We start from the raw sequence: 144,179 nt of genomic DNA, 5'->3' as shown, positions 1-144,179 counted from the left end.
CGGATTTCATCAAGCCAGCAGGCCCCACCCAGAAGGTAAAAGATAAGATTAAAACCAACACGTACCTCTGGATGAAAAATATTTTACAAACACTACAAGATCATTATGAGGAGGCGGTGACCAAACTCAGCATGTTGGTTGAAAACAGCCAGCCGTTCCAACCATCGGCATGGCAAACTGCTCTTAACATGGCTAAAAAAAGATTTGGTCACCGTCTCAAACCAACTTCTATTAATGAAGCACACCAAAAAATTCTTGAGTGGGCCCTTTACGACATTGACCCAAACACCTCACCACCACCCCTCCACTCCAGGACAGTGGGTTCGCAAACCGAGGGTCTGGATGACACCAGCCCTGCTGAGGAGACCAAGACCTCCCCCTCCCCGGCCACCTCCATCCAACAGGAGGTGAACATGGAACGGGCGAAACGGCAGGAGGGACCCCCCCGGAGTCCCCCTACACCGACCCCCCAACCAACCCGAGGAACGGAGGGACCACACCCCAGCAGGCCCCAGAAGCAGATACCAGCCACGACCCACCAGGCCCGAACCCCCGGAACCACCGACAGGAGCGGACGGAGGGAGACCCACATAGTACCCCAGCCGGCCCCCCAGCAGTGGATCCACCAGAAGGCCGAGACCATCACCCAGCTGAAGGGACGGAGGGAGACCTACGTACCACCACAGCGGGCCCCTCACCAGCGTATCCACCGGCGGGCCGGGACCACCACCCAGCGGGCCGAGACCACCATTCAGCGGGACTCCCAAAGTGAGGAGATTCCACCCGGGTCAACAGAGAGCCGACAGGCCTTCAAATGGGGAAACCACCTACCTCTACACCACAACGTCCCACTAAAGACCAGATACTCTCCACGACCCCTACAGACCACCTGGAAAAGACAATGAACAATTCACTTAATTTTAATAAAGTCTGTAGACAACTTTTATACTCTAGCTCCGATTGTAATCTCTTAATTATCTTTTAAAATGTTCTAATATTCTTTTAACAGAATTACTCAAGATGACCCCCTACCCTCTACCTCTCCTAAACTTAACCTCTCTCATTTCCTTGCCTAAACCTAATTTCCTACATCCTTCTGATCCCCTACCCTCTACCTTTCCTAATCCTAAGGTCTCCCCTTCTCCTAAACCCCTCCCCCCTCTCCTAAACCTAAGTCCTCCATTCCTTGCCTAAACCAAACTCCCTTCCCTCCCTCCTACCCTCCCACCCTCTACCGCTCCTAAACTTAACCCCTTTTTTTCCCCTTGCCTAAACCTAAATTCTTGATCCCCTCTCAAATTACCTTCCCACTGTACCTTATCCACACTCAGCTTCCCCTGTCACCCACCTTCTTGCCTTCCCCTTTTGATTTTCTGAATTTTGGTTATGACACCATTATTACACAACCATAAGCCGATTTTACGGGTTTTTGCTTTTTTACAAAGAAGATCGTTCTGTTGCCCGTGCCTCCTCGACTATGTTCCAAACCTAACCTTGCCAGAGCCAGGCATCTATTCAGAAAAGCAATTTTTAACCCTTTTAAACATATCCCATTGGGAAAGATGATTTTTATGGACCTTTTAAACTTCCCAGTTTTATAATTTTTCTTCTCTTAGAAAATTTTAGAACTAGCTTTCAGGGCAGACCCGGTTTTAGTAAACACATCGTGTGATTGAAGTTTTTATGGAAAAAACACACCTTTTATTGTTTTATGGGACTCACAACCTCGGGACACCAGCTTTTCTCCTGCTGGCATCTTTTGGAACAGGATCCGGCAGGCTTGGCACGGAGAGCTTGGACTTGCCCACTGAACTGGAGCTATGACCTCTTTCATCACTCCAAAAAAACCACAAAATAGTCCCTCGACCTGGTCTCACCCTGACATTACCCTCTCTTTACTCTCTCCTCCTTCTTATAAATTTTCTTAGGAGTTTTTTAAACAGGAGCTACTTATTTATAAAGTCTTTTAGTCCATTAAGGTTCTTACAACATCTTTTATAAACATCTCTCATCATCTCTTTTATTCCTTTTACAAAGGTTTGAATTCCTCTTTTATTCTCTTATTTCCTATTTGTAAGGCTCTGTTTCCTTCCAGAGAGGCAGCCGTAATCTTAAAGTGACCACACGGGGGAGCCAAAATGAAATCATAGCAGATGGACGACAACCTGAAAAAACTACAAAGATGGTGTTCCACTTCCTGCTTTGGCTCCTCCCACATCCTGTAAACTCCCTCCACAGGAACTTGAAAAGCCACCTGCCACAAACATTTCTCTAACGCCCCTGAGGAAGACGCACAGTCGAAACGTTGGGCTTTTAACCTTTTTTCCTTTTTTCTCTTCGCAGAGACTGAGGATTTTAATGAACTGTTTGCTTTTAGGATTTTTTTAGCTGAGCTCAGTAAAATGTGTGTTTTTAACTGAATGAATACAAAAGGACAATTTATTCCACATCCTGAAACCGGCTACTTTAAAGAAGGGGATCCAGCGACGGCCTCCGGAGAAAACAGGTCCTCCTGTACGGCGAGTTCCAGATCCTGGACACATCCCACAGCGGTCCGGATTTCGAGGTTGGTGTGGTTCACTCGATTCTGGCTTAAGCCTCTCTGGAACAGAATCATCCTCTTTTGTAAAAGGTTTTAACAAACAATTTTCATTCTTTTACTTATCATCATACACTCTCAGTTATTTTAAATCTGAGCCTTTATCGATCCTCTTTTAATCTCTACTTCTTATCCTTATCTACTTTATTTACTTACTTGATTTTTGGTTGTTTTATTTCTTTACGGGAGTAGTATTTTACTAGTCTTTAACCACCCTCACCAGGACAGAGGACCTAGTTTTATTCACTCTTACAGAAAAGCCAACCTATTTAATAATCTTCTTTTATTTTAGTTTTTTCCTTTAATTTTTTTTACTTACCTTTTATATACTTACCTTATACTTACCTTTCTTTTATTGAGAGATGTTTCTGACGCTGGAGAAACTGGTGAGTAATCACTTTCCAGACCAGGGGGACTTGGAGACCATTCTACGGCACTCGACATGGCCCAGAGCAGACCTGCAAGGTTTGGACCCTGCAAAATCAAAGATTAGGTCCACTCTTTATTTTAAAACCATACAGGTCATCCACCATGAAAACATAATATTTGAAGCCATTGAAAACGACTCTATTCCACCAGGGATGGAAAAGAAAATCAATAAACTTTCGGATTTCATCAAGCCAGCAGGCCCCACCCAGAAGGTAAAAGATAAGATTAAAACCAACACGTACCTCTGGATGAAAAATATTTTACAAACACTACAAGATCATTATGAGGAGGCGGTGACCAAACTCAGCATGTTGGTTGAAAACAGCCAGCCGTTCCAACCATCGGCATGGCAAACTGCTCTTAACATGGCTAAAAAAAGATTTGGTCACCGTCTCAAACCAACTTCTATTAATGAAGCACACCAAAAAATTCTTGAGTGGGCCCTTTACGACATTGACCCAAACACCTCACCACCACCCCTCCACTCCAGGACAGTGGGTTCGCAAACCGAGGGTCTGGATGACACCAGCCCTGCTGAGGAGACCAAGACCTCCCCCTCCCCGGCCACCTCCATCCAACAGGAGGTGAACATGGAACGGGCGAAACGGCAGGAGGGACCCCCCCGGAGTCCCCCTACACCGACCCCCCAACCAACCCGAGGAACGGAGGGACCACACCCCAGCAGGCCCCAGAAGCAGATACCAGCCACGACCCACCAGGCCCGAACCCCCGGAACCACCGACAGGAGCGGACGGAGGGAGACCCACATAGTACCCCAGCCGGCCCCCCAGCAGTGGATCCACCAGAAGGCCGAGACCATCACCCAGCTGAAGGGACGGAGGGAGACCTACGTACCACCACAGCGGGCCCCTCACCAGCGTATCCACCGGCGGGCCGGGACCACCACCCAGCGGGCCGAGACCACCATTCAGCGGGACTCCCAAAGTGAGGAGATTCCACCCGGGTCAACAGAGAGCCGACAGGCCTTCAAATGGGGAAACCACCTACCTCTACACCACAACGTCCCACTAAAGACCAGATACTCTCCACGACCCCTACAGACCACCTGGAAAAGACAATGAACAATTCACTTAATTTTAATAAAGTCTGTAGACAACTTTTATACTCTAGCTCCGATTGTAATCTCTTAATTATCTTTTAAAATGTTCTAATATTCTTTTAACAGAATTACTCAAGATGACCCCCTACCCTCTACCTCTCCTAAACTTAACCTCTCTCATTTCCTTGCCTAAACCTAATTTCCTACATCCTTCTGATCCCCTACCCTCTACCTTTCCTAATCCTAAGGTCTCCCCTTCTCCTAAACCCCTCCCCCCTCTCCTAAACCTAAGTCCTCCATTCCTTGCCTAAACCAAACTCCCTTCCCTCCCTCCTACCCTCCCACCCTCTACCGCTCCTAAACTTAACCCCTTTTTTTCCCCTTGCCTAAACCTAAATTCTTGATCCCCTCTCAAATTACCTTCCCACTGTACCTTATCCACACTCAGCTTCCCCTGTCACCCACCTTCTTGCCTTCCCCTTTTGATTTTCTGAATTTTGGTTATGACACCATTATTACACAACCATAAGCCGATTTTACGGGTTTTTGCTTTTTTACAAAGAAGATCGTTCTGTTGCCCGTGCCTCCTCGACTATGTTCCAAACCTAACCTTGCCAGAGCCAGGCATCTATTCAGAAAAGCAATTTTTAACCCTTTTAAACATATCCCATTGGGAAAGATGATTTTTATGGACCTTTTAAACTTCCCAGTTTTATAATTTTTCTTCTCTTAGAAAATTTTAGAACTAGCTTTCAGGGCAGACCCGGTTTTAGTAAACACATCGTGTGATTGAAGTTTTTATGGAAAAAACACACCTTTTATTGTTTTATGGGACTCACAACCTCGGGACACCAGCTTTTCTCCTGCTGGCATCTTTTGGAACAGGATCCGGCAGGCTTGGCACGGAGAGCTTGGACTTGCCCACTGAACTGGAGCTATGACCTCTTTCATCACTCCAAAAAAACCACAAAATAGTCCCTCGACCTGGTCTCACCCTGACATTACCCTCTCTTTACTCTCTCCTCCTTCTTATAAATTTTCTTAGGAGTTTTTTAAACAGGAGCTACTTATTTATAAAGTCTTTTAGTCCATTAAGGTTCTTACAACATCTTTTATAAACATCTCTCATCATCTCTTTTATTCCTTTTACAAAGGTTTGAATTCCTCTTTTATTCTCTTATTTCCTGTTTGTAAGGCTCTGTTTCCTTCCAGAGAGGCAGCCGTAATCTTAAAGTGACCACACGGGGGAGCCAAAATGAAATCATAGCAGATGGACGACAACCTGAAAAAACTACAAAGATGGTGTTCCACTTCCTGCTTTGGCTCCTCCCACATCCTGTAAACTCCCTCCACAGGAACTTGAAAAGCCACCTGCCACAAACATTTCTCTAACGCCCCTGAGGAAGACGCACAGTCGAAACGTTGGGCTTTTAACCTTTTTTCCTTTTTTCTCTTCGCAGAGACTGAGGATTTTAATGAACTGTTTGCTTTTAGGATTTTTTTAGCTGAGCTCAGTAAAATGTGTGTTTTTAACTGAATGAATACAAAAGGACAATTTATTCCACATCCTGAAACCGGCTACTTTAAAGAAGGGGATCCAGCGACGGCCTCCGGAGAAAACAGGTCCTCCTGTACGGCGAGTTCCAGATCCTGGACACATCCCACAGCGGTCCGGATTTCGAGGTTGGTGTGGTTCACTCGATTCTGGCTTAAGCCTCTCTGGAACAGAATCATCCTCTTTTGTAAAAGGTTTTAACAAACAATTTTCATTCTTTTACTTATCATCATACACTCTCAGTTATTTTAAATCTGAGCCTTTATCGATCCTCTTTTAATCTCTACTTCTTATCCTTATCTACTTTATTTACTTACTTGATTTTTGGTTGTTTTATTTCTTTACGGGAGTAGTATTTTACTAGTCTTTAACCACCCTCACCAGGACAGAGGACCTAGTTTTATTCACTCTTACAGAAAAGCCAACCTATTTAATAATCTTCTTTTATTTTAGTTTTTTCCTTTAATTTTTTTTACTTACCTTTTATATACTTACCTTATACTTACCTTTCTTTTATTGAGAGATGTTTCTGACGCTGGAGAAACTGGTGAGTAATCACTTTCCAGACCAGGGGGACTTGGAGACCATTCTACGGCACTCGACATGGCCCAGAGCAGACCTGCAAGGTTTGGACCCTGCAAAATCAAAGATTAGGTCCACTCTTTATTTTAAAACCATACAGGTCATCCACCATGAAAACATAATATTTGAAGCCATTGAAAACGACTCTATTCCACCAGGGATGGAAAAGAAAATCAATAAACTTTCGGATTTCATCAAGCCAGCAGGCCCCACCCAGAAGGTAAAAGATAAGATTAAAACCAACACGTACCTCTGGATGAAAAATATTTTACAAACACTACAAGATCATTATGAGGAGGCGGTGACCAAACTCAGCATGTTGGTTGAAAACAGCCAGCCGTTCCAACCATCGGCATGGCAAACTGCTCTTAACATGGCTAAAAAAAGATTTGGTCACCGTCTCAAACCAACTTCTATTAATGAAGCACACCAAAAAATTCTTGAGTGGGCCCTTTACGACATTGACCCAAACACCTCACCACCACCCCTCCACTCCAGGACAGTGGGTTCGCAAACCGAGGGTCTGGATGACACCAGCCCTGCTGAGGAGACCAAGACCTCCCCCTCCCCGGCCACCTCCATCCAACAGGAGGTGAACATGGAACGGGCGAAACGGCAGGAGGGACCCCCCCGGAGTCCCCCTACACCGACCCCCCAACCAACCCGAGGAACGGAGGGACCACACCCCAGCAGGCCCCAGAAGCAGATACCAGCCACGACCCACCAGGCCCGAACCCCCGGAACCACCGACAGGAGCGGACGGAGGGAGACCCACATAGTACCCCAGCCGGCCCCCCAGCAGTGGATCCACCAGAAGGCCGAGACCATCACCCAGCTGAAGGGACGGAGGGAGACCTACGTACCACCACAGCGGGCCCCTCACCAGCGTATCCACCGGCGGGCCGGGACCACCACCCAGCGGGCCGAGACCACCATTCAGCGGGACTCCCAAAGTGAGGAGATTCCACCCGGGTCAACAGAGAGCCGACAGGCCTTCAAATGGGGAAACCACCTACCTCTACACCACAACGTCCCACTAAAGACCAGATACTCTCCACGACCCCTACAGACCACCTGGAAAAGACAATGAACAATTCACTTAATTTTAATAAAGTCTGTAGACAACTTTTATACTCTAGCTCCGATTGTAATCTCTTAATTATCTTTTAAAATGTTCTAATATTCTTTTAACAGAATTACTCAAGATGACCCCCTACCCTCTACCTCTCCTAAACTTAACCTCTCTCATTTCCTTGCCTAAACCTAATTTCCTACATCCTTCTGATCCCCTACCCTCTACCTTTCCTAATCCTAAGGTCTCCCCTTCTCCTAAACCCCTCCCCCCTCTCCTAAACCTAAGTCCTCCATTCCTTGCCTAAACCAAACTCCCTTCCCTCCCTCCTACCCTCCCACCCTCTACCGCTCCTAAACTTAACCCCTTTTTTTCCCCTTGCCTAAACCTAAATTCTTGATCCCCTCTCAAATTACCTTCCCACTGTACCTTATCCACACTCAGCTTCCCCTGTCACCCACCTTCTTGCCTTCCCCTTTTGATTTTCTGAATTTTGGTTATGACACCATTATTACACAACCATAAGCCGATTTTACGGGTTTTTGCTTTTTTACAAAGAAGATCGTTCTGTTGCCCGTGCCTCCTCGACTATGTTCCAAACCTAACCCTAACCCTAACCCTAACCCTAGGACTTAACCCTAACCCTAACCCTAGGACTTAACCCTAACCCTAACCCTAGGACTTAACCCTAACCCTAACCCTAGGACTTAACCCTAACCCTAACCCTAGGACTTAACCCTAACCCTAACCCTAGGACTTAACCCTAACCCTAACCCTAGGACTTAACCCTAACCCTAACCCTAGGACTTAACCCTAACCCTAACCCTAGGACTTAACCCTAACCCTAACCCTAGGACTTAACCCTAACCCTAACCCTAGGACTTAACCCTAACCCTAACCCTAGGACTTAACCCTAACCCTAACCCTAGGACTTAACCCTAACCCTAACCCTAGGACTTAACCCTAACCCTAACCCTAGGACTTAACCCTAACCCTAACCCTAGGACTTAACCCTAACCCTAACCCTAGGACTTAACCCTAACCCTAACCCTAGGACTTAACCCTAACCCTAACCCTAGGACTTAACCCTAACCCTAACCCTAGGACTTAACCCTAACCCTAACCCTAGGACTTAACCCTAACCCTAACCCTAGGACTTAACCCTAACCCTAACCCTAGGACTTAACCCTAACCCTAACCCTAGGACTTAACCCTAACCCTAACCCTAGGACTTAACCCTAACCCTAACCCTAGGACTTAACCCTAACCCTAACCCTAGGACTTAACCCTAACCCTAACCCTAGGACTTAACCCTAACCCTAACCCTAGGACTTAACCCTAACCCTAACCCTAGGACTTAACCCTAACCCTAACCCTAACCCTAGGACTTAACCCTAACCCTAACCCTAACCCTAACCCTAACCCTAACCCTAGGACTTAACCCTAACCCTAACCCTAGGACATTTGTAATTTCAGGAGTTTGTGTTGATGTACCGTCCAAGGAACAAGAATTTTTTATTTCAGGAGTTTGTGTTGATGCACCGTCCAAGTAGCAATAATTTTTTTATTTCAGGAGTTTGTGTTGATGTCCCAGCAAGTCTTTGTCATTGCAGGAGTTTGTGTTGATGGAGAAATACTTGCCGGTCCATCAACACAAACTCCTGAAATGATAAAGACTTGCCAAGCCATTAAAACAAACTCCCGAAATAACAAATTGTTACTATTTGGACGGTGCATCAACACAAACTCCTGAAATAAAAAATTGTTGCTACTTGGACGGTACATCAACACAAACTTCTGAAATTACAAATACTTGCCGGTCCAACACAAACTCCCGAAATAACAAATTGCTAATATTTGGACGGTGCATCAACACAAACTCCTGAAATAAAAAATTGTTGCTACTTGGACGGTCCATCAACAGAAACTCCTGAAATAACAAATTGTTGCCACTTGGATGGTCCATCAACACAAACTTCTGAAATTACAAATACTTGCCGGTCCATCAACACAAACTCCTGAAATCACAAAGACTTGCCAGGCCATCAACACAAACTCCTGAAATAAAAAATTATTGCTACTTGAATGGTGCATCAACACAAACTTCTGAAATTACAAACACTTGCCGGTCCATCAACACAAACTCCTGAAATCACAAAGACTTGCCGGGCCATCAACACAAACTCCTGAAATAACAAATTATTGCTACTTGGATGGTGCATCATCACAAACTCCTGAAATAAAAAATTGTTGTTACTTGGATGGTGCATCAACACAAACTCCTGAAATGATAAAGACTTGCTGGGCCATCAACACAAACTCCTGAAATAAAAAAATTGTTGCTACTTGGACGGTGCATCAACACAAACTCCTGAAATTACAAATACTTGCCGGTTCATCAACCCTAACTCCTGAAAGGAGCTGTGGGAAGAGGGAGACAGTTTCTTTTGACAAAATGGGGGAACATGGAGAGTGGACAATGGTGCATTATGGAAGGCGCAAAAACAGGGACCCCGGATGGAGGGTCAACAGGGGCCCTGGTCAACAATATGGGCAAAAAATGATGGGTGCCGGGGGAGGGATGGTACATATACCCGATGGATGGACTTACACCACCACCACCACCCCCCCCCCCCCCTCAGAGAAAACAAAAAAAAACACAGAAATAATAAAACCCATTTAAACAATAAAACTGTTCAACCACCATGCATTTGAGCCCTATGTCAACCAACAGGTCAAAATATTATGGGATGGCATGTGAGATTGTCTAAACCCAACAGCATGAAATGTACAGACAAAAAACAGTTTGCAATAACCTAAGTTATGTTTATTCTGCAAAAGTTTTTACCCTTTACTGACTCTACATTTCCCGCAACATGTTTGCACAGAGTTGTACCACAGATTTGACTAAACATGGGCGGCCGATCGTAGTTGAAAGCCCAGGAAGCATAAATTGCAGGCTTCAAGTGGGACACAAGACCTACTTGGCACACAACATACAGATGGAACATACATTAACACTCCAAGAAACAATTCAACCACCATGCATTGGACATTTGTTCCCCATGTCAACCAACGAGTCAACATTAGGGGATGGAGTCTGAGATTGTCCAAACCCAAGAGTATGCAAACAGATGCATGGAACAAAAGGTCTTACAACTTGGAATTTTCTAAAACACTTTATTCAGCTCAAGTACATTTGAAGTCATTAAACTGACAGTGAAAAGTGACTGTCATCCTCAATCGTACCACAGATGTAACCAACATTTAAACATGGGTGGCCCAGCTTAGTTTAAAGCCCACTCACCACGGCAAGGTGTAGGCCTCGAGTGGGGACACAAGACAAGACATTTGGCGCACAAGACAAACTCAGACAGGACAACATGCATCAAGACGACAAAGCAATCACAATTCAAACAACTTTTTTCCATTTGTCATTTTCATGGTTTGTAAAAACATACATGAGACCACAAAACCAGTGAAGCCACTATTTTTGTGGCTTTATTGTTTGTAGAACAATGGGACAATTAGGAGAATCTGCCACGTTCAGAATTGTCCAATAGATCCAGATATTTCCACTGAGCCAGATGTTTCCATTGAATCAAGACTTTTCCATGAGATCCAGGGCTTTGTTTTAATTAAATTGAGGGGTGCTGGATTTTACACATTTCCCCATTTATTTGCCAACATTGGAAACACCTCCATTATGTGCATCACCTTCATTGTTTGAAACCCATGGTTGCACCTCAGAAATGCACTTCTTGTTGATCATTGTTGCATTGAAACAAGTTTCTGGTTTCTTTTTTATCATGTGAGATGAAACCCAACCAACTTTCATGTATGCATTTGGCATCATTGCACACCTAGCTGTCCATGTATTTCCACAGCGGAGTTGCTGCTTTTGAGGTTCGAACAGATACGGTTTTACTTTTCCCCAAATAAGAGCTCATTGATTGGGAAGAATGTCTTCCACACCCCCACAAAAAAGAAACCACAGAAATATACATTTACATAATAGGAAACAATCATTTGGAGGAAATCTTTAAGGTTCAACCACCATGCATTTGACATTTGTTCCCCATGTCAACCAACGAGTCAACATTAGGGGATGGAGTCTGAGATTGTCCAAACCCAACAGCATGCAATGTACAGACAAAAAACACTTTGCAATACCCTCATGTTTATTGTTGTGCCAAAAGTTTTTACCCTTTACTGACTACATTTCCCCCAACATGTTTGCACAGAGTTGTACCACAGATTTGACTAAACATGGGCGGCCGATCGTAGTTGAAAGCCCAGGCAGCATAAATTGCAGGCTTCAAGTGGGACACAAGACCTACTTGGCACACAACATACAGATGGAACATACATTAACACCAAGAAACAATTCAACCACCATGCATTGGACATTTGTTCCCCATGTCAACCAACGAGTCAACATTAGGGGATGGAGTCTGAGATTGTCCAAACCCAAGAGTATGCAAACAGATGCATGGAACAAAAGGTCTTACAACTTGGAATTTTCTAAAACACTTTATTCAGCTCAAGTACATTTGAAGTCATTAAACTGACAGTGAAAAGTGACTGTCATCCTCAATCGTACCACAGATGTAACCAACATTTAAACATGGGTGGCCCAGCTTAGTTTAAAGCCCACTCACCACGGCAAGGTGTAGGCCTCGAGTGGGGACACAAGACAAGACATTTGGCGCACAAGACAGACTCAGACAGGACAACATACATCAAGACGACAAAGCAATCACAATTCAAACAACTTTTTTCCATTTGTCATTTTCATGGTTTGTAAAAACATACATGAGACCACAAAACCAGTGAAGCCACTATGTTTGTGGCTTTATTGTTTGTAGAACAATGGGACAATTAGGAGAATCTGCCACGTTCAGAATTGTCCAATAGATCCAGATGTTTCCATTGAATCAAGACTTTTCCATGAGATCCAGGGCTTTGTTTTAATTAAATTGAGGGGTGCTGGATTTTACACATTTCCCCATTTATTTGCCAACATTGGAAACACCTCCATTATGTGCATCACCTTCATTGTTTGAAACCCATGGTTGCACCTCAGAAATGCACTTCTTGTTGATCATTGTTGCATTGAAACAAGTTTCAGGTTTCTTTTTTATCATGTGAGATGAAACCCAACCAACTTTCATGTATGCATTTGGCATCATTGCACACCTCGCTGTCCATGTGTTTCCACAGCGGAGTTGCTGCTTTTGAGGTTCGAACAGATACGGTTTTACTTTTCCCAAATAAGAGCTCATTGATTGGGAAGAATGTCTTCCACACCCCCACAAAAAAGAAACCACAGAAATATACATTTACATAATAGGAAACTGAATCATTTGGAGGAAATCTTTAAGGTTCAACCACCATGCATTTGACATTTGTTCCCCATGTCAACCAACGAGTCAACATTAGGGGATGGAGTCTGAGATTGTCTCAACCCAACAGCATGCAATGTACAGACAAAAAACACTTTGCAATACCCTCAAGTTATGTTTATCGTTCTGCAAAGGGTTTTACCCATTACTGTCTGTATATTTCCCACAACATATTTGCACAGAGTTGTACCACAGATTTAACTAAACATAGGTGACCGATCGTAGTTGAAAGCCCAGGCAGCATAAATTGCAGGCTTCAAGTGGGACACAAGACCTACTTGGCACACAACACAGATGGAACATACATTCACACTACAAGAAACAATTCAACCCACTTTGTTCAACCACCATGCATTTAACATTTGTTCCCCATGTCAACCAACGAGTCAACAGATTAGGGGATGGAGTTTGAGATTGTCTAAACCCAACAGCCTGTAAACAGATGCATGGAACAAAAGATCTTAAAACTTCTTGGAATTTTCTAAAACAGTGTTTATTCAGCTCAAGTACACTTAGTCATTAAATTGACAGTGAAAAGTGACAGTGCATCATCCTCAATTGTACCAAAGATGGCCCATCTTAGTTTAAAGCCCACTCACCACCACAAGGTGTAGGCCTCAAGTGGGGACACGAGACAAGACATTTGGCGCACAAGACAAACTCAGAGGACAACCCATCAAGACTACAACGCAATCCCAAATCAAACAACTTTATATTTGTCATTTTCACAGTTTTTCAAAAAAAGTGGATCAATCATTAACTTTTTAACCAACAACATACATGGAGACCACAAAACCAGTCAGACAACCGTTTTTGTGGCTTTATGTTATGTATAACAATGGGACAATTAACTTAACATATGAAATGCCTTAATTAGGAGAATCCGCCATGTTCAGAATTTTCCAATATATCCAGATATTTCCGCTAAGAGCCAGATGTTTCCATTGAGTCAAGGCTTTTCCATGAGATCCAGAGCTTTGTTTTAATTAAGTTGAGGTGCTGGATTTGACACATTTCCCCATTTATTTGCCAGCATTGGAAAAACCATTATGTGCATCACCTTCAATGTTTGAAACCCATGGTTGCACCTCCGAAATGAATTTCTTGTTGACCATCATTGTTGCATTGAAACAAGTTTCAGGTTTCTTTTTTATCAGGTGACATGAAACCCAACCAACTCTCATGCATGCATTTGGCATCATTGCACACCTCGATGTCCATGTATTTCCACAGTGGAGTTGCTTTTGAGGTTCGAACAGATAGTTTTACTTTTCCCCAAATAAGAGCTCATTGATTTTGAAGAGGATTGGGAAGAATGTCCAGCATCTGTGGCATTTCACGGATTTTGCAGTTTCAGGACATTTTGCTTCCAAGTCAAGAGGCCCTTCCTCAATTACTCTTCCAGATCCTCCAAAGCATGCTTTTCCTTTAAAACTCCAAGACAAGCAATGCATCCAGCCTTTTCTGCTTCGGCTCTTAATCCAACAAAAGATTGTGGATTTTACACTTTTACCCATTGATCATTTTCCAAAAACATTTCAAACACCATAATTGTCATGTGCGTCACCATTGTTTGAAACTCAGTTGCACTTCAAACACATTTTTTGTTGAACACCTTTTATTAAACAACTTTCAGGTTTATTCTTTATCAGGCAGCATGAAACCCAGCAAACTTTCATGTAGGCATTCATCATTGCACAGCCAAACTAGCTCACACCATTTTTTTACAATTAATTTGTTGTTTGACATGAAACCTTGGATACTGGCTCTGAGGTTAAGCTTAGTTTGACAGTTCTCACCCTTTCACATTGAGCTACAAACCCCTCAGCAGTCAGTTGAATTGTTTTTTCAGTGTTTATTCCCAACCCATCGCAGTCAGCAGCGGATGCACCAGAGTCAATGGTGATGCCAGACATAGTGCAGTGTGTCTCCATGGTAACCAGTAAAGTTCAGTGTCAAAGTCAGCACAGTCAGTCAAAATGGTTCATTTGTGACTCACTACAGCAACCAAATGCATTGGATTAGCAACTATACTTCAAAATGCATGTGCACATGATTTTTATTTGGTCATCTATTGTGTGACGCGACACGCAATCCTACCTCCTTGCATTGGATGTGGTGCGTGCAGTGATTCTCAGGTCCAACCGCGCTCCAAGAAGGGTCCAATACTGCTTCAACATGGCTCCACAAACCAGTCCGGTGTCATGTGGGAAGTAAGAGTTAAAATGACACTGCCACCATTGAAATGCACATTCAATAGAAACACTTACCTGGTTCCAAACCATTGGCCAAAAGGCTGATGTCATCTGTAGAACTGCAAACAATTCTAACAATCACCAAGTCGAAAGACTCACCTGACTAAACAGTTTGGCCTCCACAGAGTAGAATCAGTCATCTGGCTCAAAACTGTTGGGCTGATGACATCTAGAGAACAGAGGAGGAAAAGTAAACATTTTACCATTGAAATATAGATCCAGTAGAAACACTGACCTGGCTGCAAACTGTTGGCCAAAAGTCGGATGACACCTGGAGAAAAGAGGAACATTTTTAAAACGCGTTTTCACCATTGAAATATATATCCAGGAGATACTCACCACAACTGATGACTTCCCAAGGTTCAAATTGCTTAGGTGTCTCTGTATCACTCAGATCAACCACTCCCTTGATGTGTGGGATTTGGATGTTTGATATATTGTAAGAAGCTTTAATTATTCACTAGACATTGATATAAACTTTTTCAAGGGTGTCCTGGTAGAACTGCATACAATAAATTTACAGTGTCAGTAATACTAAAATGTTCAAAATAGCAAGACAATTACATGAAATATGAAAGTACATGAAAGATAAGGGTAAAAAAAACAAACTTTAAAATAAGTTGGGTAAAACGGTGACTTGTTTCCAACTGGTGTAAAGGGCCCCAAACTCTCCCTGTGAGACCAGCCCCGAGTTTTAAATCATTCTGTAAAGTATTCCATGAATATGAAGAAGGCATGAAGGCTTTTATGCCCAGTTCCAGATGAATTGTTGGAATTGTGAGTACAAATAAGTCTTTAGACCACAGACTACTTGCGTACTTAAGTTTTTGCATCATAACTGCAACGGTACAGAGGCAGCAAACCAAGAAGTGCTTTAGACAAAACCAAGCCAGTGAATGTGTCTGCATAGAGATCGAGCTGTTGTAGCAACCCATACTTTATGCACATGACAAACTCAGACAGAACATACTACAAAAAATTATTCAAACAACTTTTGTATTTGTTTCTTGGGGATTTTTCCAGTTTGTAAAAAAACAAAGTACAATCAACTTTATAACAAACATGACATTCCTTAATCAGGAGAATCAGACAGGCCGGCTTTTCCTGAGACCCAGTTTTTTTAAAACCACAACAGAAGAGACATCGGATTTGATACTTATTTGCTCACAACATTGAAAACGCCACCATAATGTTCATCATGTGCTTCAACATCATTCGTTGATCCCAACTGACCCATCATTGGTTTCACAAATGCATTTCAACTGAACACAATTTCTGCTTTGAACCAAGCTTCAGGTTTCTCTTTATCGGCTGACATGAAACCCAACAAACCTTCATGTACACATTTGGTGTCATTGCACAACCAAATCAGCCCATTTTGTACCCTTCATTGGTCGTTTGCCAGTAAACCTTGGATGTGATCCCTTACACCTGCTGCTAGGTCAGGCTTAGCCTTTGAGTTTGTAGCCCACTCATCATGACAAGGTGCCGGCCTCAAGTAGGGACAAGACACTTTGCACACAAGACAAACCCAGACAGGACAGCATACAGGAACAAGACTAACAAATGGTATTGCAGCTGTGAAATCTTGACAATTAAAATTTCAACCAATATGAAATAACTTAGGAGAATCTACTAAATCCAGGCTTTTCCATTGAATCATGGTTGTTTTTTTTCTTTACTACAATAAAAAGGTGCTGGATTTAACCGGTTTTCCCATTGATTTGCCAACAACATTGTAAACGCCACCATAATTTTCATAATGTGCATCACCATTGTTTGAAAGTCAAAGTTGCATCTCAGAAATGCATTTCTTTAACACCATTTTTACCTTGAAACAAGTTCCAGCCCTTTGTTTAATCAGCTGACATGAAACCCAACAAACTTTCATGTATGCATATGGCATCATTGCACACCTGAACCAGGTCTGTCAAACCATTTTGTACCACTGATTTGTTGTTCGGCATGAAACTTTGGATGTGATCTTATGGTGGCTGTAGGTCCAGCTTTGCATTTATGATCCTGGGATGAAAAACAGTTTGCCTGCTTTCCTTTTCCTCCTTGTGGTCTTGACTGGTTGGTTGAGAAAGATTCACTCCATTGGATATTTTCCTTCAGTCTCACATCCTCCTGTTCATTATGCGATGTTTGAGTCCTCCATGTCCAGGCATTTTGTCCATGTCCAAGGTTGAGTTGCTGGATTTAAGGTTCCGACAGATGTCATTTTACTTTTCACAATAAGAGCTCATTGGTTTTTAAGAGGCTTGGGAACATCCAGTTTCTCTGGCATTTGACTGGTTGTTTTGCAGATGTTGCAGCAAGGTTTCCTTCCAGTCAAGCAGCTCTTCCTCCGTTATTCTTTCTGCTCCTCCAAAGCATATCTTTCCTTTACAAATGCAGCCTTTTCAGCATCATCTCTTACTGCAGTAGGAGAGGGGCTGGATTTTATACTTTTATCTATTGATTTGTCAACATTTGATCCACCACCATAATTATGTGCATCACCATTGTTTGCAACCCAGTTGCACCTCAGAAATACATTTCATGTTGAACACCATTTCTTTCAACAACTTCCAGGTTCCCTTTTTAAATCAGGGGAACCTTAAACCAAAGAAACTTTCATGTATGCACGTGACATTGCACAACCGAGCCCGCTCCGTCACCATTTTCTTTTTAACAATTTGTTGTTTGACATGAAACCTTGGATGCCATCCCCTATGCTGGCTGCTAGGTTAGGGTTAGCCTTTGACAGTTTTCAGCCCTTCACATTTAGCCACAAACCCCTCAGCAGTCAGTTGAATCATTTGTTTTGTTATTGTTTATTCCCACACCATCACTGCCATCAGCAGCAGACACCAGAGTCAATGGGGACATCAATCGTAGCGCTGCATGCCTCCATGGTAACCGGGAAGTAAAAGTTCAGTGTCAAAAAGTCCTGCAACTTGTTACAGCAACCAATGCATTGGATTAACAACTATTCTTCAAAATACCAGTGCATATGATTTTTATTTAGACATGTATTGTGTGATGCTACATGGAAATCTACCTCCTTGCGTTGGGCGCCATGCATGCAGTGATTTCCAAGTCCAACGCGGCTCCAAGAACACTCCAACAGCTCCACACCAACTACAAAGCCCAGCATAGGATGAGAAGTAAAATATGCAAGCCAACATGCTGTCACCATTGAAATGCTGATCTAGTAGAAACACTCACCTGGCTCCAAACTGTTTGGCCTTGATGTCCATGAGAAACATCCATGTGGCTCTAAATCATTGGTCATGGGGCTGATGTCACCTAGAGAACAGAATAAATGTTTAGTCAATCATCATTGAAACAAACATCCAGTAGAAACACTCACCTGGCTCTGAAGCATTTAGCCTCCACCTCCAGTTGAAACACTCACCTGGCTCCAAACGGTTGGCCATTGGTCTGTTGACACAAGAACAGAAAATAATGCAAGTTAAAATATCACCATTGAAATACATATCCAGAAGAAACTCACCTGGCTCCAAAGTATTTGGCCTTGACTTGCAGTATAAAAACACACCTGGCTGAATAGCGTTGGCCTTTCAGCTGATGTCACCTGGAGAAAAGAAATTAAGTCAAATATCATTGAAACACCTCTAGTAGAAACGCTCACCTGGCTCCAAACGGTTGGCCTCCACCTCCAGTAGAAACTCATCTGGCTCCAAACTGTTGGCCATTAGGCTGATGTCACCTGGAGAACAGAACAAATGTTTTCATAGTCATTGAAATAAACATCCAGTAGAAACACTCACCTGACTCCAAAGCATTTAAGCTCGACAACTCAAAATTGTAGGCCATTCGGGTGATGACACCTGGAGAACAGAACGAATCAAATCAAAATATCACCATTGAAATAAACATCCAGTAGAAACACTCACCTGGCTCCAGACCGCTTGACCTTGATTTCTAAGAGAAACACCCACATGGCCATTAGGTTGATGATCTAAAGACTTAGGAGAAACATTTTTAAAACATTGTCACTGTAGTGACTTAACAAAAAAACGTCTCACTGAAGTTCAAGTTATGACAATATGGATATGAATATATGATACAATACGTTCAAAAATATGCAACCCCAATTCACCTCTACCACATAGGATAAAATAAAACCTTCCAGTCAAGCCACAAGTGGCATTAGCAAAAAGGCATTGCAGGATAGAGTTCCTACAGTCATCAAAATACACATCCAGGAGATTCACTCGCACCTGATGACCTACGGTTCCAATGCCTTAGGCATCTCTGCACCACTCAGGACAACACCTGCCTTGATACATGGGATTTGAATCTTGGTTATATTTGGCCATTTTGCCAGCCCATCTGGCGTCACCATGCTTTCAATGATAACCTGCATATTCTCCTGGTTTCAGAACCTCTTGAACAGGACAGAAGTTCTTGCTGCCCAAACCAGCCATCTCCAAACCAGTTGAGCAGCCTGGAATGACTGCCTCCCACCCCATGGTGAAAAGGAAGATTTCACTCCAGTGATGTTCACCTTCTGCATTAGATGACCAGAGCAAAATGTGGACAAGCTTCCAGGGTCAGAGAAGGCAAAAGTTCCCATCATTGACACTTCCAAGTCGTTTTCACTCATGGAAGAATGGATGAGATACACCAGTCCTCCAACTCCTTTATGTCCACATGCCTGGAGTGAAAATTGTTGGCCTGCTTTCCTTTTCTGCCATGTGGTCATGAGATTCACTCCATTGGACATTCTCCTTTATTCTCACATCCTCCCTTTTGTGTGATAGTTTGAGTCCTCAATGTCCAGGAATTTCCAAGGTTGAGTTGCTGAATTTAAGGCTCTGACAGATGTCATTTTACGGCTCATTACTTTTTAAGCAGCTTGGGAACATCCAGTATCTGGCATTTGATGAATCCTTTTTGCAGTTGTTGCAGTAATGTTTCCTTCCAAGTCAAGCAGCTCTTCCATCTTAGTTATTCTTCCTGCTCCTCCAAAGCAGACCTTTATTTAAAAATGCAGCATGAGAAATGCATGCAGTAGTGCTGCATTTGACACTTTTGCCCATTGGTTGTCAACATTTGAAACATCATAATGTGCATCACCTTCATTGTTTGAAACCCAGTTGCACCTCAAACGCATTCCTCGTTGAACACTTTTGCTTTCAAACAATTTTCAGGTTTTTTTTTGTTTTAATCGGGGGAAATGAAACCCAACAAACTTTCACATACGCATGCAGCATCATTGCACAAACAAATCAGCTCCGTCACCATTTTCTTTTTAACAATTTGTTTGACGTGAAACCTTGGCTGCCATCCCCTATGCTGGCTGCTAGGTTCAGCTGAGCCTTTCACATTTAACCACAGACCTCTCAGCAGTCAGTTGACTGTTTTTTCAGTGTTTATTCCCACACCATCAGCGATGGACACACCAGAGTCAATAGGGACATTAGACATGGCACTGCATGCCTCCATGGTAACCATGAAGTAAAACTTCAGTGTCAGTCAGTCAAAAAGTCCTGTAACTTGCTACAGCAACCAATGCATTGGATTAACAACTACCCTTCAAAATACAAGTGCATATGATTTTTATTTGTATAATGTGATGCTACACGCAATTATACCTCCTTGCTTTGGACGCCATGCATGCATTGATTTTCCAGTCCAACACTACTCCAACATGACTCCACCCTCCAACTCCAAAGCCCAGCATAGGAGGAGAAGTGAAAGATGTAAATCAAAATGCTGTGACCATTGAAATACACATCTAGTAGATCAACTCACCTGGATCCAAAGCATTTGGCCTCCACCGCCAGTAGAACCATTCACCTGACTCCAAATCATTGGCCATTAGACTGATGTCACCTGAAGAACAGAAAGAATTAAGTCAAATTATTAACCATTTAAATGTATATCCAGTAGAAACACTCACCTGGCTCCAAACGGTTGGCCATTGTCTGGTGACACCTGAACAGAAAATAATGCACGTTAAAATATCACCATTGAAATACACATCCAGGAGAAACTCACCTGGCTCCCAAGTATTTGGCCGTGACATGCAGTATAAAAACACACCTGGAGCCTTTCAGCTGATGTCACCTGGAGAAAAGAAATTAAGTCAAATATCATTGAAACACCTCCAGAAGAAACACTCACCTGGCTCCAAACTGTTAGCCATTAGGCTGATGTCACCTGGAGAAAAACATTTTTACAAAGATACTCTCACCATTGAAATGTACATCTAATTGAAATACTCACCTGGCTCCAAACCATTTGGCCTTGATGTCCAAGAGAATCACTTATGTGGCGCCAAATAATTGGCCATTAGGCTGATGTCACCTAGAGAACAGAATAAATGTTAGTCAATCATTGAAATACACATCCAGTAGAAACACTCACCTGACTCCAAAGCATTTAAGCTCCATGTCTTAAACACCAACTCGAAATTGATTCCCATTAGCATGACGACACCTGGAGAACAGAAAAGGAATAAAGTCACAATATCACCATTGAAATGCATATCCAGTAGAAACCCTCACCTGGCTCAAAATCATTGGCTGACGACACCTGAAGAACAGACTTGAGAGTTTTTACAACATCATCACCGTCACGACTTCTAACCAAAAAAAAAAAGTCAGAGGCTGAAGTTGGAATTATGCACCGCTGACTCGTTCCACAGAACACCCCACTTGTGTTCTTTACAGTGTACAGGTTTATTTGGATTGTCAGGCAGAGAAGGAACATCTTTCTCACTGAAGTTTAAGTTATGGACAATATGGATATTTGAATATACAATGATACATTCAACAAAAATACCCAATCCCAAGTCACCCTCCTTCTCTACCTCTGCCACACAGGACAATATAAACCTTCCAATCAACCCACATCGGCAACCCCCATGTGACAGCAGTAAAAAAAATATTGCATGATACAGTTCCTACAGTCACCATCAAAATACACATCAAGATACGGAACTGATGACCTCCCAAGGTTCCAATTCCTTAGGTTTTGCTGCACCACTCAGGAGGTCAACACCTGCCTTGATGCATGGAATTTGAATCTTTGATACATTTGGCCATTTTGCTGGCTCCTCTGATGTCGCCATGCTTTCAGTATTGACCTGCATATTTCTCCTGTTTCAGAACCTCTTGAACAGGACAGAAGTTTTTGCTGCCCAAACCAGCCATCTCCAAACCAGTTAAAGAGCAGCGTGGAATCACTGCCTCCCACCCCATGGTTAAAATGAAGATTTCACTCCAGTGATGTTCACCTTCTGCATTAGATGACCAGAGCAAAAGGTGGACTAAATTCCTGGGTCTGAGAAGGCAAAAGTTCCCATGATGTCACTTCCAAGTTGCCTTCACTCTCACAAAAGAATGGATGGGATACACCAGTCCTCCAACTCCTTTGTGTCCACATGCCTGGGGTGAAAATTGTTTGCTTGCTTTCCTTTTCCTCCACGTGGTTATGAGATTCACTCGATTGGATATTTTCCTTCATTCTCACATCCTCCCGTTTGTGTGATAGTTTGAGTCCTCCATGCCCATTAATTTCCAAGGTTGAGTTGCTGGATTTAAGGTTCCGACAGTCAGTTTGCTTTTCAAAATAAGAGCTCATTGCTTTTTAAGAGGCTTGGGAACATCCAGTTTCTGTAGCATTTGACTGATCGTTTTGCAGTTGTTGCAGCAAGGTTTGCTTCCAAGTCAAGCAGCTCTTCCTCAGTTATTCCTCCTGCTCCTCCAAAGCATGCCTTTCATTTAAAAATGCAGCACAAGCAATGCATGCAGCCTTTTCAGCATCTGCTCTTACTGCAGTAGAAGGGGCTGGATTTTACACTTTTATCCATTGATTGGTCAACAACATTTGAACCACCACCATTATTATGTGCATCACCTTCATTGTTTACAACCCAGTTACCTCAGAAATACATTTCTTGTTGAACACTGCTGCTTTCAAACAACTTTCAGGTCCTCTTTCAAATCAGAGGAAATTAAACCAAAGAAACTTTCATGTATGCATGTGGCATTATTGCACAACCGAACCAGCGCCGTCACCATTTCCTTTTTTACAATTTGTTGTTTGACATGAACCCTTGGATGCCATCCCCTATGCTGGCTGCTAGGTTCAGTTGAACCTTTGACAGTTTTCAGCCCTTCACATTTAACCACGAACCTTCAGCAGTCAGTTGAATAATTCGTTTTTTCATTGTTTATTCCCACACCATCACTGCAATCAGCGGCAGACACCAGAGTCAATGGGGACATTAATCATAGCGCTGCATGTCTCCATGGTAACCAGTAAGTAAAAGTTCAGTGTCAAAAAGTCCTGCAACTTGTTACAGCAACCAATGCATTGGGTTAACAACTATTCTTCAAAATACAAGTGCATATGATTTTTATTTTAGACATCTATTGTGTGATGCTACATGGAAATCTACCTCCTTGCGTTGGGTGCCATGCCTGCAGTGATTTTCAAGTCCAACATGGCTCCAAGAACACTCCAACAGCTCCACACCAACTACAAAGCCCAGCATAGGATGAGAAGTAAAATATGTAAACCAACATGCTGTCACCATTGAAATACTGATCTAGTAGAAACACTCACCTGGCTCCAAACTGTTTGGCCTTGATGTCCATGAGAAACATCCATGTGGCTCTAAATCATTAGTCATGGGGCTGATGTCACCTGGAGAATAGAATAATGTTTAGTCGACATATCATTGAAGCAAACATCCAGTTGAAACACTCACCTGGCTCCAAACGGTTGGCCATTGGTCTGTTGACACAAGAACAGAAAATAATGCAAGTTAAAATATCACCATTGAAATGCACATCCAGAAGAAACTCACCTGGCACCAAAGTATTTGGCCTTGACTTGCAGTATAAAAACACACCTGGCTGAATAGCGTTGGCCTTTCAGCTGATGTCACCTGGAGAAAAGAAATTAAGTCAAATATCATTGAAACACCTCTATTAGAAACGCTCACCTGGCTCCAAACGGTTGGTCTCCACCTCCAGTAGAAACTCATCTGGCTCCAAACTGTTGGCCATAAGGCTGATGTCACCTGGAGAAAAGAACAAATGTTTTCATAGTCATTGAAATAAACATCCAGTAGAAACACTCACCTGACTCCAAAGCATTTAAGCTCGACAACAACTCAAAATTGTAGGCCATTCGGGTGACGACACCTGGTGAACAGAACGAATCAAATCAAAATATCACCATTCAGATCCATATCCAGTACAAACACTCACCTGGCTCCAGACCGCTTGACCTTGATTTCTAAGAGAAACACCCACATGGCCATTAGGTTGATGACCTAAAGACTTAGGAGAAACCTTTTTCAAACATATTGTCACTGTAGTGACTCAAAAGTCTTGCTGAAGTTCAAGTTATGACAATATGGATATGAATATATGATATAATACGGATATAAATTCTGTTCAACAAAAATATGCAACCCCAATTCACCTCTGCCACATAGGATAAAATAAAACCTTCCAGTCAAGCCACAAGTGACACTAGCAAAAAGGCATTGCAGGATAGAGTTCCTACAGTCATCCAAATACACATCCAGGAGATGCACTCGCACCTGATGACCTAAGGTTCCAATGCCTTAGGCATCTCTGCACCACTCAGCAGGACAACACCTGCCTTGATACATGGGATTTGAATCTTTGATATATTTGGCCATCTGGCGTCACCATGCATTCAATGATAACCTGCATATTCTCCCGTTTCAGAACCTCTTGAACAGGACAGAAGTTCTTGCTGCCCAAACCAACCATCTGCAAACCAGTTAAAGAGCAGCCTGGAATGACTGCCTCCTACCCCATGGTTAAGAGAAGGAAGCCTGCCACTCCAGTGATGTTCACCTTCTGCATTAGATGACCTGAGAAAAAGGTGGACAAGCTTCCCAGGTCAGAGAAGACAAACGTTCCCATCATGTCACTTCCTAGTTGCCTTCATGCTCATGGAAGAATGGATGGGATACACCAGTCCTCTCCAACTCCTTTATGTCCACATGCCTGGGGTGAAAACTGTTGGTCTGCTTTCCTTTTCCTCCATGTGGTCATGGCTGGATGTTGAGGAGATTCACTCCATTGGATATTTTCCTTCATTCTCACATCCTCCGGTTCGTGTGATAGTTTGAGTCCTCCATGTCCATGAATTTCCAAGGTTGAGTTGCTGAATTTAAGGTTCCGACAGATGTCAGTTTACTTTTCAAAATAAAAGCTCATTGCATTTTAAGAGGCTTGGGAACATCCAGTTCCTGTGGCATTTGACGGACCATTTTGCAGTTGTTGCAGTAAGGTTTGCTTCCAAGTCAAGCAGCTCTTCCTCACTTATTCTTCCTGCTCCTCCAAAGCATGCCTTTCCTTTAAAAATGCAGCACAAGCAATGCATGCGGCCTTTTCTGCATCTGCTCTTACTGCAGTAGTAGAGGGGCTGGATTTTATGCTTGTATCCATTGATTGGTCAACATTTAAAACATAACCATAATTATGTGCCTCACCTTCATTGTTTGCAACCCAGTTGCACCTCAGAAATACATTTGTTGAACACCGTTGTTGCTTTCAAACATCTTTCAGGTTCTCTTTTTTAAATAAGGTCAAATTAAACCCAACAAACTTTCATGTATGCATGTGGCATCATCGCACAACCAAAGCAGCTCTGTCACCATTTTTGTTTTAACAAATCGTTCAACACAAAACCTTGGATGCCATCCCCGATGCTGGCTGCTAGGTTCAGTTTAGCATTTGCTGAGGGGTTTGTGGCTAAATGTGAAAGGCGGACAAGTGTCAGTGGAATAATTAGTTTTTTCAGTGTTTATTCCCACACCACAACTGCCATCAGTGGCAGACACACCAGAGTCAATGGGGACATCAATTATAGCGCTGCATGTCTCCATGGTACCCGGAAGTAAAAGTACAGTGTCAAGTCAGTCGAAAAGGTCCATTTGTAACTTGCTACAGCAACCAATGCATTGGATTAACTATTCTTCAAAATAGTGCATATGATTTTTATTGAGACATGTATTGTGTGGCGCTACAAGGAAATCTACCTCCTGGCATCGGGTGCCTTGCATGCAGTGATTTTCAAGTCCAACCCGGCTCCAAGAATACTCCAACTCCAAAGACCAGCATAAGAGGAGAAGTAAAGGATTTAAATCAACATGCCATTACCATTGAAACACAGATCTTGTAGAAACACTCACCCGACTCCAAAGCTTTTTGGCCATGAGGCTGATGTCACCTGGAGAACAGAGGAAGAGAACTTTTTACCAAGATACTCTCACCATTGAAATGCACATCCAACTGAAACACTCACCTGGCTCCAAACAGTTTGGTCTTGATGTCCATGAGAAACACCCATGTGGCTGTAAATCATTGGCCATGAGGCTGATGTCACCTGGAGAACAGAGGAAGAGAACTTTTTACCAAGATACTCTCACCATTGAAATGCACATCCAACTGAAACACTCACCTGGCTCCAAACAGTTTGGTCTTGATGTCCATGAGAAACACCCATGTGGCTGTAAATCATTGGCCATTAGGCTGATGTCACCTGGAGAACAGAACAAATGTTTGGTCAACAGTCATTGAAATAAACATCCAGTAGAAACACTCACCTGACTCCAAAGCCTTTAAGCTCCATGTCTTAAACACCAACTCGAAATTGTTTCCCATTAGCATGATGACACCTGGAGAACAGAAAAGAAATGGAGTCATAATATCACCATTGAACTGCACATCCAGTAGAAACCCTCACCTGGCTCAAAATCATTGGCTGACGACACCTGAAGAAAAGACTTGAGAGTTTTAACAACGTTGTCACTGTCGCGACTTCTAACCAAAAAAAAAAAGTCAGAGGCTGAAGTTGGAATTATACACCGCCGACTCGTTCCACAGAACACCCCACTTGTGTTATTTACAGTGTACAGGTTTATTTGGACTGTCAGGCAGAGAAGGAACATCTTTCTCACTGAAGTTTAAATGACAATATGGATATTTGAATATACAATGATACTATTTGGATATATGATACATTCAACAAAAATATGCAATACCAAGTCACCTTCCTCTACCACACAGGACAATAGAAACCTTCCAATCAACCCACATCGGCAACACCCACGTGACATCAGCAATAAAAAAAAACATTGCATAATACGGCTCCTACAGTCACCATCAAAATACACATCAAGGAGATACTGAACTGATGACTGAGAAGGTGAATGAACTTCCTGGGTCTGAGAATGCAAAAGTTCCCATCATGACACTTCCAAGTTGTTTTCGCTCATGGAAGAATGGATGGAATACACCAGTCCTCCAACTCCTTTATGTCCACATGCCTGGGGTGAACATTGTTGGCCTGCTTCCCTTTTCCTCCATGTGGTCATGACTGGATGTTGAGATTTACACCATTGGACATTCATTCATTCTCACATCCTCCCGTTTGTTGTGCGATAGTTTGAGTCCTCCATGTCCAGGAATTTCCAAGGTGGAGTTGCTGGAATTAAGGTTCCGAGAAACGTCATTTTACTTTTCAAAATAAGCTCATTGTTTTTTTAAGAGGCTTGGGAACATCCAGTTTCTCTGGCATTTGACTGATCATTTTGCAGTTGTTGCAGTAATTTTTGCTTCCAAGTCAAGAGGCTCTTCCTCTGTTATTCTTCCTGCTCCTCCAAAGAATGCCTTTCCTTTAAAAATGCAGCACGAGCAATGCATGCAGCCTTTTCTGCTTCTGCTCTTACTGCAGTAGAAGAGGGGCTGGATTTTATACTTTTATCCATTGATTGGTCAACAGCATTTAAAACACCATAATTATGTGCAACACCTTCATTGTTGGCAACCCATTTGCACCTCAGAAATACATTTCTTGTTGAACACCATTGATACTTTCAAACCTCTTTCAGGTTCTTTTTAAATCGGGTGAAATTAAACCCAACAAACTTTTATGTACACATGGCCTCATTGCGCAACCCAAGCAGCTCTGTCACCATTTTTGTTTTAACAAATCGTTAAACGCAAAACCTTCGAGTTTAGCCTTTGCGGCTAAATGTGAAAGGCTGAAAACTGTCAGTCAGAGGAATAATTTGTTTTTTCAGTGTTTATTCCCACACCATCATCGCCATCAGCGGCAGACACACCAGAGTCAATGGGAACATCAATCATACGCTGCATGCCTCCATGGTACCCGGGAAGCAAAAGTACAGTGTCAAAAAGGTCTGCAACTTGCTACAGCAACCAATGCATTGGATTAACAACTATCCTTCAAAATACAAGTGCATATGAGTTTTATTTGGGCATTTATTGTGTGACGCTACATGGAATTTTACCTCCTTTCATTGGGCGCCGTGCATGCAGTGATTTTCAAGTCCAACGCGGCTCCAAGAATGCTCCAACACGACCCCACACTCCAACTACAAAGCCCAGCATAGGAAGAGAAGTGGAAAATGTGAAACATGGTGTGATCATTGAAATACCTATCTGGTAGATACTCACCCGGTTTCAAAGCATTTGGCCTCCACCGCCAGTAGAACCATTCACCTGACTACAAATCATTGGCCATTAGACTGATGTCACCTGGAAAACAGAAAGGGAATTGGGTCAAATTGTTAACCATTGAAATACATATCCAGTAGAAACACTCACCTGGCTCCACACCGCTTGACCTTGATTTCTAAGAGAAACACCCACATGGCCACTAGGTTTATTACCTAAAGACTTAGGAGAAACATTTTAAAACATATTGTCACTGTAGTTACTTAACAAAAAATGTCCCACTGAAGTTCAAGTTATGACAATATGGATATGAATATATGATTCATTACATTCATAAATATGCAACCCCAATTCACCTTTCTCCTCTACCACATAGGATAAAACCTTCCAGTCAAGCCACAAGTGACATTAGCAAAAAGGCATTGCAGGATAGAGTTCCTACAGTCATCAAAATACACATCCAGGAGATGCACTCTTGGATATATTTGGCCATTTTGCCAGCCCATCTGGCGTCACCATGCTTTCAATGATAACCTGCATATTCTCCCATTTCAGAACCTCTTGAACAGGACAGAAGTTTTTGCTGCCCAAACCAGCCATTTGCAAACCAGTTGAGCAGCCTGGAATGACTGTCTCCCACCCCATGGTTAAGAGAACCAAGATTCCACTCCAGTGATGTTCACCTTCTGCATTAGATGACCAGAGCAAAATGTGGACAAGCTTCCCAGGTCAGAGAAGGCAAAAGTTCCCATCATGTCACTTCCAAGTTGTTTTCACTCATGGAAGAATGGATGGGATACACCAGTCCTCCAACTCCTTTATGTCCACATGCCTGGGGTGAAAATCGTTGGTCTGCTTTCCTTTTCCTCCATGTGGTCATGAGATTGACTCCATTGGACATTTTCCTTCATTCTCACATCCTCCGTTTGTGATAGTAGAGTCCTCCATGTCCAGGAATTTCCAAGGTTGAGTTGCTGGATTTAAGGCTCTGAAATGTCATTTTATTTCTTCAAATTATAGCTCGTTACTTTTTAAGAGACTTGGGAACATCCAGTATCTCTGGCATTTGATGGATCATTTTGCAGTTGTTGCAGTAATTTTTGCTTCCAAGTCAAGTGGCTCTACCGGTTATTCTTTCTGCTCCTCCAAAGCATGCATTTCCTTTAAAAATGCAGCATGAGCAATGCCTTCAGCCTTTTCTGCATCTGCTCTTAATGCAACTAAAGAGGTGCTTCATTTAACAATTTCACCCATTGCTTTGTCAACACAACTTGAAACACCATAATTATATGCATCACCTCCATTGAAACCCAGTTGCACCTCAAATATTTGTTGTTGAACACAGTTGTTGCTTTTAAACAACTTTCAGGTTCTCCCTTTTTAATCAGGGGAAACAAAACCCAACAAACTTTCACATGCGCATGTGGCATCATTGCACAACCCAACCAGCTCAGTCACCATTTTTTAAACAATTTGTTGTTTGACATGAAACCTTGGATGCCATCCCCTATGCTGGCTGCTCGGTTAGGGTTTGACAGTTGTCAGCCCTTCACATTTAGTCACAAACCCCTCAGCAGTCAGTTGAATCATTAGTTTTTTCAGTGTTTATTCCCACAATATCACCACAGTCAGCGGCAGACCCACCAGAGTCAATAGGGACATCAATCATAGCGCTGCATGTCTCCATGGTACCCAGAAGTAAAAGTTCTGTGTCGAAAAGATCTGCAACTTGCTACAGCAACCAATGCATTGGATTAACAATTATCCTTCAAAGTACAAGTGCATATGATTTTTATTTGGACATGTATTGTGTGATGCTACATGGAAATCTACCTCCTTGCGTTGGGCGCCGTACATGCAGTGATTTTCCAGTCCAACATGGCTTCACACTCCAACTCCAACGCCTAACAGAAGTGAAAGATGTAAAACATGCCGTGACCATTGAAATACACTTGTAGAAACACTCACCCGACTCCAAATCACTGGCCACTCGGCTGACGTCACCTGGAGAACAGAAAAGGATTAAGGTCAAATTATTAACCAATGAAATACATATCCAGTAGAAACACTCACCTGGCAAAAATCTGCCTTGCCAGACTAGAACCGTCTCTCCCTCACTTGGAGACATGCAGGTGTTTGGAATCTGAAAAGTCAACAAATTATAAATTTTAAATATTTATCTAATCAAAAACTAAGCTGAAGCACTTCAGATCATACATTATAAAATCAGACTTTGAACCATTTTATGTTTTGCAATTGAACTCACCAATTAAGACACCAAACAAATGCTGCCTCAGCTGCTCTCACTCAGGTGTGTCTCAGTGCAGGAAGAAGCTCAGGTGAGCCAACCACTCCTTTTTATAGACTCCGCCCTCTTCTTGCAGACTTCCTTTCACAACTTACTTCCTGTTGCCACCCCGTCAGACACATGCAGCAGAAACAATCACGTCACTCATCTCATGTTTACTTCTGCCTCCACCACAGTGACTCAATTCTGATTATCCAATAGCTCAGGAACAATCATTCCTGGACAAGCCACTTCACTAGAGTGTCCTGCAGTGGAAAACTGAAAAAAGGAGACACAAGCAAATAACTGAGTTAGAACAGCTGACAAAGAAAAAGGTTTATTAAATAATTGAAGACTGGCACAGTTGGAGACTTTGGGTTTGTGCCAAACAAAGCTGTTGTTGTTGTTTACCTGCAGAGCACTTTGGAGTGTGTGTTCATGACATTGATGAGTGTTGTTGTTGTTTACCTGCAGAGCACTTTGGAGTGTGTGTTCATGACATTCATGAGTGTTGTTGTTTACCTGCAGAGCACTTTGGAGTGTGTGTTCATGACATTGATGAGTGTTGTTGTTGTTTACCTGCAGAGCACTTTGGAGTGTGTGTTCATGACGTTCATGAGTGTTGTTGTTTACCTGCAGAGCACTTTGGAGTGTGTGTTCATGACGTTCATGAGTGTTGTTGTTTACCTGCAGAGCACTTTGGAGTGTGTGTTCATGACATTCATGAGTGTTGTTGTTTACCTGCAGAGCACTTTGGAGTGTGTGTTCATGACGTTCATGAGTGTTGTTGTTTACCTGCAGAGCACTTTGGAGTGTGTGTTCATGACGTTCATGAGTGTTGTTGTTTACCTGCAGAGCACTTTGGAGTGTGTGTTCATGACGTTCATGAGTGTTGTTGTTTACCTGCAGAGCACTTTGGAGTGTGTGTTCATGACGTTCATGAGTGTTGTTGTTTACCTGCAGAGCACTTTGGAGTGTGTGTTCATGACATTGATGAGTGTTGTTGTTTACCTGCAGAGCACTTTGGAGTGTGTGTTCATGACATTGATGAGTGTTGTTGTTGTTTACCTGCAGAGCACTTTGGAGTGTGTGTTCATGACATTGATGAGTGTTGTTGTTGTTTACCTGCAGAGCACTTTGGAGTGTGTGTTCATGACATTGATGAGTGTTGTTGTTGTTTACCTGCAGAGCACTTTGGAGTGTGTGTTCATGACATTGATGAGTGTTGTTGTTGTTTACCTGCAGAGCACTTTGGAGTGTGTGTTCATGACATTGATGAGTGTTGTTGTTTACCTGCAGAGCACTTTGGAGTGTGTGTTCATGACATTGATGAGTGTTGTTGTTTACCTGCAGAGCACTTTGGAGTGTGTGTTCATGACGTTCATGAGTGTTGTTGTTTACCTGCAGAGCACTTTGGAGTGTGTGTTCATGACGTTCATGAGTGTTGTTGTTTACCTGCAGAGCACTTTGGAGTGTGTGTTCATGACATACATGAGTGTTGTTGTTTACCTGCAGAGCACTTTGGAGTGTGTGTTCATGACATTCATGAGTGTTGTTGTTTACCTGCAGAGCACTTTGGAGTGTGTGTTCATGACATTGATGAGTGTTGTTGTTTACCTGCAGAGCACTTTGGAGTGTGTGTTCATGACGTTCAGAGCCTCCTTGAAGCTTCCATTCTGCACCAGACACACGACTTTACAATGAAGGGCCGTCACATCGTCCCTGTTTTCTTGTAAAACTGTGGCAAAAAAGAATCACGGCAACTTACACGACAGTTAAACACAAAACACCTCAAATTTATACTGATTATATATTTGACGGCAGAAGGATGAGGTGTAAAAACAGCCGCTACACGGTGCTCGGAGAGCTAACAGGCTAAAATGGACACGTCAGTATACAGAACCACGTTAGGATCAATTTACAACTCAACACGGTAAAGCAGACTTGGCGGCTGTGGTGTTTGAATATAAAACACTGACCACAAAGCATGGACAAGGGAACGGGTCGGTATCGGGTCGATGCTTTACACGGATTTCTTTTGCCAGGCAGCCGTTAGCTTAGCCACATGCTATCAACTCTACTGTATCTCTGACAGCTAAGTAAGCCGAGCACCATCGTGACAGCAGTTAAACAACAGTCCCAAACTCGTCTTCAAAAGCTAACACCTACTTTTACCACAGAGTACCACACTGGCTAGGAGTGAGTACCACAATGGTTAGGAGTGAGTGCCACAATGGTTAGGAGTGAGTACCACACTGGCTAGGAGTGAGTACCACACTGGTTAGGAGTGAGTACCACACTGGCTAGGAGTGAGTACCACACTGGCTAGGAGTGAGTACCACACTGGTTAGGAGTGAGTACCACACTGGCTAGGAGTGAGTACCACACTGGCTAGGAGTGAGTACCACACTGGTTAGGAGTGAGTACCACACTGGCTAGGAGTGAGTACCACACTGGCTAGGAGTGAGTACCACAATGGTTAGGAGTGAGTACCACACTGGCTAGGAGTGAGTAACACACTGGTTAGGAGTGAGTACCACACTGGCTAGGAGTGAGTAACACACTGGTTAGGAGTGAGTACCACACTGGCTAGGAGTGAGTACCACACTGGTTAGGAGAGAGTACCACACTGGCTAGGAGTGAGTACCACACCGGTTAGGAGTGAGTACCACACTGGTTAGGAGTGAGTACCACACCGGTTAGGAGTGAGTACCACACTGGTTAGGAGTGAGTACCACACCGGTTAGGAGTGAGTACCACACCGGTTAGGAGTGAGTACCACACTGGTTAGGAGTGAGTACCACACCGGTTAGGAGTGAGTACCACACACTGGTTAGGAGTGAGTACCACACTAGTTAGGAGTGAGTACCACACACTGGTTAGGAGTGAGTACCACACACTGGTTAGGAGTGAGTACCACACTGGTTAGGAGTGAGTACCACACTGGCTAGGAGTGAGTACCACACTGGTTAGGTGAGAGTACCACACTGGCTAGGAGTGAGTACCACACCGGTTAGGAGTGAGTACCACACTGGTTAGGAGTGAGTACCACACTGGTTAGGAGTGAGTACCACACCGGTTAGGAGTGAGTACCACACTGGTTAGGAGTGAGTACCACACCGGTTAGGAGTGAGTACCACACCGGTTAGGAGTGAGTACCACACTGGTTAGGAGTGAGTACCACACCGGTTAGGAGTGAGTACCACACACTGGTTAGGAGTGAGTACCACACTAGTTAGGAGTGAGTACCACACACTGGTTAGGAGTGAGTACCACACACTGGTTAGGAGTGAGTACCACACTGGTTAGGAGTGAGTACCACACTGGTTAGGGGTGAGTACCACACTGGGGGTGAGACACACGCTGGTCACTCCGGCATCTCAGGTGCATTCCATCACTTGCTGAAGCTTTAAATTCCACCTGGCAGTCATGGACAGATGAATTGTGTTCAGAGGTTGCAGAGGTCAGAGGTCAAGCTGAGGGGAAGATCTTAGCTTTCAATGTAATTCAAGCCAACGTGATTATAAAAACTTGAGCTTTCATTCATCCTTTCACAGCGGATGAAGGAATGATTTGATCAGACCTGGGAGAAGTTATCTGGTATTTCTAAGAAGGGAAACAACAGCACTGGACTAAATTTACTCTTCAAAAACTCAACATCTCTCACAGAAGATTAAATATAAATATAAATATTTCCCATCAGAACTATTTGTAGAGCAGTGCAAGCGGCAAATCATTCTTCTGAAAACGAGCCAAGAAGAAAGAGTCCTTATTGTTTGAGAGTCTTTGCCCAACAAGGAATGCCAGTGCATGGATTGCTAACACTGGTTACTGAGGCTGAACCATCAACCATCTCCAGGTCCGAGGTTCTTATTGTGATATACAGTTCGTTCACCCAACAAGCTTGGATACTTAGTGTATTTGACATGAGACCTCGATGAATGGAGGAGATGTGTATCATCAGAAAGGTTTGTTTGGGGGTTTGACTGGCAGTAATTGGTGTGCAGAGACGTGAGCTGTTTCATGTCGTTCACACATTGTTTTAAATCGTTGGACTCTATGTTTAGGCCCCGTCCACACAGGCAAAAACATATTTTTTCTCCCCGAGGTTCTCAAATAAATTCCATCCACATGTCACTGTGAACACGGCTCAACACGAGGTATCAGGGCATGTAGTACACATGCCAGGCCTTTAGGGGCGCTGTGACTCACCAAACGTACCAAAAATGCAAAAAAAGACACGGAGTACATAGAAATTTAGAAGTAGACTCCTACTCATAAGCTTTAATATAACTCTTAGTTCTACAGGTCTATGGCCCTGCTCCTGCTGCTGCTAGCATCAGTAGCTTCTAGTTCTATAGGTCTATGGCCCCGCTCCTCCTGCTGCTAGCGTCAGTAGCATCTAGTTCTATAGGTCTATGGTCCTGCTCCTGCTGCTGCTAGCGTCAGTAGCATCTAGTTCTATAGGTCTATGGCCCTGCTCCTGCTGCTGCTAGCGTCAGTCAACAGCTCGACTAGAGCTTGTAGTCCCTGGTTGCCATGGTTATTAGTTGACATCACGGACTGCGGTGGGGGGAGGGGGACTGGATTATCTGATCTTGGGAGCTCCTCGGCGCACCTCCTCCCAGTTCCACACTGCTTCCTGTTGCAGTCCTCTCACCCGAGCACTCTGCACCCCGGAATCTCCGGCTCTCATCTCCCAGGTTTTGCAATATAACTGTTGCTAATTGCACCTGCTCTGCTTCCTGCTCTGCTCTGGAGTTTCAGAACACGACACAGCGGCTTCCAGCCGTAACAGAGTTCAGCAGTCTGGAGGGCAAGAGCCTCCAGCGGGAATTCTATGAAAGCATTGATCGGCACAGTCCTCATCTCCGTGAGTTATTTTGATCCAAGAGAAGAAATGTTGGACAGTTGACTCCGATTTCCCGACATACCAATGTTAGTTCATACACATTATGTACTTTTTTTCACAGGTTTTGTAATCTTGTATCACAATGCTACTCTTATTAGTTGTGTAATTCAATCCAAGCATTGCTTGGCTTGTTTAAGCTTTCTTGTAGATTGTTTTTCATTTTATCTATCCAACTTGCGGTACTGTTTTAATTCCCGACAGACTAGAGCCAACTGCAATCCAGACACAGGTGCTCAGAGGCCTTCCCATCCTCCTTGAGGACAAACCCACAAACTTCTTCAAAGCAGGCTTTGTAAGTGAGCACTTGTGCGCATCATTTATATTTCACCATGACACCCTTGTATTGATTAAAGTTGTTTCTAATGTAATATATCTCTTCTGTTCTTCAAGGAATCTGATGCCTATTCTTTCTGTGACCTTGACATTGGGATTCTTTTGATTGTGGGCGACGGTGCTGGGCTCACATCTTCACAGTATCCCAGTCCAACCTCATTGAAAATAGTCACCAAAGGAGAAATCGTGATGGACAACATTCAAGACCTGTCAAAAGCCATGTGTATCCTATTTCAACTCAACGCATGCACTTCATCTGAACTACCAAGAGTATGACACTTTGAGTTCATCCAGCAGGTATTGCTGTTAGGCCACACTGAACTAAAGCCAAAGATCCAGACTTTCAAAAATCGGCTCTCAATTTCAAGAGACGTCAGGTACTGGAAGAAGCACGTGGCTAATTCTTTTTATTTTTTTCCCACACAAGTAAAAGGTTTTGTCCAGTGGGATACACCTTTTTATTTTCTGTGAAACAAGCAGACAGACAAACTGCACAGATCACCAACACCCACGTCGACACATTTAATACCCAAAGAAGCACAAACATCACAAACACAGGAGGCAGATCCTTTTGCAATTTCCTGTACAGTTGAGTTGGAGGTTCTTGTGAATGTTAAGTTTATGGATCCACTGTGTTAATCCATGCTTTTTGTACATTTGTGAATATTCAACACACACACACACACACACACACACACACACACACACACACACACACACACACACACACACACACACACACACACACACACACACACACACACACACACACACACACACACACACACACACACACGATGGGCACATTCAACACCCACACACACGTGGGGGGTGGGGGGACTGAGGCCTGAACGTTCACACAGGAAGCGGCACCACCATGAGGCCGGAGCAGGGGCTGGTGTGGACGCTGGTTGGATGCTACATTGGTAGGTCACTCACTCGCTGCCGTCGCTTCTGATACACGGACATGGTCGAAAGCGTTCGGCCTCATGTCTGCAGCCATTCTGCCCGACGTTCCTCACCACGTTCAGGCTGCTGACCGACTGGAGGTTGCTCACGCTGACCATGTACAGCGGCTTCCAGCAGAGCCTCTGTGATGGTTTTCCTGCTTGTTGAGGAAACAGAGGTTCTGTGAGGTGTCGTTTCCCCGGTCTAGTCCTGGAGAAACTGGTTGATGGGAGATCAGATGCTGTGTGCTGGACTCTGGATCAGGGGAAAGTCTGACCCTCGTGGTCAGTCAGATGAGGTGTTAGCTGTATGCTAACGCTGGGTGAACTGCTTCCAGCAACCTCCTCCTCCATTGAAGAGTAGGAGCAAACGCTTTTTGGAAGAATCTCTCCTAAGGCTTTTGATGAAGGTTGGGGGATTAAAAGGTGTGAAATCCTGAGAGCCTCAACCAATCGGTGACTGGCTGAGAGCATTGGGAGAAAGTCAGACTGCAGTGACAACAGGACCCCCTGCTGACTGTGAGGCTGAGGCAGACTCCTGAGTCCAACTACACATGTCATGACTGTGTATCATGACAAATGAAAATGTCTTTCCTTGGAAAAGAACCAACTTTCTGTGGTATTGTGAGATCCCAACAGCTACATACGTAGTTCACCACTGAGTATTCACCTTATTCCGGAAGTTTGCGTGGGCGGCGCCATGCGCGTAATCACACTTCCGGTTTAGCTCCGCGCTACTTTACTTGCAATACCAGTCTGTTTAATTGTTTGCAATTTAAAGCACAGTCACAAGTCAGCAAGATTATATCGCTGTGGTAAGACATCATGGAGGAGAAGTAGGCCAATGTAGGCTTTGTTTATTTGTACATTAAAATTCCTCCCGAGCTCCGCAGTGCATGTGTGGTCTCTTCCCATGTGGTCCTCTCCATGTTTCTGTGACAGACGGTGAAAGACAAGTTATTAGCAGAGTCAGAAAAACAAAGTTTTACAAATGGAAATATAATATAACAGACTATTGGTGCAACAGAAAGTATGATAAGTGATAAAGTAGCTGTACTTTAGTTTTTACATTCATGCTTTACTGTTCACAGTTTTAGAATAGACTAGACTACATTATCATCATCAAATGTCTGGGCCTGAGGTGATGGTAGTGAGCATTAATTAAAATCTAACCCTAACCCTGCTACTCGATTGGCCTTTTTGTATTAATCTGCTATTTCATATTGATTTTGTTGTTTGCTAATAGCAAATAGCTTTATGTTATTTCTGTTCCCGCAGCAGCTAAATATTTCCCGACATGGACATGCTGCATATCTTTACAAAGCATGTTTTGGGTAGTTTTTAGTCGCTGGGTTTGTTTAATAGATGCCTTAATTTCCTAAGCAAGACGCGGCTTAAGAATCGCGAAACCGGCTGGAAGCTAACTAGTAAACAATGTTAGCCTGTCGTCTTGTAAACACTACCAACTCCGCGCTGCGGCACGATAATGACAGCATGTAGCACTGGACACTCTGATTTAGACTGTAGTCTGTAATAAAGTCACCTCTATATGGAATATTGTGTGTCCACACTGATTGTTGCTCTTTGCTCTCCTCAGTGAAGAGGAGCTCCGTACTGAGCACACAGAAGGCAAACGGGCTCTAGAAACACCTCAAAGTCGTTTTCAAACTATCAACAGAAGAAATGAATCGTTTACTCGTTGGTGTACATGATCATAGCACATTTGGCGCAAAATAACCTACCTTATATGATCTTTTAGATGCAAGTCTTCCCAGTAGTTCTCCGTTGAAATTAATGCGATTTCGCTGTAACCGGAAGTGCGTTTCAAACGGAAGTGTGGGACAGAAGTAAAAGTGGGCGGGGCGGAATAAGGTCAATAGAGTGAATGAATAATGCAATGTAAAGTGTCTCTGAGTGTCCAGAAAAGTGCTATATAAAACCGATGCATTATTATTACTATTACTCGAGTCAATGCACTCACATTGGTGTTCCTGGATACTTGCCAAAATAACATATCAGCTGCAAGCTCTGGAACAGAGTTAGCAGTGTGCTAGCAAGCGGCTATTGGCTGCAGCCCTCATGAACAGCTCAGAGCTGATCTCCAGTGTGTCCACAATGGTGGAAATATATGCATATTGCAAACACATTAATTGAATTCTCAGTTTGTGTATATGGAAAAATTGAGAATTCTGGAAAAATCTGCTTTGAAGTTTTCAGGGGCTTCCAGACATCATTTCATAATGTGTGCATCATTAGCTGCCCACATTGTGAGTCAATATTCACTGACTCACCGAGCATACGGACACAGTTTAGTAATGTATCAATGAGGACAAGAAGCACAGAAAGATGTTTTCAAAAGATCAGCTGATATTTACTGTGCACAGTGTTTTTACAAAGAAATCAAAAGTGTGGTGTCATATGTCACTTGGCCATGCTGGACAACCAACTGAGTTTGAAAAGAGACGGAGCAGCCATGTCCTCATCCTGATCAGCCAACTGTCTGAAGAGGCTGCCTGGCCGGAAGTGATCCTCACTGCTCACTGAAGAGGAGGAGGGAGCCTGGAGGAGGAGGTGAGGAAGAGGAGAAAGAGGGAAAAAGGAGGTGGGTGAGAAAAAAGAGAAGTGGAGGAGGGTTGAAAAGTGAGAATAGTCAACACTGAACAAGAACAGAACAAACTTATTTGTAACATTTCAGTGGCCTCGGATGATGGTAAACATTAGCAACTATATTTCTGAAAACAAATAAGCGGTAAATTTAAAACGCAGCTTCAAAGATGACAGCTTGGAGTGGTGCGTTCAGGTGCTCCTTAAACTGTGGGACACCCGAATTCCCGGGTTTGCAGGGCTCAGAGCGACATTGCAGGCTTTTTCAGAATTATTGATTTGAAGAATTTGATTTGAACATATCTCTATAAAGGTGTAAAGACATGATTTAAATATGACTGATAGTCATTAGCCAGGTGGAACGTGTATGCCCAGTTTCAGGGTGGGGGGTCCTGTGCTCAAAGAAGACCCTTCTTCCTGAGAAACAAAGCCATATGATACTATACCTAATATATATAGTTCATAAATCTAGTATATAGCTAAATCCTGTACAATGTAGTTTTATGTATTTGTAATTGAAATGTTATATATAGTTCATAAATCTAGTATATAGCCAGATATAACATTTCAATTACAAATACATAAATCTACATTGTACAGGATTTATTTTCTCCAAAGAAATCTGAACTCTCATCCGAGGATGAGTTGTCCGTTCACCCTTCGTTGGTTCACATTTATAATCATTATTAACGTGTTTCCCCATATTTCCACACCATAACTCAGATATGGAAGAATGAGGGAGTTATTTAATAAGTTGAGTTTAGTTTGATTCAATTCTGGAATCAGATTTTACACATACCAATATTTTACTATACTATATGTACTATACTAACCCTAACCCCATTTTACGCTGAAATGTTACAAATAATTCACTGATTATAATAAGTCTTCTATCTGGGAATCCTCTATCCGGAAAAACTCATGTTGATCACACTTGCACGCACTTACAACATGCGAGTGAGTAAGAACACCGTACATGAGCAGTACGTATAATTACGGCCTCCATAGGACAACGTGGCAATCACACTGAGCTCCTATGTTGGAAGCACCATCAACTCACTAACCACTTGTGCAACGTACGCTGCAGCAGCCGCTCATGACCAGGCGTGGCGTGCAGGCCACATATTTACACCTTGCATTGACGTACGTCCTCCCTGCTCGTGCCACTCCCTCCCCACAGTTTCAGAATAACATGGCGGTCGTCGCCTCCCCAAAAAACATAAGGACTAAAGACACGCAGCGTGGGTTGTGACGTGGCGTAAAGCACAGACAGACACACACACGTACACACACAAACTTGCCTGTGGGTCTCCTGGTCAGAGATGCTAGGAGAGCAGAGGATGTGTCAGACATTGACCGTGGTCGGAGGAACTCAGTGAAAGGGTTAGGGTTACAGAAGGTGGAAAAACAGAAACTAGTCTCCTCAGGAGACCTCAGGGCCGGTCCACACAACAACGCACTTTTATGTAACCAGATCGTTTTTGGCTGATCCACATGGCGTAGCATTTCATTTTTTTATTTCTTTTAAAGAGGTTACAGAGTTGAGAAATTTTATGCGACGCCTTGTGTTTGACGTGCGGATGAAGAAGATGCACATTTGCAGAAATCGTTCGATTCAATTCAACTTTATTTATACAGCACTAAATGACAGTCCTCTCCAGGTGCATGAGCACATGAGCAGCAGGTTTATTTGCGACTGTGGAAAGAAAAACTCCCTCTAACAGGAAGAACCTTTGTAGAACCCAGACTGAGAGGTGGAGAGATTCTGCTGACTGGTTGGGTTGGAGGATGGAGGAGAGGATAGGAGAGGGAAGACAGAGAGATGGATTGAAGGGATAGAGGAGAGGAGAGGATAGGATAGACAGAGAGATGAATTGGGGGATAGAGGAGAGGAATTGTATAGGATAGAGAGGAAAGGATAGATAGAGATTGATAGATTGTGAGGGATAGAGGAGAGGAAATGATAGGATAGATGGGGATAGACATTAATGGGGGATAGAGAAGAGGAAAGGATAGGATAGATATAGAGGAGAGGAAAGGATAGGATAGATATAGAGGAGAGGAAAGGATAGGATAGATATAGAGGAGAGGAAAGGATAGGATAGATACAGAGGAGAGGAAAGGATAGGATAGATACAGAGGAGAGGAAAGGATAGGATAGATATAGAGGAGAGGAAAGGATAGGATAGATATAGAGGAGAGGAAAGGATAGGGTAGATATAGAGGAGAGGAAAGGATAGGGTAGATATAGAGGAGAGGAAAGGATAGGATAGATATAGAGGAGAGGAAAGGATAGGATAGATATAGAGGAGAGGAAAGGATAGGATAGATAGCGATAGATTGGGTGTAGTTACAAACATTGATTTTGGTAATCAGCGAGAAACAGACCCAGGTTCAGGTAGAGAGAGAGGTGTAGAGGTAGAGAGAGGTAGAGAGAGGTAGAGAGAGAGAGGTAGAGAGAGGTAGAGGTAGAGAGAGGTAGAGGTAGAGGTAGAGAGAGGTAGAGGTAGAGGTAGAGAGAGGTAGAGGTAGAGGTAGAGGTAGAGAGAGGTAGAGGTAGAGGTAGAGGTAGAGGTAGAGGTAGAGGTAGAGGTAGAGGTAGAGGTAGAGGTAGAGGTAGAGGTAGAGGTAGAGGTAGAGGGAGAGGTAGAGGGAGAGGGAGAGGGAGAGGGAGAGGGAGAGGGAGAGGGATAGAGATAGAGATAGAGATAGAGATAGAGATAGAGATAGAGATAGAGATAGAGATAGAGAGAGAGAGAGAGAGAGAGAGAGAGAGAGAGAGAGAGAGAGAGAGAGAGAGAGAGAGAGAGATAACCCCCCCCCACACACACACACACGGTCACTTAACAACATGCTGCTGCAGAAGCTACTGATGGTAGTCTGTTGAGTCAGACAATATGTTGGATTTCTCAAGTACTTTCCGTGTTCTCTTCTGTGGTTATGGTGTATTTCTGTGGCAGTTACAGCGCCACCTACAACATTGTTTTGTGCTGTGTTCACTTCAGAAACATTTTTTGGCTCATGTGGACAGGGCCCAGAAACACTATCACTGTCACTCACCAGCTGGAGGGGGCTCTCCGAGCTCTTCGAGGCTGACTTGGACTTCCGCACACTGGACATGCTGAGAGGCAGCAAACCGAACCTGGAGGGAGAGAGGAGAGGGTCAAACATGGGACCAAGTCACAAATGTAAAAGTCTCACTAAGTCTTAAAATTTTATTTTAAGCAAGTCCCAAGTAATTTTTTCTTGGGAAAAAATGATTAAACTTATTTGGGTCAGATGGTGTCAAGCGTGTGTGGCGGAGACCAGGTGAGGAGTACAAAGACAAGTGTGTCTTGCCTACATTTAAACATGGTGGAGGGAGCATCATGGTCTGGGCTGCATGAGCTGCTGGCACGAGGAGGTACAGTTCATTGAGGGAACCATGAATGCAACATGTACTGTGACATCTTGAAGCAGAGTGTGATCCCCTCAATACGGAAACTGGGCCACAGGGGAGTATTCCAACATGATGATGACCCCAAACACACTTCCAAGACAACCACTGCCTTGCTAAAGAGGTTGAGGGTAAAGGTGTTTGACTCCAGACCTAAACCCTATTGAGCCTCTGTGGGGGAAGCTTCAAACGGAGGGGGAGGAGCACAAGGTCTCTAACATCCACGAGCTCTGTGACGTCGTCATGGAGGAGTGGAAGAGGATTCCATTGGCAACCTGTAAAGCTCTGTTGAACTCCAGGCTCAAGAGACTAGAGGCAGTGCTGGCAAATAATGCTGGCCACACAAAATATTGACACTTTGGGCCCCATTTGGACATTTTCACTTAGGGGCGCATTCACTTTTGTTGCCAACAGTTTAGACATCAATGGCTGTGTATTGAATTATTTTAAGGGGGCAATAAATTTACACTGTTATACAAGCTGTACACAGAATTTCCGTGTACAGGATGGAATGGCCTGCCTTGACTCCAGACCTCGACCCAATGGAAAACTTGTGGGATCAGTTTGGGCAAAGGGTTTTATCTCCATGACTCAGATGTCTGTCTGAACATGCGTCGTCTGTGTTTCAGTGTCATCTGTGTAGAAGGAGGATAAATGAAGCAACATTTTCGGCCCTGACCTGATCTGGCTGCTGGCCAGTGGCAGGATGTTGTACGGCTCCTGAGAGTTCACACTGCTGCTTCGCGGGACAAAGTTCTTCTCTGATCCAGTGAGCAGGCCCAGCAGCACCTAAAACAATCAGCACCAAATTATCATGAGCAGCAAGCACCCATAGATTCCCAGAGACTCCCCAGAGGCATGCTTAGAGCTGGTGGACGCACCGAGGTCCTTTGGGACATGCGATTCAGGTTCACATTCAGAGGAGGAGTAAAGACGTCCAGGTCGAAGGGGTCAATGAAGCTCTCCAGCCAATCACAAACCTCGTGGAATCTAGAAAACATTTATTTCAAAAACTATTAGTGTTAACTATATGAAAGCCTGAGGCTCATGCATGAAATCAGAATTTAGAAACACTTTTTCTCAAATATAGTTAACACAATACATGAATTTGTTTTGATGACATTGGTGCAACTGTGGAGAATTTCCTCATAAAAACCTCAGGGAGACGGAATACCCTGTGTTTTCTGTCTAATCAGACTTGAGAGCGATTTGAAAAAGTTGAAGACAATTTTATTGCATTGTTCTTGCAAAGAGAGACAAAGTCGCAGTACAGCCTTTGCATGAGTGTCGAGGAGCTTGCCTAACTCTGAAGTCAGACAACGCCTTCTTCAAGGCTGGATTGTTTTGAGACTGTATTGAAGGACACCAAAAGCAGCACAGAGAGTCCAACAGTGCTGACCCCAGCTATCCTGGAAGACAGACTGCAAAATTGCACATCATTCTTTGAGATAATTTAAATGGACAATACAAAGTGCCTCGTCAATATTTTTACATCTCAATCAGCCCGTTGATCGACGGCATTTGATGCTAAATCCTGACAGAAAAGACGAACAAAAGGAATTTTACGGAGAGAGAAGCAGTGATGGAGGAAGTGGAGGTCAGGAGATGGAATCATTTCACAGTAGTGGAATCACCAATAAAATTAAAAAAATAAGCAATCAGCATCACATCGTCAACACTGGATATAGTGTGACAGTCACAGAAAGATCAGTGACTGTAGAGGTGGAGGAGAAGAGTCTGATGTGAAGGTGGAGGTCAGAGGAGAGTGAAATCATGGAGGAGAGTGACACCATGGAGGAGAGTGACATCATGGAGGAGAGTGACATCATGGAGGAGAGTGACATCACGGAGGACAGTGACATCACGGAGGACAGTGACATCACGGAGGACAGTGACATCATGGTTGTGACTCCAGCATGTGTCAGAGTGCAGGAGAGGAAGGAGACATCATGGTGGAGACCCAGCAGAGTGATAAAGTTCACTTTTATCTGTTTATTAAATGTATTAATTAAATATTTATACAGGGACGGCTCAGTGGACTTTGTGTTTTATCCTCGTTCTGTCTACAGCAGCAGGATGTCCAGAGCGCATGACTGCACTGGTGTTCATACAGCTTAGTATATTTGTACGTTATAGCTGTAAATCTTAATAAAAGCAGCTGGAACAGAACAGACGCCCCCAGAGACTGGAGACAGACAGTCAGTGGAGCTCCTAACACTGCAGCTTTACGCACGGCTGTTACTGCACTATGTATGTGCTTACTGTGACATTAGACTGATTGTTACACACTTTGGAACAATTTAGAATCAATCAGTTCTATTCTCTGGATCATTGATAATACCACAGAATGTGCTGGAGGCACACAAGATCCCGTCACTAGCATCAGCTAGATCTTGATATCACCAGGAGGCTTTTGCTCAACCATGTGCTCGTCACCCGCAGCTTCCCCCAGTGCCGACTGACACTGACCACTCTTTGGTTAGTAGCAAGGTGCATGTCAAAGTCAAAGTCAGTCAAAGTCAGCTTTATTTGTCAAATGTGCTGATATGCATGGCATACAGCCCAGATGAAATTCCGGTCCTCTCAGACCCACAGTGCACAGCTTAATAATATATTAGGAGAACAATATAAAGACGGGGGGGAGAGACACCAATGATCCTCTCGGCTGCTCTCACGATGCGCTGCAGAGTCTTGCGGCAGGATACGGTGCAGGCGCCGTACCACACGGTGATGCAGCTGGAGAGGAGGCTCTCCATGGTGCCTCTGTAGAAGGTGTGCATGATGGGGGTCGGGGCTCTTGCTCTCCTTAGTTTGCGGAGGCAGTCCAGGCGCTGGTGTGCTTTCTTGGCCAGTGATGCTGTGTTGTTGCTCCAGGACAGGTCTTCAGAGATGTGCACTCCCAGGAACTTGGTGCTGCTTACCTGCTCCACTGCAGCACCGTCCATGGTCAGTGGAGCATGCTGGGAGTGTCGTCGTCTGAAGTCCACAACAATCTCCTTCGTCTTCTCCACATTCAGGCGGAGATTGTTGTCCTTGCACCACATGGCCAGGTGCCTCACCTTGTCCCTGTAGGCGGTCTCCTCATCGTTGTTGATGAGACCCACCACAGTTGTGTCGTCCGCAAACTTGATGAAGAGGTTGGAGCTGAATGATGGTGAGCAGTCGTGGGTCAGCAGAGTGAAGAGGAGGGGGCTCAGCACACACCCCTGGGGGGCCCCTGTGTTGAACATGATGGTGCTGGAGGTGTTGCTGCCAACTGGAACTGCCTGTGGTCTCCCCGTCAGGAAGTCCAGCAGCCAGTTCCACAGGGAGGGGTGGAGCCCCCGCTGACTGAGCTGCTGAGGGATGATGGTGTTGAATGCTGAGCTGAAGTCAATGAACAGCATTCTGACATAGGAGTCTCTGGTCTCCAGGTGGGTGGGGGCTGAGTGGAGGGCCGGGGAGATGGCATCATCGGTCGAGCGGTTGGGCCGATATGCAAACTGGAAAGGGTCCAGGGTGGGGGGGAGGGCAGACTTGATATGTTGCGTGACTAGCCGCTCGAAGCACTTCATGATGATGGGGGTGAGTGCGACCGGGCGGTAGTCATTGTGGCAGGTGGGGGACGACTTCTTCGGGACCGGGATGATGGTGGTGGCTTTGAGGCACGTGGGGACAACAGCCTGGCTCAGTGAGGTGTTGAAGATGTCCGTGAAGACATCTGTGAGCTCCTCGGCACAGTCTCTCAGGACACCACCAGGGATGTTGTCGGGACCCGGGGCTTTGCGTGCGTTGGTCCCTCTGAGGGATCGCCTCACGCTGTCCGGGGATAACGTCAGCACCTGGTCGCCAGGAGGTGGGGGGGTCTTCTGTGCCGGGGTGTTGTTGTCTGCCTCAAAGCGAGCGAAGAAGTGGTTCAGCTGGTCAGGCAGAGAGGAGGAGTTGTCACAGGTCTGTGGAGAGGGCTTGTAGTCTGTGATGGTCTGTATCCCCCGCCACAGGTTCCTGGTGTCTCTGCTGTCACTGAAGTGGTTGGCGATCCTCCTGGAGTCCTGTCTCTTGGCTAACCTGATGCCACGTGCCAGGTTGGCCCGGGCTAGCCTCTGGCAGCGTTCCGAGCCCTCAGGAGCCTGTGGACCTCTCCTGTAAATCTGGCCCGGATGGAGATGGTTTTTTTGAGCGTGACGTCTTCCATGCACTTCCTCATGTAGGAAGTGACGGTGTCTGTGTACTCCTGGAGGTCTGTGGTGTTGTTGTAGGTGGCTGCCTGTCTGAACATGCTCCAGTCCAGAGTGCCTCTGACGACCCCTCAGGCCACACCTGAACCTGCTTTTTGACTAGTTTGATGACTTTAACCTGTGAGCTGGCATTAGCATGACAGTGGAGTGGTCTGAGGCTCCGAGGTGGGGGAGGGGGAGGGCTTTGTAGGCCCCTCTGTGTGTGGTGTAGACATTGTCCAGGATATTGTTTCCCCTTGTTGGAAAGTTGATGTGTCCATGGAGTTGTGGAAACACGCTTTTGGGGTTGGCGTGGTTAAAATCCCCAGCCAGGATGAGGAAAGCATCTGGGTGGGCTGTCTGCTGCTCACTGATGTGCTGGTGGAGTTCATTCAGTGCCTCACTCCTGTTGTTGTTGGAGCCAGGCGGGATGTAAATTGCCACCAGCAGTATGGCACTAAATTCCCTCGGCAGGTAGAATGGCCGGCATTTAATAACCATAAGCTCCACCAGTGATGAGCAATGTTTACAGACCACAGCAGCGTCACGGCACCAGGCATCACTGATGTAAACACAGAGTCCCCCGCCGCGAGTCTTCCCCCCCTCGACGAGCGCTCTGTCTGCCCGGTAGCATGTTAGCCGGGCTAGCTGGATAGCGCAGTCCGGTACGCCGTCATTCAGCCATGTTTCCACAAACACAAGAACGCAACAGTCACTCACACTCTTGGAAGTTGTGCGGAGAAGTCTACACAAAAATGCCGATTCGACGGGAGAGAGAGGAGCCGCTGCGTGTTCACGCGCCGCCATCTTAACCACTTGTCTTGTCCAACCAAGACAAGTCCACTCCTCCAGGCAGAAGGCCCAACGTCCTATGAACACTACCAGGACCTCAGTATGTGAACTGCATGCTTCACCAGAGCCATTGACAAGGCCTTCAATAACTGTCCAACTGACAATGCCAAGGTACGGTGGAACCACAGCCGTCTGCCTGGGACACATGTTCCGTGTCTATGAATACGTTTGCCCTTTCTGAAAATTGTAACAGTGTGCAGCACCCAAGTCTACTGAGTTGCACGTTTCCCTCTCTGTCGGTGCTTCACTGCAGCCAAGACAAGTGTGCCTTTGGTCAGAAGTCCAGTAAATCCACGGAAGAGGCGAGGAATATGAGAAGTAATTTCTCAGAGATGTGGCCCTCTTGTTCCTGAGCTCTTCTCTGGTGTAAAAGCTCCCAGAAAACGAACAAAACAGTGAAAAACAAGACCAAACAGTGCACACCAACACACTGCAGCGGCTATCCATGGCACCATCTTGGATGCAATCCTGAGTGTATAGTTTCAAACTTTTTGAACCGAGAGTTTCTTTGTGGAATCCGGGTAATATGAACTTATACAAGAGAAGAATGAAGGATTTATCCTTATGTTGCGAACCCTCCTCATGAGTGGGCTCATACCGGGGGTCCTGCTGAGATCTGGAACTTTTGGTGTCCTCCAGCTTGATGCTCAGTGTGGTGTTGAGGTAGCGAAGGTCAAAGAGCAGCTGCAGGGCTCGGCTCTGAGTCATGGGGAAAACTCCGTCCTGCAGCAAGAAACCCACAGGAAACAAACATTAAACTGAGGTGAAGATTACTGCTTCAAATACTGAGGTTGCATGACCTTGAATCATTGACATTGAGTTTTCCAGGTAAGTCATCATGAAGAAAATAGGGAAATAAATTCATGATCAACAGTAGTGATTAACATTTCTCAGTTTCTCGTATTTTTACTTTGCCAATACTTCATCCCCCTCCCCCACAACTTCATCCAAACAGTCCACGTGCCCCAGACCACTTAATAGACATAACACATCCAGGAGGTTTAGTCTGGTCCAAGGATTCTTCAGAAAGGAAGCAGTTGCCAGAACTCCAGACTGCTCTGTGAAGGATGAGTGATGCTCACAGCAACACTTCTCAAGCCAACTGACAATTTTCAATCATTATTAATATTTCATGATCCTGACAGAGGAAACCAGTGAGTGTGTTGGGGGTTTACCCTATTGTGATTCTGCTGGGTCAGGCTGTGGTAGTGCTGCAGGGCCTGATCCAGGCAGGTGTGGAGGAGCTCCTGCAGGGTAGACCGGGGCAGGGCATGGCCCCCCACTGTGTGCACCTCCACACATAGCTGAAACAGCAGCGACTGCACAAACCAGGACGGCTACAGGACACACACGCACACACACACACACACACACACACACACACACACACACACACACACACACACACACACACACACACACACACACACACACAATGAAGGACAGGAAGAGAGCGAGAGCCACTGTGGGGTGAGGATCTGAGCGAACTACCTGCACCGGGATTCGGATCTTGGACATGACAGCAGTCCCGGACTCGGACTCCTCCTGGATTTCTAAATCCTCCCAGTTGGTTGCAGCAGCAAGGACCGCCCCCACAGAGTCTGCATGAAGCGTTGACCTGAACTCTTTCAGCAGCTCCTGTCATTGCACGCACACACACACACACACACACACACACACACACACACACACACACACACACACACACACACACACACACACACACACACACACACACACACACACACACACACACACACACACACACACACACACACACACACACACACACACACACACACACACACACGTCATGGCAGTTGTTCATTCAGTTGTTTAATTTTGCAGAAAAAAGCAGAACACAGACATGCCCCAAATTCCAAAAGTCATTTAAAATGTCAACTTCCTGGCTTTAAGAAGCACTAATAGAAATCAAGAAAAAAAATTAGAGTAGTCAATAACGATTGTTTTTGTAGGTTATACTGCAATCAATCATAGTGATGTTTGTCAGTTTGCATTCATCAATAAAGTTCAATGTTTATGTCCATTCATACCACACATAAAAAACTGAAATTGCATTTCTCTTCCTACGTTTAAAAAATAATTTCTCCCACTAAAAATATTCAATATACAGAAGAAATAATTGCGTCATATATGTACAGGCTAAGCATATAATAAGTTAATGATTCTTTTCTTTCATATTGAAAATTATGTCATGTTAAATTTGCACAACAAATGCACATTGCTTGGAAATATAATTTATAGCGGTTCAGTCAGTTTCTTGTGATATTTATGTTGCGTGTGGATACATTAGCAATGACATGCAGCTCAAATAAAACCTTGTCTGAAACAATGCACACACACACACACACACACACACACACACACACACACACACACACACACACACACACACACACACACACACACACACACACACACACACACACACACACACACACACACACACACACACACACACACACACACACACACACACACACACACACACACACACACACACACACACACTACCTTGGAGCGGGCGGAGCTCCAGATGCGGTAGGCTTCCATGCTGCAGGTGAGCAGCTCCTCCTTAAGCTCCGCCCACATGGCCTGGGCGGGGCTTACCTCTGCTGCCACCCCATGGGCCCTGCCTGGCTTCTTGGCTGGTCTGGGGGTGACTTTGGCCACGGCCTCACCCCCATTCTGTTGACCCAGGATGCAGAGCTTCAGGTTGGGGCAGAGCTCGCTGATGGACTGACACAACCTGGCCATGAACAGGACGGAGCCAAGCGAGGCGGAGCCAGGGTCCGGAGCCACTGCAGCCAGCTCCACGCGCACACGGCTCAGGATGTGGTGAACGCAGTCCACACAGCCGGCTCGTAAAGCCTCCTCCACCGCAGGGGAGTCCATGAAGCGGTTAAAGGAGGTGGAGGAGGAGGGGGCTGTGGAAGATCCTGCAGAGGACACAATAACACTCAACATTCCTCGATGTTCACTGGAGCCAAAATATTCACAGCTGCTATGCTGCTTGCACGTGCAAGCCGCATAGCCACAGGTCAAAGGTCAGAGTGAATGATTACTTCAATGGCTCCAACATGGAGAAGTCAATGAGTCAAGGTCAATTTTGTATTAGGACCCTTTAGAACAACTGTGTACAGTTAACCAAATGTAAAACTACTGCAAAACAGTCGATTTCAGCCCCTGAGCAACTTGGAAAGAAAAAAATTCAAGTTTTATTAAAAACTCACAATCTCTTTATTTTATCGCTTAGTCATTAAAGCAGTAAGGCACAGCCTTCCAGTCTTTGGTTTTTAACAACTCTTTGCTATTTTATTGTCCCATGAAACACTTTGAGATGATGTCCTAAATCTTCCATCAACCAATACGGTGGCAATGCTGGATTACTCTTCAGCACGTAATGAGGCGTCTACGTATACTATGTGTGTGGTCGGATCTCCTCTGGGACCTACGGGTGCCCTACTGGAGACCTACCTGTATCCTGTGAGGGGAGGTAGTGCTGCAGATCATCTAGACTGGCCTTCAGCTTTGCATCCATGGAAGAACAGAAGTTCTGCACACAGGGTGTCAGAGCCTGGGTCTTCATGGCCAGGCCACTCCTCTGCTGCTGCTGCTGCCTCTGGCCCACGCTGACCCAGGCTGCATCACTGAGCAGGTCCCCTGGAGACTCGGACCACACGAACGAGGCCACATTCACCTCGTACTGCAGCAGGGAGCCAGAGGTGGTACCTGCAGAGGGGACGCTCGTCTGTCCCTCCAGATCTCTTAATGCTGAGGACAGCAGCTGAACAGAGCTCGCAGAGATGGCTTCCGTCTCTTCTTTGGTGATGGCCTGGACACATTAGAGGAAGAATGTTTCAAATACATGCGGGAAAACCACCTGGAAACTGCTCTCCAGGTCTCAAGGAGCACTAACCTGCAGACGCTGGAGGAAGAGCTGCTGCAGGAAGTCATCCCAGACAGCCAGGGGGCGCTCTAACAGACGCTGACACACAGTGCTCCAGTGCTGACAGATGGAGTCAGTGGACAGAAGGTCCCACACAGCGTCTCTGATGGCTGCCAGGCCCTTCAGGCTTTTCACATAGACCAGGAGGCCGCCGACGCCCTGACAGATATCCTCCTTACAACTGAGCCAGCAAACAGAACATCTAGCTATCAGTGAGGAAGTGTGGTCACATCACATTATTATGTATTTTACTCTATATTTATTGGGTAATCCCACTCCGATCAAAGGTTAAAATGAGCAGTTATGGAAATAATCACAATGTAATAAACACTTTAACCACAGAGATAAAACCGTACTGGCTAAAAATTCATCTGATGAACAACGTGAACAAAGCCGAGCTCAAACATGTCAGCAAACTCAAAAAATTCATTTACCACTTCAATCAACAAATACTGGAAGTTGCAATAAAATACATCACATAATATACATAAAATACATAAAACAACATTATGTTAACATAACTGTTGCCAGTTAGCTTAAAAAAGTAATCTGATTACAGATTACTAGTTACTCCTTTAAAAGTAACTTAGTCACTTTACTGATTAACTGTTTTAATTAAGTAACTAAATTAGATTACAAGTTACTTTTTAGTTGCTTTCAGCAGCTTCCAAAAACACGCCCCCGTGATCTCAACATAGAAATGACAACCAGCTTTACTGAAAACTCAGTTCTGCTCCCTGCCTGGCCTCCTGCTGGGACACATTTAACCCTTGACCTCCTGCTGGGACACATTTAACCCTTGACCTCCTGCTGGGACACATATAACCCTTGACCTCCTGCTGGGACACATTTAACCCTTGACCTCCTGCTGGGACACATTTAACCCTTGACCTCCTGCTGGGACACATTTAACCCTTGACCTCCTGCTGGGGCACATATAACCTTTGACCTCCTGCTGGGACACATATAACCTTTGACCTCCTGCTGGTACACATTTAACCTTTGACCTCCTGCTGGTACACATTTAACCTTTGACCTCCAACTGGGACACATTTAACCTTTGACCTCCTGCTGGTACACATTTAACCTTTGACCTCCTGCTGGTACATCCTTAACCTTTGACCTTCTGTTGGTACATCCTTAACCTTTGACCTTCTGTTGGTACATCCTTAACCTTTGACCTCCTGCTGGTACATCTTTAACCTTTGACCTCCTGCTGGGACACATTTAACCTTTGACCTCCTGCTGGGACACATTTAACCTTTGACCTCCTGCTGGTGCATATTTAACCTTTGACCTCCTGCTGGGACACATTTAACCTTTGACCTCCTGCTGGTGCATATTTAACCTTTGACCTCCTGCTGGTACACATTTAACCTTTGACCTCCTGCTGGTGCATATTTAACCTTTGACCTCCTGCTGGTACACATTTAACCTTTGACCTCCTGCTGGTACATCCTTAACCTTTGACCTTCTGTTGGTACATCCTTAACCTTTGACCTCCTGCTGGTACATCTTTAACCTTTGACCTCCTGCTGGGACACATTTAACCTTTGACCTCCTGCTGGGACACATTTAACCTTTGACCTCCTGCTGGTGCATATTTAACCTTTGACCTCCTGCTGGGACACATTTAACCTTTGACCTCCTGCTGGTGCATATTTAACCTTTGACCTCCTGCTGGTACACATTTAACCTTTGACCTCCTGCTGGTGCATATTTAACCTTTGACCTCCTGCTGGTACACATTTAACCTTTGACCTCCTGCTGGTACATCCTTAACCTTTGACCTTCTGTTGGTACAACAATTATATCTTTCGATGGGACACTGAAGAAAAGTGTCATCTCTTCAGGGTCCCATCAAAAGATATATTTAAATATTTACAGACGTATGAGGGGATTACTCACTTTTGTGAGATACTGTACATATCACCCACCTTTATCCAATAAAAACAAACATGCTTGTATTTATGGAGAATGGGTGGGATTTGATACGTGATACTTTTTTCTTTCCTTGGTTTGGCGAGATATCTTTTGATTATGATGAACTGTTTTTTTTGATTCTGTGAATGTTCAAAATAAACAACATTTAGAAAAGAGAAAACTAAAAAAAAAAAGAATTGACCTATGATTTTTCACATCGTAATCATAAACTGTTCAACACATGAGCTCTGCTGCATTTTTCTTAAATCAGAAATACTGCATGGAAGATACTATTAGTAATTGTATATTATACATTCAGAAATAGTTTAATATACAATCATTTATTGGCATAAATACTCAGGCTCCACGTGCTATAGAGATAAAAAGGCAAAAATTAAAAATACTGTACTACATTCAAGAAAGTAGTTTTTAATGTTGCGTTGTTGACTAATTAACGCATTCTGAATTTTCCACAAGCATTTTGGCATTTCATTCCGCTATTTTGAATGACCACTTCCTGTCTGACAGTGGAGGGAGCCTGAGAGTGGAGGTCTTGCAGCCAGACACTCTTGTCTTTCTTTGACCAAGTTTTAACCAGACGAAACTGCACCGTGTTTGTTTTTATTTTTCAATGACATGTTACAGAATTGGAGCAGTTCCTTGAATTAGTTTTAGTAATTTTTCTTCTGACCTGTTGTCATGAGGTTTGATATAATGTGGAAATAATGCTGCGCATGAAAGCACAGTGCATGGAAATGATATGTCTTGCAGGCCTAATTCTGTTGCATCCTGACATCCTGAGTACTTTATCTTATATGAAGCATTGCTTCCTGACAGAGGAATCAATGCATGAGTGAGTGTCCTCACGTGGCGATCCATTGCTGTAGAGTGTCTCTCAGCTGATTTCTCTGGATCGGCTGAGCCAGTGTTCGAAGAGCAGGATGGAACTCTGTGATGGATGGAGGAAGATACTCAAACCAGCTGCCTGTACTCGACACCTCCTGCAACACCTTCCTGCCTTTGGCTGAGGACACAGAGGGGGTTGATGAGGAGATATGACAGCCAAGCCTGAAATGCAGCCGTCCAGTGTGCAATGTATTCTGGGTAGTAAACAGACAGTTAACCCTGCGAATCAGAAGAAGAAGAAAGAAAAAGTTGAAAAATATCTCACGGGCAGACGTGGAGTAGTGAGGAAGAAGTAAAGAAGAAGTAGTGAAAAAGATGTCTCGTCTGAAGATTAGAGATCACAGTCGTTTGTGGCTCCCCATTAGCCACTTGCTAGCTAACCTCGCCACCGTGGGCTAAAGTGGCGGGACTTTTGGTTTCAGTCCAGATCAATCAGTGAGCTGCGTCTCTTCTTTACTTCCTCTGTCGGTGTCTGAGTCAGGCCAGAGCGCCCCCAAACTAGCAGCTGCTGGAATCGTGGGACATTTTGCAGATGGTTTGGTCCGGTCTCAAAACTGAATGTAAATACCACCTGAACCAAATGAAGGTGTGGGACGCTGAACCAAGTCACCACCGCCTCACAGAACCAGACAGCGGCACCCAGTGCTTAACAACATGGCACACAATGAACAGTAAGAGCTTTTGTCCGGGCAGCATTGTCAGAGTAGCCTGAATCTAGCATGCAGTTGGTTAATGTGTCATTAACGCTGCAGCTCCTCACGAAGCTGCAAGCGGTTTGTGTATGCACGTAGCAACCAAATTGCTATCTGGTGCCACTAAACCACATCCATATGGTCACCAGAGTCCGTCGGCTCGGTGCAAGGCGGGCTGGATCCAACATAAGCTAAAATTATCGATAAAAACAAAGTCCTGTGATCTCCACGCTGCTTGGAGCCAGTAGTGGAGGCAAAAAAGCGTTTCAATGAGGGTGGAAGATTTTCTAGTAGTTCAGGGAGTTGATCTAAAATAGTTAAAATTGTGGCTCCTGGAAAACAGCGAGTGATTGAGTTAAAAAAACAGATATTCCTAATTATGGAATCCCCAACGATCGATGTGATTGGTGAGAAGAGAGGATGCGAGGGTCGGCTCTGCTGATCAACCGGACAGCGCCGCCGCTCCACCGGAGAGCGCCGTCGCTCCACCCGAGAGCGCCGCCGCTCCACCCGAGAGCGCCGCCGCTCCACCCGAGAGCGCCGTCGCTCCACCCGAGAGCGCCGCCGCTCCACCGGAGAGCGCCGCCGCTCCACCCGAGAGCGCCGCCGCTCCACCGGAGAGCGCCGTTGCTCCACCGGAGAGCGCCGCCGCTCCACCGGAGAGCGCCGTCGCTCCACCCGAGAGCGCCGTCGCTCCACCCGAGAGCGCCGTCGCTCCACCGGAGAGCGCCGCCGCTCCACCGGAGAGCGCCGTCGCTCCACCCGAGAGCGCCGTCGCTCCACCCGAGAGCGCCGTCGCTCCACCGGAGAGCGCCGCCGCTCCACCCGAGAGCGCCTTTGCTCCACCCGAGAGCGCCGTTGCTCCACCGGAGAGCGCCGCCGCTCCACCGGAGAGCGCCGCCGCTCCACCCGAGAGCGCCTTTGCTCCACCCGAGAGCGCCGCCGCTCCACCGGAGAGTGCCGTCGCTCCACCCGAGAGCGCCTTTGCTCCACCCGAGAGCGCCTTTGCTCCACCCGAGAGCGCCGCCGCTCCACCGGAGAGCGCCGTTGCTCCACCGGAGAGCGCCTTTGCTCCACCCGAGAGCGCCGTTGCTCCACCGGAGAGCGCCGCCGCTCCACCGGAGAGCGCCTTTGCTCCACCCGAGAGCGCCGTTGCTCCACCGGAGAGCGCCGCCGCTCCACCGGAGAGCGCCATTGCTCCACCGGAGAGCGCCGCCGCTCCACCGGAGAGCGCCATTGCTCCACCGGAGAGCGCCGCCGCTCCACCAGAGAGCGCCGCCGCTCCACCGGAGAGCGCCGTTGAAACGTCGGCGGTCTTCCAACGAGTGCAGGCGCTCCCCTCAGTAAACCCAGGTTTACACTCTGGTCAAGGCAGTCCTTTCAGCCATTAAAATGCAGCAGTTAGTGCAGTACAACATAAAGAAAAAAGTATAATAGTAGTAGTAATAATAATTCTTCATTGCATTCCAATAAGGTTTGCTCATAACTTAATAACATAACAGTATTGCAAAGTGTGTGTAGTACAGAAACAGCTTTAGAAGGTGTTTGGAGGGCAAGACGCAATACTGGCAAATTTCAAATGTCTTCTATTCAACACAGTTTTGAATCTATAGGATCCTGATGGTTGGCAACATTGCAGCTTTTTTGTTTTTCACTTTGAATCACTTGAGTTTTCCTTTGTATTAGTCAGCTTTTCCCGCTGTGTGTGTGGGTCATGAGGAACACTGTAAGGTATACCTGGACTGACGGTAGTCACTTCAGCAGAATGCAGTAATTTACCTGCAGGCGTGGCGGAGGTGACGTTCTCCAGGATGGAGAAGAGCATGCCGCAGCTGAGAGGCCCTTCCCCGGTCCTGCAGCCACCCTCTGGGGGCAGGTAGAAAACGGCATAGGCCTGAAACAGCGTGGTGACCAGCAGCTCCACGAGGCTGCAGACCTGGGCCTTGATCCCTGCTCCTGCAAACATGAAATACCTTTAACTGGTTCAAAAAAAGAATGCCATTAAACACTTTTGTTTACTTCCTGTTTTTAGGATTAGGGTTAGCAGAATACTGCAAAATGATGGAGGAGGGAATAATAGATGGAAAGTTTCACTTTAAAAAGTTGCCCGATGACCCTTGGAGAACGTGAAAGACATTTGCACACTTTGCAAAGCCGAAATAAATGACCACATAAGTAATTCTGCACAGCTCAACACTGTGTGTGTGTATTACAATATATTCTTGCAAGTTTGCTTGTGAAATACCACTTTGTTTCTAGAAATATTCAAAGTATTCTAAAAATGCAATTAATTACATAAAAATGCAATTAATTACCTGATTCTTTTAATCGATTGACAGAACTAGAATACGGATTGGTTTGTGGACATAATGACACAAAGACTTCTCTCTCTTCAATGTGCCATCTGCTATTCACAGCAGTTATACATACTTTAACAGTGCTTTGAGTTGTGTTGTTAAATGGTACATTTTAAGAAGTGTTTCTAAAGAAGCACTCGTTTTATAATACGAGTTGGGACAAACTCACTTATACAGCGAGGAGAAAATAAAAATCCTCAGCCTATAAATGTTTAACTTTTTTCTCAGCCTGAATTGGTCTGAAAATTAGATTTCATCTGCATCTCGGTCACAATTATACACAAACATACCTGATACAGCAGAAATATTGCAATATGATGTGCCTTTGTTCAACAAACCAATGTTCAAAGTTCAGCGACATTTGACCTGAAGTCTAACTGGACTCAAGCTACTTTTAGTTAAAAATGCAACTTAAGACAGTTGTTCGCAAAATGCTCTGCAACATCTTCTCCCCAGAGTACAGTGGAGGAATCATCATGGTGTGGGGCTGCTGCCTCAGTGTGTCCTACAAGATAATGTCAGTGTGTGACAAGGAGTCTAAATAGGATGTTAATAATACACTGAAGAGCTTTAAACAAAGAAAATCCACTTATTTTAGACCTGAATACCACAGAAATGCTGTGGAACGAGCTCAGAGAGACGATCATGCAGACGCCCTGAGAAAATGAGCTTATCAATTTACTGACTGGCTAATTTAAAGTTCAATCAATGAAACCAGATAAGAGTAATGAAAAACGTTTAGCTTTTTTTGTACACAGGAGTGATTCTGCTCTCACAAAAGCTCTGTACACATCGAAAGATGAGATCAGATTCGATTCAGATTGGAAGATCTTACAAAATACGAAGAACTCTCCACAAAAGGAGACAAATTAATGCAGTGGTTTATCTACATAGCAGAGGAGCAGATCACATTTTATGATTTAATGGGGGTATTATTGTAGCAAAACTATTTGTCAACACGTATGGAGAGTTGTCGTTCTGTATTTCAATCTGTCTGTCCAAAGTCAGAGTGTCAATGTGTAAAACAATTTATCAATGTGAACCTGAATCTGCAAAAGCCTTCTTCTAATTTGTCTGTCTGTAATTAGGTAATTAAATGTGTAAACAAATCCTCTCATCTGTATTAGAATGTGTACATGGAATAGAATTTGTCAGTACGTACAACGTTATTGTAATTGAAAAGTCTGTTTCCAGCTTCAAATCCTGAAAACAGACAACTCACCAGTTACGAGTCAAGCAGTTTCACAATCGGATGGGTTGCTTTTTGGGGTTTTTCCACACGACTTTTGCCTTATGAAGGATTCAAAGCTGTAAAGCCTGGGTTTTGTTGCCCTGAGCTCAGACTCACAGGCACCTTCATTGTGGCTGCACACCACTGTCCTGTGCCACCTGCCTGTACCTCAGTAGGTGGAGGCAGGTGGCGCTATGCCTCAGAGTTATTGAGCATATGCCACATTATGGGGCAGGAAGTTTAGCCTCCATCTTAAAAGAAACCAGTTTGATACCAGTGATGATGTATGTCCATGTGTGTCATGAGTGATGAAGAACATCCTCTTCAAAATGACCCCACATTCACTCTATTGGAGCCTTGATGCAGTGGGAACAGATCTAAGCTTGTCTGGGTGTCAAGACCAGACCGGATGAGGTTTTGACCACGGGATGCTGTCGTCTCAGAGTCGCCATGAATGTGTGCTACTGGGACTTTCCCTGGGTTCATCCTGAAGAACAAGGTTCTCATTCTGGTTCCTGGACCAGACCACTGTTACAGTCCGTCTCCTGGTTCCTGGTTCCTGGACCAGGCCACTGTTACAGTCCGTCTCCTGGTTCCTGGACCAGGCCACTGTTACAGTCCATCTCCTGGTTCCTGGACCAGGCCACTGTTACAGTCCATCTCCTGGTTCCTGGTTCCTGGACCAGACCACTGTTACAGTCCATCTCCTGGTTCCTGGACCAGGCCACTGTTACAGTCCATCTCCTGGTTCCTGGTTCCTGGACCAGACCACTGTTACAGTCCGTCTCCTGGTTCCTGGTTCCTGGACCAGACCACTGTTACAGTCCGTCTCCTGGTTCCTGGACCAGACCACTGTTACAGTCCATCTCCTGGTTCCTGGTTCCTGGACCAGACCACTGTTACAGTCCATCTCCTGGTTCCTGGACCAGGCCACTGTTACAGTCCATCTCCTGGTTCCTGGTTCCTGGACCAGACCACTGTTACAGTCCATCTCCTGGTTCCTGGACCAGACCACTGTTACAGTCCGTCTCCTGGTTCCTGGACCAGGCCACTGTTACAGTCCATCTCCTGGTTCCTGGACCAGGCCACCGTTACAGTCCATCTCCTGGTTCCTGGTTCCTGGACCAGACCACTGTTACAGTCCGTCTCCTGGTTCCTGGACCAGGCCACTGTTACAGTCCGTCTCCTGGTTCCTGGTTCCTGGACCAGACCACTGTTACAGTCCATCTCCTGGTTCCTGGTTCCTGGACCAGACCACTGTTACAGTCCGTCTCCTGGTTCCTGGACCAGACCACTGTTACAGTCCATCTCCTGGTTCCTGGACCAGACCACTGTTACAGTCCATCTCCTGGTTCCTGGACCAGACCAGTTACAGTCCGTCTCCTGGTTCCTGGTTCCTGGACCAGGCCACTGTTACAGTCCGTCTCCTGGTTCCTGGACCAGACCACTGTTACAGTCCATCTCCTGGTTCCTGGACCAGACCACTGTTACAGTCCATCTCCTGGTTCCTGGACCAGACCACTGTTACAGTCCATCTCCTGGTTCCTGGACCAGACCAGTTACAGTCTGTCTCCTGGTTCCTGGACCAGACCAGTTACAGTCTATCTCCTGGTTCCTGGACCAGACCACTGTTACAGTCCATCTCCTGGTTCCTGGACCAGACCAGTTACAGTCTGTCTCCTGGTTCCTGGACCAGACCAGTTACAGTCTATCTCCTGGTTCCTGGACCAGACCACTGTTACAGTCCGTCTCCTGGTTCCTGGACCAGACCAGTTACAGTCTATCTCCTGGTTCCTGGACCAGACCAGTTGCAGTCTATCCCCTGGTTCCTGGACCAGACCAGTTGCAGTCTATCTCCTGGTTCCTGGACCAGACCAATTACAGTCCGTCTCTTGGTTCCTGGACCAGACCAGTTACAGTCTGTCTCCTGGTTCCTGGACCAGAACACTGCTACAGTCCGTCTCCTGGTTCCTGGACCAGACCAATTACAGTCCGTCTCCTGGTTCCTGGACCAGACCAGTTACAGTCCATCTCCTGGTTCCTTGACCAGACCAGTTACAGTCTATCTCCTGGTTCCTGGACCAGACCAGTTACAGTCTATCTCCTGGTTCCTGGACCAGACCAGTTACAGTCTATCTCCTGGTTCCTGGACCAGACCAGTTACAGACTATCCCCTGGTTCCTGGACCAGACCAATTACAGTCTATCTCCTGGTTCCTGGACCAGACCACTCTTACAGTCCGTCTCCTGGTTCCTGGATCCTGGACCAGACCACTGTTACAGTCTATCTCCTGGTTCCTGGACCAGACCAGTTACAGACTGACTCCTGGTTCCTGGACCAGACCAGTTACAGACTGACTCCTGGTTCCTGGACCAGACCACTGTTACAGTCCGTCTCCTGGTTCCTGGACCAGACCACTGTTACAGTCTGTCTCCTGGTTCCTGGTTCCTGGATCCTGGACCAGACCACTGTTACAGTCTATTTCCTGGTTCCTGGACCAGACCAGTTACAGACTGACTCCTGGTTCCTGGACATGACCAGTTACAGACAGTCTCCTGGTTCCTGGACCAGACCCGTAACAGACTGGTGGGGAAAACAAAGGGTTCTTTGGCGCTGCTCATTAAGAACTGGTCCTGGCACCGACTGTGAACGAGCTCCTGGTTTTTTTGGGGGGAAAAGCCCCATCAGTGATGGAGGACTGCCAGACTGAAGGAGCCTGTGAGCCTGCACTCAGGGCAGCAAAACCCAGGCTTTACAGCTTAGAATCCCATCAGGCAAAAAAACAGCCAACTATGAAACTGCTTGACTTGTAACTGGTGAGTTGTCTGTATTTTTAGGATTTGAAGTTGAAAACAGACTTTTCAATTACAAATATCTTTGAATGCATTGATAAATCTTATTATATGTATAAATTCTAATAAAGAGGAGCAGATATTTTTTTACACATGTATATTCTTAAAGACAAATTACAGGACGACTTCTGCAGATTCGGGGTCACATTGACAAATTCTTTTACACAATGACACCCTGGACAGATGGAGCGAAATACAGACAGACAACTCTCCATACGCATTGACAAATAGTTTTGTGACAATAATGCCTCCATACATTTCCTATTAAAAATGAGAACATTTCAAAAGATCAAATGGATTTTGTTTAGGACATCCATTATGCTCGATGTGTTGTCATACCGTGCTGCGGCTGGTTCAGCAGCTGATGAATGGAGGATTTGCGAGCTAACAAAAAGTCAGCCAGGGCCTGTCGTGGCGAGCTGTCCTCCAGCAGCATGGTGGACACCAGAGCCTCGGCGATGGCCTGGTCTGACACAGCTCGGCCTCGCAGCAGAAACCTGCTGTCCTGCAGGATGGTCGACCTGCACACAGAAAACAGCCTCATCACTTATCTCCCACTCACCACTGGCTCAAAGCAGGAACCAGGACTGAAAGCTGCTGTACCTGAAGTGTCCAGTGGTGGCGACCTGCCGCACCAGGATAGGGAAGCGGGTGAGGACGGGGCCAAAGTGCCCCCCTGGAGCTGCCTCCAGCTGCAGCAGGCAATGCAAGTGGCAGCAGAGCAGGTAGAGCTGTGTGGCCTGGAGATACTGAGATGCCTCCATGGCGCTCCAGATACATTCTGGGATGTCCAGAAGAAGCTTAATCTGAGAGGCCATGATGTAGAACTTCTCTTGCCACTGCCTGGAGCTCTGCAACAACACACACAGGCCATGACACAGAGAGTAGCAGCATTCTGGGGTCACATGCAGTGGGTGACATTATCGAATATGTTTGAAGGGAGCAGTGTTCAAAAGCCTGGTGAATATGGAACAGATCGATGCTGTCAACCCTGTCCGGGTGACACCATGTCCGAGACTGCAGCAAGGAAAACAGCTCTGAGAAAACCAATTATATCTTTTCAAAACAAAAACAAATGATGTGGTATTATTCCGCTGTACGTGGGCACATTCCTATGGTAGCCCTCCCACCGATGGTGGTGCTGTGGTGATTCCAGAACAAAGTGGCAGCGGCTGTGTACATATTCCACTTTTGGTGCTGCTTTACAATAAAATGGCAACAATCATGGACGTGTGGATGCCATGAAAACAGATTAATAACTTGATAAACAATGCTTATATTCAGCATTGATGGTGTGGATGCCATGAAAACACATTAATAACGTGATAAACAACACTTATATTCAGCATTGATGGTGTGGATGTCATGAAAACACATTAATAACGTGATAAACAATGCTTATATTCAGCATTGATGGTGTGGATGCCATGAAAACAGATTAATAACTTGATAAACAACGCAGGCCGTGCAGATTCTGGCAGTGTTTGGCATGACAACGGAACTGATCAGAACTCGCATTTGAAGCATTCATTGTGCGGTCATTGGTCTCAGCTGACGACTAGTATTTTGATTTGATTTGGAGATAAATGGCTGGGTTTTATGTGGACTTTGGTGCTGCCAGCAGAAACGGTGTGAAGCTCCACGCCTCACCTCCGACCTGCCGCCGCTGCCCCCGGCCCGGCCCTCCTGCTTCAGCCGCTGGCAGTACTGCTGCATGTCCTGGATGCAGCGGACCACACTCTCCGAGCTCTGTCTCATCTCTCCGATGGTGTCTGCGGCGTCGATCAGGTCCCGGTATCGCTCTCCCACCATCTGCCGCAACTCCTCTTTCTTCTGTTCGATCTCCCCGCGGACCCTGCGCTCGACGCTGCGGATCTCCTCGGTGTTGTAGCGCTCGAAGAGAGCCAGCGGGTCCTGGATCTCCGCCACACGGAGGGACAACGCCGGGTCGTCTCCCATCATCCCTGGGAACAACACCGCCTCGGACGACAAACCAGGAAGACTCTTCCGACTTCCACGTCAGCAATCACGTGACGTGACGAGCGCTGCTTCTTCTTCTTCTTGGTTTTACGACCGTTTGCATCCATGGGTGTTGCGTTACCGCCATCTGCTGGTTCTATTACTCTATGTCATTCCCTTAGACATAAACAAATCGGAGAAGCCGTCGGTGACAAATCCAAAATGGCCGACAATATGTCTGCTTCCTGCCGACCGCCGCCATCTTGTGTTGCCATTTTGATCCGAATCACCACCATATCACCACTGTTGGTGGGAGGCAGTGCTACATGCATTAGAAACATGCTCGATCAGAACGTAACTAACTGTGGGTCGGCCTCCGTGAACGTAACTCCCCACGTTTTCAGTCCAATACGTCCCTTCCTGTATGTCGCTTATGTGAACGTCACTTCCTATGTGTAATTTTGCGTCACTTCCGGTCACGCTTCCGCCTTGTTCGATGTCAAGATGGCGGCGCCCGCAACATCGCCATCTTGGATTTCCCACTGACATCTCTTGAAAAATCGACGCTTCATTGGCTGCCGCGGAGCAGGAAATACGGCCGCCATCTTTGTCCGGTCGTGAAGTCCGTAAACACAAACTGCAGCAGATTCAGATTCAGATTTACTTTATTAATCCCTTGGGATGACTCCCTCGGGGAAATTCAAGTTCCAGCAGCTTTAACAGGACAGGAACAGCACACAGAGAGCAAAGAATAAAGAATAAATAAAATAGGATAAGGCTAAAAAAAAAACCCTAACCCTTAATAAATATTTATGAACAATATTATATAGACTCTTCACTAACCTTAACCAAATCGAAATAGCAAAAAAGAATAAAAACTCCAAATAAAGTATAAAGTGACAGGTGATGTTAAAAATGCGCTGTGATTACAGACAGGTTTATGAGTTGGGTAGCTGCAGCAGTGAATCGAAGACACCAGAGCACCTTGTGGAGTATTTCTATACAAATCGGCGGACTGTAGAAAGCAGGGCTCGGTGGGTTACTTTTCAAAGTTAAGATGAAACATTATTATTGTTTGAATTTTGCAGCTATACACTTATTGTAGGTATGTGACATAGGGTGACCACCTCCAAAAAGACAAAAAGTGGAACAGCAGGACGCATGTGACCATCTGTAAACCCTGACCATACATTTCACAATTTAGACCAAAAGGCCAGTAAACCCCAAACCCAAACCCAGTCAACAAGTAGTACGCAAGCAGATTCTCTCTCTCTCTCACACACACACACACACACACACACACACACACACACACACACACACACACACACACACACACACACACACACACACACACACACACACACACACACACACACACACACACACACACACAGACACACACACACACCAAATTCCAGTCACTGCAGATCATGCAAAGTCACAGTGACATTAATCCTGCAGGTTTGGAGCCACGGGGCTCATGAGCCCCTGATTCTGTGTTCAAACAGCCACTATATGAGAGAAAGGCTGAGCTTCCTCAAAGTTACTTTAAAATGTGGAAAATATAGTTTACAGCAATGATTTTTCTCAGGAGGATATATGATGAGCATTTATTTGTGTGTGTGTATAACCCACATTAAGATAATAAAAGCTCGTTGAAAATCTCTCAATAAAAAGCCTTCAGACATTAAATATAATTGATCGTTTGAGTAAAACTCTGACTTCAGTGATTTTCATTGCTTCTTCAGCCTCTTGGAGACAATTCTCCATCGTCCTGACAGGAAAACTAACGGAGCTCATGAATTTGTCGTTAAACTCTTTAAATCTTCGGGCCAAAAGGAGGCGACGTCTCCTGGAGACGCCCAGTTCTGTCTGATCTTCTGTCCCGTAGTGTCTCGAGTCGGGACGGACGTCAGTGAGGCCTTGGAGCGTCTTCAAGGTAAGAAATGTAGAAATAATCCCGATTAGTCAGATCAGTGACCTGGTTCTGGCCCAGAACCGAGGGAACCTCCACGTCTGGTACCAGGTGGAGTCCTCCACCCGGACCACGGTGTGACGTGGTTCTGGCCCAGAACCGAGGGAACCTCCACGTCTGGTACCAGGTGGAGTCCACCACCCGGACCACGGTGTGACGTGGTTCTGGCCCAGAACCGAGGGAACCTCCACGTCTGGTACCAGGTGGAGTCCACCACCCGGACCACGGTGTGACCTGGTTTTGGCCCAGAACCGAGGGAACCTCCACGTCTGGTACCAGGTGGAGTCCTCCACCCGGACCTCTTTGGTGTCATAAAGAAACGCACCAGGTTTTTCCAGGAGAGCTCCCTCCAGATCCACGATGTTCTTAATGTTTTTATGTTCTTAATGTTTTTAATGTTTCTATGTTAATGTTTTTAATGTTTATATGTTCTTAATGTTTTTAATGTTTCCAGGTTCTTAATGTTTATATATGTTTTTAATGTTTGTATGTTCTTAATGTTTATATGTTTTTAATGTTATTAATGTTTATATGTTTTTAATGTTTCTAGGTTCTTAATGTTTGTATGTTTTTAATGTTTTTAATGTTTCTATGTTCTTAATGTTTTTAATGTTTCCAGGTTCTTAATGTTTATATGTTGTTAATGTTTCTAGGTTCTTAATGTTTCTAGGTTCTTAATGTTTACAAGTTTTTAATGTTTCTAGGTTCTTAATGTTTCTAGGTTCTTAATGTTTTTAATGTTTCCAGGTTCTTAATGTTTATATGTTATGTTTGTCTAAGTCTGGGTCCTTCGAATCCGCACAGACAGGGAGTGACAATCTTTCTCCCCGAGAAGAGAGAAAAAGATACACAGTGAGTTATAAACCTACAAACCTTGAGAATGGATTAACACAGGAGTTTATTACAAAAGACAGAAAAGATACCGGCCTTTACAAGAATATTCTTGGGCCTTGAAGCCGTCCACCTTGAAAAGGATTCTGCTTCAGAACCACCTCAGCAGAGTGCGAGCAGTCAGAAGGAGTGAGAGAGAGAGCAAGAAAATGCTGCGTGTTTCATAGTCTCCCGACTGAGCCTCCTCCTACTTGGTTTCACTTTGGGGGGGGCTCTTTGTTTAAGGTGGGGGATGTTTGAGGTGGGGGCTATTGTCTTACCAGTTCTTCACACAATCAAAGAGCTGTACCCAACCCCCGTCGCATGTCACCGGCCTTTCACAAACAAAGAACTGTACTCAACCCCCGTCTCATGTCACCGGGCTTCCACAATCCCCCGAGGCCTATCTTTAGATATTAATGACCAGTCAGGCCAGGCTGGGCTTGATCAATTTCAACAGTTTTTGTAAGTCAATGCAGCAAATGTCACAGTTCGGAGATCATGTAAACATCATAACTCTAACATGTTTTTAATGTTTCTAGGTTCTTAATGTTTATATGTTTTTAATGTTCTTAATGTTTGTATGTTTTTAATGTTTCTATGTTCTTAATGTTTATATGTTTTTAATGTTTATATGTTTTTAATGTTTCTAGGTTCTTAATGTTTATATGTTCTTAATGTTTTTAATGTTTCTAGGTTCTTAATGTTTATATGTTTTTAATGTTTTTAATGTTTTTAATGTTTCTATGTTCTTAATGTTTCTATGTTTTTAATGTTTATATGTTTTTAATGTTTCTAGGTTCTTAATGTTTATATGTTCTTAATGTTTTTAATGTTTCTAGGTTCTTAATGTTTATATGTTTTTAATGTTTTTAATGTTTTTAGGTTCTTAATGTTTATATGTTTTTAATGTTTTTAATGTTTCTATGTTAATGTTTTTAATGTTTCTAGGTTCTTAATGTTTATATGTTTTTAATGTTTATATGTTTTTAATGTTTTTAATGTTTCTATGTTAATGTTTTTAATGTTTCTAGGTTCTTAATGTTTATATGTTTTTAATGTTTCTATGTTTTTAATGTTTTTAATGTTTCTATGTAAATGTTTTTAATGTTTCTAGGTTCTTAATGTTTATATGTGTTTAATGTTTTTAATGTTTCTAATGTTTTTAAGGAGACGACAGCCAAATAGTTAATGAGTTAGAACAGGTCAAAGAAGGGTTTATTAAATAACAATTGAACAAGACTAGAAGAGTTTGAGATTTCGGGTTTGTGCCAAACAAAACTATCAATACAACAATACCAGTGTCGCTGTTTAACTTAAGCACTAAACTATGTCACTTTGATCTGGAGATCAAGAATCCTCAATATATTTTTCATTTCATTTAAAGCTTTAATGCATTTCTTTTATCAGTGTATTTTTGCATTTCTTTGTAAAGCACAGGGAATAGCCCTGTTTTTGAATGGTGCCTTCAATAAATTTGCTTAGCTTACCGATGTGGAAAATCCTTCGATGTATGAATGTAGCTAAAGGGAGTTATAGGCTCAAGGTGAGAGTCTATAGACAGGAAGATCCTGCCATGTGCTCGTAAAGAAAGTTCAACAAGTCATTTGTAGGTGTCCTGCGTCTACAACGTTTTCTGTGGGTCATAATTCAATATAAGAACTAAACTATATTACAATTAAAACCATCCTCACCACTTCATTCACATGAAGGAAAAATTAAAGGGAACCCCAACTTACCTCAACCCAACACCGTACAAAACCACCGTCTGGGTTTAAACTAATGAAACTGCCTGAGACCCACACACACTACAAACCACTGTCTGTGGTTATCTGGTGTGCTATCCAGGCTGCACCAAGTGCGTCCAAGTTTGTTAGGGTTAGGGTTAGGGTTAGGGTTAGGCTAAACCCTAACCCTTTTTGAGGTTCCTGTCAAAGAATTCTAAAAAGCTTTGAAAGATGGATTGATGTGTTGTTTGAAAATATACCTGATATAACTTTTGTTTTTCCTAAACTCCGACTGTCATTTCAAGTAAACCAGTCCCCAAATATCCATTTTCTTAAAGGGACTAATGAACCTTCTGCTTGTATTTGTTTAAAAGTATGTCAATACGAGTCTTAAGTGCTTTCTGTTCACTCGCTGTTTAAAAGAATAATTTCCACCACTAGGGGGCTCTCTCCATCGAAAAGAGGCAAGATTATTGTAATGTGGTTTATAAATGCACTATATTTAAATGAACATTAGCTGAAATTGAATAATAATGAAGAACCCTGCCAAGGACTTCATCAACAGCAGCCAGTTGTGGAATGCCTGCTCAAAATGTTTTCTCTTGCACCCATGTAGTTCTGTATTTTGAAGTTCTACTTACCATTTTTAAGATCCAACTATGCAAAATGTAAATTCTTGCACTTAACTAGCTTGTCTTCAGATTTTCTTCAGGAGTGTATCATCATTTTTGTAAATACCCGGTTAGATGTAAATGTGGCTTTAGAATATGAAGGGGATGATGGAGCTGATGTACCATGAGCCTTGCAAAATGGCCTATTAACTGCAAGCAAGTCAAAGTCATAGTGTTTGATGGTTTTCACACAGTTGTGTTGTCAGTGATTCCAAGCACCACAATTTTTGCATTTTCACTTGAAACGGTTTATTGTGTAAACGGAGCATTAAGCTGAGTTCTTAAAACGTACTCCTAAAGTGTGTGAGTATACCAACACAAACTAAATCCATTCAAGTTCATAAGCATGTTTACTGTTGGAACAGATCAAACATCAACCAAACACCTTTTTTATGGTTTTTATGCTCATATCCTGGTTATCCACAAACAAGACAGGCATACTGCAGTTCTCCTTCAATGCCTTGGTTCTTCAGCTCAACAGCAAAAGCTTCAAAGACGCCATTCTTCAGCTGACTGCTGCTCTTTACTATCAGGCAGTCCTGATCTTTTGGAAAATAGGCCGAACTGGCTCCCGAGACTGGAAAGGCTGATTCTACAAAAAAAGAGACAAGGTGAAGTTTAGCGTCGCCACATATACAGTATCACCATAGAAACACAGCCATTGCGCCAGCCTCACCATTACACACAGCCAGCGTGTTTCCTCCTACGTACTGGCTATTCCATTTATATCTCGTCTGCTCACTGCATTCATCAAACGGCCGGCTTCTCCTCATGAAATCAAAATCATAACCCTGCAAGGAAAGACTCCAATTATCAATGTTCCATCCTTTTAATCAGCAAAAATCTTACATAGAAATGGTAAATATGGTAAGGCTGCTCACATATGTTATCTATGTTACATGTTGTGATTTTATGTTGTTGTGCTATATAAATAAATGTTACTTACTTACATGATTGCACAGAGGTTTGCAGTAGCGCTTGTTGGCCACTGTGACACATGCTAGCCCCCCGTTATCGGGCACTTCTGCCTTGGGGCATTTCCCCAGCTCGGTTCCTTGGCAATCTGTAAATGAAAGACTGTTTTGATGTATTAGAGTCACAGAAACTGTTCACAGTTGCTTAGAATAGAATACGCTTTTCTAATACAGATAGAATGCAATAAAAATACAACTCTTATGGTGCACAGTACAACTAGATAAAGACAAAAGATCAAATCTAGAAAAACAAACATAACTAAATATATGAGTGAATACAAACATTAAATATGGTTTGTGCCATAAAACAATAAGCATGACAGACAACAAACATTTATAATTATATAGCACTGATTACGTTTCACTGAAACATTGAGAATACACATACAATGAACATATATCTTTAAACAAGATGCTTAAAGTTGTTGAATGTTCAGCATTTGTCTTGCACCCGGGTAGAAAGTGTTTGTGAATCTAGTAGTATGGGTCTAGACCAGGGGTGGGCAATCCTGGTCCTGGGGGGCTGCAGCCCTGCAGGTTTTAGACCAGGGGTGGGCAATCCTGGTCCTGGGGGGCCGCAGCCCTGCAGGTTTTAGACCAGGGGTGGGCAATCCTGGTCCTGGGGGGCTGCAGCCCTGCAGGTTTTAGACCATGGGTGGGCCATCCTGGTCCTGGAGGGCCGCAGCCCTGCAGGTTTTAGACCAGGGGTGGGCAATCCTGGTCCTGGGGGGGCCGCAGCCCTGCAGGTTTTAGACCAGGGGTGGGCAATCCTGGTCCTGGGGGGCTGCAGCCCTGCAGGTTTTAGACCAGGGGTGGGCAATCCTGGTCCTGGGGGGCCGCAGCCCTGCAGGTTTTAGACCAGGGGTGGGCAATCCTGGTCCTGGGGGGGCCGCAGCCCTGCAGGTTTTAGACCAGGGGTGGGCAATCCTGGTCCTGGCGGGCCACAGCCCTGCAGGTTTTAGACCAGGGGTGGGCAATCCTGGTCCTGGTGGGGGCCGCAGCCCTGCAGGTTTTAGACCAGGGGTGGGCAATCCTGGTCCTGGAGGACCGCAGTCCTGCAGGTTTTAGACCCACCCCTGGTCTAAAACTTGCAGGGCTGCGGCCCTCCAGGACCAGGATGGCCCCCCCCTGGTCTAACCCTAACCTGTGCCTCTTCCCTGATGGCAACAGTGAGAGTAAGGTAAAGGTTTCTCCCTGTTGGGGAGTTTTCCTTTCCACAGTCACAAACACACCTGCTTGCTCATGTGGATATGTTGGGCTTTTAATCTACACCACCAGATAATCTACACTAGTGGTGTAGATTGTCTGGTAGTGTAGATTATCTGGTAGTGTAGATTATCTGGTGGTGTAGATTGTCTGGTGGTGTAGATTGTCTGGTGGTGTAGATTGTCTGGTGGTGTAGATTGTCTGGTGGTGTAGATTATCTGGTAGTGTAGATTGTCTGGTAGTGTAGATTGTCTGGTGGTGTAGATTATCTGGTGGTGTAGATTATCTGGTGGTGTAGATTATCTGGTAGTGTAGATTATCTGGTGGTGTAGATTATCTGGTGGTGTAGATTATCTGGTAGTGTAGATTATCTGGTGGTGTAGATTATCTGGTAGTGTAGGTTATCTAGTCCAGTCAGACTGCCATAACAACTTTTCCATTAAACTTTGGTTTTGGTACGGAGTATACGTGATGAAAATGTAGAAATGTTGATATTTTTGCAGAAATAAGCAATAACTATGGGCATGAACTTCACAGGTCAATGGGCTTTATGTTGAGCCAGACTGATAAGGTTGTTTTCATGTCCTAATCAACTTCTGCCTGCTCTGGAGCTGATGTGTGACTAACAGCACACATCTATCATGTCAACATTGCATGTCACACATATTTTCCCATCCACATCTTCAAAGTGTTTCAACAAAGTGTTAATAAAGTGTGAAGGTTATGACAGAAGCAATGGAAGCTGCAGAGCCCCCCAGTCACACAAGCTCTTCCTCCCACCTCTCAGCTGCTGTCTGTGCAGAGTGTCAGTCAGATTCTTCATGTAGAGCAGGAGTGCAGCCGTCTGCTGTCCACTCCAATCAGATGGACACTCTACTGCCACCTGTTGGATCATATCTGACATTTCACACACACACCTTCATCTTCTCAGCCACTCACAAACTGATTCTTTAATGTTCGTCCGGTGGGCCAATCTTTTCTCAGAGACAGTGTGCAGTAAGTGCTGAAGAGGTGGAAAGTCATGCTGCACCATCGCTATGAAGGTTTTCAGCTCGAAGCTCTCCTGGCTGATGCTGACATGATGTTGGCTTGTGGACTTGGTACAGTTTGGGACTCGTGGCAGAGAGGCGATGAAGCCAGAAGAGAGGAGCTGCCAGACACCGGGGTGAAAGACGGAGTGCAAAGACAGAAGGAGAGGCTGTTTTCCGTTAGTTTTCATTTTCTCTAGTAAAGGAATGGCATTTTTTGAATCTGTCTCCGTCTCTGTGGGTGAATCTGAGGCTGACAACTGCCCATTGTTTGAAATGTCACTGATCACTGATCAAGTCTTCTCCCCCCAGGTGAGACTCTCCTAATACTCCTTCTGCTTCAGTGGTGGCTTCACAATGTAAATAGAACATTTGTGCTCCATTTGTTGGACTCTCACCTTGCTCTTTCAAACTTCTCCTTCTTCTTGACCATCTTGAACACGTTGCTTATTGCACCTTTTTCTACCACACATTGTCTTTGTGATATTATTATTGGATCGGTCAAACTTGACACATGACGTATTCCAATATTATGAAATTAACTGATATTTTCTTATATGTTAACCAAAATTATCCACATTTGAAACGAATAATGGCTTATTTACAGGAAATAAGACAAAGAAATATTGAGTTTTTCTTTCATTATTGAATGCTTTTAAATGGATGAGCAACAGGTTGAGGTCAGATTTTTAGGAAGATGGTATCTTACCTTCAGACGCTCCAACAGCTCAGGGTATGAGCTGCACTTTAGAGCTGAAGTTTCATCTTGGGCTGCACATGAATATAGAACTGCAAGCACAAACAAAAGTCTTTCAGACAATATTGAAGTTTTTTTCTTTGTCTTTCCCAGTTTTACCCTTCAACTGAAAGTCTCAAACTCCTCCATCTCACTAGAATCTCCAGACCAGTATATATATAACAGAGATTACCGATTGAACAAAGCCAAGCGAGCGTTGCCCTCAAAGCCATGGTTGAACTGAATTTGGATTTTGTGTCTTAGAACTGAAGGCAGAACGCTGTGACAGGTGAATTTATTGACTCAGTCTGCAAGGGCAAAGTTTCCAGGATTGCCAAACACTGGTCTCCGGCCAAGTTGGAGTCACTGTTATGTAAACCTTTCACAAACTTCTAATGGTGGAAAACAATCAATTCTGAGGACAGATTTTCAATGAAAATGGCCGTTGTAACAGAAGCTCTTCCCAATGTCCAGTATGCATGCAGTCTCCACTCTTTGCAGATGGGAGAGCTTCTGATACACAGAAGTGGCTGTAATCAAACACCGTACTGCTCTTCTTCAAACTCCATGTTGCCACTACTTCGAAGTAATGAGACTATTATAGAGCCAAACCTCAGTATCACTCACACACACACACACACACACACACACACACACACACACACACACACACACACACACACACACACACACACACACACACACACACACACACACACACACACACACACACACACACACACACACACACACACACACGGTGTGACTCAGTGTGTCTATGAGTTGCGCTGTGGAGGATGACTGCATAAATAATTAAATGTGGATGTTATTCATTATTTCAATATGAATGTCTGATGATCTTTAAGCAAATGAATTATTGAGGCTTTCAGGAAGTGTTTGAGCTCATTAACATGGAGAATTGCTTCTTATGTTTGATTTGAAGAACAAAGATTAGTCCTGAAATGGACCAAGTGCTGTTATCAATTTCTTACCAACTTGTCCTTTACATGCTTTGAGTATGGGTTTTTTCATCCCTTTTATCTGAAAAAATGGATTCCTGCTTATATATATATATATAATTATTAGGGACTTCGTGAAAGTCCTTAGGCCAGGCCTCCTGTAGTCTCTTTTGTATTTCGTACGCCACCGAGAATGACAGGCCAGGCCAGGACCCTCATGTTGGGCACGGAGCACAAGAATCTGGGCTCCAGCCAAGGCCAGGTGGCAAATTTCCTATTGTTTCTCCTCCGTTTCTTCTTCTTCTTGTTTCTTGGGACTTGGGACACCTTTTCAAGCTCCACTCTGACCCACTAACCATGCAAAAATGATGAATTCGTTTTTTGGCACGCTCATCAAGACTCGGAAAAAAGTTAAGGAAATATAAAAATGAACTTCCAGAGTGCCAAAATTGGCTCTCTAGCGCCACCTAGAAACCCTAAAATGGCCACCACAGCCCATAGGAATGTCGCAGGAAGATTAAAAACAAAAATAGTCAAGGGGCCTCATTTATAAAGCTTGCTTACGCACAAAACGGGTCCTGAAAGATACGTACAGCAGTTCCCTCTAAAAAAATAAACATTGCAGGAGAATGTTGGTACAACGACTTAGAACCTTGAGCAGCACAATGTGGAGACGAGGAAGCAGGTGGTGCTGATGGTGAGGTGGAGAATTGATCTGAGGATAGAACTGATTGATGATCAATGATCAGGAGGACAGAACTGATGGGACACTGACCGTCTGTCTCCAGTCTCTGGGGACGGAGCAACACTGACCGTCTGTCTCCAGTCTCTGGGGACGGAGCAACACTGACGGTCTGTCTCCAGTCTCTGGGGACGGAGCAACACTGACGGTCTGTCTCCAGTCTCTGAGGACGGAGGACACTGACCGTCTGTCTCCAGTCTCTGGGGACGGAGCAACACTGACGGTCTGTCTCAAGTCTCTGAGGACGGAGGACACTGACCGTCTGTCTCCAGTCTCTGGGGATGGAGCAACACTGACGGTCTGTCTCCAGTCTCTGGGGACGGAGCAACACTGACGGTCTGTCTCCAGTCTCTGGGGACGGAGGACACTGACCGTCTGTCTCCAGTCTCTGGGGACGGAGCAACACTGACCGTCTGTCTCCAGTCTCTGGGGACGGAGGACACTGACCGTCTGTCTCCAGTCTCTGGGGACGGAGCAACACTGACCGTCTGTCTCCAGTCTCTGAGGACGGAGCAACACTGACCGTCTGTCTCCAGTCTCTGGGGATGGAGCAACACTGACGGTCTGTCTCCAGTCTCTGGGGACGGAGCAACACTGACGGTCTGTCTCCAGTCTCTGGGGACGGAGGACACTGACCGTCTGTCTCCAGTCTCTGGGGACGGAGCAACACTGACCGTCTGTCTCCAGTCTCTGAGGACGGAGCAACACTGACCGTCTGTCTCCAGTCTCTGGGGATGGAGCAACACTGACGGTCTGTCTCCAGTCTCTGGGGACGGAGGACACTGACCGTCTGTCTCCAGTCTCTGGGGACGAAGCAACACTGACCGTCTGTCTCCAGTCTCTGGGGACGGAGGACACTGACCGTCTGTCTCCAGTCTCTGGGGACGGAGCAACACTGACCGTCTGTCTCCAGTCTCTGGGGACGGAGCAACACTGACCGTCTGTCTCCAGTCTCTGGGGACAGAGCAACACTGACCGTCTGTCTCCAGTCTCTCACTGACCGTCTGTCTCCAGTCTCTGGGGACGGAGCAACACTGACCGTCTGTCTCCAGTCTCTGGGGACGGAGCAACACTGACCGTCTGTCTCCAGTCTCTGGGGACGGAGGACACTGACCGTCTGTCTCCAGTCTCTGGGGACGGAGCAACACTGACAGTCTGTCTCCAGTCTTTGGGGACGGAGCAACACTGACCGTCTGTCTCCAGTCTTTGGGGATGGAGGACACTGACTGTCTGTCTCCAGTCTCTGGGGACGGAGGACACTGACCGTCTGTCTCCAGTCTCTGGGGACGGAGGACACTGACTGTCTGTCTCCAGTCTTTGGGGACGGAGGACACTGACCGTCTGTCTCCAGTCTCTGGGGACGGAGGACACTGACTGTCTGTCTCCAGTCTCTGGGGACGTCTGTTCTGTTCCAGCTGCTTTTATTAGGATTTCCAGCTATAAGGTACAAATACACGAAACTGTATGAACACGGTAACAAAGTGAGTCTCTGGGAAAGTTTCATGAAAAACAAACTGCAATAGATATGATTTGCAATGGGTTACATGTAAAACAAAGAAATGATATATTTTATATTGCTTATTTTATTATTAATCATATGTGATAGTTTAGTATATTTCTGCTCTGGCCATAAATCCTGATAAAAGCCATTGACTATTGGTGTCAGTCTGGGTACGAACTTGAGATCAGGGACACCATCATCTCCCATTAGAGGTCTACCAGGCAGGTCCTACTGGGAGGAGGACTGAGGTCTACCAGGCAAGTCCTACTGGGGGGAGGACTGAGGTCTACCAGGCAAGTCCTACTGGGGGGAGGACTGAGGTCTACCAGGCAGGTCCTACTGGGAGGAGGACTGAGGTCTACCAGGCAGGTCCTACTGGGAGGAGGACTGAGGTCTACCAGGCAAGTCCTACTGGGGGGAGGACTGAGGTCTACCAGGCAGGTCCTACTGGGAGGAGGACTGAGGTCAACCAGGCAGGTCCTACTGGGAGGAGGGCTGAGGTCTACCAGGCAGGTCCTACTGGGAGGAGGACTGAGGTCTACCAGGCAGGTCCTACTGGGAGGAGGACTGAGGTCTACCAGGCAGGTCCTACTGGGAGGAGGACTGAGGTCTACCAGGCAGGTCCTACTGGGAGGAGGACTGAGGTCTACCAGGCAGGTCCTACTGGGAGGAGGACTGAGGTCTACCAGGCAGGTCCTACTGGGAGGAGGACTGAGGTCAACCAGGCAGGTCCTACTGGGAGGAGGACTGAGGTCTACCAGGCAGGTCCTACTGGGAGGAGGACTGAGGTCGGTCCAGGAGTCTGGAGAGACCACCTCGGAGCCCCCCCAGAACAGCTGGAGGAAGTTGTGGGCACAGGGATGCTCTGTTTCTGCTCCTGACACCCCAAACAGACCGAGCGAAAGGAAACGGATGTATGGACGTACAAGGCAGCAGGTGAGTGCCTTTACCCTCTCAAACACTTTGTGCTTCACAAATGAAGCTTTGATTGATAAATTGTCTGGCGTCTTCAGGGCGTCACTATAATGTAGTTTGTGTCATTATTACAGTAATGACTCTGCTAAATTGGGTAAATATACAAGAGTACACACCTGATGTTCGCCCCCACAATGTCCCCGTGCAGCAGACTTAAGACTGGTTAAGCTCTCAGGGAATGAGGCCCCACAGGATCAGGATCTGCACGTTTAATTTCCCCTGTCAGTCAGTACAGAGGGCACAATTAGCATCAGCACACAGCACGGCAGGCTCTCTCTCCAACTCAGGAGCTGCTCGGTTCTGCAGACAAAATAAAAATCTCATTCAACAAACAATACAAAAACATTTTGAATAAAGATATAAAAGTCAATTATGAATATGAAATGCAAGTACAAAAATAAAAGTAAGCTGTGTCAAACAAAATGGTTTGTATTTTTTCTCCACAATACAGTCATATAAAGGAATAAAATTAAACACAGACCAACAAAAGTGAATTGAATTTAGAATAGTACAGTCCTGCTTTTAAAGTGCTTACAAATAAAACCGAACATAAGAACATTATAACACACCTGTCAGTCAGTACAGAGGGTCAATTAGCGTCAGGTCAAGCTCTCTCCTGATTAGGGAGGGGGAAACTCCCGAAAATAAAGTTCATTAAAACCCCCTTTTTGACCCTTAAAATCAATCATCTGGTCACAAAACATGGTTGCTACAATTTCATGGGGTTTTTAAAAAATGTTGTGGCTTTTTCATTCATTAATTCAGTGGTTCTCAATTATTTTCTGTCATGCCCCCCCTAGAGGACAAAAAAATTTTCAGGCCCCCCCCGAATTGTACTACCATTGAGAACCTGATCATATTTATCTATTTATCTGTATAAACCACTGTATGATTTGCTGGCACCAGCATTCTGCATACAATCGCCTGATTATCAAAATAACTTAATAAAATGAGCTGGAGGCCCTTTTTTTTATCGTTCAAGCATGAATAAAGACATTAATACTGAAAGTCGCGCCTGCCTCACGCCCCCCCTGACACCCCACCACGCCCCCCCAGGGGGGCTCGCCCCACCATTTGAGAAGCACTGCATTAATTGGAGATAAAGGAGAGAGAGGTTCAGCAGTCTTACCAATTCAGGAGCTGCTCGGTTCTGCAGGACAAATGCAGCTTCAACACGTGTGCGTCACCAATTCATGCCCCCCCCACTACAACAGGTAAGAGGAACAATTGAATTAACTTTATACACAAACAATAAACCAAAATACTACTGAGGCAGTCTCTATAGCCCCGTTTCCACCGCACAAAAAGTACCGGCCTAGACCGGTCTAAACCGCTCCGGTTCGCGTGTCACCACAGGAATGCGGTCTGAACCGCTCCAGACCGCTCCAAAGGCCACCGCTTTTCCGCCCCCCTTCCGTTAGGGTACCAGGACCATGGAACGGGTCTGAGTTTGAGGAGCTGTCTGCTGATTGGTCAGTGATTTACGACACGCCCTCAATATGTTAATGTGCTGGATGAATCCCCTGCTGTCAGTGTGGTCACTTTGCTCTGGTTGTTTTTATTTTCATTTTCTTTTCTTTGCTGCTCAACTTCAGTGTTTGCTGTGAAACAGCGACTTGAGGCAGGGGGAGACTGGAGCTCAGGACTTTGCATCGCGTTGGAGCTTCCTGTTAGCATAGCGCTCGCCGTGGCGTGGATGCGCGTCCGGGACACGGGAGTCTGGAGCTTTGGGCTCCGGCGCTGACCGCGCTCCGGCAGCTCCGCTTCCCAGAGGCGGTCAGCGTTCTGTTCAGCCGCGGTCAGTGGCGCTTTATCGCGGGGACGGACCGCGGAAGCCATGAAAAGGAGCTCGGAGCTCGGCGCCTTCGTGTTCCGGCGCTGAGCTGCCGGACCGCGATCAGCGCCGGAGTGGAGAACCTCCTGCGTTTGAGCAGAAAGCTCAGACTCCCGTGTCTGTGCCTCAGCCAACCGGGGGGAACGCTCCGGCCACTTGCCCCGCCCCCCAGCGCTCCAGTGCGGGGCACGTCGCCCCAAGTCGCCGGCAAGTGGCCGAGCGTTTGCTCTCTCACAAACACGGAAGTTGCGCTGCAGCTCTCCGCTGCAAAAAATGACTGTTTTTTTTCCGCTGCAAAAAATAAGAGTGCAAAGTGGAGAATTTAAACAACAACAGAGGATTCATAAGATCTACATCTGACGACATTCTTTTCTGTTATGTCACATTTCTGCGGAGCTCATAAGCCCCGCCCACTTTTCACGCTCCTCTCTGCAGTGGGGACGCCACCCAAAATTTCGGTCGGGGTCTCTATTCCGTACCGCTCCGCTCCGGCACTTGTGTGCGGTGGAAACTGGGCTTTATATTAATTCATAAGGCAGAAAATATGACAGTCATTTTGAGAACGTTCACAATTTAAAAAATAATATTTTAATATAAAATCTTCACTCAGCTACACATGGTGCACGTGTTCCATTAGTCTGACTAACAGGTGAGTGATTTTAGGACTGATGAGAAGATGCAGTCACAGCCAGGTTGTCTTCATCCTCCAACACAGCAGAGTTCAGCTCAGCATTTCAACATAAACATACAATCAATTTAGTGGAAACTTTTATTGGTGGGAACATTGGCTAGATCAAAGTCAAACCATACAGTAACAGGCTTTGGTATTAGAAATTACCATGGGTCACATGCTTTTTGGAACTTTTATGAATGAAATAATGGTCAATATTATAATTCTGTGTGGTTACACAGATTAAACCATCCAAAAATGACAAGTCCAAACAAAGTTACTCCTAAACATGAAAGAAACATGTTTTTTCCACGTCATTGTGAAGATAAAGCAAATTCCCTCAAAAGACAGAGACAGTGCAAATCAGAGGATGACAGTTGTCATGAAACATTCATTTTTTGATGCCTTCGCTCCACAGTAACACTCCGATAGTAAGACTTGTGCTCCAGTCTTGACATTTCACCACGTGCAGCCAAGTCAAAAATACATTTCAAATAAGACACACACACAGTTTTGTACAGTTTTGATATGAACAGAACAGGAAGCTTGTTGATGTCTTCAATGCAGCCGCAGCCAGGCTTGTTAAGGGTTTTAACAGACGACAACATATCCCTCCTCTCCTGGCTTCCTGTCTGCTTTACAATTGATTTGGCTGACTACTTTTGAAGCTTGTTGCAGTCTTGCACCAAGTGATATGACGGATCCCCGGATGGAGCCCTTCTGGCCATCGTAAGTCAAAGCTTCAATCTCTGCTGACGGTGCTTCTCCACCCTTGACTTAGGACGGACCTGCCGGGGAGATCCGGCTGGCAGCATCAGTGAAATCTCTTCCAAAAACCCACGTCTATAGACTTGCTTTAAATTAAAGCTTACTTTTTATTTAACTTGTTTTATTAATTTGATTTCTTTTTACCAAACTTATGCCTCATGTTTTCTCTTTTTTAGCCACCTCGGCTGTGATGCTTTCTCTACGATAATTTACATCCGTAATATCCATCGCTAATTCTCAATTGATAATTGCATGTCTCCTTCTCGCCTGAATTTTGTTTGGGTGTTTTTACTGTAAAGCACGTTCTTAAAGGTTCTTTATGAATAAAGCTATTAATATTATTATTAATATTCCATTGAGTAAGGCAGAAAGACGTCACTGTTGGTTGTATGATTCACCTGTGTTTCTTTGGTTTACACCTTTCAACTTAAGGAGAAACAAGCCAAGAATAATGAGATCGGTCCTATTTGAACTAAAAACAAAGGCTAAAATGTACCAGCACATACATCAAACAGCTCCAGTGCACCTGCTGACGTGAAAATGTCACAGAAGTGGTAAACCTGGATCCAAAACAGGGTTTTCATCTGTCCCCTCAAACCATGTGGATGATGAGCTCCCAGGCGTCCTGAACGCCAGAGCTCAGCTCTGCATCGCCCTTCCTAACATGCGTAGCGACCAGGAACAACGGACGCTCGCCAATGGCGGACAGACCCAGAGCGTCATGGAGGTCGGTGATGCTGCAGGATCCTGGAAGGTCCTGAGGAGGAGATCAGTCCACTTCAGAACAGTGAAACCAGAGAACGTCAGCGGAGCCAGCTTGTTGTTCAGAGGGTGTTGGGTTGAATCCCAGTGAGCACTGTGGCTGCCTGAGCAAGGTCTCCACCCCTCCACCATAATGGTTCACTAGCTTATTTAGGTTCACTTTGATTAGGGTGGCCTCAGAAAGAAAGTTTGCGTTTTCAAAAGCATAAAGAAAAGCATGATATACTTACGTTGTGCAGAAAGAAACCAACCAAGCACTAACAATCCAGCTTCTTATGATCCAAACTGGTTTAAAAAACTAAATGGAGGTACATAAATCTTTGAAGCCCTTCAGTGGGAGAGTATTTTTCTTCACAGTTTGCATCATCTGCAGTCAACTGATGAAGGAGTATTACTCAAACAGTCCAAAGTATCTGAGATCAACTGATGGTTCTGTTACTTCAGGCTCGCCAAGACCAAATGGATCAGAACAAAGAAATGATCCAATTTCTTCAAATGATGTATAATAAGCTTTTAGAAATGGAAAACATAACAGTTTTTATGAACTTCACTTCTATAGTGCCTTCTATAGCCCAAAAATACTTGACATATTTAAATCTGAATATTTTTGACAAATGAATTAACGAAAGCTTTTCTGCCAGCCATGTTTTGCAGACGAAAGGCCAGCAGCCACTTCAAGTGGCTTCCTGTCATTCTCACCTGCTTGTTGGCCAGGAGCATGAGAGGCAGGTCGGGCCGAGAGGACAGCAGCTCATGTAAATGTTTCTTGGCTACAGGGAAGAGCTGTGGATCCGATGAGTCCACTACAAACACCAGCAGCAGAGCCTTGGTCAAATACCTCTGCCAGTACGGCCGGAGATCTTCTTTACCTCCAACTACCAGGCAGAAGGACAGATGGGTCAAACACATCGTCATGGTTCCCTCCAGGGTTTTGTAGAAACAGTTTGAATAGTGCTTATTTCACACTTTACAAACATGAACTTTAGTGAGATGAAACAGCAGGCAGGGAAGTGAAAGTGAAATACATCTGGAGCAATAAAACCCTGCAGACTGGAGCTTACCTTCTTGGAACTGGATGTGCAGGTCCTCTCTGTTGATGGACACAGCGTTGAAGCCCTGTGTCGGCTGCACGTCCTGATTCAGGCCGCCTGTGGCAAAACAGTGGAGCAGGCTGGTCTTCCCAGCTCCATCCAGACCCAGAACCAGGACCTGCCTGCCCTGGAACTCTCCAGGCTGAGACTGAAAATTAAACCACATGGGATGAAGACCAGAGTCAGCAGAAGTACATACATGCATGTCAAAGTAAGAGCATGCTACTATCAACCTTCACGTGCCTCCTGGGACCGTTGGGGGAAATTCTGCTGAAGTACCATGTTTTGTGTACATCTTCTTTATTTGCTTTTGGGTACTTTGGGTTTTCTAAATACATTTGAGCTCTCAACATTTTCAATAAGATTATTTTTTGGCTGTATGCAGCGGAGAGCTTAATATACTGGACTATTTAAACAGTTCAGTAGTTTAAGGTGCCTACATTTCCCAGAATGCCACAGTTCTACAGTCAGAAACGTTTGTTTCCCTAAACGAATATAGATAGAAACTTGAAATATTAACTGTAAAAACTTACAAATAGAGCAAAAACTACTAAACAAGGAGTGAAACATCATCGAGTCGTTTATATAAAATATAGCTCCTGTTTTCCACTTTTCACGTCGACTCATGTCTTTTCCACTAAAAGAGTGAGTCTTGTTCTTACCGTGGATGTGGTGTGGGCTTCAGCGGCCACACTCGGCTCCTCCGGCCGCTCCTCGGGCTCCTCCGGCCGCTCCTCGGGCTCCTCCGGCCGCTCCTCGGGCTCCTCGGGCTCCTCCGGCCGTTCCTCCGGCCGCTCCTCGGGCCGCTCCTCCGGCTCTCTCTCCCCGGAGGAGGACGCGAACGTCCAGAAAATGTAAGCGACTCCAGCCGCCGCCGCCACCGCCGCGGAGGCTCCAAGGAGCCCGGCTGCTCTCAGCCCTGACATGAGGGCAGCTCCCGGTCTGTCGTTAGTCGTTACCGGCCTGCTGGCGACATTCCTCCACTTTGGGTTCCTCCTCAACAAGTGGAGGAAGACGCAGGAAGGAAGCTCCGGATCAACAGGCTTCTGAAAACCGTGTATCCGGCCGATGCAGTTCTCCAGCCTGACCGGCAGAGGGCGACATGCTGCTGCTGCTGGCAGAGCCATAGACATACAACACTGGACGCCCAGTTGATCAGAGCCAGTTGACGCGTTGTGCCGCCAGTGCCGCCATCTTGGATTTCCCCACCGACAGCTCTTGCGTTGTGCCGCCAGCGCCGCCATCTTGGAGAGGTCTCCCGCTGCTGCAAAGCTTCGGTCCCAGGCTAGAAAACCCACAAAAACATTTGTAGCTCGCTTGCTAGTCCACGCACAAGTATTCCCCCATTTTAAAGCTGAAGAAAAGCTCTATCCCGCAGAAGAGTTTGCCCCCCTCCAATAATTTTTCCAAGAAGTTTCCACGACATAGATCTTTTCCTCAGCTTTAAAATTAGGCCTTATTGTGTTGCTACGTGGACTAGCAAGCGAGCTACAAATGTTTTTGTGAATTTTCTAGCCTGGGATCTTTATGTTTAGTAAAAGTGAGAGACCTCTCCAAGATGGCGGCGCTGTAGGCACGTCACAGGGGGCAGTGTGCGGCATCTCTTGCATCTATGGGGACAGCAGCTGCTGCTAATACAACTACTAGTCTTGGTACTACTGCTGCTACACTTTAGTAGCAGCAAAACTACTACTGCTATCGTCACTCCTACAAAAACTACAATGTACAGATGCATCGCAAAACTGGAATGTGATAAAAGTTTAGCTTTCAAATAATCCAAATTGTCCTGTGATGGACTAGTGACCTGTCCATGTGTACTTGTCCTCCCCTATTCAGGTGTGTCCTGCCCTCACCTGGAGGCAACTAAAAAAAAAATTATGGAATACAAAAACGTGTATGTTATCCCCTAAATCAGGAGTCTCAAACTCAGCTCCTGGAGGTGCCGCCCTGCATGTTTTCAACATCTCCCAACTTCAACAGGCTGATCGCGATGAGGCTGGTGTTCTGGCTTTGTGCTGAGCCATCAGGACATTCAGGTGTGTTAAAGCAGGGAGACATGGAGAGCATGCAAGGCTGCGGTCCTCCAAGACCTGACACCTCTGCAAAGTTGATCTAACATCTCAGTGCTGGGAATAAAAGTACACCCTGAAAAAAACTTAATGTATGCTTAAGAATAAGTTTATTAAGAAACATTTCTGACGTCCCCACAAAACGAGAGCTTGGAGTCACTCCTCACTCATCCTTCTCCATAGCGCTCATCATCCAGGGCAGAAAGACGCCGTCCTCCTGAGGGACCCTGAGGGTCTTCCAGGTCCGAGCCCGCAGAGACGGGGGCTTCTTCCTGCGTGGGGCTGCAGCCCGCTGGACTTGCTGTGGAGTGGAGTCCACCACCTCCAGGTGCCGGTGCCTCCTGGACCTGGACCCGGACCCCTCCTGGTGGCTGCTGTAGCTTTTCTGCTTGATGGAGGACAGCAACCTTGCTCTCCTGCTGCTGGACTCCCCAACCTCCTCTTCATGTCTGTCCTTTCTGCTGCCCTGGGGGAGGAAGTTCTTCTCCTGCCAGGTGAGGAACTCAGACATGGTGTCTTCCAGGCGAGAAGTGAAGTCTGAGTGGGTCACAGCTACGTGGCTCTGCCCCCCCATGGTGGCCTGTTTCAGTGTCTCGTAGAGCCCCTGAACGTTCTTCACTTCTTCCAGGATGTTTGTAGAGAGCAGGTCTTGCACGGCTGTGGTCCTTCCTAGAAACTCAGTGCACATGGCCTGTCTCTTTGGTTTCCTCTGCTTTTGGAAGGTGAGTAGCTGTGGCATGGCTGTGAAGTGGAAGGCTTTGGTAAAGACCAGCTTCTGGTAGACATAGACCACGTCATGGTGTCCAGAGTCCACAGAGTCTATGAGGAAGGTCTGGGCATGGGTCCAGTCTCGAAGTGCCAGTCTTATGTTCACGGGTGGCTTGAAAAGCTGCTTCTGATACAAAGCAAACATCAGGTACAGGCCTCCAACCCGGATCTGGTAACTGTATGGAGGCAGGAAGTACTTGAGCGCCGTGTCCAGAGCCACTCTGCAGAACCTTCTCAGCTCGCTCTGTGTGCTGATGCCCAGGAAGATTTCAGAGAATCTCATTTCCCTCCAGATGGACGAAAAGTCTTGGTATCTGACCGAGTCCCTCTGCTGGAAGTGGCCCAAAAGTTCCTCCACGTCCTCAGTCAGAAGAGGATCGCAGAGTTCAGAGTAAATAGGTGGCCGACGAGGCATGACGACCGCTTTGGTGCTACTGTACTTTAAACTCCAGGAACTGCTCAACAGGTAAATACTCAGAGCAGGTGCAGCTCATCTTTCACTAATTACCAATTAAAGTGCCTTAAAGAGGCAGAGGGAAGGAAAAAAGCCTGTGGCAAAATCCTAAAACTATTTTAAGTAGTTTTCTAAAGCGTATGGTTTTGAAGATGCAGTTTCTCAGGCCAGTATTTAGGGTATAACTGCATAAACATGTATTATGTAAATATGTTAACATAAATACATCTTTTCACACCTCAGTTTCTCATCCCCTGAAGATTCTCAGGACCTGCGATCAGCATTGGTCTTTTTGTTCCCCAAGCATGCAATTGATTGGAACCAGTCAAGAAATATATATATATATATAAAATCAACCTATTTCAGTTAAATTGTTTTCAATGTATTATCTGCTCATTTAATTTATTGTATTTTGAAGCTCTGCTTACCATTTCAAGGTCCAAAAACACACACGCCACCAACATACACACACATATATATATATATATATTTACTATTTCAGTGAAACATCACTGAGGTAAATGATCTATATATGGGCAATTTGACAAATCTAATCACTGTCTAATATTCACACCTAACACTTCAGAATAAATATCCTTTTATCTATTCCAGGATATGCACATTTAGTGCCCAACTAAGTGTCTTTGGATTGTGGAAGAAGACACCATGGTGCCCTGGGGCACCACTATCATAACTACTACACTATCATAAAGTCACACTTTCCACAGAACACAGAATAAAATCATGAAGTGCAGATGAAAGCCGTCAACTGTTCAGGAAAATACCCAGGGCGTCAAATCAGTGTCGTCTTCACTCTCCAACAGGCCTCAGATCAGATTAGAGGAAGCATCACAAGCAAGTCACTGTTCATAGTTTGATTAAGACTTTTAGCAAACACAAAGTGGTTTGGCCAAATAAAGCAGTAAAAGCCTTGCTTCAACTCCTATGGACACGCAGATGAGGAACGACGAGCTGCAGGCAGCATGTGTGACGTAGATCTTCCCTCCAGAAGAAATAATGGAGAGGGTTCCTCTGAAACCACAACTTGTGTGCTTTGACAGTTGCAATTGTAAACAGCTTGTAATGACACTGGATTGAGATTCACACAGACGTCTTAGCATCAGAAGCTTTTAATTCAAACTTTTGTGAGACAGAATCCATTCTTTCATAAAGGTCCCCAACAAAACAATATGATCACAGTATTGGAAGAACAACAAACACTGAAGAATCCTATTCAATGCATATTCAAGCAACACAGGAATTGTTTCATAGTGACCTTCACTGGTCAAAGTCTAAACGTTCCTGCATTTGGTGGAACTGTCCTCTATGTAATCTCTCCTGTCCTTTTAAAATACATCAAGTCAATGACAGAGACTTTTTGCATTCATGTTTGCCAAAATAGAAAGAAGAAGACTTTGAAATTAAGATGTTGTGAATTCTCGCCGATCCACTTTGTTCCGACTACCAGCCTCCTTTCCCACCTTTCTTCTTCTTCTGTGGTGCTTTCTTGCGTGTCGCTCCGGAGGCTGCAGGTTTCTGCTGTCGTGGTGGTACCGGCCCGCCGCCGCCAGCCGTGGACGAGCCCGAGGCAGAGCCAGGCCGGGGGGATGTGGGGGGGCTGCTGGCCGTCTTACTGGCATCTCTGTAGAGGAAAGGTGTCTGCTTCATGTCTGGCATGTTCACAGGCAGTCAAAGTACTCCTCACTACTCTGGACAACATTGAAAATGGTCAAAAGAACTTTGTTCTGTCATGAGCTCAATCAACTCCAACACCTGCAGTTGGTCTGCTTCTACCTGGAGTTGAAAAGCTCCATTCTTTCTCCAGGTGTGTTCAATTCCCCATGACAACCTACAGGACAGAGCGGTGGACGTCTCAGACGGATGCTTCCACCTTCACAGCACTCACAGTTCTGCCGACGCTCCTGCTGTGGCTCCCTGTGTGCCTTTTCCAATCTGCTCCTTCTTCTTGCCCTTCTTCTTGCCCCTGTAGTAGGAGCGCTCCCTCATAGGCAGCCACCTCTCGGGGTCCGGGGTGGCTTTGGGGTCGCAGTTCTTGGGCAGTTTCCCTGCAGAGAGGATGGGAGTGCTGACTACAAGATACTCTGGAAACAAAGGCCTTACATGTCTTTTAAGTTGACTGGTTGATAGGTTTGTTGAACAAAACTGTCTTCATTCAATTCTGAAATTATTTTATTATCTGGCAGTTTAGAAATTTTACTTCAACATGTAAATCTCTAAAACAAACTACTAGAATATAATTGCACCCAACAACAGAAATGGTAAATGACTTTTTCCTGGTTCCTGTGGTTGAAGTTCTGCAGCTTAAGTTAACTTCTTTACACTTGAACTGAAGAGAAGCTTAAACCTGACTGTGTTTGGTTACAGGACAAGTGCTGAAATACCTTTCTTCTTTTTCTTCTTCTTTTTGATTTCAACTTGGCTGTAAGGAACATACAGGCAGAAATGAGAAAACAAAGCCCTCCGTTTAAACTGGATGCTGCAGCAGTGGGTTAGCCGAACCCCGACCTTTGCTCTTTGGGGAGGTTTTCTCCAATGACCTTAGCAGCCTTTTTCCTGACGTACGTGGCTCCGTGGGAGTTCTCCAGCTCATCCACGTCCACATTGAAGGACATGGCGTCTGCAGAGGGAAGGTGTCTGCTGAGGCTGAGGAGGGCTGCTAAGGAGGAACTTGACGGATTGATCTGAAACTGGCTTGGAACAGTGCGCCAGATTAACAAAGAATACGTTGAGAAAAGCTATTTGAGCTGTGAACTGTCACATGATTCAGGGTGTTGAAAGGATACGATTTGGCTTTGTCCGTGTCCACCAGAGAGTATGCAGAGATGAGCTGTGCCAGTGTGTGGACGTCGTTGGTGTTTTGTCTATTATTGAAAAGATGTTGCAGTGCTGTTCATTCAGTGGTTATAGCAGAACGTATTGAAGCTTCTCAGCATCAGAAATGGCAGCTGCAAGGCAAGCTCCTTCTACACATGAAACTCACTTCCACAGCTGCTCCAGGTCACTGATGGCTTCCTTCTTCCTTCCATACTTCAGTTTGAAATTGGCAGCTTCTCGTACAAGAGCCAAGTGTGCAGCAGAGCCAGGCTGTGGAGGTGGAACATAGCAAACACACACTGAGCCGCCATCATCATCATCATCATCATCATCATGGAAGTAGATGAAGCCAGCAGCCATCCATATAGACGACGGCCATGTCATCTGTACAACATCCGCATTCCAAGGGATGCTCTGTATGGCCAGTTGTCCACTGGCTCCAGACCTGCACTGCACTACCAACATGTCGTTACGCGCCCCCTGAGGGCAGGCGCCATCGACCAGCAGACTTGGAACAGCATCCTCAGCCCGTGTCAGTTGGCGGTCCACCATGAAGGCCGCCATCGAGCCAGCAGGAATGAGAAACATGGAAATGGACTTGCCTATAGAGCAGCTTCCCACTGACAGCAGCCCCAAAGCGCTCATCACATTCACCCTTCACACACACATTCACACGCCACTGTCCAAAGCGCTGTCACTCAAATGGGAGCAGTTTGGGTTTCGGCGTCTTGCCCAAGGACACTTCGGCATGTAGGCATACAGAGATGGGAATCAAACCTGCACCCTTCCGTTTGGAAGACTATCTACCACCTGAGCTATGCCGTCCCAAGAGAGTACATCCAACAGCCAGCAGCACCCAGACCTCAACATGTGGACTGTACAGTTACAGCAGCTGCTGCAACCCTACAAGAGGAATCCAGGGCACAACTACCAGTCTTCAGACAATGACGGATACCAAAGCATATCTATATATTCATGTTTGAATTCTGTATCCAGTCAGTATGTGCAGTATGGCCTGTGTGCTTTAAAAGCAATAGGTGCAATAGCATCAATTTGAAATAAAGAAACTGTCTGCATAGTTTGATTGATGTGTTTTTGCAATAACACATTAAACAGTTCTAAAAACATACATATCACTTTTCCATGATAGAAAAGGAGTGTGTACAGACCTGTTCAGACTGGAAATGCTCAATAGCTTGTTTGAAAATATCGATGGCGCTGTCAATGTCTTCTTCGTGGGAGTACATGGTCACCAGAGCCGACACCTGAAGGGGAAAGGTCAAACTCAACCAGAGCACAGCTGGAAGAACATCACGTTCCTGGGTTTGGTCTTACCATCCCCGATTTGTGCTTGAACTCTTCAATGGATCTCAGGACATCACAAGCTTTTGTTACGTGACCTGAAAACCAAAAGCATTTCTGCAGTTTAACACATGAAAATCAAAGTCTGTAAATCCCATCAGTTCAAATTCTGTACTAGTGTGTTCAAATATTTTCAATGATAATAAACTGTCCACATTCTCTTAGTAGTTGTCTGAGTGTATGCAGGCAGCACCTTGTACTAAGTAGAGTTGTGCCATTGTCAGTTTGATACCGGAAGCCTTCTCCGGATTCTCATCTGAGAATTGCTGGGAAAACAAAGAATGCACAATTACTCAAAATACACATGTCAAATATGAAGTAGATCACATCATTTTTACTGAAAATATTTCAATGTACTTAAGTTCAACAGCAGTCACTAACACCAGACTCATCCACCAGTATGCTGATGAGTTCACTGAATACATTAATCAAGAATGACTTTATGATGTAAATATTATAGCACTGTATTACTCCCCACATGGGAAATTGTTTCCCCAATCAACCCACCCTAACAGTGACCCCACCTTCACTCCTTCCTCTGGTTTGAACTGTGACGACATTGCTTTCAATTCTCTTCCACTTCTGCTTTTGATGTTCTCCGTTCCCTAGACACTTCTATACACTTGCACGTTGTGTGAACGTTAACTGATCAAGGCTGAGCTGGTGATTGTACCTGGAGCAGCTCCACAGCCCGGCTGTGCTGCTTCTCCCTGCACAGCTGAGCCACCTGGATGAGGACGGGCAGTGGATGACGGGGATTCTGAGACTGAAGGCTGGACGACAGCTTCCTGCACTGGTCGGCCTGGCGACAGACAAGAAGCAGAGGGAGAATGAAGGTAACTGAGGAAGTGGAGCTCTGTCACAGCAGCCTCTCATGTTGGTACCTGGTTGGTGTACATAGCCAGCAGAGCTTTGTTGAAGTCGATGGCTTGCAGCTGTTTTCTTGCCAGCTTGTATTCCACACCTTCAGCATTCGTCAGTTTCACCTTCTTCTTGGAGTCGAACACATTTTGGTCCTGACAGAGACACAGTGTTGGAACACAGCTGCACTCATGCTTTGCAATGCGAGTCAGAGAGCTTTTCATTCACCTTGTTGATAGTGATGATGTTGTTGGCAGTCACAGCGAGCAGCCCCACATCGGTCGGCCTGGAAATTCATTGGACAATCAGACCATATTTATCTCTGATCCAAATACAGTTAACCCTCCACTCACCGGAAGAGATTTGTCTCTCAGCTGTTGGTTTAGCCAATCAAGTCAACCACACTTGAAGGGTTAGGGTCTATAATGAAAGATGCATTTTTGTCTCCCTTGGATGTTTTACTTTAATTTATTTTTGTGATTTTCTTGCTTGTTTTTTCTCATGATAGATTCTGCCACCTTCATTTAATAAACTGTCTTTGTACTACAATTATAATCGAGTGATGATGTGTACTTTTCTGCAATACGCGTATTAATTTGAACATGTCTGTTGACAAGCCTGATCAACAAAGCTTCAAATCCTGGACTCACTTGAGCTTGATGACCTGGTTGTAGAGCTGCAGAGCCTCATCTGTCCGACCTTGTAACTGCATGATGTACGCCATCTGAGAGTGGATGACTGCCAGCTCCGACTCGATGTCCTCTTCTGTCACATCCTAAAAAGACAAACCAGGGACTTGGACCCTTCAACCAAAGCCTCGGGGGGGAAAAGGACTGACTGGTTTTCTTCTATAAATTCTTAAAAATGGAATAAAACTAAATGAAAAATGAGTTTCCTTCAGAATGGAACCAATACCACCATAGGATTTAGTTGCTCTCACATTAAAACCCTTCACAGAATCTATCAACATCCAGGCCACCTCAATATTTAGTGAGATTAGGCAGAAAGCCCCAGCACTTCATGAGGGTTCCCACTTTTCTGTTATGTTTGGTTCAATGTTTCACACATAAAAACATCAGTAAGTGTAAAAACAAGCACTCACAGAATCGTCTGCCAGTGAGACTCTGCAGAGCTCTGCCAAAGAGAAGCATCAGGTGACGGTATGAACATGATGAAACGAAGCAGCTGAATACAGAACAGTACAACGTGAAGACGTGAACCAACCTTCTGCCTGTCGGAGCTTATTGAGGGCCTCCGTCAGCCGCCCCTGGCCAATCAGTGAACAAGCAGCGTTGTAGCAGAGCTCATAGGTGGACTCGGGGAGACCCAGATTGTCCTACAAACAGCAGAAGTGTGAAAGGTTTGGACACGAGGCCGATCGGAGGGTGGAGGTGATCACTGGGGTGCTACTACCATCTGAGCTTTCTCCCACTGACTCATGGCAGCCACCACAGCAGCAAGGTTGGTCTTCCTCTCCTCTTCGTACTCATCCTGGGAGTTCCTGATGAGGTCGGTGTAGACTGCCTTACAGTCCTCGTAGCGCTCCAGTCTGTATAACTGGCCAGTGAACAGACAGAAACACCAAGTCTACAATCCATTTTCACTCACGTTTTGGCACATGCCGATATTCTTTTCTTTCCACCTGCTGCTGTATCAAACAGCAACATGAAATAATGTGAAGTGAATTCACACGGCTGATGAAAACAGGGACAAAACGAAATGGATCGCTTTTGTGCTCCTTTTTTACAAGATAATAAAGTCCGATGGTTTAAATTGTTTCTTTTTTGCCTTAATTTTTAACTTTGTCCGACTAGTAAAACAGTAGATTGTATGAAATCCATAATAACTTGGGATACAATAGCAAAAAGTCCTAAAAAACAACAACCAAGAAAACCCTTTCACGTTATCATTATGGGGCATTGCAAGTAGATTGATGAGAAAAAATAAGAATTTGGTCAATTTTGGAATAAGGCTGTACATTACAAAATGTTGAAAAAGTTATGGGGGTAGAATACTTTCCAAATGCATTGTATAGTCAAAAGTGCAACTTTATAGCTGTGTTTGTCCGTAGAACTAAAATATCTATAAACAATCCCAAAATAAAAATAAAATGAGGCTCGGTCATTCAACAAATTCAAGCTTGAACCCAGGTTGAAGCAAAAGTGCAACAGCAACTACGAGGAATAGTAGAACGGAACGCGAAAAATACATTTGAATTTGCTAAATAAAAATCTTTTTTAAGCTACAAATTCGATAAATCGATTAAATGGGTTTTTTTTGCCCAGTCCTATGAACACCGTCATTAAACTGAGACATATTATGCGAGAATAGTTGGATCTGAGCCTCTTTGCCTTCAGTGTGAACAATCAGATGATCTCTCAAAGAATATCAACACACATTGGTGAAGAAATTGATCTGAAATACTGATCAATGAAACATACTGATCTGTTTTGGAGTTGACTTGATTTCATTCTCACTTCAGTCTACACACGTCTCCTTGGGGAACATATGTATTGGGTGTATGTGAAACATGTCTTTGAACAGTAATGTACGTCAACTATAACAGTCAAAGTTCTGTAAAAGCATTCAAATACATAAATAACATTTATATGCTGTCAGATACGACGGTGAACTGGAACCAAATCAACCACATTTCCTCCTGGTTCTTTTTGGCACAAACCATCAATACAAAACTTATTAAAACTTCCAATTACAATTTCATTTTGTGTTTTATAGCACGCACAATTAAATCACCAGGCCCGCGTTTAATTTTTTTTTTTTTTTCATGTTTTTACACTTAAATAACCTTGGGATATGCATTATCTGTATTTTAAGTTTCTCCCAGTATCCAAGTTAATCCCCCTCCCAAAAAAATCCTGTGCCAGCATTGATTGACAATTTGAATGCTTCAAAGGTGTACAGAAACAATGTTCTTCTATAGCAAGAATCTGTGGTGTTCAGACACGCTCACCACTTGACCGTAGAGTTCCTTCAGCTTATCCGTCTGCTCAGAAGCACCTTCAATAGTCTTCAGGGAACTTTCCACTCTGTTCAGTCGGTACTCACAGTACGCCTTCTCAAACACTACTTCACTGAAAAATAACACATTTTAAAGGTTTCAAATGGAGAGAATAAACCATTTACCAACACTTCAATATTTTGCTTCAAAGTGTATGTACATCACAAACAACTAGCAACGGTTTTTAGGGCTGATTGTACCAGGTGAGCAGTTTCTCCACTCCAACCACATCCTGATTCCTGACTGAAGGCCTGGAAACTGGCAGTGATAATGAGATTCAAATGTAGTGCGTTGGTTTTCAAACAGATGTGTCGTTTTTCCTTCCAGATCTTCAACAAGAAGGCCGCTCACTTTGGAGCGAGTTAAGAGATGGTTTGATGGAAGATGGATTTCTCCTTGTGTGGTTCAGGACCTTTTATGTTAGCGTCTACATGGGAGGATGAAGAGTACAAATAAATGAGTGTTGTTGTTTACCTGCAGAGCACTTTGGAGTGTGTGTTCATGACGTTCATGAGTGTTGTTGTGTACCTGCAGAGCACTTTGGAGTGTGTGTTCATGACGTTCATGAGTGTTGTTGTTTACCTGCAGAGCACTTTGGAGTGTGTGTTCATGACATTGATGAGTGTTGTTGTTTACCTGCAGAGCACTTTGGAGTGTGTGTTCATGACATTGATGAGTGTTGTTGTTTACCTGCAGAGCACTTTGGAGTGTGTGTTCATGACATTGATGAGTGTTGTTGTTTACCTGCAGAGCAGTTTGGAGTGTGTGTTCATGACGTTCATGAGTGTTGTTGTTTACCTGCAGAGCACTTTGGAGTGTGTGTTCATGACGTTCAGAGCCTCCTTGAAGCTTCCATTCTGCACCAGACACACGACTTTACAATGAAGGGCCGTCACATCGTCCCTGTTTTCTTGTAAAACTGTGGCAAAAAAGAATCACGGCAACTTACACGACAGTTAAACACAAAACACCTCAGATTTACACTGATTATATATTTGACGGTAGAAGGATGAGGTGTAAAAACAGCCGCTACACGGTGCTCGGAGAGCTAACAGGCTAAAATGGACACGTCAGTATACAGAACCACGTTAGGATCAATTTACAACTCAACACGGTAAAGCAGACTTGGCGGCTGTGGTGTTTGAATATAAAACACTGACCACAAAGCATGGACAAGGTAACGGGTCGGTATCGGGTCGATGCTTTACACGGATTTTTTGCCAGGCAGCCGTTAGCTTAGCCACATGCTATCAACTCTACTGTATCTCTGACAGCTAAGTAAGCCGAGCACCATCGTGACAGCAGTTAAACAACAGTCCCAAACTCGTCTTCAAAAGCTAACACCTACTTTTAGTGAGCGCTTTCAGGGCTCTGGTGTAGTCTCCATTCTGCCCACAGCGGTTCACCTCGGTCCACAGCGAAGCCACCGACGACCCGACAGCCGCCATGTTTACTTCGACTTCTTCTTCTTCTTCTTCTACTGCTGCTGCGTCTTCTTCTTCTTCTGTTTATTTTTACGGCAGATTGCATCCATGTATGTTGCATTACCGCCATCTATTGGTTTTACATCCCTATAAGATAAGATAAGATAAGATAAGTGTCAGGTTTAGGCTATAGACATTTATTAAATCTGCAAGAAAGAACAAGACAACAAGGGTAAGTTTCTTATCTCATGAGGAGAACGGACAGGAAATGCTCAAGTCACACTTTCAGCCCGCTCTGAGCTTCTGCCGTTCTCCCGTGCTTTTTATTTCGATTAGCAAATGGTAGGGTTTACAGGATATGCATCACAGAAATAGACAAGTTGTTGCGCTTGACAGTTATCAAGAGTAAGCACAATCTCAGGGCATCCTCTACGCGTGGATCACCACCGAGGTGGCAGCTTCGGGGAAGACGCAGTGTTCCTGTTTTATCATATTGCTCAGAGTGCTTCTACCAAGGCTCAGAACACAGGATTAGTCAAAGTTAAACAACAGCGCCTGAGTGACGCTGCTAAATAAAGACAGAAGAAATAAGACTGAGATTAAGCATGAATATGGTAACTAAATGGAATAAAACTCTAACAATAAGATAAGATAAGATAACTACTTTATTCATCCCCGAAGAGAAATTGTGTTGTTGCAGCAATCTGGTACATACGAATATTACAAAATACAATAGAATAAAAATAAAAGTAAAGAATAAAAATACAAAAATATCTGGGTATAACCCTGACCCTATATCAATTCCCACCACTATATTTTCCCTGTTGCTTTTAGGAAGCTGCTTAAACATTTCCTCTCCCTTCCGCTTTCTTCCCACACCAGTATCTCCTTCACTCCTCCTCTTTCCATTCCTTCTCTCCTCAGTCCCTCCATCATATTCCTTCTTTCTCCCCATACCTCCTGCAGCTCACCAGCACTCCACTGTTTCCGGTACTTGACATAAGCTGCAACTGCCTGTTGGATGTTTCCCCATGAAGTATTTATTACTGTTCAGATATGTGTATCCAATTCTTAATCTAGTATATGTGGTCTCCTCTTCCCTCCTGCCTACATGTACTATTTCAATTTCTTTTGTTTTCTTTGTCATTGTTCATCATAAACTTTTTGTGTCCCATTTCCCTTTTTTCCCCAACACGATTCTAAAGTGCATTTTGTTGGATGATTTTGACAATGCCCCTGTAGATTGAGCCAATATACCAGTGATACCTGCAACCCCCTGATCTCTAATGACATATCTCCCATTTTCACCTGCTGTGCTGCAGTTGGAGTTGTTTTAAATGCCCTTGTACCCACAGAGCTCCATACTGGAACTGAAGAGTGCTGCTGAGCCGTATACCATCCTAAAAACTTAAAGTGTTTCGCCCTCTCCAATTCTTGATAGTACACATTTAATTTAACTGTGCTTCCAATTCTTTTCTTTGTATGAACTGTCACCTTTGTCTTGTCCACTGGGAATTTAAAACCCCATTTATAGGACCACTCCTCCATTTTTGGGATTGCACTTTGTACATTTGAAAAAAATTATGTCTGTTCTGTATAATCAGCGAGTTTCTTTGAATTTGAGAGACAGAGAGAGAGAGAGAGAGAGAGAGAGAGAGACTGTCAGAATGAATGCTAACTCTGTAAGAACTCCCATGTTTATTCATCCACATATAGTGAGCTGACATGTTTTGTTGATCATGTATTGTAATGTGTAGTATATTTGGCACAGAGGAGCCAGTATGTATACTATACATTCATATACTATGCAACACATAATTTGAACATTATGGGGGATTAATTAAAAAGTTTTAAAATGAACATTTACGACATTTATGGTGGGCCTTGAAGGCAACGCACGTTGAGGGTCTTCGGGGAAACTCGGCGGTGTTCGGCAGTACTCGGCATCTCCCGGCAAGACTCGGTAACACTCGGCAGTGTTCGGCAGTACTCGGCATCTCCCGGCAGGACTCGGTAACACTCGGCAGTACTCGGCATCTCCCGGCAGGACTCGGTAAAACTCGGCGGTGTTCGGCAGTACTCGGCATCTCCCGGCAGGACTCGGTAACACTCGGTGGTGTTCGGCAGTACTCGGCATCTCCCGGCAGGACTCGGTAACACTCGGCATTGTTCGGCAGTACTCGGCGTTGTTCGGCAGTACTCGGTAACACTCGGCATTGTTCGGCAGTACTCGGCATCTCCCGGCACGACTCGGTAACACTCGGTGGTGTTCGGCAGTACTCGGCATCTCCCGGCAGGACTCGGTAACACTCGGCGGTGTTCGGCAGTACTCGGCATCTCCCGGCAGGACTCGGTAACACTCGGTGGTGTTCGGCAGTACTCGGCATCTCCCGGCAGGACTCGGTAACACTCGGCGGTGTTCGGCAGTACTCGGCATCTCCCGGCAGGACTCGGTAACACTCGGTGGTGTTCGGCAGTACTCGGCATCTCCCGGCAGGACTCGGTAAAACTCGGCGGTGTTCGGCAGTACTCGGCATCTCCCGGCAGGACTCGGTAACACTCGGCATTGTTCGGCAGTACTCGGCGTTGTTCGGCAGTACTCGGTAACACTCGGCATTGTTCGGCAGTACTCGGCATCTCCCGGCAGGACTCGGTAAAACTCGGCGGTGTTCGGCAGTACTCGGCATCTCCCGGCAGGACTCGGTAACACTCGGCGGTGTTCGGCATCTTCCGGCAGAACCCGGTAGCTCGTTAAGACTCGGCTGTAGAGCGGCGATCACTGCTGTCACTGGCCGGGCTGCGTGTCGAGCTTTTGTCCAGAGAAATGGCGGGGATTAAAGGTTAGCGTTACTGATTTTCACTTCTCAAAGAAGCGCCCGAGTTGCGGCTCGGGCGATCAGATGGCGGAGAGTGGAGTTGGTACATCCGGGCGTTTGTTGCTGGCAGTAGAGTCGCAGGCCGGCTCGTCGTGAGCGTGCTGAGCTACCTCCTCCCTTCACTGGAAACTCAAGCTGCACAGATTTAGTAGAAGCTTAGATAATTACACTTCCTTCCCAGGTGGAAGCTACAGCCTTGTAGTGTTGAATGGTGATGCTGTATTTAATGTCACTGCTCTCATGTGTTCAGTAACGTGGTGAATATCGTCCTAATGCTAAAGTTAGCGCTTGTTGTCAGTGAGCCGTTCGGATGAATTTCCGTTAACCGGTTTCGCTCACAGATTAATCTGTACTGGCGCTTCTTAGGCCGCCAACATGACTGATACCGGGAAATCAGCTGATTCATCACGTTAGGTCCAGCAGCCCTGCACCCTATGTTGATGCTCAGTGGTAATCCTCCTCCCTCCTTCCTCCTCCTCCTCCTCCTTTCTTCTCACAGCTCTCATCAGCCTCTCCTTCGGAGGAGCGGTGGGCCTCATGTTCCTCATGCTGGGATGTGCCCTTCCAGTGTATGAGTGAGTACCTGACACACACCTGACACACACCTGACACACACCTGACACACACCTGAAACACACCTGAAACACACCTGACACACACCTGAAACACACACCTGAAACACACCTGACACACACCTGACACACACCTGACACACACCGGTTAGGAGTGAGTACCACACTGGTTAGGGGTGAGTACCACACTGGTTAGGAGTGAGTACCACACTGGTTAGGAGTGAGTACCACACTGGTTAGGAGTGAGACACACACTGGTTAGGAGTGAGACACACACTGGTTAGGAGTGAGTACCACACTGGTTAGGAGTGAGACACACACTGGTTAGGAGTGAGTACCACACTGGTTAGGAGTGAGACACACACTGGTTAGGAGTGAGACACACACTGGTTAGGAGTGAGTACCACACTGGTTAGGAGTGAGACACACACCGGTTAGGAGTGAGTACCACACTGGTTAGGAGTGAGACACACACTGGTTAGGAGTGAGACACACACTGGTTAGGAGTGAGTACCACACTGGTTAGGAGTGAGTACCACACTGGTTAGGGGTGAGTACCACACTGGTTAGGAGTGAGTACCACACTGGTTAGGAGTGAGACACACACTGGTTAGGAGTGAGTACCACACTGGTTAGGAGTGAGACACACACTGGTTAGGAGTGAGTACCACACTGGTTAGGGGTGAGTACCACACTGGCTAGGAGTGAGTACCACACCGGTTAGGGGTGAGTACCACACACTGGTTAGGAGTGAGTACCACACTGGTTAGGAGTGAGTACCACACTGGTTAGGAGTGAGACACACACTGGTTAGGAGTGAGTACCACACTGGTTAGGAGTGAGTACCACACTGGTTAGGAGTGAGTACCACACTGGTTAGGAGTGAGTACCACACTGGTTAGGGGTGAGTACCACACACTGGTTAGGAGTGAGACACACACTGGTTAGGAGTGCTGCTAGCGTCAATAGCATCTAGTTCTATAGGTCTATGGCCCTGCTCCTGCTGCTGCTAGCGTCAGTAGCATCTAGTTCTATAGGTCTATGGCCCTGCTCCTGCTGCTGCTAGCGTCAGTAGCTTCTAGTTCTATAGGTCTATGGTCCTGCTCCTGCTGCTGCTAGCGTCAGTAGCTTCTAGTTCTATAGGTCTATGGCCCTGCTCCTGCTGCTGCTAGCGTCAGTAGCATCTAGTTCTATAGGTCTATGGCCCTGCTCCTGCTGCTGCTAGCGTCAGTCAACAGCTCGACTAGAGCTTGTGGTCCCTGGTTGTCATGGTTATTAGTTGACATCACGGACTGCGGTGGGGGGGGGGGGGGGATTATCTGATCTTTTTTCCTCAGGTGATCGTCTTTGCTGTACACACCTCACAGCCGAGCCAGCGTTCTAGAATATCCCCACTCTGGGATCCGTGCTAAAAAAAACAGTTTTCGGGTTTCTAAAACGGCGCCTCGTGTGGACGATCGGCTCGTTTACATGAAGTGGCTGGTTCTGGTGCGGCCGACCCTTTAGTCTGTGGAGTCAGCAGGACCTCTTCACACAGTGCTTGGGGATTTCAGCTGGTTGGACCTAGCTTCTCCTTCAGTAGCTAACACGATGGGGCCACCCTGGAGTACCAGGGTCCTGCCACTGCATCCTTTATTATCACTGCGTTTTCACATCTCATATATGTCCTCTTCTCTTCTCTGTAGCAAATACTGGCCCCTGTTCCTTCTCTTCTTCTACATCCTGTCTCCCATCCCGTATTGCATCTCGCGGAGAGTGGTGGACGACACAGACTCGGCCAGTAACGCCTGCAAGGAGCTGGCAATCTTCCTCACGACAGGCATCGTCATTTCAGCTTTTGGCCTGCCCATCGTCTTTGCAAGAGCTGAAGTAGTAAGTGACCCGAGCTGCTTCGTAGTTTCCACAAAGGGTGAGGGTCCTCTCCTGTTTTCTGACCTGGAGAGCTGCAGAGACAGTACAAAGATACTGTGTGCAATCTAACAACCACAACAATGGGCGAGTATAGCAATGAAAGTGTGAGGCAGTGGAGCCAAGTCATCAAACCTGGTTTCAACAAATCAGTTAAGAATAGTTCATGGAACCAAAGGGCAAACATTGACCTTGTCGTTATTCGTGTCCTCACGTCAGGAACAGAGTTCAGGGTTGTAGCTATGCTACGCTCCTCTGTATCGTGTCCTCACGTCAGGAACAGAGTTCATGGTTGTAGCTATGCTACGCTCATCTGTATCGTGTCCTCACGTCAGGAACAGAGTTCAGGGTTGTAGCTATGCTACGCTCATCTGTATCGTGTCCTCACGTCAGGAACAGAGTTCAGGGTTGTAGCTATGCTACGCTCCTCTGTATCGTGTCCTCACGTCAGGAACAGAGTTCAGGGTTGTAGCTATGCTACGCTCCTCTGTATCGTGTCCTAACCTAACTGGTGACTAACCTGATTGGTTGACGCTGTGGTCCACAGATTGCCTGGGGGGCGTGTGCGCTGGTGCTAACAGGTAACGTAGTGATCTTTGGGACCATCCTGGGGTTCTTCCTGGTCTTTGGATCCAATGACGACTTCAGTTGGCAGCAGTGGTAAAAGTGCAGAGCGAGAAGAGGACCTGGGTCGGAACTGTTTATATTAGCGTTTTTATCATTATTATTATTATTATTGTATTACTGTTTTGTTCTTGTTGTTATTTATATGATGACCACCCATCCATAGACTACCACCAAACCGTGCAATACTTTAATTTTTTACTGCTTGCGTCACATGGAGCTGAAGTTTTGCCCTCCAGCTCATCTTGTTTCCGTTCAGTGGTCAGCAGGTGAATTCTATCTTTCGAAGCATGTTGACAAGAAAAGACAAGGTTGCAGTCTCTCTTCTCATTCTATCAGCTTGTTTCCAGTCAAAGTGCTGATCAGAGTGGAAACAAGATGGAATGGAATCATCAGTCTTGGCTGAACTAGCAGTCCTCATTTGGTCCTGTTGAAGGGTGGAAATGCCACTGAAGCAGATTACGGTCAACTGTCACCTCATGAAGCTGTGAAACTGAAACCACGCGAACACCTTTCCAACTCTGTAACGTGCATCCAAGTGTTCTACATGGTTCTGGTCCTCATCACACACCAGGGCACGTTGGAGTCCTTCAAAGACACACAGATCAAAAGAAAGTTTAATTTCCTGCAGGATGCACCATGTCTTTGTGCATCATATAGAATCACCTCCTTCTTTTGGCCGGGTCAAGGAAGCATGTGCAGGATTAGCAGCCCAGTCGGAAACTGGGCCAAGCCTGCAGTAAGACCAGGGGCCTGGTACCCTGGCGCTCTGGCGCTCGGCTTTTCAATGTGACAATCTGAGAAACACTGACCGCTTTCAGTGAAGCACATTAGATTCAGATCTGGAACTTATGTCATCACATTATTTCCTCCTACCAGCATTTATTTCCATTAAAACACTGAACGTATGATGAATTGTTTGTAGCCAGTGAGGGTTTGCATCATTTCCAGGAGCCGTCATGTTTAACTGCATTAGTGGAAGCTAAGACAGGAAACCGGCCTCTGCTGGTGTGTTTGTATGCTTGAATCTGATCATTGTTCTGTTAGTTTTCCAGTTGAAGACACTGTTAAAGATGAAAGTTAAACATTTGTTGAAAATGTTGTAATTGTATGACGTTTACGCTGCTAAGACAAGGACTGCATGTTTTGAAACTTGAAATGCCTCTGTGCGGTTCCACACGCAGCACATTTCCACACTTCTAAATGCAGAATTTACAATGAATTCAATACACTAAATGGAATATTGGGAAGGTGGAAGAGACTAAAAACAGTGAAAGAATGAGGACAGATTTGCAGAAGAAGACAATGTTCAAACTGACAGTTTGATAGTTCCATTGAGACGAATCAAACGTGAACCCACATGTTAACCTGTGAACTTCCCGAGTTCAGCAAGTGCAGCCGAAAGCTCAACTTTGAGCTGCTGGAACCAAATACAAATCTTTGGGTTTTGTTTCCAAGTGTGTTGACACAATTCAAAGTGTTCATCTGAACCCAAACCAGCACGCGTTGCCGTCACTCTGCTGACAGGAGTGTTTTTGCTCTGAACTTCAAGAAGAGTTACACTGGGGGTAGTTTCTGCTCCTTCTTTAGTCCCTCATTGAAGATTGTATTTGAAATGCCACGTTGACAGCAGCTTTTCTTTTTCTGTTGACATTGGATTAAAACAAGCTGCTGAGCTGATCTGTGGATGTTTGTTGTCCACTGAGCCATTCTCACTCCACCTTATATTCCTGTACAATTACCAGCTAAACATTTGTCACATTATTTTTTGTGATCTGCAATTTAGTCCCAAATGTGACGCAATGTGGTGTGTGTGTGGGGTGGGTCTCAGATGTGTTTTGTTTGGGAGGATCATGTATTTATTTATTTTATGGGGCACTTTGTGTCAATGTCCAATGCCATTTTCTATCTACAACATGTGTGTTGAAGATGCAGGAGTCGGCATGGTGGGTTATCTTCTCCTTGCTTTTCTTTTTTGAAATAAATGCCATTTTTGAACTTGCTGTCCTGTGAATGAGTGCATGCACGCACGCACGCACACACACACACACACACACGCACGCACGCACGCACGCACGCACGCACGCACGCACGCACACACACACACACGATACAAGTCTTTCCAGTGATAAAGTTTAACTGCTTCAACTCATTTAATGTGATTGTTGAGAAGCACCTAAAGAGTCTTTAAACACCTTTAAGAAACCAATTTAGCACCTGCAGCAATTGTTCACAACAGAACCTCAATATGTTTTGCAGGAATCTTAAATCGGATTGTACTTCATCTATTTTACAGGCTGCTTATGCAGCACTTCCTGGACAGGGCAGGATTGTGACGCATGTACAGTTTCAGGCTGAGTGGAGGACGTACAGCAGGGGTCTCCATTCACCTGGGGGCCGCTGGGCGAGGCTGGGTGAGGCTGGGCGAGGTTGGGTGAGGCTGGGTGAGGCTGGGTGAGGTTGGGCGAGGTTGGGCGAGGTTGGGTGAGGCTGGGTGAGGCTGGGCGAGGCTGGGCCGCCTCAGGGATTCTACAATGGAAGTTGTACAAAAAAATCCTCCCAACATCATTAACAGTTTTAATAATTTTTCCTGGACATGAACATTGAGTGAAGATCATGAACGGTTCTTCTTAACAGTTTCTATTGCCTCCTCCTTCCTGCCAGAGACTTGGCAGCACTTCTCTCATAGCTGAGCCACATTTGTCTTGAGAGAGGAACCAGTTCAAATCCTCAAAATGCTACCAAATATTAACCAGAACAAACTTAATTCACTCATGACATTGAAAACGTCCTTTATACCAACTGCAAGCAACAAAGGCTTCATGTTTGACACTTAAATACCACTGGACAGTAATTGGTCGACGTTTCTCTGGTTGTCTGTTTGGTCTTAGGGATTCTAACAGTTTGTGTTTGTCTTCAAGGTTTCACTCAGGTTTTGTTGAGGTCAATAAGTAATGACAGTTTTCACTAGAGGTCCGTTACAGTGACGGTGTCTTCTGTCATTGGTTTCTGTAGAGGTTGACTTTAAAGCAATATGAATTCATATAATTAGTTGTCGTGTTCTAATAGAAAAGAATTAATAAAGCTTGACGTATTTCTAAAGTACAACTCAATGAAGCCAAGTGAAGCATTGCATGTTGCATAGTCAAATATTTTACAACATCATTGTTACTTTTGAACTGTTTATTTGGTCTAAATCACATGCAGTCGACATCTAATACTCAGATTACATCCTCAAATGACATTCAATACAACAGGTTATAAAAAATAGAAATGTCTTTGTTGGTCCACGTTCACCTTGAAGCAAAACATTTTGGAGTAAAACTTCCAGTAAATACTTTCCACTGACTTGTGGTAAGTGCTTGTAGCCCGGGTGACCTTGCTCTGTCTGATAATTGGGATGAGCACCTAAATTAATCTGGGATTTTCAGGTCACTGCAGTTAATCTGGCTGCTCACAAAACAAAAACACTCTTTTCATTTAGAGCCTGTTCCTGCCAGTCAGGCAATTCAGCACGAGAGGGTTAAGGTTAGGGTTAGGTTAGACTGAGGGGGTTAAGGTTAGGTTAGACTGAGAGGGTTAAGGTTAGGGTTAGACTGGGTTAGGGTTAGAGTTAGAATGTACATTTATCTAAGGATAAATGCACATTTTCAGCACGAATGGCGGGAGCTCATGTGAGTTAATGTGTGTTTGACGTCCCATCAACTCAATAAATTCAGCATCACATGACAGCAGAACGTGCATCTCAAGGCGCTGCCACTGGAGGGCGCTGTTGCACCAGGATTGCTGGGTCAGTGGAGCCTGTTTGACTTGCAGCAATACATCTCTGAAATGTGTCTTCAATTAGCAGGCTTCTCTCAACACATCCTCAGTCCTGGAATGTGAGCTGTGTTGAAGATAACCTCTTTGGTTTTCTTTTATCTCAGTGAGGGACAGTTCTGTTCCTCATGTCCTGCACACGTTTGCAAAACACATTCAGAGTTGGAGATATAAAAAAGCCACTTCTGAGGAATGCAGTTTGGGTGTGACTCAGTGGTGTGATTGAACCATCCAGCATGTTGGCAGGTCTGAGTTCCAGCAGCTGTAATGGGAGGCTGAGACGAGGAGACGAAGTCACAGGTGAAGACTCTTCAGCAGCAGGGTGCTGGATGGAAAAAGCAGCCTGTCACGCTTTCACCAGCCGGGACTTTGAAACAGACACTGGCATGAATTCCTGGTATTGGATGTCCACATATTAGAAACAATGACAAGAATCTAGAAGGTAAGATGAATTCAGGTTTTACAGTGGAAAACCTGTCACAGGTTAAAGGCCGACATGGACACTTTCCATCAAGATCTGTTAACATATTTTCTAATTGAACGTTTTGAAAAAAATTCAGCTTGGTTAAAAATCGATAAAATTCTTTTTTTTTTTTTTTTTTACAAAGTCTTTGGTTTCTCTTGAATTCTACCAACTGTCATCATGTTTGAAACTATTCTATGTTGATAAATGGGACCGATAGATAATTTACTCTTTGCAGTCTCAATGCATCGTCCACCATATATGTTCTCTGGACATTTATGAAATTGTTTATCAAGGGAGGACAATAACAACACGTTCTGGACTGCATAATCCCTTAGCTTGGCAGTAATTCAATTGAACTCTATCTCCATATTGATAAAACAGCACAGTAATCTCAAGGTGCTGAAAACCCCCCAGAAACAACAGTTCCAGAGGTGGGGGGGGGGGGGGGGGGTTAGGGTTAGGGTTGGGGGGGGGGGGGGGGGTACTGCAGCAGGTGGACCACACTGCAGCAGGAGGTCAGGAGGATTGGATCTATGTTAGCAGTCACCTCTCTCTTTTAGAGTCTGATGTGTCAGCCACAATATCGAGGGAAGGCCTTGAAGGAATATCTTTAGATTTGATATAAAATGCCACAGGTTTCAAGAATAAATTGTATTTTGAGATGGACACAATTTAGAGGGCCTGAATGGCTTTTAAATGCTAACCTAACCCTAACCCAGATAGCATTTTCACCCTGTCCTACAACCTAATGTCACTTTCTATTGAGTTCTGAAAGAAACTAATGAAAGTACTGGCAGGTGAGCATATCACAAACCACAGATTGAAAAAAACCAACAACATGTGAAAGGCTGAATAATGGAGCTCAGCTCAGCCACTGTCACAACAGGTGATGCAATACTGTGAACAGCTGGAGGTACTCGATTACAAAGAGAGATGTTCAGTACTGGTATGGAAACAAAGACTCGTGTTCAACATTTAGTGGCGTTTAATAAGGACACTAACAGGCAACAACTTTCACAGTCTTGAAGAAACAGACAACAAACTGAGCAATAGTTTTACATTTTCTTCAGAGTTGTCTGCTTTGAAAAATGTTCCTCCACTGATTGAAGTGCTTGGCCACATTTTCCCAATGTGTTGCTGCAGCAGCCGAGCTTCACACCACCGATTCACACTGAGCACTATGCCAAGAGCCCGAAGGGGGATCAAAACATACGGAACATATTCGAAAGCTATTTTAGCAGCGTGTGGCTGCTTTACGTCCATTAAATTGCTTCTGAGCTGAGGTCCAAAGTACTTCAGTACCACAAGCTCCCCAAAGAAAAACATTGCATTGGAGAAGAAGAAAGAATACCTTATATTTCATATTATTCATGTGTAGGGGCAAGGTGTTTTCTCTGTGGCTGATCATGGCTTTAAATAATCCTCAATGGCCAGACTTAAATCTGGACTTTAAAAAAAGTCTATTTTCCCTCCAGGTATTTTCATTGTCAATTAACTCGTCTGTATTGGTGTCAAGAGGCGGTGGTTGACTCCTGCAGCCACATTCAGGCAGTAAAAGAGAGGAAGAGGCGTCTGGGTGTGGAGCTGGAGTTGTGGCTTATGGAATCTGGAGCTTCTGGTTTTCATTGCATCTGCAAAATAGTGTTTTTCTGTATCAAACACTGTAAAGTGCAGTTATATTTCATATGATATTTTAAAGAACTAAAACAAATAAATGGCCCTTATTTGAGCAAAGAAAAGCAGCATCTTGTACACCCAGTGTGCTCACAGAATCATTACCGCTTCCACTTTCATGTATTCTGAGTATACACAACTGAGTGGCTTGTAAATCTTCTGGGGCTCCTATGAGACTTGTCCAAAGTATCTGAAATGGCTTGTATTTGTTTTTCAGCAATAAGCTCCCAATGTACTGCACTTGGACTTTTTCCAAGAAACACGTTTGTTGAAAACCCCCAAAGTGGAGCAAAATAAGATCAGGAAACCAAGTGCTTGGAATGTAATTTCCACAATCAGTCCTCCAATCTATAACCTGTGCTTGTTCATCTATCAAGGAGGAGTGTGCAGTTTGACCACACAATAGATGGTTTACACAATTATCAGAGAAACAAGTGTTTTCAAAGAGCTCAGGAGGTAATGAGGGATTCGTGGAGGTTTGAGTAACGTCCAGCCGCGACTGCAGCATGTTGGACACTGGCCACACACTGCTGCCATCAAAAAAATAGATTGGAGAGGATTGAAGGAAGGCTGCATTCCAAAAATATGATCTGACCTCCATAAAGATCCTGAAGAACTAGAAATGAATCTACTGGGTTTGGGTCACTCAGCTGCACCTTGCTGATTGTAACCGCAGAAGATAGTCTTTTCCTGTGAGTCACACCTGGAAGCTGCATGAGCACCAAGCAGACCTCAGGGTTCAGACAAATCCAAAGTCAGCTGGAGAAATCATCTCGTCTTGTTGTCCAATCACCAACAGTCATGTGAAGAACACTGTGCCGGCCACATGCAGTAGCTTGTGAAGCGACGGAGCCTCGAATAAGGAGGGTCCACCAGAGAAGAAACTGCTTCTGCCACAAGAACAAGGTTGTCCACATTCCTCCCAACGTGAAACATCTGCCATTTTGCTAATCACGCCAACTGCTCCACAGAAGCAGCCTAGAGAGAGAGAGAGAGAGAGAGAGAGAGAGAGAGAGAGAGAGAGAGAGAGAGAGAGAGAGAGAGAGAGAGAGAGAGAGAGAGAGAGAGAGAGAGAGAGAGAGAGAGAGAGAGAGAGAGAGAGAGAGAGAGTGAGAGAGAGAGAGAGAGAGAGAGAGAGAGAGAGAGAGAGAGAGAGAGAGAGAGAGAGAAGAGAGAGAGAGAGAGAGAGAGAGAGAGAGAGAGAGAGAGAGAGAGAGAGAGAGAGAGAGAGAGAGAGGTCAGCCAGCCTCTGAGTGATTTGCTGCTTTAACTATAGTTTATGTCAACTCATCAAAACGTGACATGAATAGTAACGTCACATCTTCATTGTGTTACCTTTGATCAAATGAACTGAACTGGACCATTCCTGTCTTGTCCACAACTCCTGCTTTAAAAAAATGTGAGTTAATCGAGGAAATATGTGTTTGGACAAATAACCTAATTACTTGTTTAATTGGGGTGATCGTGGCTTAGTGGTAGAGTTGGTCATCCAATAACGGTTAGCGGTTCCAATTCCACTCTATCCAAGTCATTGTCGTTGTGTCTTTGGTCAAGGCACTTGACCCACATCACCTGGTACGATTGGTGTATGATGGTGGTCCGAGGGGTCGTGGGTCCAAAATGGCCGACCTGCCTCGGTCAGCATGCCCCAGGGCAGCTGTGACTACAACCTAGCTCACCACTACTGGTGGGGACTAGTGTGAATGAAGAAGAGTTTCTGTTGAGTCCGCCTGAAAAAAAAGTGCTGCATAAATTCAAGCCATTACTATTAATTAAAAAGTGAAGTTACATGAAGGTTTCACATATACATCCTTCATTTAGGTTCTGTTCTGTTTTAAACTTTGGATTTACCCTCCCGTAGAAAATAATATCAATCATACATCAGTCTGGCAGTTCATAAATGATTAGGTGTGTGATATTGTTCATTCTTCTATGGGCTTGACTTCTACAATCAAATAAAGCCACAGTTTTAGACACTTTTTATTTAATGTGGACTTTTGATGGTTTATCATCTGCTGTGGGAAACCAATCAGAATCTTCCTGTAAGTAGCTGATGTGGTTTCAGATCTTCACGATCTCACCAGGATGACCTACATAAACCCAAGTGGGAGGGGATTTTCAGCATCGTGTTCTTCAGGCGCGTGCAGCAGATAGGCAGAGCTTTACTGCCAACATCACGAGAATGAGTATGAAAGCAACCAAGAACATGAAGTCATCTTGTGGCTGCCTGTGAAGTGTTTCCACTGCAGAGCGTTGCTTTAATTCTGTTGCTCCCGCTGCTTCCCTCCATGCCTGAGAACAAAAAAGACTTCACTTCTCCCTCTGCTATTGGGTGGTTTCTGCAACAATAGTGACCTCTGATGCCTCCAGGAAGAGGAGTGCAGTTGAGCTCTCGCAATAGTAACTCAGTAAATCCATTTCAGCACAGTTCAACCCTCAACAAATAAGTGAAGGCCCAGAGTGTGAACCCAGCAGCTCCCGAGATCTCCACAGCTAACGCCGCTCCCGCCTTGCAGAGTGAGCTTATGTTTCATGCTTTGTGGTTTTTACGGCATCCTCTCACCCTGTGGTCACTCAGGGTCATTTCAGTCGACCACTTGAACCCTTGGCAGTAACAATGGTGTAATTCCTTCACTGACAACCTAATGACTGCCCACACTTAATAAAATGGAGACCGGTCCAGCACAGGAACTCAGTCCAGCTGGAGGTCACAGTCTGGTTTCTTGAAACTGATCTTTGACAATGGACTCTTGCACATGTTGCTTGGAGGGCATCCCGGGGGCAGCTTGGACACATGTCATAACTCCTGGACCACTGCTGGCACTGACGATCAATCAGCAGGTTTGATTTTATGGTGAAGCAGGAGGAGTTTGGTGGAGTTCCAGCAGTGCCTATTTACAACGGGTCCATGTGTTAAATGGACACATTGTGGATTTACATGCTGAAAAGTAACGAGCGGCGGCTGAGTGTTGGCTGGCAATATTCTCCAAAGAGCCATGTGGATGACTGGTGAAGACCTGCAGTCTGCTCTGTGGCCTCGCTCTGCCCAGCTCAGCTCTCATTTTCATTGGCTGCTTCCACACTTAACTTCACTAATGAAGGGTTTCATTCCAAAATACCATTCATCCACTCTGGAAAATATTTCGGTCAGTGAGTTATTGAATATCTTGTGAATGAGAGGTCTGAGCTTTTGAAGACTGATTTGATCTGAAACAAGAATTCCATCTGGAAAAGGTGCCTGTTATTTGAGACACTGGTTGTTGTTTTTGTAAACCAAATGTTATCAAGACTCTTCTTCGGTATTTGTTCTTTGATATTTGCTGTGAACAGTTTAGAGGTTGGAGCCAGTATCGATCTCCTGTCTGTTAGCTATAAGCTGATGAAAAAAAATCACTCTTTTTCCTTCACAAACCTCATAATCCTTCAGTTAAGACCTTTTTATGAAACGATTACGATGTAAAACTATTTACTAGCCGGAGTCAGTCCATTTTCTGCTGACAGCTGGTTTTTAGAAGCAATGTGTTACTAGTTTCATTCATAACCATGAACATTTTTTCATGATGAAATATATTTATTGTATTCATCTATCCCCTCTAGTTAATTCATCTTTAGTTCCTATGCATAGTTATTGTATTTATTTCAGTGACGGCCATCAGGACCTCTTCTGAAGGCCAAAGAACAACATCTGAAGGCTAATGTTAATGATGTTTTATCCATGAATACTGATGAAGGCCATCACGTGTTGCTGGGTAAAGAAATCTGCCTGAGGTCTTCAGTCAGTTCTACAGCAGAAAATATTTGTTTGATCACATTGCTGCTTCAACCAATCAGATTTTCTACATTTGACCAATAAAATAAAGAATCATGTTTCCATTACTGACCTCAGCTGTTTGTTGATTCACGTATAAGTCAAATAGACACAAGGTGCTTCGTCTTCTTTTTGAATACTCACAGGCAATGAATTGCGTTTCTACATCAAGATTTTACGGCGCGTTGTTGAGTCAGCAGTGCTAATCACTCTGGCAGGTATCTGGTCATCTGTTGCTATGCAATAGTGAAAATGTCTCTGGTTCCACAGTGGGAAATAACATCCCATTGAGCCAATCAGGATGACATCTGTTATCTGCACGTCTCTCCATGTGCTGATGTGTGGGGGAGCGCAGTAGCTAGTTATAGTGAAAAATGTGAGGTTTCATTATAATGATTGCCAAACCACAGTCACACTCGTGTCGGCTAATATATATAAACTTGTAGAAAGTAAAGGAGTTCCTGCTTTCCAGCATTCCATCTGTGCTCACATTCAGCACTTCGACTGGATTACAAGGAGGTCAATGTCTTTTGGCTCCACTGCTACGATTGAAGACCTGGAAGATAGAGGTGGAAAGAAGTCTGGGATCTAATAAATAGCATTAAAGCTTCAAAGCCAATCAAAAACCTGAGCAGCTGTGGTCAGAGAATGGTGAAAGCGCTCTGGGCTTGTTGAGTGCTCAATCTTCCAATGGGGTTACAGGGATGAAACACAGCTGCTTCCTTTACAGTGAGGCACTGAGCCCTTCCTGGCGAGATGTTGTGTGAAGTCCTGAGCAGAGAAACGACTCAAACAACAGCTGCCAGGCAACAAGCCAGAAATCCCTCCGTTTTTGCTCCCCAATGTGCATTTTTGCCCATTTCCTGTCTGATCAGGGATATTATGCAGCTGATAATGACACATGAAATGATACACTGCACATGATGAGAACAATTGACCTCTGGCCTTGGGGGGGGATTGACTTCCCACCTGAGTGGTGTGCAGCAGGAACCTCCTTCACCTCTTTCTGTGTGGCCACAGGTCAGCGTGGATGTGGAGGGTTGTGCTCTCTGGATTGGGGGTGGGAGTGAAGAGCTGTGGTCACAACTCAATTTGTCCCATATGGAGAAGAAATGAAGCTGGGGCAATGACTGAGGACTGAGGGGATCGTTTGTGGGGGAACACTTTATCAGTTAGTGACAGGCTGAAGGTGGCAGAATCATGGTTTCCTCCACTGATACAGAAGCAGTCGGTTTTATCCCTAAAACTAACCCACTTTGAGTCAAACCTGAAACCTGATGGAGCCACAACTTCTATGTGAAGAATATACAAACCAACTGGGGTTAATTAGCATGTCAGTCACAATAAGGGAAACTTTGTACAGCTACACTTCCTTCTTCTCTCCAATGATGTAAAAAAATGCTAATCTTAACATAATTCATTTCACAATAAGTTGTTAGAGTTGTGGTTGGAATTATTCATGTGTGCATGGAGTAATATTCTGTGTGTGTTGTGCGTATTGTGTGTGTGTGTGTGTGTGTGTGTGCGTGTGTATGGAGGGATGGATGGAAGGATGATGGATAGTTGATGGATGGATGGATAGATGATTGGTGATGGGTGGATTGTATTATTGACAGTTTTGTTGGATAGTGGGATGGGTAATGGTTGAATAGATGGATGAGGATTGGATGATAGATAGATAGATAGATAGATAGATAGATAGATAGATGGTTCAGGTGCACATGATTAAACCTCATCTCAGGAATACAGAACGGCTCCAGGGGAGGCCTTGGTGTGACGGGGTACCTTGGACTGCTGACACGCCATACAGCAGGCTGCCCCGCTCCTGAGGCCTGGCCAGAAGAACTTTGCCCCCACCAATTTCACTGATTGCTCCCGGTGCCATTGGAGATGGATGTGCGAGCTTGGTGGTGTTGGATAGCATAACCTTGGTCTTCTTAAAAGCCAGGATCCTTTCAGTAGACCAGTCTACATCCTGCTTGGACTTTACAACCCTCAGTGCTCCATACAGCAGGCGCATCAGGTGAACTGCGTGTGCGATGAAGTGGTTGCAAAAGTTCACCATCCATCCAGCCATCCATCCATCCATCCATCCATCCATCCATTGTCTGCCGCTTATCCGGGGCCGGGTCGCGGAGGCAGCAGTCTGAGCAGAGTGGCCCAGACTTCCCTCACCCCAGACTCTTCCTCCAGCTCTTCTGGTGGCACCCCAAGGCGTTCCCAGGCCAGCCAAGAGACATAGTCCCTCCAGGTGTCCTGGGTCTGCCCCGAGGCCTCCTACTGGAGGGACATGCCCGGAACACCTCCCTGGGGAGGCGTCCGGGGGGCATCCGAAATAGATGCCCGAGCCACCTCAGCTGGCTCCTCTCGATGTGGAGGAGCAGCGGCTCTACTCCGAGCTCCTCCCTGGTGACTGAGCTCCTCCCCCTATCTCTAAGGGTGACTGAGCTCCTCCCCCTATCTCTAAGGGTGACTGTGCTCCTCCCCCTATCTCTAAGGGTGACTGAGCTCCTCACCCTATCTCTAAGGGTGACTGAGCTCCTCCCCCTATCTCTAAGGGTGACTGAGCTCCTCACCCTATCTCTAAGGGTGACTGAGCTCCTCCCCCTATCTCTAAGGGTGACTGAGCTCCTCACCCTATCTCTAAGGGTGACTGAGCTCCTCCCCCTATCTCTAAGGGTGACTGAGCTCCTCCCCCTATATCTAAGGGTGACTGAGCTCCTCACCCTATCTCTAAGGGTGACTGAGCTCCTCCCCCTATCTCTAAGGGTGACTGAGCTCCTCCCCCTATCTCTAAGGGTGACTGAGCTCCTCACCCTATCTCTAAGGGTGACTGAGCTCCTCCCCCTATCTCTAAGGGTGACTGAGCTCCTCCCCCTATCTCTAAGGGTGACTGAGCTCCTCCCCTGGCGTTCCAGTAAAGATCCTCTGGATCTTTACTGGAACGCTTAATTTCATTAACATCATTCGAAATCATCCATAACCTGAAAACGGGTATCCCATCATGCATTGTGCTGGGAACAAAGAAGTAATGTCGATCATACAGTTTTGTTTTTGTTCGGTATTGATTTAAAGAAAATTAGTTCTATCGCCCATCACAAGCACCGTAGAGTGTTAATGTGCTGACCACAGTTTATGGTCAGTAAAGCCTCATTTCCACAGCACAAAAAGTGCAGGAATGGAATGGTATTGTCCGGTACACTTTGGTTTCCACCGCAAGAATTGTTAATGGTACCGAAGTAACCACTCTAAAGGTTGGTGCTTTCCCATCGCCCTTCTATTGGGGGACTCAGGACACTTGAACGGTCCGGTTTTAAGGAGCTGTCTGATGATTGGTCAGTGATTTACTACATGCCCATGACATTTTAATATGTTGGCAGTATGCATCCTCTGTTGTAAACATATTCAGCTTTGCACTGGTTGTTATTTTGGGCGCAACTTTCACATTGGTTCAGATAGAGCAGAAGTGAGGCTGGGACAGAGCCCAGGACTTGGAAGGAGGTGCTACTGCTATGACCAAACTGGGATCAGAGTTTGGAGGGGGAACATGGCTGGCGTCCAGCTCGGAGCAGCTCCGGTGAGCTACCAAGTCGGCTTGTTGTGTCGCTGGCCGGTGCTCCATTGAGTGGGCCACCGCATGTTCACACACACTGGCTGGCTCCGGAGCTCCAGTTCCCCAATGGCAGAGTTCTGGAACGTGCCAGTGTGTGCGGACACAGAGCCATGATATGCCAGCCAGTGGCTCCAGACGCAACGTGATGCAACCTGACGATTGGACTCGGGCCACATCCACACATGATGCGCCGGAGTGCCGGGACACTGGAGCTGCGCCCAAATAAAGAAGTTGCAGTTGTCACATCAACCACAGGCTTTGTGCCACCAGAGTGTGCTCCAGTACCACTTTTCCAGGGCGACATCGCTGGGGCCAACTGGCGTCCACGCTTTCGGAACCAACACAGAAATTGCAGCTGCAGCTCTGTAGCTTCAAAATAAAGTTACCAAAACAGCTAGTGCAAAGTGGAGGATGTAAACAACAACAACAACAACAACAACAACAGAGGATCCATAAAGTCCAGATCTGCCGCTGCAGCTTAGATTACTTGTTGCACCGTCACATATTTGCGGAGCTCTCAACCACACCTATAGTCTAACCATACTTTTTGCAATGGAAATGTGCAACAGGGCTATACTTTGCCATACTGCTCCATAAGGCTCTGTACTGCTCCGTTCCATCCGTGCAGTTTTTGTGCGGTGGAAACACGGCTTTTGTTCCCTCCTCTGGAAAAATAGGGAAGCCAAACACAGAAGGAGGAGTTTTCTCCTGAAACACAGAGGAGTGATCGTGAGCAAGATTTTGTCTTTGTGGAAACATTCCAGCGAGGCCACAATCTCCGCAGCAGATTCACAGTTTGAGCTGCCACTGAGCACACAGAGCCTCGGTAGAATCACAAGGCTGATCTGAAGCCAGACTGAGGAGACCAGAGGGAGGCTGAGTGGCCCACTACTTTTTTCATTAATGTTCTACTATCCTTTTGTTGCACAGTAGGAATTATGGAATAATTCACAGGATTTGCTACAAATATTTTTTTTTGCTGGGATTCAGCTGCTTTAAAGAGCGAATGAAAGATGTTGAAAAAGTGGGTTCCATGCATTCATAAAAGTTAGGATGTTTGTAATATATACTCCAAAGACTTGCATTACAATCACTCTTCCAGACAATGCGTGCAGTCTTCTGAGCTGAGGCTGATTATTTTGGTGGTTTTAGCTCTTCATGCCTCACTGGTTGGATGCCCAGAGGCACACTGAGCAGTGACAAAATTATATGAGGTGGGAGCGAAAGGCTGTGGTCAGGATCTGACAGCATCTGGCCTGGTTAGACGTCTGAGTGGTCTAACAGGAAGTGACTGAGGATCGGACAGTGTCTGCCCTGGCTAGAAGGTCTGAGTGGTCAAACAAGAAGTGACTGAGGATCGGACAGTGTCTGCCCTGGCTAGAAGGTCTGAGTGGTCAAACAGGAAGTGACTGAGGATCTGCCTCCACCAGCAGACTAACTGCCTGCAGATTTCCCTTCTTGATGGTCTATATAAATGTTTATGATTCCACCTCATCAATGTCCTCTGAGCCTCTATCAAGCTCTGCAGGGTCATGGCGGTGGTGACGGGCCAGACGCTGTTGTCTGCCTCCAGTATTCTGGCTCACAGTCTGCATGTTGTTGAGGCTTTGTGTTGACTGAACAATCTCTCAGAAACTGATGGAAAACAGATCAAGCAGAGTCCTGGCGGTGCAGCGGTCGTATACAGTGGGATTATGTTTCACTGACCTCAAGACAGTTTATTAAACTCTGCAGGCCTGAGTAGAGCCTGTGGCCGGGTTAGGGTTAGAGTGCTCATTTCTCCATCGGATTGCTGCCGGTTCGATTCCAATGTCTGTCTGTCCACATGTTAAACCTCCTTGAGCAAGACACCGAACTCCAATCTTCTCCCAGCAGCACCTTGCAAGGAGGCTGCCTCCATTAGTGTGTGTATGTGAATGGGTTAATGTTGCCAACCATGACTACGTGGAACGCAACACTTCCAAATCCTTCAAGACTCACCTGTTCAGAACTACTTTTAATAATTGGCGCAAATCTATTTAATTTATTATGTGTTTTTTTTTTTGTTTTTTGATGGTTCCCTATTTAATGCTTCCTGATTTTATTATATGATGTAACATGTCTTTGAGCGTCCTAAAAATGTTATAAGATAAAATGCTTTGATGTCTGTTCGAGTAGTGGAAAAGCTCTAAATAAGTGAAATCCATAAATTGATCTGGTCACTGCTGCTCTGCTGGCTCTGCTCCGCTCCTTCGTTGTTATGACTGATTCAGTTTCCCACCAGTTGCTATGTTAGCAGTCTGTGGTGGTAAATAAGTGTTTTAAATCATCAGCCGTTTTTCACACTCTTCCTGCTGTGTGAAGCTTCTTGTGAAGAAGGAAAACACAAGAATTTAAAGATGTCCTCCAAACCCTTGTAATTTTCATGTCTCCAGTTGGGCCTCAGGTCTTGGGTCAAACTGCAGGCAGACCACCCAGTTCCCCCACAATCAGAAGTTTGATTGGATGTGCTCCACCGACTGCCGACAGATTAGACTTTACTCCGAATCAGCTCTTAATTGTTGGAGAAAAGTATTTTTCTCATGTTTTCAACTCAATCGTGACTGAACCAAATGACTTGTGTGAAACAGATAAAGGGTTAAAGAAACAAACGGGAATGATTACGTCACTGCACTTGTTTGATAGTAATACATGTAAAATTTTGCTGTGAAGCTGTCCTGAAATTCCACGTGGCTCCGTGCATCCAGTACGTAACAGACACCCAATGGAGTCAGTTTGTAGCTAACAATTTCATGGTAGTGGCAATTCAGCAATGGCAGCCAGAAACAAAGAGAAAACTAACATAAGTAAAGAAAGAAAAAAACCCACACAAACAAGTTACAGTAAAGAGATGAAACACTAAAAAGCCTGTATTCAGATTGGCTGAGGACCTTCCACAAGGTTTCAATACACATCATTTCCTAACACAACAGAGGAACAGAAATATTTATTCTGACGGAGCCAAAGACAACATGTGCTCAGTGAAAAACCAACAGTGGCATCAGGGCTGTAAACTTCTGAAACTCCCTCTGAAATATTTTCTTTTCCCGGCACTGCAGGTTCCCGGTGGGCACAGACACAGCCATAACACGATCACACAGGACTCTGCAGTACAGGAAGAACAGGCCCAGCAAACCACTTCTTCTGTAACTTGTGAATGATAATCCAGATTAATGAGATATAATGACACAGCGACCTGACAACTCAAGTCAAAATGACTCAAACTTTGTCTGAACTGATGACGAGAAAAAACCTGCTGAACGATCAGCTGCATTTACAGCCTAACATCTAGCTCTGTGAAAAACTGCCGTGGGAAAGCAGGACAGAATCTATAAATGTTTTGTTTAAAATGTAATATTTAGTACATGTTTCTGTGTGAGGGCAAAGACAAGTGGTGATAAAGAGGTTTCAGATCAAATGTGAGTCTGCACATGGTGATGTTTTCACTGATAGAGGCAAATTCATGTTGTGTAGTGAAGTAAGTGTTTTATGCCTGTTTCCTGCACAAAGATTCAACTTGAACATCCATGGCTCTGCTTTGACAACACTGGTTTATCTTGAAAGTTGAAGAACTCAACGAAAATGTACTATTTCAATATGCAATTTCTGCGTAAAAGCTCTACTTTATGAAATAGATTATAAAAACATTTCCCATTTATAGTGTTAATATAGCTTAACTCACTATTTGAATACAATCTAAAAAAAGAAGCAGAAGAAAGAAAAGTAGACCAGAGACAGGAGGGGTCTCCATGTCCACCAGCATGTCCCACCCAGACTACACTAATTACACTGTCCTGAAACTATGAGACAATATATCAAACTAGTAGATCATGTAAATGAAACGAATAGATAACATATCAATCTATAAGATAATATATCAAACTATAATATAACTGAAACTATTGGATCATATAACAATATTGTAATTACTGAAACTATTAGATAACATATGAAACGAATAGATAACATATCAATCTATAAGATAATATATTAATCTGTCAGGATGTGAATCGAAACACAGACTCACCAGGTTCCATAAAAGAGTTTATTGTTGAAATAATTTTCAAGGGAGGAAAAAATCCCAAAACGGCACATTCCAAAAACCAAAGAGCAAACAGGTAACAGTGGGGATCAGGGAAAGGAAGAAAAACAAATTGAAGAAATGAACCAATGCAGACAACAGAGAGTGGGAGACTTAGACCATGTTTACACATACCCAGGTATTTGAAAAGACTAATATTTCTCTGTGGCCACATTTACAAATAACCAAGTTTTTAATAAAAACTGATATTTCCCTGTCTATGTTTAAAAGAAAACGTCATCTACACGGACCACTTATACACCTGGTCCAGAGCTGCTATGAGCAGCCAAACCTGTAGAGGGCAGTGTAACAAAAAGCATGAAACCATGATCGTGAATCAGAATCCTGGAATAAAAACACCACATTACGAATTCTGATGTAAATATCTGCCTCACCCCCTTTAGATGCAAACGGAGACAAAGATTTTATCCAGATCTCCACGATGGCCGGAGTTTTCAAGAATCACTATTTGTGGTGAATCATAATTGCATTTATGTGAAAATGCACAGCCCAAATGCAGAGAATTATCACAGTTTTCTAATACACAGGTATGTGTAAATGTGGCCTGTATTTGGGCGGCGTGTACTGTATACACATAAACACAGCTGCAACTCACCACAAATGATGATTCCTGAAAACTCTGGCCACATTGGAGATCTGAAAAAAATCTGTCTCCAGTTGCACGTAAAGACAGTAGGCAGATATTTACATCACAATTCATGTTTTCACAGACCCATCATATCGTTTTCACAGACTAGTAGTGTCTTTATCACAGACCCATCGTGTCGTTTTCACAGACTAGTAGTGTCTTTATCACAGACCCATCATATCGTTTTCACAGACTAGTAGTGTCTTTATCACAGACCCATCATATCGTTTTCACAGACTAGTAGTGTCTTTATCACAGACCCATCATATCGTTTTCACAGACTAGTAGTGTCTTTATCACAGACCCATCATATCGTTTTCACAGACTAGTAGTGTCTTTATCACAGACCCATCATATCGTTTTCACAGACTAGTAGTGTCTTTATCACAGACCCATCGTGTCGTTTTCACAGACTAGTAGTGTCTTTATCACAGACCCATCATATCGTTTTCACAGACTAGTAGTGTCTTTATCACAGACCCATCGTGTCGCTCCAGACAGGATCAAATTGAGGAACGTCATCCTTCACTGCTGACAGTAGCTGTCATACAACTGGATTCTTCAGAAGAAAATCCTGGGCGTTTTGTGACACTAAAGACAGAGTGGTGTTTTCCCTCTTGCTGCACACACACACACACACACACACACACACACACACACACACACACACACACACACACACACACACACACACACACACACACACACACACACACACACACACACACTGTTTGGACAGCAGGTTGACGTTAGAGGAAGCTTTAGCAGCAGCAGGTATGCAGCAGCTGATCTGGATGGGCCACACAGCCTGAGGAGCCTCATCCTGCTCTGATCCAGTCTGAGAACATTGAGGACAAGACAGAGGAAACCAAAAATAAAACTCCACACACTCTATTGGACAAGGGAAATCTATTCAACTCAAAGCAGCTTTACAATCAGATGATGTGTTGAGAATGCTGGAGCCCCCCCAGTGACATCAGCAGAGGAAGTATGACCATCTTCCTCTCGGTCCTATATGACTATTTATGTTTTTATAATCCTCATTCTATCATTTATCATAAAGATATTAAATTGCAGTTATTAAACTAAACAAACAGGGAAACAATGAGGTTCAATCATCTTTTCTTCGAAGTCACAAAAAAGCAAGAAAGCAAAAGAAAGGAATCTGCTGTATAATGCTGAACAAATTCATGAAAACATTCTTTCTGGTATGTTAACGAGTCAGCACATCAAACGTTACGTAAACGAGTCAGCACATCACACGTTGCGTAAACGAGTCAGCTCGCCACACGGTAAGTTAACGAGTCGACACGCGACACGTTACGTTAACGAGTCAGCACATCACACGTTACGTTAACGAGTCAGCACATCACACGTTACGTTAACGAGTCAGCAAGCCACACGGTACGTTAACGAGTCAGCACATCACACGTTACGTTAACGAGTCAGCACGCCACACGGTACGTTAACGAGTCAGCACATCACACGTTACGTTAATGAGTCAGCACACGACACGTTACGTTAACGAGTCAGCACACGACACGTTACGTTAACGAGTCAGCTCGCCACACGGTAAGTTAACGAGTCAACACGCGACACGTTACGTTAACGAGTCAGCACATCACACGTTACGTTAACGAGTCAGCAAGCCACACGGTACGTTAACGAGTCAGCACATCACACGTTACGTTAACGAGTCAGCACGCCACACGGTACGTTAACGAGTCAGCACATCACACGTTACGTTAACGAGTCAGCAAGCCACACGGTACGTTAACGAGTCAGCACATCACACGTTACGTTAATGAGTCAGCACACGACACGTTACGTTAACGAGTCAGCACATCACACGTTACGTTAATGAGTCAGCACACGACACGTTACGTTAACGAGTCAGCACATCACACGTTACGTTAACGAGTCAGCTCGCCACACGGTAAGTTAACGAGTCAACACGCGACACGTTACGTGAACGAGTCAGCACATCACACGTTACGTTAACGAGTCAGCAAGCCACACGGTACGTTAACGAGTCAGCACATCACACGTTACGTTAACGAGTCAGCACGCCACACGTTACGTTAACGAGTCAGCACGCCACACGGTACGTTAACGAGTCAGCACATCACACGTTACGTTAACGAGTCAGCAAGCCACACGGTACGTTAACGAGTCAGCACATCACACGTTACGTTAATGAGTCAGCACACGACACGTTACGTTAACGAGTCAGCACATCACACGTTACGTTAACGAGTCAGCTCGCCACACGGTAAGTTAACGAGTCAACACGCGACACGTTACGTTAACGAGTCAGCACATCACACGTTACGTTAACGTGTCAGCACATCACACATTACGTTAACGAGTCAGCTCGCCACACGGTAAGTTAACGAGTCAACACGCGACACGTTACGTTAACGAGTCAGCACATCACACGACACGTTACGTTAACGAGTCAGCATGCCACACGTTGCGTTAACGAGTCAGCACATCACACGGTACGTTAACGAGTCAGCAAGCCACACGGTACGTTAACGAGTCAGCACATCACACATTATGTTAACGAGTCAGCACATCACACGGTACGTTAACGAGTCAGCAAGCCACATGGTACGTTAACGAGTCAGCACATCACACGTTACGTTAACGAGTCAGCACGCCACACGGTACGTTAACGAGTCAGCACATCACACGTTACGTTAACGAGTCAGCACGCGACACGTTACGTTAACGAGTCAGCACATCACACGTTACGTTAACGAGTCAGCACGCCACACGGTACGTTAACGAGTCAGCATGCGACACATTACGTTAATGAATCAGCATGCCACACGTTACGTTAACGAGTCAGCACATCACACGTTACGTTAACGAGTCAGCACGCCACACGGTACGTTAACGAGTCAGCACATCACACGTTACGTTAACGAGTCAGCACGCCACACGGTACGTTAACGAGTCAGCACGCCACACAGTACGTTAACGAGTCAGCACATCACACGTTACGTTAACGAGTCAGCACATCACACGTTACGTTAACGAGTCAGCACGCGACACATTACGTTAATGAGTCAGCACGCCACACGTTACATTGCATGTTAAGAAATGTTTCCTTTTCCAACCTAGGACGTACATCAGCACTGATAGAACAGAGTTCTGCAGCTAATTTGTTGGATCAAACATAATGCATCTACTTGGTGTCTATCAACCTAAAATAAATGTTTTATCCATAAATAAGAGTATTGAAGTACATGGCCTCTGGCCTCCAGTCGCCCAGATAAGATCCATCGTGCAGTTCTCCTGCTGTTTTTGAATTATCATGCTGCCAGTCAGGAATCCCGGCTCCCAGTTGGTCCTCCTAACGTGCCACTGTTCCCATGTGGTGTTTTGAAATGGGCTTGGGTTCCCTGTGGGCAGCCGTAAAGTGAAACTGTGGCCGCTGCCCTCATCAGTCAAGCGTCTGCTTGCATCTGCAAACATCCTACACTTCCTCTGAGGAGACCAGCTGAGGGTCAGTTAGATGGGAAATGGTGTGAAGAGAAACTCTTGGACAACAACCATTTTTACAGCCTTTGTGACAGCTTGACTGTTGATGGGGATCGATGGCCACTGCAGCCGGAGGCTGATAGTGAAGAGCTCTGAGGCCGAGAGGAGGCATCATCACATCAGAGGTGTTCAGAATATTCTCTATTATCTGCTTGTGCTTTATTTGAAGCAAGGACCATGAAGCAAGGACCATGAAGTAAGGACGATGAAGCAAGGATGAGCAAGCAAGGAGCATTAGGCAATGAGCATTAAACAAGGAGCGGCGGTAGGCAAGGATCTAGAAACAATCTAGAAAGCATCCCGACAGAACAGTAGTCACTGGGAGGTTTCTCCATACAACATCTTCCCTGCTGCACCACGCGCCCCTTACAGCTGCTGAGTGACTTCAGGCCCTCATGGAGGCTGTTTCATTGGACCAACTTGGCTCACACGGCAACATGCTGACGGAGCAACATGTTGACGGCAACATGCTGGTGGAGCAACATACTGATGGAGCACAATGCTGAAGGCAACATGCTGACGGAGCAATGTACTGATGGAGCACAATGCTGAAGGCAACATGTTGACGGCAACATGCTGATGGCAACATGCTGACATACAACAACATGTTGACACACAGCAACATGCTGACGGAGCAACATACTGATGGAGCACAATGCTGAAGGCAACATGCTGACGGAGCAATGTACTGATGGAGCACAATGCTGAAGGCAACATGTTGACGGCAACATGCTGATGGCAACATGCTGACATACAACAACATGTTGACACACAGCAACATGCTGACGGCAATCCTAGATATAAAACACTGGATGCCTCACTGTGCTGCCTGTGACGTTCCTACAGCGGCGCCATTTTGGAGAGGTCTTCCGCTGCTGCTAAACATGAAGATCCCAGGCTAGAAAATCCAGAAAAATATTTGTAGCTCGCTTGCTAGTCCATGTAGCAACACAAGTAATACCTCATTTTAAAGCTGAGGAAAAGCTCTATCCTGTGGAAGACTTTCCCCCCCTCCCAATACTTTTTCCAGGAGGTTTCCATGGTGCTGTAGGCACATCGTGTTATCAGGCGCTGATAGGCTGTGCAGCATCTAGTGTTTCTATCTATGATGGCAACATGCTGACTGCGGAGGACAGACGGTGGCGAGTCCTGTTTCACATCCTGACTGTCATCCTGAATCCGCCGCAGAACGGCCTCCCTGACAGAACGCCCACAAGTAATGCGGGTTGCTAATGAGAATAATTAAGTTAAATGGGCCGGGGAAACATGCAATGCTTTTCTAATGAGTTCCCAAACGGCGGAGCAGCGAGACGTAAGAGTAAATAACTATAATCAGGAAAAACCTGACTTTTACCTGCTTTTCAAACGCAGACGATGAAAGAAATAGTTTGTTAGCAACAAAAAAGGATTAACCGAACCCTGACAATGACCTTCACTCTGACTTTTACCTTGACCCTGATCCTGACCCTGACCTTGACCTTGACCTTGACCTTGACATTAATGTTGCCCTGACCCTATACTGATAATTTGATGCCAAACAGTCAATGATCAGCTGAGATGAGCTGAGGAGAAGTTGCGGCTCGGGGTCAGCAGAAGGACGTTCGAGCACCAGAATAAATGTTTAATGCCGATTTGATTGATTGATTGTCAGAATAGGTGTGTTTGGAACAAGTCCTGCCATGGAAGGCTGGGCCGGCAGCAGGAACACAGCGCGTTCAGTGGGGACCATTAGGAAACAAGCTCCAGACATTTCAAACTGATCACGGTTGTTTTGTTAGTTGCTGTGGATTTATTCTGCTCTGGTTTATAAAAGTCTACACATTGCTAATGTACTGTGAAAGCAACATTCACTTGTTTTTTCTGGGATTATTGTTCAGCTTTAGTTGAAGTTTCTGTGTTGAGGTGAATTTCTGTCAGATGGTGTTGTTCTGCTGCTCCCACTGCCAGACTACTGTATCCCGTTAATCTGCAGCACATTGGCACAATTTGACGACAATACCAGAAATAGAAATAGAAAATTGTTGCCGTTTTGCTCAGCGTATAAACATGTGGTGGAATGACGTGTCTGGGTGTGTTTTAAGCAAAGCAATCTATCATATTTACAGCAGTTCCCCCTCTGCCATAGTAAACCTTTATTTAGTTGAGATGCTGGGAGACTTCTGCAGTGGAAAACCCCCAAATTCTGCATCCTTATGATTAGCTGATTTTCTGCAGCTCACTTGCTATAAAAACAGTGTTGGTTCTATGTGGACTGCAGGCGATGAAAGAAGTCCACTCCTGAAGTCATTTATTGGCATTTATAGTTTTCAGATGTGTTTTTCTCAGGTGTCATGTTACAACAGTTGTAAAGCAGCTTAAGCTGCAGAAACAGATTGATGCTGATCTGCTTGGTTTCTGGTTGGTGATCAATCTAAAGCTCTGTCTGTAAATCCCCACTGGAGTTGACAAAACACTAAAACGTAGTTTTCACAGCATTTAGAAATAATTCACAGAAACACTGTAGATAAACATGGGTCAGGGAGCATTATGGTGGCGTTCTGTAAATCAAACAGATGTTTAGGAGCCGCTGACTGAGAGAATCAGCCTATAGGACCTAAACCATGGAAAATCACTTCTGTCAGAATTGAATTCTGTATCTGACTTTCTTTTGATTAATTAAAACAAAAATATATTATTTTTCTTCAAAAGTTATTTGGTTTCCATAGAAACAAGCTACCATGATTTATGCCATATTTTGGCTCTTGTGTAACTAGAAACAGTCACAAGCAATACGAAACTACACACATAATTGGAAAGTACAACTCTTGTGCTTTTCAGACAGGTTACTTTTTGTCAGGATATATTTTACCCTGAAAATATTAGTTTTGTTAAATGAAGCTTGGCTCTACTCTGTAAAAATGAAACAAGGCCATTTTCACAACAGTCTTGTGATAATTTCACCTGTCTTCAATAAATCCTAGTACCATTGACCTTGCACAGTTTATCAAGAAAAGAGCAGCATGACACTGGTAGTGAGTATTAGTGATTCAATCATGATCATCAATACAGACGAATGAGTGAACCTGCTGATTGGGGTCCAGACTGGTGGTTTTGTTTTCAAACTGTGCACGGTGGAAGAGTGGTTAGTGCTCTTGCCTCACAGCAAGAAGGATGTGGGTTCCAATCTGGCCCGATCTCTTTCTGTGTAGAGTTTGCATGTTCTCCCTTGGTATGTGTGGGTTCCCTCTGGGTACTACGATTTCCTCCTGCATTCCCCAAAACGTGCACTTGGGGCTCCCTGAGCAACCCCCCTGGTGCTGCTCTGTGTGGCTGCTACCGATGGGTCAATTCAGAGAGGAATTTCCCCTCTGGGGATTAATAGTATAAAAAATAACTAATCTCAACACTTGTTTAAATGTTGGTTCAACCTCTGCTTTGTTATGACGGAGGCCATTGATCAGAATCACTTCATTGTGTTATCTATCGGACTCCGTGTGTTTTATTTGGTTCCATTGTTGAAAAGCTGAGCTCCACGGCCACCGGGTCGTTGCTTCCTGCGATTGACTCCAGCCTGTTGCTTTTACCTGCTCACACAATGACTTTTCTCTAATGCTTTGACCCCGAGACTCCAGGAATTTCAGAGTGAGCTGGTGATGGAAGAACGTTCTGAAGACTGAACTGTGGAAAGAAACAGCTGCATCCTCATGGTTCTCAGCAACAACTGAGGTCCTGTCTGTGGACACATCGGCCCCAGCTTCTTTAACTTCAGCAATCAGCTGTGAATGTGTGAAATTATCAGTGAGAATGAAGCAGGCTGTGGCTGCAGGAGCAGCACTGCTCAGCAGTCCTGTTCTGGAGGAACCAATGAAGCTGGAAGTACATGGTGGAAACCTTCCAGATGGAGCTGAAGAACCTGGAGGAAACCTGCCAGATGGAGGTGAAGAACCTGGAGGAAACCTGCCAGATGGAGGTGAAGAACCTGGAGGAAACCTGCCAGATGGAGCTGAAGAACCTGGAGGAAACCTGCCAGATGGAGCTGAAGAACCTGGTGGAAACCTTCCAGATGGAGCTGAAGAACCTGGTGGAAACCTTCCAGATGGAGCTGAAGAACCTGGTGGAAACCTTCCAGATGGAGCTGAAGAACCTGGAGGAAACCTGCCAGATGGAGCTGAAGAACCTGGTGGAAACCTTCCAGATGGAGGTGAAGAACCTGGAGGAAACCTTCCTGATGGAGGTGAAGAACCTGGTGGAAACCTTCCAGATGGAGCTGAAGAACCTGGAGGAAACCTTCCAGATGGAGGTGAAGAACCTGGTGGAAACCTTCCAGATGGAGCTGAAGAACCTGGTGGAAACCTTCCAGATGGAGCTGAAGAACCTGGAGGAAACCTGCCAGATGGAGGTGAAGAACCTGGAGGAAACCTGCCAGATGGAGGTGAAGAACCTGGAGGAAACCTGCCAGATGGAGCTGAAGAACCTGGTGGAAACCTTCCAGATGGAGGTGAAGAACCTGGTGGAAACCTTCCAGATGGAGGTGAAGAACCTGGTGGAAACCTTCCAGATGGATCTGAAGAACCTGGTGGAAACCTTCCAGATGGAGGTGAAGAACCTGGAGGAAACCTGCCAGATGGAGGTGAAGAACCTGGTGGAAACCTGCCAGATGGAGGTGAAGAACCTGGAGGAAACCTTCCAGATGGAGGTGAAGAACCTGGAGGAAACCTTCCTGATGGAGGTGAAGAACCTGGTGGAAACCTTCCAGATGGAGCTGAAGAACCTGGAGGAAACCTTCCAGATGGAGGTGAAGAACCTGGAGGAAGCCTGCCAGATGGAGGTGAAGAACCTGGAGGAAACCTGCCAGATGGAGGTGAAGCACCTGGAGGAAACCTGCCTGATGGAGGTGAAGAACCTGGAGGAAACCTTCCAGATGGATCTGAAGAACCTGGTGGAAACCTTCCTGATGGAGGTGAAGAACCCACTAACCCACCGATCATCTGTCCTTCTAACAAGTCAACAACTGAATATTTGACCGACAGTTTGTTTCAGAGCAGTTTTCCACCTCCTGCTGTATGAATGTCTAAAGCATCGTCTCAACAGGGAGCTTTTTGTTTGTTGGGAATGTTTTGATGGCAATTTTGATAAAAAGTTCAAGGTGGTGAAAGCTGAGAGGACGTTTTTACACATTTTGCCACCTAAACAAGCTCAGCTTCATTTGAATTGGATCGTTGCTTTAAAGAGCTTGGTTCGCTCTTATTTAATGATGTCAAGCTGTTATTGTGAGGAACCATATTGCTGGATGGAATCAAAACAAACACTTGGCAACAAGACTTGATTAAATCAGTCCTGCAATATGTTCAGTAGGTTTCTACGAACATACTTCAAATGCTGCTGGTGTGCTCAATGGCGACGAGCTGAACTCTGTAACTCAGCATTGGACTGTCAGATGGTGAAAAGAATTGAACTTGTTCAATCTTAGTTAATTTGATCAAACTGTGACAAGCAGTGACAATATTCACGTGTTGACATCAGACGTGCAAAATAAACAGGATGCAACCCAAAATACTCTCTAAACTACTGTTGCTGCATTTTCTTCAAGATGTAAGCTATTAGAACAAGACCTCCGAGTAACTTACAGAATCATTTTCTAATTTCTTTGTACCACTAGCCCATGACAACAATCTGCAGCTTCATGTGCATGCGCGCGCGTGTGTGCGTGTGCGTGCGTGTGCGTGTGCGTGTGTGTGTGTGTGTGTGTGTGTGTGTGTGTGTGTGTGTGTGTGTGTGTGTGTGTGTGTGTGTGTGTGTGTGTGTGCGTGCGTGTGTGTGTGCGTGCGTGCGTGCGTGCGTGCGTGCGTGCGTGCGTGCGTGCGTGCGTGCGTGCGTGCGTGCGTGCGTGCGTGCGTGCGTGTGTGTGTGTGTGTGTGCATGCGGAGCAGCAGCAGTCAGCAAGCAGCAGTGCAAGCTGTAGACTTTCAAGGATAAATGTCACCACAAGGTGAATCAAAGCACCACAGTTTGTTTTGGCTGAGGGCAGGTTGATGTGTACTACTGCCATGTGAAGCCAAGTGCAGAGCTCTGGGAGCCACATGTGGAGTCTGCTCAGTATTCCAGCATGATTCCACACAAGCTTTGACTTTCCTTAAATGAATTTTCAACAAATGTGATGAAGTGGCTTCATCGCCAAGTGTCATTTCAGTCGTAATCCATTACATCTGCACACTTCAGGCTGCTCTTGACCATGATTCATGCTTCTTGTACCAAGTTAGTGATGAGCAGGTGTATGTATCAGGCAAATGTATTCATGAAGGTTTTGTTACTGCATTACAACACAGTGAGCTCAGAGGAACACACGGTTATGATTGCAAGATGAAGGTTTATGGTTCTAGACAATCTGAAATGATTTTGGTTATTACTGATTAGTGTGAACCTAAAATGGTGGGGAAAGTCTGCAGGACTGATTTCTTTCACCTTGAAGCGTGGCAGCTTGCCAGGTGCTGCAGCAGGAATCCAATCACCCACCACCAGTGCACAAATATTCCAACCACATGAGTCAGTAGCATCTCCAGGCTAGTTTTCTATTGAAGCTGCTGCAGGTTTAGACTACTGAAGGACTCTGACTGCGCAGAGCTGCTTTCCTTTCTCACTTTCACTGTTTCACGTTGTCTCATCATTCAGTTTCCTTCCCTGGTCTCACAGGGTCACCAGCCTCCAGACGACCAGTGATGTTCCATAGTAACGCTTTACTCTCATAGCACCACTTTTTTCAGAAACCAGTATTCTAACGTGTTACAATTTTCAAACCAGTAATGAAATTATAGTTACTGATCCAGGTAACTGTGTGTTAATATTGTAGTGTCCCGCAGAACGATGGAGAGGAAGACGAGTTTCTGTCTGTGAAGATGATTTTTACTCAACAGAACCAAGTCACTGGTTCATCCTCCTCTAACCACACACACACACACACACACACACACACACACACACACACACACACACACACACACACACCGGTAGTCTCTGCATGCTGACTTGACTTGCCCCCTTCTCCACTCTCAGCCAATCACAGGCCAGCTCTCCAACGGTGAGTTCAGGAAACACAAAGAATCAGAACCGACCAACATCATTAAACCTGAACATTGAACGACTGCAGAGACGGTATTCTGTTGTTGTTTTCTTTCGTCAAAAGATATATTGGCAGGAAGTCCTACCCCTTTTGGGCAAAGCCAGTTGTCGTTTCTCTGTTGAGACGTGGGGGGTCTGGTCGGCAGCCACTGAAAGTGATTAATAAAGTAACTTTTAATCTAAAACAAGTCCTGTAACCTGTAAATTCTGTTTCTTTACTGCCAATGTGCTTTGTTTTGGAGGGAACATAACTGGAAGACATTCAGCAAGAAGTGTCGCTGTTCTCTGAGCGGCTGGATGGTAACTGGTGGAAAGTTTGGACGTCGCTGGTTGAGGTTTGCTTCTGTAACACTTTAGATTGAAGTTTCAGTTCAGTAATGAAAATAAGACTGGATTTGAAGCTTTAAAAGCTTTTGCCTTTTGGCCATTTGTATTCGAGACTACGGTCTTTATGGATGAGCGTAGTCTAGTGTTTTAGGAGTTGCAACAACAGAATTATCATTTCATTTATTTTATTTGTAACTGTGAGAAGTATGTATCAGTCAGTTTGTCTGGGTACAGGCAAAGTGAAGTCAGAAGAGAAACGCAATATAAAAAAAAAATCACATTTACAACTGACTGCAATTTAAAGTCATAAATTAACAGCAAGGTATGTGTTTGTACTTGAGTACGAGGAACTAAAGTTCACGCATCCGCAGTGAGACGTTGATCTCATCAGAAAAGCACTCTGGATCATGTATATGTTGATAAAAAAGTCTTAATGTTAAGAACTCTCCACCAATAAGTGCTTGTTTATGAGTCTCAGTGCAGTGGAAACTAGACCTGAAGACAGAAACCAGGTCAAGTGGATGTAAGTGGAGTCAGTTTTCACTGTTGGTGTAATATTTCTCTTCCTCTCTCTATTCAGAACACATTGATGTGTGACACACGTCTGGCCTTGGCCGAAGGACCTCCAGCTGCTGTTGGTTAGTGATGAATGTACAGGACCAGCAGGAGGCTAGTTTCACAACAATATATGCTGATGCGAGGTCACACTCTGTAATATATTCTAGCATTTACTCCATTACTTCCATCCTTTCTTTTGGAAATGATGAGCCTGGCCTGTGTGTGAAGCTGTCCACCTCCTGAATGAGGCCTTGTTATTTTCACAATGGATGAATCTCTACCTTTGATTCCAGAGTCACCCCTGAGCGACCCGACCTTTGGCCCCGCTAGTAAATCCACCACTTGCTTAGGTACTGAGGCGCCATGCTCCTGTGGGAGTGTAGCGCTGGCTTTAATAGCTTATCCTCGTCTTTGTGCAGACCTTCGTGGCGTTGCAATCAGGGCTTCATATAACTCAGTGCGCCGGTCATTATCATGGAGTCTCTGTGGCTCCGGGGCATCGGAGCAGAAATGTCATGAAGAACAGGAGCAGTGGGCTTCAGGGCTTCATCTCAATATGGACACATTGTTGGTGAGTGTGAAAAAAAAAAGAGTCACAAATTGGTCTGTGACATGTTTGTTGGTGGATAAACTATCTTTACCTTTTCCTGTGGCCTGTGGCCCTGCAGCATCGCCCTGCTGCGTAACCCTGCAGCGTCGCCCTGCTGCGTAACCCTGCAGCGTCGCCCTGCAGCGTCGCCCTGCAGCATCGCCCTGCTGCGTAACCCTGCAGCGTCGCCCTGCAGCGTCGCCCTGCAGCGTCGCCCTGCTGCGTAACCCTGCTGCGTAACCCTGCTGCGTCGCCCTGCAGCGTCGCCCTGCAGCGTCGCCCTGCAGCGTCGCCCTGAAGCGTCACCGACACACACTGGCTGTGATACTTCCTCCTCTCCTCGCCTCGCCTCGCCTCTCCTCTCCTCTCCTCTCCTCTCCTCTCCTCTCCTCGCCTCGCCTCGCCTCGCCTCGCCTCGCCTCTCCTCTCCTCCTATTCTAGCTCTCCTATTCTCATCTCCTATTCTCCTCCTTTCTTCTTCTCCTCCTCTCCTCCTATTCTTATCTCCTCCTCTCCAGTCTTCATACTCTCACCCTCCTCTCCTCATCCTCCTCTTCTCCTTTCCTCCTCTCCTCCTCTCCTCCTTCAGCAGACTAGTGAAGATTGACTGACATGGGGAGGGAAGGTGGCTGGACAAGAGAAGGTTTGTTGTTCTTCAGCAGGAGTTGATCAGGTGATCACCTCTGAGAAGTAGAGGAAGTGATGATGGATCAGGGTCAGACACACACACACACACACACACACACACACACACACACACACACACACACACACACACACACACACACACACACACACACACACACACACACACACACACACACACACACACACACACACACACACACACACAGCTGGTTTCCAGGTAGAGGCTCTAAACGTCTGTCCCACATATCGGTTCCCATGTTGCTCCTGTAAGAGGATCAATTGCTCCTAGGAACCAATAACGCTCCGAGCTGTTGTGATGTCGGATCAGAAGTGTTTGGTTAGAAAGTGAAAAGTGAGGCTTCTTGAAGCTGCTGCAGACCTACATTCCATCATCCTAAGAAATCACAAAAGAATCAAAGATCATACAATTGAATCCAGCCTTCAATTCTTCCTTCATTGAGGTCAAAGACATAAAAAGCATAAATCTTAATGTGCATTTGCACCAAAACCAAGATGTGGTATTGTCTGGACTAACCTCCGGCCTCGTGGTGTCGTATGAAAGGATGAGGCTTCAGTAATCCTCACCACTGCAATGTTTTTTGTCTTTGAGTATGTCAGCCTGGCTAAAGCTGCACAAGTCAGGGAGGCAGTTTGTTGATGAATGTAAAAACTTCCACCAATCACTTCATTAGTTGCTTTCTTCCGTTGGAGTCATTGCTAGGTTGCCAGGTTCATAGCAGAGTGACACTAGATGGCAGCAATGCACATTAATACCAGTCTTTCCAGTCTGTGGAAAAACTATAAACCTGCACCTCATTTATTTATGTGAACAAAGAGCCTGGAGGGAAACAGTGGAGCTGGAGGGAAACAGTGGAGCTGGAGGGAAACAGTGGCGGTGGAGGGAAACAGTGGCGGTGGAAGGAAACAGTGGAGCTGGAGGGAAACAGTGGAGCTGGAGGGAAACAGTGGAGCTGGAGGGAAACAGTGGAGCTGGAGGGAAACAGTGGAGCTGGAGGGAAACAGTGGAGCTAGAGGGAAACAGTGGCGCTGGAGGGAAACAGTGGAGCTGGAGGGAAACAGTGGCGGTGGAAGGAAACAGTGGAGCTGGAGGGAAACAGTGGAGCTGGAGGGAAACAGTGGCGCTGGAGGGAAACAGTGGAGCTGGAGGGAAACAGTGGCGCTGGAGGGAAACAGTGGCGGTCGAAGGAAACAGTGGCGCTGGAGGGAAACAGTGGCGGTCGAAGGAAACAGTGGAGCTGGAGGGAAGCAGTGGAGCTGGAGGGAAACAGTGGAGCTAGAGGGAAACAGTGGAGCTGGAGGGAAACAGTGGAGCTAGAGGGAAACAGTGGCGCTGGAGGGAAACAGTGGAGCTGGAGGGAAACAGTGGCGGTGGAGGGAAACAGTGGCGGTGGAAGGAAACAGTGGAGCTGGAGGGAAACAGTGGAGCTGGAGGGAAACAGTGGAGCTGGAGGGAAACAGTGGAGCTGGAGGGAAACAGTGGAGCTGGAGGGAAACAGTGGAGCTAGAGGGAAACAGTGGCGCTGGAGGGAAACAGTGGAGCTGGAGGGAAACAGTGGCGGTGGAAGGAAACATTGGAGCTGGAGGGAAACAGTGGAGCTGGAGGGAAACAGTGGCGCTGGAGGGAAACAGTGGAGCTGGAGGGAAACAGTGGCGCTGGAGGGAAACAGTGGCGGTCGAAGGAAACAGTGGCGCTGGAGGGAAACAGTGGCGCTGGAGGGAAACAGTGGCGCTGGAGGGAAACAGTGGCGCTGGAGGGAAACAGTGGCGGTGGAGGGAAACAGTGGAGCTGGAGGGAAACAGTGGAGCTGGAGGGAAACAGAGGAGTTGGAGGGAAACAGTGGCGCTGGAGGGAAACAGTGGAGCTGGAGGGAAACAGAGGAGTTGGAGGGAAACAGTGGCGCTGGAGGGAAACAGTGGAGCTGGAGGGAAACAGTGGAGTTGGAGGATGACGGTGGAGCTGGAGAGAATTAGTGGAGCTGGATGGAAACAGTGGCGCTGGAGGGACATAGTGGCGCTGGAAGGAAACAGTGGAGTTGGAGGGAAATAGTCATGGTCAGGTCTGTTTCTGTTAGCTGTCATGGCCTGTTTCTGTTAGCTGTCATGGCCTGTTTCTGTTAGCTGTCATGGCCTGTTTCTGTTTGCTGTCATGGCCTGTTTCTGTTTGCTGTCATGGTCAGGTCTGTTTCTGTTGGCTGTCATGGCTTGTTTCTGTTGGCTGTCATGGCCTGTTTCTGTTAGCTGTCATGGTCTGTTTCTGTTAGCTGTCATGGCCTGTTTCTGTTGGCTGTCATGGCCTGTTTCTGTTAGCTGTCATGGCCTGTTTCTGTTTGCTGTCATGGTCAGGTCTGTTTCTGTTGGCTGTCATGGCTTGTTTCTGTTGGCTGTCATGGCCTGTTTCTGTTAGCTGTCATGGCTTGTTTCTGTTGGCTGTCATGGCCTGTTTCTGTTAGCTGTCATGGCTTGTTTCTGTTGGCTGTCATGGCCTGCTTCTGTTAGCTGTCATGGCCAGGCCTGTTTCTGTTAGCTGTCATGGCCTGTTTCTGTTGGCTGTCAATGGTCTGTTTCTGTTGGCTGTCATGGCCTGTTTCTGTTAGCTGTCATGGCCAGGCCTGTTTCTGTTGGCTGTCATGGTCTGTTTCTGTTGGCTGTCATGGCCTGTTTCTGTTGGCTGTCATGGCCTGTTTCTGTTAGCTGTCATGGCCTGTTTCTGTTAGCTGTCATGGCCTGTTTCTGTTGGCTGTCATGGCCTGTTTCTGTTGGCTGTCATGGCCTGTTTCTGTTAGCTGTCATGGCCAGGCCTGTTTCTGTTGGCTGTCATGGTCTGTTTCTGTTAGCTGTCATGGTCAGGTCTGTTTCTGTTGGCTGTCATGGTCAGGTCTGTTTCTGTTGGCTGTCATGGCTTGTTTCTGTTGGCTGTCATGGCCTGTTTCTGTTAGCTGTCATGGCTTGTTTCTGTTGGCTGTCATGGCCTGTTTCTGTTTGCTGTCATGGCCAGGCCTGTTTCTGTTAGCTGTCATGGCCTGTTTCTGTTGGCTGTCATGGTCTGTTTCTGTTGGCTGTCATGGCCTGTTTCTGTTAGCTGTCATGGCCAGGCCTGTTTCTGTTGGCTTTCATGGTCTGTTTCTGTTGGCTGTCATGGCCTGTTTCTGTTAGCTGTCATGGCCTGTTTCTGTTAGCTGTCATGGCCTGTTTCTGTTAGCTGTCATGGCCTGTTTCTGTTGGCTGTCATGGCCTGTTTCTGTTGGCTGTCATGGCCTGTTTCTTTTAGCTGTCATGGCCAGGCCTGTTTCTGTTGGCTGTCATGGTCTGTTTCTGTTGGCTGTCATGGCCTGTTTCTGTTAGCTGTCATGGTCAGGTCTGTTTCTGTTAGCTGTCATGGCCTGTTTCTGTTAGCTGTCATGGCCTGTTTCTGTTGGCTGTCATGGCCTGTTTCTGTTGGCTGTCATGGCCTGTTTCTGTTGGCTGTCATGGCCTGTTTCTGTTAGCTGTCATGGCCAGGCCTGTTTCTGTTGGCTGTCATGGTCTGTTTCTGTTAGCTGTCATGGTCAGGTCTGTTTCTGTTGGCTGTCATGGTCAGGTCTGTTTCTGTTGGCTGTCATGGCTTGTTTCTGTTGGCTGTCATGGCCTGTTTCTGTTAGCTGTCATGGCTTGTTTCTGTTGGCTGTCATGGCCTGTTTCTGTTTGCTGTCATGGCCAGGCCTGTTTCTGTTAGCTGTCATGGCCTGTTTCTGTTGGCTGTCATGGTCTGTTTCTGTTGGCTGTCATGGCCTGTTTCTGTTAGCTGTCATGGCCAGGCCTGTTTCTGTTGGCTTTCATGGTCTGTTTCTGTTGGCTGTCATGGCCTGTTTCTGTTAGCTGTCATGGCCTGTTTCTGTTAGCTGTCATGGCCTGTTTCTGTTAGCTGTCATGGCCTGTTTCTGTTGGCTGTCATGGCCTGTTTCTGTTGGCTGTCATGGCCTGTTTCTTTTAGCTGTCATGGCCAGGCCTGTTTCTGTTGGCTGTCATGGTCTGTTTCTGTTGGCTGTCATGGCCTGTTTCTGTTAGCTGTCATGGTCAGGTCTGTTTCTGTTAGCTGTCATGGCCTGTTTCTGTTAGCTGTCATGGCCTGTTTCTGTTGGCTGTCATGGCCTGTTTCTGTTGGCTGTCATGGCCTGTTTCTGTTGGCTGTCATGGCCTGTTTCTGTTAGCTACCATGGCCTGTTTCTGTTAGCTGTCATGGTCAGGTCTGTTTCTGTTAGCTGTCATGGCCTGTTTCTGTTAGCTGTCATGGCCTGTTTCTGTTAGCTGTCATGACCTGTTTCTGTTAGCTGTCATGGCCTGTTTCTGTTGGCTGTCATGGCCTGTTTCTGCTGACTGCTGCATGTTGCTGACTCCTGCATGTTGCTGACTCCTGCATGTTGCTGACTGCTGCATATTTCTGTCTCTTGCGTGTTGCAGCATGTTGCTGCCTGCTAAATGTTGCTGCCTCCCACATGTTGCTGCCAGTTGCTTCCCGCTTCTGCCTGCTGCATTTGTTGGCCTTCTGTATGTTGCTGCACGTTTATGCCCCCTACCTGTTTCTGCCTGTTGCATATTCCTGCATGTTTCTGCTTCTTGCATGTTGCCACCTGCTGCATGTTGCTGCCATCTGCATGCTGCTGCCTCCCGCATGTTGCTACATGTTGCTGCCTCCCACATTTCGCTGCATATTGCTTATTGCTGACTCCTGCATGTTGCTGATGGTTTATGATTGTTGCTACCTCCCATACGTATGTTGCTGCTGGCTGCATGTTGCTCTCTTCCGCATGCCCCTGCATGTTGCTGCCTCCTGCATTTTGCTTCATGTTGCTGAATGTTGCCTCTTGCATGTTGCTGCCTCAGCCATGTGAGAACCTGGGAGTCATTCCAACTCTGCCAAACTCCCTGTTTTAACAACACTTCAGGAATCTGAGGTCAGTCTCCAGGAGACCAGATAAAATACGGCAGGCAGCTCCGTTTGAAAAAGCCGTAATAAATCTGACGAATGCTGACCGGCAGGCAGAATAAACACAGCATGTCTATTAACTTAAACTTGCTCCCCACGACCATGTGAAATAAAGTCTTGTATCAAGCAGCAAAGTTCGCCTACAAAACTTTCTGAGGAGTCACGTGTGTTTGTTTGGCCTGAAGGGAGGATGCAGATTTATTTCTGAAGCTTTGGTTCAATTCCCTGGAGGCACAATTCATCCCGCCCACTTTTTATGGCTTCAATAAAGAAGGATGTTGTTTCCCTTCCTCTGCAGCTCCGATTGGGTCAACAGCCCAGAGGGCCTTGGCCTGGTTCTGTCTGGTTCTGCCAGAATCTGGCTTGTTCTGTCTGGTTCTGTCTGGTTCTGCCAGAATCTGGCTTGTTCTGTCTTGGTTCTGTCTGGTTCTGCCAGAATCTGGCTTGTTCTGTCTGGTTCTGTCTGGTTCTGCCAGAATCTGGCTTGTTCTGTCTTGGTTCTGTCTGGTTCTGCCAGAATCTGGCTTGTTCTGTCTGGTTCTGTCTGGTTCTGCCAGAATCTGGCTTGTTCTGTCTGGTTCTTCCTGCTGCTGCCTATCACAAAGATATTTTTCCTAAATAGTTGCTAAAGGTCAAGTGTCAATATTCATATAGAAATATAAATGTTAATCTGCTGGTACCTGTGAGTCAGAGAGTCAGAGTCAGAGAGTCAGAGACCTGGAGAGTCGGAGAGCCAGTGAGTCAAAGAGCCAGAGAGTCAAGGACCTGTTTCTGCTGTGAGACAACTGAGTCATCCAACTGCAGGAATCTCTGAGGTCACATGGTTTAATCTGAACTAGACTAAAGGGAAAGCTTCGGTTTTGTTCTTCTTGAGGCTGTATTTCAAACTCTAGTTGACCTTTAACTTCTGAGTGCATGTCCGGCCCTTAGATCAGCCTAGATGTTTGAGGCGAGAGCCACAGAAGAGTCCAGCTGAAGCTCCATAGTCATTCTACGCCACAGAAGAATGATTGACGGAGACTGGGACCAAATCAGGACATCATTTTGCCACATTTGTACAAAATCAAGAAATGAACGACAAGGTTTTCATCTGGATTCAAGTCTCTGCTGAAAGGGTTTGTAGTCCAGGTGTCTCGACATTCAGAATTTTGACAAATGAGTCCAGAGGGTCACTTGTTCTGTTGGAAATGTGCAGACACTGAATTCAGTCATTTCTAAGTACAGAATCAATTATGGAACCATGTGTCCATTGAACATCAATCTGCAGTTTCTCTCTGGGTGTTGGAGCCAACGGAACATTCTAGGTTGCTGTGTGACCTGGGTTTGTTCTTCAGGCAGCTGGAGGCTGGGTCAGAGTGTGATGAAGCCTCCAGCTGAACACTTCACAAGTTCTGGATCAGCTCCTCAATCAGTCGGTGCTTTAATGGTCCAGCTACCTTGTGTGTGGTGTGTGTGTGGTGTGTGTGTGTGTGTGTGTGTGGGGGGGGGGGGTCAGAAGTGGAGTATGGGGTGGTTGTTCATGTTCTCAGTCCTAGAGGAGCAGGTGGCGTGTCTACAATCAACACAAGGTGCTCAGGTTGAGCAGCTCATCCTATATGGAACATCAATGATCTGCTGTGTCTCCCAGTACAGTGTCCAGAGCATGGAGGACATACCAAGAGACAGGCCAGGACACCAGGAGACAGGCCAGGACACCAGGAGACAGGCCAGGACACCAGGAGACAGGCCAGGACGCCAGGAGATGTTTTACCATTGCAACATCCTCCAGCGTGAGCCGTGGAAAATGTTCTGCTGCAGCAATTTCCTCCAGCATGAGGGGTTATTGTTAGGCTTCGGTAGCCCTAGCCCTTACCTCAGTTGAAGGTATTTTCCTAGAACATATGAAACACAAACAAAGGAGTGGTTTCATCAACTTTATGGAGGACTTAAATGTTTGGAGCTGCTTTTATTGGTTTTCAGAAAGGGAACTGGATGAGATGATCGATACTCTCCAGGAAGCGAAGGGTGGTGTCACGTGACTAGAATCCAGAGGAACATTTGGAGCAGAACACCAATCTTGACCAGAGCAACTTTCTGCACTAGAGCAACTTCCTGCACCTGAGCAACTTTCTGCAACAGAGCAACTTTCTGTAACAGAGCAACATTCTGAACGAGAGAAACTCTTCTACACCAGAGCAACATTCTGCACCTGAGCAACTTTCTGCACGAGTGCAACTTTCTGCACCTGAGCAACTTTCTGTGCCTGAGCAACATTCTGCACCTGAGCAACTTTCTGCACGAGTGCAACTTTCTGCACCTGAGCAACTTTCTGTGCCTGAGCAACATTCTGCACCTGAGCAACTTTCTGCAACAGAGCAACTTTCTGTAACAGAGCAACATTCTGAAGGAGAGAAACTCTCCTACACCAGAGCAACATTCTGCACCTGAGCAACTTTCTGCACGAGTGCAACTTTCTGCACCTGAACAACTTTCTGCATGAGTGCAACTTTCTGCACCTGAGCAACTTTCTGTGCCTGAGCAACATTCTGCACCTGAGCAACTTTCTGCAACAGAGCAACTTTCTGTAACAGAGCAACATTCTGAAGGAGAGAAACTCTCCTACACCAGAGCAACATTCTGCACCTGAGCAACTTTCTGCAACAGAGCAACTTTCTGTAACAGAGCAGCATTCTGAACGAGAGAAACTCTTCTACACCAGAGCAACATTCTGCACCTGAGCAACTTTCTGCACGAGTGCAACTTTCTGCACCTGAGCAACTTTCTGTGCCTGAGCAACATTCTGCACCTGAGCAACTTTCTGCAACAGAGCAACTTTCTGTAACAGAGCAACATTCTGAAGGAGAGAAACTCTCCTACACCAGAGCAACATTCTGCACCTGAGCAACTTTCTGCACGAGTGCAACTTTCTGCACCTGAGCAACTTTCTACACGAGTGCAACTTTCTGCACCTGAACAACTTTCTGCGCGAGTGCAACTTTCTGGAACAGAGCAACACTCTGAACGAGAGAAACTCTCCTACACCTGAGCAACATTCGGCACCTGAGCAACATTCTGCACCTGAGCAACTTTCTGCACCTGAGCAACTTTCTGCACGAGTGCAACTTTCTGCACCTGAGCAACTTTCTGCACCTGAGCAACTTTCTGCAACAGAGCAACTTTCTGTAACAGAGCAACATTCTGAACGAGAGAAACTCTCCTACACCAGAGCAACATTCTGCACCTGAGCAACTTTCTGCACGAGTGCAACATTCTGCACCTGAGCAACTTTCTGCACCTGAGCAACATTCTGCACCTGAGCAACTTTCTGCAACAGAGCAACTTTCTGTAACAGAGCAACATTCTGAAGGAGAGAAACTCTCCTACACCAGAGCAACATTCTGCACCTGAGCAACTTTCTGCACGAGTGCAACTTTCTGCACTTGAGCAACTTTCTGCATGAATGCAACTTTCTGCACCTGAGCAACTTTCTGCAACAGAGCAACTTTCTGCAACAGGGCAACATTCCACATTCAGGGATCCAGTCAAAAGTCTTCAGGCTGTGAAAAAAGCACAAACCTCCTTCCTTATTTAAAATTCAGTTATGAAGTTGCTCTTGCAATCGATAGCAGATGTCCAGTGATTCCTACCATATGTGAGAAGTTTTAGTAAAAATTGTACCACAGGATTCCAGCTTTACATTTCAGTTTCTTCATTTATAGTCAGCGAACACTATATTAGGGAAAGTAGGACTCTGCTGCAGTAGCCAGTGGAGAACCTAACATATCATATGGCAGATCTCCAGCGGTTCGATCAAACATTAAAACAATGACTGGCTATTATTCCGCTTCCTATGTCAGTTTCCATCGTTTTCACTTAATATCTTCTCAGTTTGTATCACTGTGTAGTCGAGGAACATTCAGATCAGTAGATACATTTATACATGATGTATTACACACTGAACATTCAAATAAAACCTTTATACAGACTCAAGTCTGTTTCATTTTGTCTGTTGTTTAAATACATTCCAGTTTCCAGTGAATGCAACTCATGTATTGTTACAGTTCTGTGTATCTGCTCCCTGAAACCCTGCAGGTGTTCAAATATAATCCATATTAACTGCACTTTAATGATTTTATTTCAGCACCTTCAGAAAGTTTCTGTTTGAACCATGAAATCTCTTGTCGAGCTTTAAGGGGATTATAATTGTTGCAAGATAATCACACAGTGCTTGTTGTGATTGTTAGTTGTAAACTAATAAAACCCTAACTAACTATAGTGACTTTTGGTGTCATGTGACATCCAGGAAGTGATGGCTGGTGTCATGGAGTGTTGTTGATTACTAGCTACTCCTTTTAAAAGTAACTTAGTTACTTCACAGATTACTTGTTTTTAAAAGTAACTAAGTAAAATTACAAGTTACCTTTTCGGTTACTTTCAGCAGCTGCTGACACCACCCCCCATCGTCTGAACATAAAAATTACAACCGGTTTTGCCAAAATCTTTGCTGATCTCTGCCTCCTGCACCTGCTGGTACATATTTAACCTTTGACCTTCATTCTTTTTTGTATTTATATCTGATTCATGGTTTTATTATCAGATTATTTCTATTCCTGGTATTTATTTACCCAGAGATGTACTTGTAGTCTGTTGTTGCACTATTTATATATTTATGTATTTGTACTGCATGCTCTATGCGACTTTATTTGCCCCCCTCCCTGACAAATGAAATCTTTCATTGATTGATTGACTGATTTAAAAATGGTGGGGGCTTATTGCAATGTTGAAGTTTATTGATGACAATGGTTTGTTCCAATTCTTTTGTGTTACCTGAACACACTGTTACAGCAAGTTGGCCTGTGATTGGCTGAAGGGGGCGGGTCAGGTGACTGCATGCTCTGTGTGTCACTGTGTCTGCAGACAATGGAGGAGCAGTCGGTTCTGTTTAATAATAAAGCGGCTTTGCAGACAAGAAACTCACCTTATTGCTACCTTGTTGGTACAATCGTAACACACAGTGAATTGGATAGGTACGTTTAATCTGATTACTGGTTTGGAAATAGTAACGTGTTTGATTACCCATTACTGAAAAAAGTGGTCATAGGAGAGAAACGTGTTACCGGCATCACTGGTGTCATGTGACATCCAGGATCCAGGAAGTGATGGTTGGTGTCATGTGACATTCAGTACTCCCACTCCTCCCAGTCTCCCCAGTCTCCCCACTCCTTCCACTCCTTCCAGTCCTCCCAGTCTCCCCAGTCCTCCCAGTCCTTCCAGTCCTCCCAGTCTCCCCAGTCCTCCCAGTCCTCCCACTCCTCCCAGTCTCCCCAGTCCTCCCAGTCCTCCCAGTCTCCCCAGTCCTCCCACTCCTTCCAGTCCTCCCAGTCTCCCCAGTCCTCCCAGTCCTCCCTGTCTCCCCAGTCCTCCCACTCCTCCCACTCCTTCCAGTCCTCCCACTCCTTCCAGTCCTCCCAGTCCTCCCAGTCTCCCCAGTCCTCCCACTCCTCCCAGTCTCCCCAGTCCTCCCAGTCCTCCCAGTCTCCCCACTCCTTCCGGTCCTCCCAGTCTCCCCAGTCCTTCCAGTCCTCCCAGTCTCCCCAGTCCTCCCAGTCCTCCCAGTCTCCCCACTCCTTCCAGTCTCCCCACTCCTTCCAGTCCTCCCAGTCTCCCCAGTCCTCCCAGTCCTCCCAGTCTCCCCACTCCTTCCGGTCCTCCCAGTCCTCCCAGTCCTCCCAGTCTCCCCACTCCTCCCCGTCTCCCCAGTCCTTTTCTTTTTCAGTTTTCTTGAAATGTCATTTGTTGGGTTTCTCTGTTAAAAGCTCAGACATTGGCAATGACGTGTTGTATGTGGTGCTTTATAAATAAAGTTGAATTGAATTGAATTGAATTGAAAAGAAAAGCTCCTAGACATCACTGTGTTGTAGGTGGTGCTTTATAAAGTAAGTTGAATTGGAACGTCAGCATCCAGTTGGCCTTGTGTCCGGGTTACTTCCTGTTTCCAAAATAATCTGTGTTCTTTCCTTTGGTTCTCCGTGGCTCTCTGTCCTGTTTTCTGGACAATCTTTTGAACATTGGAACAAGCTGCAGAAGAAACGATCTGGTGGAAATGAGTCCTGGTTCCCAGCTAACCGAACATCAGCCCACATCGCTCCGGCTCCTCGAAACACGATGGTCCTCCGATAGAAACATTCTGCAGCCTCACATCCCAACCAAAGATCCACGGCTCCGTGACAGGAAGTGTCTCTGAGTCCACAGGAACCAGGCGGCAGCTTCTTGTTCTGAGCTCCTGCAGGATGTTTGGAAGCTCTGTGATCCAGCATGTGCTGCTGTTGTTACAACATTCCTTCATGCCGACCTGCAAACTTCCACTCATTCAGACAGTAATTGATGATTAACATCAAAATTCAAACATTCAAATAAACATATTGGAAGCACAACTGATGCATCTTGCTCTTGGGCCCTCAGTCTGACAGGAAGAACCTCTGGAGGAAGTCGCCCACCTCTCTGGAGTCTGACCTGCATAGAACAACTTACAATCCCTCCGTTTCCTAAATGTGCTGATTTATCCTCCATGTGCTCAGACGGCTTTACATAATGTGCTATTTGACAGCCGGATGTGATACGGGAAAGAGGAAATGGGATGAAAAAAATCCATTCCAGCCCTGGACTCTGAACTTGGAAGAGCTAATTCTTTTTTTCATCTTTAAAATTGCCAGGTGTAAATCCACGCGAGCAGCTCAGAGTCCTGGACAGACTGAGGATGTAAAGAGATGGATTCTATCTCACCACTGCAGACACTCTGAGAGCTGAATCCACTTCCTGGAACACATCCCCAAAACTCCAGACAAATAAAAGCCCACAAGGATTAGTGGCAGAACTTTCACTTCTGGCTTATGTTTTAATGTCCACCTGGATTTAATGCATCCTGCAGGGAGAGACTTATATCTTTTCATTTCTTTCAAGTGCAGCTCTTTTCAATCAGAAAAGATGAGGAAGCACTTTTGCTTTGCTGTTAGATTTTTCTCAATCACAACCAAGAAGTTGATCTCCTGCCAGTCTGCTGGGCTCGGAGATGATTTCAACATAGCATAGAATCTCTGCTATAACTTTCTTCTCATTTGACATTCAATTAGTTTTATAGACATATTTATAAC

At 45.4% G+C, this 144,179-nt stretch overlaps 6 protein-coding genes and 1 long non-coding RNA gene across 9 annotated transcripts; 1 reads left to right on the top strand and 6 right to left on the bottom strand.

The window, feature by feature from the left end:
• Positions 1-36,600: 36,600 nt before the first annotated feature.
• LOC308148517 lies at positions 36,601-38,768 on the bottom strand. Its single transcript, XR_013937196.1, has 2 exons — positions 38,473-38,768; positions 36,601-37,862 (listed from the first exon to the last, which is right to left on the bottom strand). It is a non-coding gene; the product is annotated as an uncharacterized lncRNA (long non-coding RNA).
• Positions 38,769-39,274: 506 nt separating this feature from the next.
• On the bottom strand, positions 39,275-63,955 carry cog1 (component of oligomeric golgi complex 1). The gene is made up of 15 exons (XM_080521978.1): positions 63,599-63,955; positions 62,552-62,799; positions 62,288-62,469; positions 57,288-57,464; positions 54,778-54,934; positions 51,958-52,168; positions 51,516-51,873; positions 50,553-50,977; positions 49,509-49,655; positions 49,193-49,354; positions 48,616-48,740; positions 43,851-43,959; positions 43,649-43,758; positions 42,594-42,675; positions 39,275-39,488 (listed from the first exon to the last, which is right to left on the bottom strand). Exons 1-15 carry the CDS (start codon positions 63,908-63,910, stop codon positions 39,351-39,353), a joined length of 2,943 nt encoding a protein of 980 aa, XP_080378104.1. The 5' UTR covers positions 63,911-63,955; the 3' UTR covers positions 39,275-39,350.
• Positions 63,956-69,541: 5,586 nt separating this feature from the next.
• LOC308148519 (uncharacterized protein) lies at positions 69,542-79,742 on the bottom strand. Its single transcript, XM_080521983.1, has 7 exons — positions 78,404-79,742; positions 77,391-77,574; positions 73,071-73,150; positions 72,114-72,216; positions 70,104-70,216; positions 69,830-69,944; positions 69,542-69,745 (listed from the first exon to the last, which is right to left on the bottom strand). Exons 4-7 carry the CDS (start codon positions 72,154-72,156, stop codon positions 69,570-69,572), a joined length of 447 nt encoding a protein of 148 aa, XP_080378109.1. The 5' UTR covers positions 72,157-72,216; positions 73,071-73,150; positions 77,391-77,574; positions 78,404-79,742; the 3' UTR covers positions 69,542-69,569.
• A 121-nt stretch (positions 79,743-79,863) lies between these two features.
• Positions 79,864-83,434, bottom strand: arl9 (ADP-ribosylation factor-like 9). 2 transcript variants are annotated; one of them, XM_080521982.1, is made up of 5 exons: positions 83,182-83,434; positions 83,062-83,151; positions 82,370-82,547; positions 82,008-82,183; positions 79,864-81,303 (listed from the first exon to the last, which is right to left on the bottom strand). In XM_080521982.1, the coding sequence occupies exons 1-5, from the start codon at positions 83,323-83,325 to the stop codon at positions 81,139-81,141; spliced, it is 753 nt and encodes a 250-aa protein (XP_080378108.1). In that variant the 5' UTR covers positions 83,326-83,434; the 3' UTR covers positions 79,864-81,138. The 2 variants fall into 2 exon arrangements, with proteins under 2 accessions (XP_080378108.1, XP_080378107.1); XM_080521981.1 differs by having other exon boundaries at positions 83,062-83,434.
• Positions 83,435-84,631: 1,197 nt separating this feature from the next.
• Positions 84,632-85,651, bottom strand: LOC308148516 (snRNA-activating protein complex subunit 1-like; the record flags this gene model as incomplete). The annotated part of the gene is made up of 1 exon (XM_080521980.1): positions 84,632-85,651. One exon carries the CDS (start codon positions 85,649-85,651, stop codon positions 84,632-84,634), a length of 1,020 nt encoding a protein of 339 aa, XP_080378106.1.
• A 1,153-nt stretch (positions 85,652-86,804) lies between these two features.
• On the bottom strand, positions 86,805-95,230 carry srp72 (signal recognition particle 72). Of its 2 annotated transcripts, XM_080521986.1 has the most exons (19): positions 95,116-95,230; positions 94,566-94,686; positions 93,720-93,840; positions 92,162-92,305; positions 91,973-92,084; positions 91,851-91,882; positions 91,399-91,523; positions 90,977-91,034; positions 90,772-90,903; positions 90,561-90,689; positions 90,081-90,153; positions 89,861-89,925; positions 89,695-89,790; positions 88,692-88,795; positions 88,495-88,572; positions 88,217-88,354; positions 88,093-88,130; positions 87,597-87,756; positions 86,805-87,332 (listed from the first exon to the last, which is right to left on the bottom strand). In XM_080521986.1, exons 1-19 carry the CDS (start codon positions 95,213-95,215, stop codon positions 87,152-87,154), a joined length of 2,007 nt encoding a protein of 668 aa, XP_080378112.1. In that variant the 5' UTR covers positions 95,216-95,230; the 3' UTR covers positions 86,805-87,151. The 2 variants fall into 2 exon arrangements, with proteins under 2 accessions (XP_080378112.1, XP_080378113.1); XM_080521987.1 differs by lacking the exons at positions 94,566-94,686; positions 95,116-95,230 and adding an exon at positions 94,242-94,273.
• A 2,703-nt stretch (positions 95,231-97,933) lies between these two features.
• Positions 97,934-103,161, top strand: LOC308148521 (leptin receptor overlapping transcript-like 1). Its single transcript, XM_080521985.1, has 4 exons — positions 97,934-98,031; positions 98,567-98,642; positions 100,325-100,511; positions 101,095-103,161. The coding sequence occupies exons 1-4, from the start codon at positions 98,016-98,018 to the stop codon at positions 101,209-101,211; spliced, it is 396 nt and encodes a 131-aa protein (XP_080378111.1). The 5' UTR covers positions 97,934-98,015; the 3' UTR covers positions 101,212-103,161.
• The last annotated feature ends 41,018 nt before the right edge of the window (positions 103,162-144,179 follow it).

This window comes from Blennius ocellaris, assembly GCF_963422515.1.
Source record: "Blennius ocellaris genome assembly, contig: SCAFFOLD_67, whole genome shotgun sequence".
In the NCBI taxonomy this organism is placed as follows: domain Eukaryota; kingdom Metazoa; phylum Chordata; class Actinopteri; order Blenniiformes; family Blenniidae; genus Blennius; species Blennius ocellaris.
This window is presented reverse-complemented; position numbering and strand designations above follow the sequence as displayed.

Bases quoted from the DNA above. Each gene is read 5' to 3' on its own strand.
- srp72 (XM_080521986.1), bottom strand. From the start codon at position 95,215: ATGGCGGCTGTCGGGTCGTCGGTGGCTTCGCTGTGGACCGAGGTGAAC. The intron at 91,883-91,972 runs GTTGGTTCACGT...TCTCTTTGGCAG, and splicing joins TAAGCTCCGACAGGCAGAAG to AGCTCTGCAGAGTCTCACTG. The intron at 90,690-90,771 runs GTACCAACATGA...GTCTGTCGCCAG, and splicing joins TGGCTATGTACACCAACCAG to GCCGACCAGTGCAGGAAGCT.
- LOC308148521 (XM_080521985.1), top strand. The intron at 98,643-100,324 runs GTGAGTACCTGA...TCTTCTCTGTAG, and splicing joins TGTGCCCTTCCAGTGTATGA to CAAATACTGGCCCCTGTTCC. The intron at 100,512-101,094 runs GTAAGTGACCCG...TGTGGTCCACAG, and splicing joins TCTTTGCAAGAGCTGAAGTA to ATTGCCTGGGGGGCGTGTGC.
- arl9 (XM_080521981.1), bottom strand. From the start codon at position 83,325: ATGTCAGGGCTGAGAGCAGCCGGGCTCCTTGGAGCCTCCGCGGCGGTG. The intron at 82,548-83,061 runs GTAAGAACAAGA...TTTAATTTTCAG, and splicing joins AAGCCCACACCACATCCACG to TCTCAGCCTGGAGAGTTCCA. The intron at 81,304-82,007 runs GTGAGAATGACA...TCTCCTCCTCAG, and splicing joins TGCTCCTGGCCAACAAGCAG to GACCTTCCAGGATCCTGCAG.
- cog1 (XM_080521978.1), bottom strand. From the start codon at position 63,910: ATGATGGGAGACGACCCGGCGTTGTCCCTCCGTGTGGCGGAGATCCAG. The intron at 62,800-63,598 runs GTGAGGCGTGGA...GTGTTGTTGCAG, and splicing joins GCAGCGGCGGCAGGTCGGAG to AGCTCCAGGCAGTGGCAAGA. The intron at 48,741-49,192 runs GTAAACCCCCAA...TTCTTGCTGCAG, and splicing joins CCCAGCAGAATCACAATAGG to GACGGAGTTTTCCCCATGAC.
- LOC308148519 (XM_080521983.1), bottom strand. From the start codon at position 72,156: ATGAAGAATCTGACTGACACTCTGCACAGACAGCAGCTGAGAG. The intron at 70,217-72,113 runs GTGGGAGGAAGA...TTTCATTTACAG, and splicing joins GCACAGACAGCAGCTGAGAG to ATTGCCAAGGAACCGAGCTG. The intron at 69,945-70,103 runs GTAAGTAAGTAA...CTTTCCTTGCAG, and splicing joins GCAAACCTCTGTGCAATCAT to GGTTATGATTTTGATTTCAT.